The 120,604-nt window shown below is 38.4% G+C and overlaps 4 protein-coding genes across 11 annotated transcripts; 1 reads left to right on the forward strand and 3 right to left on the reverse strand.

Moving 5' to 3' along the window:
- Window positions 1–23,409: 23,409 nt before the first annotated feature.
- On the reverse strand, window positions 23,410–27,741 carry c2h15orf61 (chromosome 2 C15orf61 homolog). Of its 3 annotated transcripts, none has more exons than XM_047350564.1 (3): window positions 27,654–27,741; window positions 24,425–24,772; window positions 23,410–23,651 (listed from the first exon to the last, which is right to left on the reverse strand). In XM_047350564.1, the coding sequence occupies exons 2-3, from the start codon at window positions 24,765–24,767 to the stop codon at window positions 23,524–23,526; spliced, it is 471 nt and encodes a 156-aa protein (XP_047206520.1). In that variant the 5' UTR covers window positions 24,768–24,772; window positions 27,654–27,741; the 3' UTR covers window positions 23,410–23,523. The 3 variants fall into 3 exon arrangements, with proteins under 3 accessions (XP_047206520.1, XP_047206524.1, XP_047206514.1); XM_047350568.1 differs by having other exon boundaries at window positions 27,637–27,678; XM_047350558.1 differs by lacking the exon at window positions 27,654–27,741 and adding an exon at window positions 25,934–26,085.
- A 1,273-nt stretch (window positions 27,742–29,014) lies between these two features.
- On the reverse strand, window positions 29,015–68,366 carry iqch (IQ motif containing H). Of its 6 annotated transcripts, XR_007035843.1 has the most exons (22): window positions 67,950–68,366; window positions 67,718–67,840; window positions 67,511–67,608; window positions 67,327–67,402; window positions 59,795–59,897; window positions 59,511–59,597; window positions 59,092–59,273; window positions 57,565–58,110; window positions 56,236–56,302; window positions 55,267–55,350; window positions 55,022–55,191; window positions 48,910–49,182; window positions 48,634–48,822; window positions 41,344–41,464; window positions 40,762–41,045; window positions 37,879–38,031; window positions 34,392–34,514; window positions 33,577–33,638; window positions 32,608–32,716; window positions 32,300–32,384; window positions 29,936–29,999; window positions 29,018–29,817 (listed from the first exon to the last, which is right to left on the reverse strand). XR_007035843.1 is itself a non-coding variant. In XM_047350514.1 (21 exons), exons 1-20 carry the CDS (start codon window positions 67,998–68,000, stop codon window positions 32,304–32,306), a joined length of 2,934 nt encoding a protein of 977 aa, XP_047206470.1. In that variant the 5' UTR covers window positions 68,001–68,366; the 3' UTR covers window positions 29,015–29,999; window positions 32,300–32,303. The 6 variants fall into 6 exon arrangements, 5 of the variants coding, with proteins under 5 accessions (XP_047206470.1, XP_047206492.1, XP_047206458.1 ...); XM_047350514.1 differs by having other exon boundaries at window positions 29,015–29,999; window positions 48,634–48,774; XM_047350502.1 differs by having other exon boundaries at window positions 29,018–29,999.
- Window positions 68,367–68,499: 133 nt separating this feature from the next.
- aagab (alpha and gamma adaptin binding protein) lies at window positions 68,500–74,983 on the forward strand. Its single transcript, XM_047350546.1, has 10 exons — window positions 68,500–68,686; window positions 69,717–69,907; window positions 69,987–70,083; window positions 70,181–70,270; window positions 70,358–70,441; window positions 70,547–70,626; window positions 70,718–70,814; window positions 70,908–71,012; window positions 71,149–71,198; window positions 74,349–74,983. The coding sequence occupies exons 1-10, from the start codon at window positions 68,593–68,595 to the stop codon at window positions 74,424–74,426; spliced, it is 966 nt and encodes a 321-aa protein (XP_047206502.1). The 5' UTR covers window positions 68,500–68,592; the 3' UTR covers window positions 74,427–74,983.
- A 1,303-nt stretch (window positions 74,984–76,286) lies between these two features.
- Window positions 76,287–86,461, reverse strand: smad3b (SMAD family member 3b). Its single transcript, XM_047350576.1, has 9 exons — window positions 85,905–86,461; window positions 83,221–83,414; window positions 83,000–83,134; window positions 82,825–82,899; window positions 82,684–82,734; window positions 80,850–81,062; window positions 80,606–80,743; window positions 79,181–79,325; window positions 76,287–78,826 (listed from the first exon to the last, which is right to left on the reverse strand). Exons 1-9 carry the CDS (start codon window positions 86,105–86,107, stop codon window positions 78,703–78,705), a joined length of 1,278 nt encoding a protein of 425 aa, XP_047206532.1. The 5' UTR covers window positions 86,108–86,461; the 3' UTR covers window positions 76,287–78,702.
- Window positions 86,462–120,604: the final 34,143 nt, after the last annotated feature.

Here is a 120,604-nt window from a genome sequence, read left to right on the forward strand (position 1 = left end):
AGTTACCCTGAACACGACTTCACAGGTCTCTGACTGACTGCTTTGATTAATGGCTGAAGGCTGCTGGTGGGCAGTTGTGATCATAACTGACGTTAATCTCAACCTGCTGATTAATCAATCTGGTGGAATGTACAGCAATAGACCTATCTAGAGAATAGCAGCTCGCCTATTGTCTCACAAAAGGAAACGTTCACCACGCATCGCCTCAGTACGTCATGACTCCAGGGTCGTCTTTTCACTTTTCACTTTAATAGCTCCCTCTTCCTTTAAACTCCGATCAATACCTTTTAAGCAAAATTTGCATTTCATAATTAAAGCAAGTAAGAGTTATCAATTTGGAGTCATTATGCACCATGCCTTATGGTGTCTGACATTTAGTTGTGATTACACCAGTGCCTGTATACTGTCATGGAAGTCATTAGACTGCTGTCATCACAACATGTTTTCCTGGCCTCATTAACACTGCTTCCATTGTTGTACTGTGACTGTGATATACAGCACATATATGCAAAGAATAAATTATACAGGAAAAAAAAAAGTATATATTAAGAGGAGTTTCTCTTAAAGAAAGGTTTCAAAGTGTGTTGCAAAAGTATTCACACTTTAAAGTACTTTAGATTTATGTAACAGACCAACACGTAAGTGCATAATTGAGAAGAGAAAGAAATTTTTTTTTTTTTCATTTTTTTACTAAATTAAAATCTGAAAAGGATTTATTTCGCATGCATTCAACGCTCTTAAATCAATATATTTTTTAATTACCTTTGTTGCAAGTCTTCTGGATTATGTCTCTTCCAGTTTTGCACATCTAAAAACAATTTTTTTTGCCCATTCTTTTTTGCAAAATAGCATAAAGTCTGATAAGCTTTCCTGAAACTGCTGAAGAAAATCTTTCCCACAGCATGATACTGCCACCAACCTGTGCCATTCTGAACACACCATTCCTACAGTGGCACTGTGTAGCTTCACCTTTTCACTGCATGCTTCAGTTTTGGTCTTTGACAGGAGCACTTTCTTCCTCATGCTCCCCGTTTCCCCTACATGGCTTGTGGCAAATTGCAAAATTGGATGTCTAATGGCGTTTTTTCAACAAGTGCTTCTTCTTACTACTCTTCACCAAAGATCAGATTTTAAGAGTGCACAAATGACAATTGTCCCTGTCAAACGATTATCTCACCGTTGTTCATCCAGAGTTATTATAGGAAAAAGGCGGGGCACACCCTGGACAGGAAGCCAGTCCATCAAAGGTCATCCATTCCCCAAAAAATATCTAAGAAGGTCGAATTAACTATCGATGAACTTTACTTAATCATACTAACATCTATCAATAAAGTATAGCTTAAGCTAATGGACAAAGTTGGACTGCTCAGGTTCAGACCTCTCCATCCTTGTGTTGGCTGAAGGAAACAGCTTTACTCTGAAGGACTTCTTCTTCAGCAGCAGCAAAGAATATCACAAACTTTATGTAAAGTCTGTAGCATACTCAACAGCAAGACCCCTGCTTCCTGTTGAGAGTAGGGGGACTATTTTACTTGCTTTGAGAGGAGCTGCACTGAATTATATCCCAGCCCATAACTGGCCTGGTTTCCTGCATTTTGATTGGTTGGGGGCAGCAGAAGGAGCAGGATCAGATCACACAGGCAAGCCAAAGCTCCCCTGTGCATCAGTGAACCATGGCCAGTTCACCTCTCTTCCTTCCTTTGACTGCTTTGGCTAGATACTGGCCACTGCAGACTGGTAACACACAACAAGAGCTGCAGTTGTTGCTCCTAACACATCAAGATTGATAAGCGATTCGGTTGCTGCTTAACCTATCCCACCTTATGACAGATGTCATGACGAAGAGATAATCATTGGTTTTCACTTCACCCATCAGAGGTCACAATGTTTTTCCTGACTGGCGTTTATTTATGTATTCATCTTGGATAATTGAATGCATAGTATGAATGTGCAGTACAAACTAGCTCACAAAGTTAAGTAACAAATTGAATTAAAGAGAACCACAAAACATTTCATATTCTTTTAACAGTACTTGTAATCCCCCAGGCTTGCTTTATTGCCGGTTTAATTAAAAGAAATGTGTATTTGTTTGTGTTCAAAAGAATTTTTTTTCCTTGCAACAGTCTGACTATACCTGACAGCTACATGGAAAATACCCAATGGAGCACCTACAAAAGCAATCTAATATCGTATTCTCCATGACCTGCTCCACAAAAATAACCAATGTGTAGCGGTCAGCCTGGTTTGCTCTTACGAGAGACACTGCATGTACATGAGGTAAAGCACAAAACAAATTATAAAGCAGCTAAATGGCCTGAAGGCTCAGGCAATTTTACACCAGCTGCAAATAGAGGAACATCAGCAACATCAATTTGTGTCGGGAGCTGCTTGAAGCTAAATGACACTGTTGGTGTTCATAATCAATTCTGTGGGATTAGTTAAAAGAGGAGGACAAAACACTAACAAATCAGAGGGCTTCTTCTAAAACAGCCCCATAAAGGCGTAGAAGGATATAGATTTTCCGCAGTGCTCACTTGTGTGATGAGTTGTTGTGCTTGCATTATTGACTTTCTCAGGATGCTGGATCCGTGATATAGTTAGGGTGCCTTTCCTCAACTCTAATTATGGTGTCATAAACAGGAGAGACCATTAATGAAAACCACTCATGGCTTTAAAACTGCAGATAGGATTTGGAGGCCTGGCAGAGGCGTTAGGGTAGCCGTTGGTATCAATCACAGCCTAGTACTCCTGTGTGTCGTAACGAGAATGAGAGGTGGTCAATAAGTCAGCCGAAGAGTCAACAGACTGTAATAGAGACACAGCGGAGGATGGGAAACAGAGGTGTTTGACCCAAGACTGCCTGTCATTTTCACAAAGTGGTGATTGTGCATCATCCAGAAGAAAAGGGCACGCGGACATGTGGTTGTCTTCACTTATCAATATCAAAGAATATCACTTTATGTGATCTGTGTCCAACAATATCACTATTTAATAAAAAAAGGAAAGCTTTAAAGAAATCTGTTTTTGATTTCCTTTTTACAAACAGCATGTGGGTAAGGTAATTTGCACAGAAATTGTGAGAGGGTGGCACAGTGGTCTTGCAGCAAGCATTTATTGTGACAAGAGGGTTTTTGTTTTAAATTCTGGTTGTCCAGGTCTGGTGCAGGTCAGGCTTCGGTAGGCAAATTACACCCTTTATTCCCTGATACTCCAGCATTTTCTCTGCAGGCAAACAACATGCAAAAGTACGAACAAAGTAAGTACGAACAAAAGTACGAACACAGGAAGGGCAGTGAACTACTCAAAGCCCACAGCCTGAGTCAGTAACACCGATGTGTGTTACTGCAGCAATATAGTGGTCGAAGTTACAATAATTATTATATAGAGTGGTACATTAGAAATATTTTTTCATTATAAGAACATTTGTTTTCTTGTGATATTTGCGTGCGAAAAAAGAATTGGCTGAAAAATAATCCGTGGCTGCTAAGCAAGACTGAAGTGCAGTTTTTTGGAACAATATGATTATTCATCATTTTTAAACACTACCACTATAGAACAGTTTGATTTCTTGGTCTGATTTGTTCTTTAAATAAAACTGATGCAAAGCAAAAGAACTTGGAAATCCAAAATGGTTGCATTCACAGCTGTTAGGGAAGACTGCTATGACATTTTCTGATAACAAAGGGAGATGAATATATTAGGAATCATGTACTTGGCAAGTGGACCTCATAAACATGCATAGCTGTCTGTCCTGTGTGTCTCTGTGATGGACTGTGGACCTGTCCAGGAGGTAACTTTTACAGGTCCACCTCTTGCCCAGTGACCCCCTGCAGGCCTGCAAGAATACAAAGGGAAAGAAAATGGATTCTAAATAACTGCAGATGAATTTGTCCTGCTAGAAAAATGCCTTGAGATGATATCTGCTGCATCTGGCACTTGCTTTTCGGCAAAGTTTAGGAAGACGGAATTTAAATGAAATACTTAAATGCATCATTACTGCCGGACTGGAAGTGTGGCCACAGAAAACCCTGTAGAAGCACAGTCAAGGATTAACTAATCTGAAGCTAGAGATATTGGACAATAAAACAGAACGGATGACAAAAATCAGCATATGAGCTCAAAAAGAAAGTACCCCTCACCCTCATGTGAATATCTCACTATGATAAGAAAATATTTTGTATGTTGTGATAACAAGAAAACCACATAAAAGGACGTAGAATGGCGTTCTAGGCTTTTATACAGGTCTAATAATATATGGTGAAAAGTTACAAAACAAATAAAAAACTTCACTAGAGTAACATCCCATCAGAGCCTTTCCTGTTTTGATTCACGTTGTGCTGCTCTTCGACTGATGGTGTGGCATGTAGCACGTCAACATGCATTTACAATATGATGGCCTCAGTAAAGCCATTTTGATTTTTTCCACAGTGAGAGGCAATAAAATGTAATTACAACATGTTTTACCATTAACTTCAAGACAGAGTCACAATATAGCCAAAGCAATTTCATGCTGCCTGTAAAAAACAAGAGCCAACACGAAGGAGAGACAAAGTCATGGTTGAATGGCAGAGAGTGTGTGTGCCACTGATGGGCCTCAGTGGACTAAAGCACAGAGCAGATCACACTCACACACACGCACACACACACACACACACACACACACACATTCTGTATACCTAAACCATACAAATCCATCTCAGACACATGTTAGATAAATATTCATATGCAATAAACTGTATCAATAAATTCTCAGAGGAGTGGAAGCTATTCCACAGCAGGTCAATAACTGATTTAACCAGCAGATAATCATTTTTCTCTCAATGCTGGAGTTTGATATGATGTCGATACGTGCTGTCAGAGTTCATTCTGGCTGTAGCGGTTTAAAAGAGCATCACTGAAAGGATATGTCACCTTTCTATTCAGCTCCATTGATCGGGAGGTTGTGTGTTAGTGGTGGCAGAGGAGCGGGCCCTCGTGTCTTCTGTTTTATGTTGCGTTTTGTATCAATCTGAAGGGATATGAGGTCTGTGGAAGTTCTGCAGCTCCGTTTGACCCAGCCTCCCAGCAGACACAGGGGACTCAGGCCTTTTAATTGTTTCATCGAGACACAAGTAGCCGTGATTTGCAGGAGTGGTAGTGGTGGGGGGGGGGATCTGAAATGGCAACAGTACTCTGATACGATGAACATATACAATCAGTCAGGATAAAGATCTCACCCTTGGCGGCGTGAAAGGGGGAAGTGAGCGGCGCTCAGGAAAATCAATACGGAACTGCTCATTTTGGAGGGACATGTGTGTCACAGTCAATAGGAGTTAATAGGCTGGGTTGTTCAGTGAAGACAGGCGGCTTGGGAGAGCAGCCGTGCTTTGACAGCTTAATACATACTGAATGGCAAGCTAGCTGCATGTAACAGTCACTGTGGACGTGTGGAGTGTGGAATGAAACCTGATGGGCGCAGGCAAAAGTTAATTATAGAACAGAGCTGAAGGTCTTAGACACAGAAGTGCAGAATTACCCGTCCAGTAATCAGAACAGACGGAGGCTGCTGGCCTTCAGTATACAGACTGCACACGCTCACCAGTTATTATCAGGATAGTCTGTAAGGTTTACACAGTGGGAAGTTTAGCTGGAAGCTTTTAATCTGACTTACAGGCTTCTATTTTATGGTTTCAGACGTTTTTCTTTTAGTTATCTAATTCCAAAGGTGTCCACAAAAATTTGGTGCCACCTTGCAATAAGACTACCTTTTAAAGGATTAATAAATGGTTAATAATTCTGTGATAAATTCATGTGTAAGCACTTTATAAATCATTTATAGTCAGTTTTGCTTTTTGCCAGATAATGAGATAACTTTTACCTTTTCTCTTTGGGTGCTGATCATTTCATCCTTTTGACTTTTTCAAATTTTTAATTTAAAATTTCATAGTTTTGGTTGTTTTGTAACTGGCTTCTTCAGGTTTAAAATTGAGTGATTTAAAATAACTTTCTATAATGTACTCAGAGCTTACATTAAGGAAATGTGGTTTTATGATTCCAATAAATGATATCCAATAGCAGGAGGCCACTAGAAGTTATATTACTTTTACCAATCTTACCTAAAACTGGTGTTCTAATCTGTCATATTTCAAAACGGAACTACCAAGTAAAGTAAACTGAAATGCAATGGTTTAGATACATGAATACAAAATAGCATTTTTACACATACAGGTTTACCGTGGCTAGATTACTCCATCTTTTTCGTCTCAATATCAAATATTGGTAAGGAACCCTCAATGAGTGACTGTAATAACTCAAGTGACAAACAGGAAAACTTAGTATTAATTTAGGATTAACTTAGAATTAATACTTAGCAAAAAGCTAAGCATTAACTCTAATAGGGAAAGTAACAAGTATAACCCTTGGTCACTGATTCTATTAACAGATAATAATAAATGTTTACATTTCTAAATTAAGTCACAACCCAGTTATAAAGCTTAATCCTTTATAAGTGTGATCTTATTGTAAAGTTGTATCTGAATAATATATATCAACTTTTTCTTCTTCATTATTATTGTCATTACCACTATTTTTATGTTTAGCTGTTAGCCAAGGTTCAATTCTATTAGAAAAAGTCTATTAAATAACACCTAATCACAGTATATTTGGGTTTGGCACAATATGCTATTTGAACACTCAAGATGGGTCTAAACAAACTTCACTGTCCATCTTCTCATTTCCAGTTTGGATGATGGGTCAGGAACCTTGTGGCAAAAGGAACCAAAACACTTCTTTTCAGTTTCGGTGTTTTGAATTAAATCTAGATGCCGAAGAATGGGTATAATGACTTTATTAATTGGGGTCTTCAGGTCACACTGTTCTGTTCCATAAAGAAAGATTGTCCTTTTAATTAGTGTTCATCAAGATCCAATTTCGATTATCATAATCTCTTAATTTTATCCAGCTAATTAATAATTAATTACAATTTCAGTGTACAGTACAGTTTATGTTACCTCTTAAATTTACTTGACAGTTGACTAGAAAGGTCCAGTTCACTGAATTATTTAAAGTGACAAAATCATTTTAAACCATTTTAATAGTAAACAATCCTCAGAGAGAAATTCTTGTAGATTTTGTCATTCAATTTTCTAAATAAATTCGGTTTTAGTGTTTGGTGGCAGTTATAAGGAGTACTGAGAAAGAGTAAGGGGGAAAAAAAAGGGCTATGGCTTCAAATGACATTTCAATAAGTGGAACAGAGCGTTGGCAATCCATTCCCAACTTTTCTGAAACAATTATTGAGATGGTACCTCCAGGCGATGTGTGTTCCCAGTCCCTGGAGTGCTGCCGGCTGAAACAGTAATTGACTAAATTGTAGAACACATCGAGGCCATTTAGAAATTTGCCAAAAATGAATCGTTTAAAACGAAATGAGGGTGACTCTCAAATTAGCAGAGAGTATGATTGAGATGTGGCTCTGGGAATTAAGAAGCGTGATTTAGAGCTCGGCAGAAAGGAGCATCTGTAGGTAGTCCAGTGTTAGTCAATTCCTGCCTGACTCGTTTTGAAGTGTCAGTGTGGTTTAGCAGATTCTATTTTATATTTAACAAATAGATGTGCAAATCTGTGCCTAAGCACACCATAAAGCCCAAAAGAAAGAATGAAAACCACAAAGCTTTAACACTGAGCCATACAGCTGTAAAGGAGCGTAACATTTATCCATGCAGTACGCTGAAGAGAGAGTGCTCAGACTAGAGGCCATAATCCACTTTCTAAGCTCCAAATAAAAAAAATTTCTGAGAGCAGTGTGATAAATCATAAAATGCAGATCTCACTGGTTTAAACATATTGTGCTGCAAGGTGTTTGAGAATGTGATCTTAGCTACATTTTACAAGGTGCACTAATTTCTGGAAAACAGCAGCAAATTGCTCTGACAGTTTAAGGCCTGACAGTCGTGATTGATTGTTGCACAGAGACTGTGTTGATTGTTGCCTGTTGTGCTGTTCCTGTGGCTCCCAGCAGCCACTGCTTTCCATCTCACCTGGGCTAAACTTCCTCCAACCAGTGATGAGTAATTACTAAGTTCATTAGCTGCAGCAGTAGCCTGGAGATTTGTTAAAACAAAATTTCTCAGCAACTCCTGCTGCTGCTTTTGAACATCCTAACATATTGCATTTGTCATTTAAATAAGCCACTGTTGTCTACAGTGTTAATTACCTCTAAGGTAAAACAGGCTATATTAATAAAATCAAAAAACAGCATTAAATAATAAAACATTTTAATGCAAAGAGTTAAGTTTCTAAAGGTTCTTGACTCCCAGACACATTTCCCAAAGGGGACAATACAATAACTGCATCATCTCGTTGCATCATGTTACATTGTGTCATATTTTATTACAGCATTTTTGCCATGACGCATCATATTGTATCGTATTGTATTATAATGCTTGCGGGCAACAACTGCCAACAAGAGTTTGAGGCAACTGGTAGTGTTTTACATCGCTGTGAGGGAATTTTGACCCATTCTCTGTGAAACTGTTCTAAATGCACCATATTGAAGGATTTTCAAGCTTTAATTGCCTTTTAAGGTCATACCACAGCATCTTACTTTACATTCAGACATTGACTAGGTCAGTCTAAAACAACCTTTTTGTTTTTTACTTTCAGACACTTTGTAGTGTGCTTTGGATCATTGTCTTGTTACATAACCCAGGTGTGCTTGAGCTTAAGGTTACAGACTGATGGTCAGATATTCTTCTTCAGGTTCTTCTGCTACAGAGCAGAATTCATGGTTACTTCTATTTTGGGATGGGGTCCTGGTACTGAGGCAGCAAAGCAACCCGAGACAATCACACTACCACCATCATATTTCTTTGTTGACATTATGTTCTTTATCTAAAATACTGTACTAGTTTTACATAGGACTTAAACTAACCATTTAAAAAGTTCCTCTTCTGTCTCATCAGTCCACAAAATATTTTCCCAAAGGTCTTGGGGATCATCATTTTGAGGATTGTAAATTGGACCGTTGTGTTCTTTTGGGATTGATTTTCATCTTGGATCTCTTACATGGAAGCTATTGTTGCCCAGTCACTTTCTTATTGCTCCTGCACCAACCCCAAAGGGCAATTAATTTTTCATATTGGGACAGGTTGGATTGGATAGCTTTTTTCACTCAATAAATGAAACGATCATTTAAAAAAATGCATTTTGTATTTACTGTTGTTATCTTTGACATTCAGATTTGTTTAGTGATTTAAAATATGTAAGTGACAAAATAGTTTAAAATCTGATAAAATCTATAAATTTGCTGATTCATTTTTCCAGCAATGCACATTATGAAAAAGTAACAGCAAGTCTTACTTAGTAATTCATTATGATCAATCCTGTCTTCATCTCCACTAGCCTTGCTGTAGCAGCGCCATTGGCAGCAGTGTTCTAACGGGTCCTAATTGCTAAGGTGCGTAAAATAAAGCCCTCCTAAAAAGATGCTACAGTTCTTCATCTGTTTCACTACTGGTTACTGCTGAACAAGTATATTTTAATGCGTGTACAGTACAGACCAAAAGTTTGGACACACCTTCTCATTCAAAGAGTTTTCTTTATTTTCATTACTATGAATATTGTTGCTTCACACTGAAGGCATCAAAACTATGAATTAACACATGTGGAATTACATACTGAACAAAAAAGTGTGAAACAACTGAAAATATGTCTTATATTCTAGGTTCTTCAAAGTAGCCACCTTTTGCTTTGATTACTGTTCCGCACACTCTTGGCATTCAGTTGATGAGCTTCAAGAGGTAGTCACCTGAAATGGTTTTCACTTCACAGGTGTGCCCTGTCAGGTTTAATAAGTGGGATTTCAAGCCTTTAAATGGGGTTGGGCCCATCAGTTGTGTTGTGCAGGAGGTGGATACAGTACACAGCTGATAGTTCTACTGAATAGACTGTTAGAATTTGTATTATGGCAAGAAAAAAGCAGCTAAGTAAAGAAAAACGAGTGGCCATCATTACTTTAAGAAATGAAGGTCAGTCAGTCTGAACAATTGGGAAAACTTTGAAAGTGTCCCCAAGTGCAGTCAAAAAACCATCAAGCGCTACAAAGAAACTGGCTCACATGAGGACCTCCCCAGGAAAGGAAGACCAAGAGTCACCTCTGCTGCGGACAATAAGTTCATCCGAGTCACCAGCCTCAGAAATCGCAGGTTAACAGCAGCTCCGATTAGAGAACAGGTCAATGCCCCACAGAGTTCTAGCAGCAGACACATCTCTAGAACAACTGTTAAGAGGAGACTGTGTGAATCAGGCCTTCATGGTAAAATAGCTGCTAGGAAACCATTGCTGAGGACAGGCAACAAGCAGAAGAGACTTGTTTGGGCTAAAGAACACAAGGAATGGACATTAGACCAGTGGAAATCTGTGCTTTGGTCTGATGAGTCCAAGTTTGAGATCTTTGGTTCCAACCACCGTGTCTTTGTGCGGCACAGAAGAGGTGAACAGATGGACTCTACATGCCTGGTTCCAACCGTGAAGCATAGAGGAGGAGGTGTGATGGTGTGGGGGTGCTTTGCTGGTGACACTGTTGGGGATTTATTCAAAATTGAAGGCATACTGAACCAGCATGGCTACCACAGCATCTTGCAGCGGCATGCTATTCCATCCGGTTTGCGTTTAGTTGGACCATCATTTATTTTTCAACAGGACAATGACCCCAAACACACCTCCAGGCTGTGTAAGGGCTATTTGACCAAGAAGGAGAGTGATGGGGTGCTGCGCCAGATGACCTGGCCTCCACAGTCACCGGACCTGAACCCAATCAAGATGGTTTGGGGTGAGCTGGACCGCAGAGTGAAGGCAAAAGGGCCAACAAGTGCTAAGCATCTCTGGGAACTCCTTCAAGACTGTTGGAAACCATTTTAGGAGACTACTTCTTGAAGCTCATCAACAGAATGCCAAGAGTGTGCGGAGCAGTAATCAACGCAAAAGGTGGCTACTTTGAAAAACCTAGAATATCAGACATATTTTCAGTTGTTTCACACTTTTTTGTTCAGTATATAATTCCACATGTGTTAATTCATAGTTTTGATGCCTTCAGTGTGAAGCTACAATATTCATAGTCATGAAAATAAAGACAACTCTTTGAATGAGAAGGTGTGTCCAAACTTTTGGTCTGTACTGTATTTGTATCCTCTGGATTTTACAGGTTTCGATACAAATAAGGTCATGATTTTTGTAACGTTTTATGAGTTTTCACATGTAACCAATGGCTCCTCAGTCCTGCTGCAGCAGCTCTTTATAACTTTGACTAAAGCAACATGCTGCATGCAGCAATGTTTTTATGCATGTGGACAAGTCTAGTGACAGACGTTTCTTAGAATAAACACAGAATGTCCATATACAAAAGACCGTAAAAACCCTCCAAACACCGGACGGCCAACTTTTATGACAATTTCGGATCAGTTGGCCCTAGTATTTCTTTAGCCTAGAAAAATATGTTGAGAAATTGACTTTTTTAGACCATATTGTGGTCTGAATTTAGCTTAAACAAAGATGTTCAAAGTCTGATATGGTTGCATTATTTTACTCTTAACTTCTTGCCCCAGCAAAAAAACAAAACAAAAAAAAAAACAGAAAGGATGAACTGAACTACTATAAATCAGTGACATATAGATTTTTCTGCAGTGTTTTGTCTTTTTTTATTTTATTCAGAATACTGATGTAAATGATCGTAAACCAACCAACAGTCCCCCCTAAAACTTTCCATGCACAAATCTGATAAAGGATCATTCCCTTCCTCCAGATCTGGAAAGACAGCTAACAGGAAGAACCCTGCACCTAGATGAATCATCTTGGCTGGCTTCAACCAAAGAGAAAACATCAGCGCTGATGCTTAATGAATGGCTTAAAGATGAATGTGCTGTCCAATCGGTGAACTTTATTGACAACTTCAAAATACTCTGGGAACGTAGGTATCTTTTCAAGGCAGATAGATTTTGTCTGGAATACAACTTTTCACTTCCAACATTTTTTTCTGTGAATCAGACAACAGAAGCCTCTGCAACATACAGGAGATAACAAGAAAGTCCACAACAACTGATAAGACGGCATTTTGAAGGACAACTGCAACCTTCTGAGATTTGCATGAACCCTAGAGGACAGAGGACCCTGAAAAATACTTCTACATCAAATCAAGTTGATTCTCCCCAGACTTCACCAAGACAACTATTACACCCCCCTTAGCCCCAACAGAGAACCTCCTTCTCCCCAGACCCCACCCACCTTTCAAACTCTCTGTCCAATCAGCGCAGACTCCCCTCTCCTGGATTTTACTGACAACATGAAAAACGTAGTCAAGAACAGAATGCCATTCACACCAAGCCTAAATTGTACATTTTCTCCACATAATTGGTATCCGCAGCTCAAGGCAAGCCTGCTTGTATTCAGGGTGTTCCAGAAACAAATTGATAAGTACGACTACCAGCAGTATGACTACCAGCAGGGATTATTTCCAGGAAACGTTTGGGCCCCTTAAGGGAGAATACTGTAAAATCTCTGAAAAACAAATCTAATAAGACAAGAAACAGTAGACAGAAATGAAAATTAAAATCTATTTCTTGTCGAGCGCAACTTTCCACTGAAATACCTGCCACTAAGTCACCTAAACTGATTTTATCAAACATTTTTGTCAGGAAAATTATTTTCAATAAATGACTTCATTTGAGCATATTCTTGATGTTATGTTTTTACAGAAACATGGTTAGATAAAAATACTTCTGTACGTTTATAAGTCACTGAATGACTTAGCACCTAAATACATTAAATGATGATGATTTGAAGGACTGATGAACTGTGTTGATGCTGAGGCTCTAGAAGTTAAATTAAAGTTTAATTTAAAATAATTAATTTACTACAAATAAGAATTACAGGATACATAGAATGTTGATAGTAACGATCAGTTGTGGTAAAACTATATTAGTTGTGTGGCTGCCCTTGAGAAAAACATCAAAAAACAAGCTCAAGTTAACTTAATCTAAAAAAATAAATGAATATGTGACTGAAGTTTATATGAGCTAATTTTATTCATGGCTAAAACTTTTTTTCACCTAGACATTTCCTTTGTGGTGTGAAGTTAAAGAGCCACAAACAATCTTAGTACAATGTACAAGTAATTTTTCTTTAATAGGAGAATTGTTACTTATTGATCGGCACTTTGTAAAGCCTTCCAGCGATGTTCCAATCACCACAGCTGTCAAAAGCATGAAATACACTCTGATCCTTTGCGATTTGATGGGACACTAGTTCCCATTACTGGCACATTTCCAATGTTAATTACCTTCAACATCACATCTCTCTCTCTCTAAAGAGTCTTGCACAGGCCAGTGGTGTCCCACCAGAGGACAGTGGGGGGTAAGAGTGATAGGGTGAGTGTGGAGATAGTGTGCTTTGCCTTTTTAGAGCTTGTGGTGAACATGTGCATCGCTGAGTCTGGCCATTAGGCAGCATGATGTGCTTTTCTTTTCCAGACCATTTCATGTGGTCAAAATAGCATAAAAACACCATTTTGGTTCAATAGCAAAGACTTCAACTGAATAATCACGAGGGTGAAACTGTAACTATTACAGAGGCACCTCTGGGATAACCATATATAACTGGGGTGTCAAAAACAGTGTAAGGTTTCTGGAGGGCAAAGTGTTTGAAGTGTATGCTGTTGGCTTATGCTACAACATCTGCTTTTAATTACTCAATTAGCACCATCATTTAGTCTCCTTGACATTCATCCAAATGGCAAATCATAGCCGGAAGTTGTTCTGTTTAAACAGAGCGTTAAGAGGAGTCATGAAAAATGCATACTCGATAATGTATATGGATACTTAACTAATTGAACCAATTAAATGGAGGAAACTGGTTTGAGTAAGAACAGCGTGAACAGAGCCCTCAGGGAAGAAGCTTTGACACTTCTGATGTACAGCCTCCCCTCTCCCTACACAGACACGGGCCTGAGGTCATATTTCAGCAGACAAAAGGTTCTTGACTCCAGTCATACAGCAACAATGAGCCAAGAAATTAAAAGCCATGCAGATTGAAGGTTACCAAAGACATTAGTGTAGTTTAAAAATGTGGGTTTCTTTCAAGGAACTGGATTATTTTCTTTATTAAACATGTTTTAGAAGCTATTAGACTGTGTTTTTGTGATTTATTAAGGCATGCACCAATCGCTAACATTGTTGTTAGATCCCTCGGTTTTATGTCTAAAGCCTGCATGTTTTACTTTTCAACAATTACCCTCTGCAATTTGAATGCACAGTACTGTGAACATGTGTCTGCTTGCAAATATCTTCTGTTTTTGATTGTTTGTAACACTTAAATGTTTCAAATGATTAAAATAATTGTATTATCAAACAAAGACACCCTATTTAAATACAATATATAGTTTTCAAATGATCATTGAAGTTACTAAGGACAGAAAAGCTATCCAAACCAACCTGGCCCAGTGTGAAAAAGTAACCACCCCACCTAAATCATGAACTAAGGTGTAATTAACAAACGTTTTGGATTGTTGATTAAAGTTTCATGAGCCACATCCAGGCGTTATTACCGTCTGGCCCATAGAATCAAGAAATCATTTAAATAGGACCTGTCTGACAATTAGAATTAGGCAAAAATATCTAAAAATAAAAACAACAGATTGTGCCAAAAGCAAAAGGGTTAAAAATCGACAAAATAAGAAATCATGGAACAGAACCTCCCAGGAGTGGGTGGCCAAACAAAATTACTCCAGGAGCATATCTAGTAGGTCACAAAAAATCCAGAACAACATATAAAATCCTGCAGGCCTCACTTGACTTGGTTAAGTTCAGTGTTTATGATAATGCAATAAGAAAGAGGCTTGCATCTATGGGACAGTCCCAAGGCAAAAACCACCACTGAGCCAAAGGAACACAAAGAGCCATCTAATAACAAGAGTTTTTGGAAATTGTTCTCCAGATTGATGAAACAAACGTGGAACTTTCTTAAATCAGAATCAGAATCAGAATCAGAAAAGCTTTATTGCCAAGTACGTTTTTGGACATACAAGGAATTTGTTTTGGGTGTCCTATGAAATCTGGCACAAAACTAACACCGTTTCAGAAAAAGAACGGCACACCAACAGTTCAACATGGCGGTGGTAGTGTGATGGTTTGGGGCTGCTTTAGGTATTAAATCCAATTGAGATGTTATTGTATTACCTTAATCAGGCTGTTAATAGTTGAAACAGCAACCAACAGGCCAAAACATGTTAACATGATTAGGGGATGATTACCATTGCATATGAGATCAGGTTGGTTTGGTCAGCTTTTTTTTCCATTTAGAAATGAAATCATCAGTTATAAATCTGCTTTTAGAGTTGACCAAGGTTATCTTTGAAATCAACATTTTTTGAAGATCTGACACATTTGAGGGTGAGGAAAAAATAGAGCAAAAGCTGAGAAAAATCTGTATTTTAGCATCAACACAAACATACCAACACATCAACCCTGAGGTTAAATGAATACGAGTTCAGTTTAAGCTTACCTCTACCCAAAGTTAAACCAATACAATCCCCCACCACAACAAAAAAATAAGAATGATTGTACCCCTGCGGTGGTGATTTCCTGCATGCTATGGATGCATAAATAAACATAGGTATAAATACACAGAGGACATTGACTGGGACTAGCTGGCCAAGTGGGGCAGCTGTTATTAAAAGGGCTATTTATCACTGTCACCCCTCTCTGGTTCCCATCCTTCTCTGCCCTCCAGCGATGTCACTGGGCTTCCTGGGAACAATGTGGCTCATCCGACCAAACCTCCTCCCCTGTATCACAAGCAAAAATGTGCTCTGTAAACATGTGCAACTTTAACCACTTCTATATGTATAGTGCACAAGAACACAATTTGCTTTCTGATCTGATGGCTTGTCTGGAAAGAATTTAAAAAACTCACAAAAACAAGTAACTTGCTTCATTCGATTTCTGCCAAACATCTACAGCATAGCTGTGCTGCATACACTGTTCATTTTCTGCTCTGTTACTTTATCGATCTCAGCCACAATTATCCACTTTTCTGAAGCACTGCATTAAGTGAATTCCCCCTTTGTTGGACAATAAGTACAGAAGGTTGGCTAAGTCAAGCTATTCCTCAGCCTAAGGGGACATACTATTTCTCCAGCGCCCTCATCCTCATTAGCAAGACCTGATAATAAAACACACACAATCCTCAATTAGCCCATCCAGGGTGAAGGAGGGAGGCAAAAAAGGTTTCCAAATTTCAAAGAATATAATTATTGTACATCCAGAGTGAAAGCCAAATATCTCAAACAGCACTAAAACCTTAAGTTAAGCGAAACCCCATATTCAACCTGCCCAGGTAAGAATAAACATACACAGAACCTTGTCATGTTTACGGTTACATTTGGCTTTATTGTTAGCCAGGTGCCTAACAATAAAGCCCTGAAACACTATGAAAAAACTCATAATAAACACACAAAACAACTTGCATTTGAAAAGAAATAAAACAACATAATCAGCCATTCTGGGTTTGATTCCTGACCTTGAGCCCTTCTCTCTGCCCATTTATTATTTGGTTACTGTCAACAAAAGCCACCAATGCCCCCAAAAAAATAAAATAAAATAAAAACTAACAAAAACTTGCATTTTAAGGTCTTCTCAAAAAACAAAAACTTTTTTTGCAAGTGTAAGATAATCTAAGATAAGATCATTTAAGATAAGATGAGATAGAACAAGACATCATCCCTGTATTAATAAAACAAAACTGCAAATGCCAAACACAGCAGTGTTAAATAAACCAGGAAATCATGTTCAAATTAGGATATTGTAGTACATAAATCATTATAAATTTAGCATTTTTATGATTCCGCTTTGTTATACAACTTCAAAAATAATAAAAATGACATAAAACATAAATCCCTTTTTCTTAAAACAGGACCAAACATTTTCTCCAACTCATTTTATAGTGTGCCTTTTTTACCTTAATACCATGCATCAGCTTACTTTCTTAACACAGAACTCTACTCGCACTAGTGGTCTACAGATCCCGTAAACCTCTCACATGCAGCAATCCACTCACGATTAATGAAGTGCTTACTTAACCAATTTAAACCCCTAATTCCTATTAATTCAACATAATAGCCACCATCTCAAACAGAATTAGCAGCACTCTAGCAGGAAGCCTGCAAATCTCTGCGGGCCAGAAAGAGTCGACCCAGCAGATTCCATATTCTTTGATAAATATGTAACAGTATGTATATCACTGTGAAAATGCATAACCCTCATGTAAGACCCCTATCAAGTCTGCTTTACACCTGTATTACATTTCTCCTTCAATCAGCAGCTTTTCTGAGACGCCGGCCTCCCACGAGGAGCAGAAACCATTAAAAGGCAGCGCAGCTCATTTGCAGAAAGATTGGAGATCACGCCGCATCAAAAAAAGCATGTGAGACATTTCTCAGAGCAAAATTGATTTATTCCATTTCTACGTTTGCATGCAGCATCAGTATCAGTGTATTTAATGTAAATTCCCAATCTGGAGCTGATTTGGTGTGTGGGCTGCTGCTTACCGTGCAAGTGAGAAACACGGCGATCGAATGGCACAAAAGGTGGGCTGTTAAATGCAAAACGAGGGTATGTGCATCATTTCTTTACACATGAATGTCAACGGTGTTTAAAGTAATGTAAAAACGCTGCATAGAATGTACATAAAAAGAGAATAAAATGATTAACAGAGAAGTAACCTAAAATAATCAATGAAAAAAGACAGAATAAAATTTGGAACCTTTGAAAATTTGAAAAGTACATACAGTGCTAATTTTGAATGTAAGTATAGTGTTTAAGATGGCTAGCAAATCAGTACCAAAACACTGTTAAAGGAAAAGAGGAAAAAAAGTGGTTAATAAACTTTTTCTCCAGTCCAATCGTTTTGCTTCAAAAGCTAAACTCTTCCAGGTTTTAGGTATCATAGTGGAGACCCCCATGCAGACAGTGCAGGGAAAACTTTGCTTATTTCACCAAGACAATGTCACACCAATCAACCTTTACAGGGAAGGCTTTCCTTTTATACATCGAGAGTGCTGTCTAATGCTTTCTTTACGAGGAAGGTTTGGCTTTTTTTAATGAGCCATCCCACCACGCAAACTTTAGAGAGAATTATTTGCTTATTGCAACAAGACTATATAACAACTATATAACAATGGCAAATACAGTCGCTAAACTGGTCTGCTCAGATACATTTTGAATTAAACAAAAATCAAAAAGTGCACATTGGTTAAAATGTTGGACTGTTTTCATCTAAATGAGATAAAATGTTTAGAAATTCATAGCGTTTTGTATTTATTTGCATTTTGGCCAACTTTATTAGAAATGAGTTGTTTATAATAACAGTCTGCATTCAAATAAACAATAAAAAATATAGGCAGTGTCGCAGATTACAGTATATAAAGAAAACCGCACACGGCTTCCTTTTTCTTATCTGCTATGCCACTTGTGTATGAGCCACAAAGACATTATGCCATTCCTTGGTTGAGATAAAATACATAATCAAATAAATAAATATTTCAGAATATTTCAATTTTCGCTCAAAAGAAAAAAACAGATCAAGCACAGCCTGTGGCTAGGGGAGCCTGACTGCATGCTGGTGGGGGGTAAAAGACAGCCTTCGGGGGTGTGGAGGGCGTCTGTTTTTTAATGAGCTGAAACTTTAAATACTGCATAATATATAATAAAAATGGATAGTACATTTCACTCTCCTGGAAAAAAAAAGTGGGAAAAACTATTAAAATCCATTTCTCCCTTAATGTCAACAGAGTAAACATTAAGTATGAATGAAGTGAATGTGATGCAGCAACATCACCGAGAAAGAAAAGCAGAAAAAATAATCAACTTGAACTGAAAAAAGGAGGATGGATATGGAGATAAGTGCAGATGCTTAGGGCCATTGACTTAACACAGTATATGCAAAGACAGTGAAAAATTAAACTACAACTGGAACTTTAATAGCATAATTAGTTTAAAAGTTATTGCTTCATTTCTTAATTTGTTTATAGGGTGAAGCTGGACGTGCTTTTGAACCAAAAAACCCTCAACCGAAAAATATTTCAACTACCTATAGGCAAAAGGTTTGGCAACTCTGGCACATGTTTTAATATTTCTCCCTCTGCCTATATACACACATAATATATAGCAGGCTTTAGAAAAAAGAGAAATATAGTGCCCTTTGTCATCCCTAGGGTGAAGAAATACACCATAATAGATTGTTAACTGTTACCTGCTTGGCACAAGAAAAAGGAAAGCAACATTTATAATGTCAATGACAGGAGGCCGGGGAATATTAACAAATTATTATTTAAAATAAAGTATTCCTACAGTACTACCAATGCAAAGCCTGATCAAATTGGCATGTATGCATCCAGAGGCCTCTCTTGATGAAAAACAAAATTGTCTTTTGTTTCAGGTCTCACAGCATGAATAAAAAACTAAATAAAGAACCCCCCCCCCAAAAAAAAAGCCATTTCACAGCAAATATTGTGACACTGCTGCCTTAGACATCAACATGGACATGTAATTCCAGCGGCGTCCTTAAAGTGATCTGAGTGATGGCTCAGGTATCCCTGCTGCTCGCAGAGTAAGCGTGGAGACGACGCTGGTGGCCGATTCCACGGGCTCATATAATGATAACCTCTCCAGCATTAGCTGCAGGGGTTGTTCGCACAATAATTGTTTTCTGCCAAGCCATATATCGGTATGACAGGGAAAACGCTGGTGTGCTAAATAATTCATTTCCAGTGCGGCTCCATCAACTATTTCAAAGAGATTAAAGTTAATTTTTTTTTTAGACTGAAGAAACTGAAGAGCGCTGCAGCTAATTAGAAAATAATTACAACTCTCTGAAAGTTGATTAGCAATTTTGCTGCTCAACATTAACAATTTACATTAACACTCCCCAGTCTGAGATCTCGTTTTGCTTTATTTACCTAAACTCTAAATACAAGTACAAGTATTTAAAGATTTCACCTTGACAAAACTTATTACCAGCAACAGCACGCAATTAAACGTGCCAAACTGGCATTAATTGTTTGCTCATTACCACTTTAGATGCATGTTGGGTAATTTAGACACTTCAATACAGGACCACACTAATAAAAAGCATCAATCTCGCCTTAAATGAAAGCCACGTTTTGTTAAGTTACAGAAGTCCATTTGCAGTTCAGATAACCAATACCCACCATGGTGGTGACTAAGGTTTAATATGTAATGCTAAGCCTCTGTCTGAACTGAAAGGGAGGCCTCCCCCACAGTTTAGAGTGACTCAAAGGTGAGGCCCTGAAAACAAATACAATGCACTCACATGCTCTGCAGTTTGGATTTCACGTCATCCCGTAATAGCTGCACACAAAAGCCGCAAGACGGCTGCAAACCCAGAACAGTCGTGCTGGGCTGCAAGGTGGTATTAATGCAGCTCTTTGGGTCAAAGGGTCAATGAGTAATTAAGACATGGTTGCCTGAGCATTCCCCATGCACACTTTCAGTCCTGATGAAAGGCTGCCAATGAAAGGAGGAGGATTTAAGTGCAGCCTGATACCAGGGATCAGATTTCTGTAAGTGTGTCTAAATGTTCCTTGTTCAGAGCAATTAGTTTGATTAAAGTGATAGTCTGGTGTCATCGCGCTGGATTTTGTGCCTGCATATTGCATGGGATTCAAACAAAACCAAGGTTACATTATCACCTTAAAAACATGGAAGATTGTGCTTTTTTTCTAAGTGTGTTTGAGCTTCCATGAAAATGAATGCGCACATTTAGTCCCCTTGTTAAACATCATGTTTGCTAATGTAACTATTTGTTATGGAGGTGGTACAAGTTGGGTGAAATGTTTATGCATGATGAGCAACTTACATAAAACAAGTCACTCTTGAACAGCATGTACGGCTTCACATGTCGCAGCCGCTGTGTGCCCACAGAGGTCAAAAGGTGCATTGATTTCCATGTACGACAAGAAATTATTCGCTCATTTTCATTGCGTAAAAAATGAAGAGGCCAAGGCCTGAAAATTGAGGTCGCTGATAAACGCTGGGAACAGGAGACGCTGAGGGGGGAAATCAATACGGCAGTTTGTCACCTAAGAGGGTGCAGGAGTCTGAAGCGGAGATAAGCCTGCGCTGTCAGCAAAGCACATTACCAGAAATCAAAGGCCAGATAAGGCCTGAAGGTAGGGAGGTACACGTCTCCCATCGAAGGACACATTTTGGTAATTAAAACCTATTTTATCAGAGCTGTCCTGTGATTTTTTCTCTCTACAGCTATTGACTATCTGTTGTGTGTAGTATGACCACTAATTCCACTTTGAATAAATATTCTTGGTTGATAGAGATTGTTACCTCAAACAAAATGAAGCAAAACACACCTCACAGTCACACACGCAATGCAAATTAAAACTATGATTGGGCAACTAACAGGACCCTTTTCTGTCCTATGTACATGTTTTAAAGAGTCTATACTAGAAACCAACAGATCTTTTTATGCAACAACACAGAAAACCATGGATTTCAAACCATGTCTGTTACTGTGTATATTTTAATGTTACTGATCTAATTAACATGCACTGACAATACATAAATACTGGAGATCATTGTGGAAAGACGGATTCTTCATAAAATGAAGAACATTATGGAGAACCCTGAGCATCCTCTTCATGAGACTGTCCTACAACAACAGAGTGTCTTCAGTCAGAGTCTTCTTCAGATCTGCTGTAAGACGGAGCGCTACAGGAGATCCTTCCTGCCCACAGCCATCAGCGTCTACAACGACTCTTTGAAGAAACCTTCATAATATGAGCTATAACAACATTTAATTTCCCTTTAGGATTAATAAAGTATTTTTAATTGAATTGAATTAAAATAACTTTTAATCCGTTTTATAGGGAACTTTGCTTTCCATTAGACACAGGTGTATTTTAAGCGCCTTGCTAAAGTGTTTATACCCATTAAGCTTTTCACATTTTGCCAGCACAAGACCAGTGCAAACTAGTGCTGAATTATGAAGTGGAAGCAAATTGTTTTTAATCTTTTTTGCAAATAAAAATCTGAAAAGTGTGGTGTGGATGTATATTCAGTTCTACTTTGTAGAACAATCTTTTGCTGCAGTTAGGACTGAATTTACCAACTTTGCACATCTATCGACTGAATTTGCCTATTCTTAGGAAAATACCTTAAGCTCAGTCAGATATGATTAAGAATGTTTACAAACATCAACTTTAAAGTCTTGCCTCAGATTCCCAAGTGGATATATGTCTGTACTTTGACTTGTCCATTGTACCACATGAATATGCTTTAATCTAAACCATTCAATTGCTGCTCTGGCTGTATGTTCAGAGTTCTCCTGTCAAAAGGTGGATCTAAGCTTTAGTCTCAAGTCATTTACAGCCCCTAACAGTTTTTCTTCCATGACTACCCTATATTTAGGTATAATCATCCTCCCATTAGTTTTGACCCGCTTCCCTGTCCCTGCTTAAGATGAACATTGCCACAGTATGAGGCTGCCAACTCCCTGTTTCTCTGTGGGATGCATGTTAATTTTTCCTGCACACAGTTTAACATTTAGGCAATAAAGTTTACATTCGGTTTCATGTATAACCAGAGAACCTTCATCCACATAATTACTATCTCTTATTGCTTGTGGCAAACTTTAAACATTTCTTTCAATAGCAGCTTTCCTCTTGCAACTCTTCCATAAAGGTCAGCTTTGTGGTGTGCACAACTGATAGCTATTCAATCAAGAGATTTTTCTCCCCTGATCTCTGCAGCTCCTCCAGAGCTACCATGGGCCTCTTGACTCCTTTGCTGATTGATGCTCTCTATGTTTGACCTGTCTTCATTATGCTGTTTGTTCACTAATGTTCTCTAACAGACCTCTGAGGCCTTCACAGAACAGCTGGATTTATACTGAGATTCATTTTAGGCAGACTCTATTTACTAATTAGGTGAGTTTACAGGCAATTGTCTGCGACTGATTTTATTTAGGGGTATCAGAGAATTTCTAAGGGTGTAAATCATTTTCTTTCAAATTTACAATAAAGATGATTTTATGTTGGTCTGTGACATGAAGTCCATTGTTTGTGGTCAAAAAGGTAAAACGTTCAAGGTGCCTGACTACATCTGACTCAAAAACCCACACAAACCACTGAGAATTATTTCTATAACTTTGCATACTTTAACATAGTATACAAAAGGTTCTTTTATTTTGAAGAAAGTAACTTTTAATGAAACTTTACAGAGAAGATAATTTTATTTAAACACCAATACTGCTGCGCATATATGTGAAGTGTAATGGACTATATGACTCCTTTGGTTCAACTTTAAATATTTAATAATTTACCATAAAACACCCGGTGCAGTCAGACGAGACCACCAGTGGCAAACAGTAAGATGGCACCTCGAGGCTCAGCAGAACAGTATCAGGAGGAGAAAATCCAGCAGCTTGGTAGACATTAATGCCTTTGAAACAACTGTAATGAACTTAGTACTGTGCACCTTCTTCTTCTTTGTACGCAAAATAAACTGAGACAGGTCCAACACTCGTCTGTACGGTTTCTGCAGCTCCTATCACCATCCAGCAGCCAATGCCATAGGCCAAACAAGGGATACCTGCAACAATGGGACACATCAATTTTCAGTTTGTGAAGTTTTCATCCAAAATACAATTCTTTACATCAGATTTCCTGCAAACTTTCAACTCTCAAATTGCTACATCTTATTCCTGTTGTTTTAATAACTATCTGGACTTTAAGTACAGTACAGTTGCCATATTTGGTTTTATTACCTTATGTCCCATAAATCTTTAAAAAGAACAAAGTGAAGGTGGCTTCCAATCCAGCACTGTTGTTAAGTGATACATACCTGCTTTTTTTTGGCAACAGCACCAATTTAGATCATTTCTGATCCAAAATCTAGAATATACCATATATACAGATTGTTTAAAGCACAGTTTGGCATATGTTGGAATGGAATTTTGTTAGTAGAATTTCAAAAATAGAAGTCATTGTTTTGCTGGGTATCTGAAACAGGCCCATTTTTGGATCAACAGTACCAATTTAAAGCCCCGACCTGAGAAGGTCTAGGGTAAAAAAGCACTGAAACAGTTTTCTTTTGTTTTAATGTGAACCTATCTGTGGTTTCTCAGTAACTCAAAAATCAAAACAAATTTTGAGTTGTGGCAAATCAAAGAAAGATCTAAATATATAACTGATGTAAAAAAAGAACTTTATCCAATTTTCTGTTTCTTTTCTTAAACATATTAAAATAGGGAAAACATTTTTCCATTCTAGGCTAAAATAACAAGAGTAAAATATACTTTTTTTTAGACCTGGCCAGACTTATCAGAACCCTGCTTCATTTATAGCCATTATGAAAATACTGACCCAAATTAATAACTTTCAGCATAGTAAAAAACTTGTCTTCAAAGTCCAGGTTCTGTTGAGGCGCTTTGGTACAATGATATTTCACAAAGGGGAAGCAGCCTGTCCTCAGTATGTGGTAATTGGATCCCTGAACTTTCCAGTTAAAGTTGGACAGGCCAAACTGGTCGTTGTGGATGGAGCTGTAGCGCACACAAAATGAAGTCCAGGGTGGGAGTCTGCGCTGCTGCAGGTGGCAGGTCAACACCTCTGAAGCTGCTGGACATGGACCTGTTTTACCGAATCTGCTCGGAAACAGAGCGATCTGCAGAAAGATGCTGTGTATCCTCCGCAAAAACTCCTTCATGACGTCTGTAATAAGAACAAGCAGTCATCTTAGCTTTTACAACGCTAAGCTTAGCATCCAATTCGCAGAGTCTGATTCAACATTTGTCTATTTATGGACTCTGGACTACCTCTGGACTGCTACAGTTTGAAATCTAAAACACCTGGAATGGCCAAACTACAATTCAATTATTGTGAACTGATTATGGATCATCCAAACACATTTTGTGATTCAAGAAACCTTTAATTTGTGAAAATTAAAAACAGGTCAAGTCTAAGACACCTTACCTATGGGAAGAAACTTGTGCCATCAGAAACTGAATTTGAATTGCTCTGACTGAATTTGTATTTGTGTAATTTGAAATTAAATGCATTGGTGTGAAAATGAATTTCACTAAACTGAAACTGAATTTAATGGTTTGTAACTGAATTCATTTGCTTTTAAAATGTATTTCGTTGTATTAAAAATTCAGTTTGACTACTTTCACTTTCAGGTCTGTAATTCAATTTCAGTTCCAAAATTCAGTTTTTTTTTGTGTCACACATCCGGGTCCTTGAGGATAGCCACAGATTAATCAAACACAGTTTCATCGATTTACGTTTCACATCAGGTTAAACTTCCTTTAAGGCATGTTGAGCTGGAGCAGTGCAGCATTCTCTTGCCCTTACCTCAGCGTAACTTATGTTGCCTAGCAACCGTGTTAGCGTGAAGCCGAACAAATGAAGCCTGAAGGTTAATATCCGCTGTAAATGACTACATGGTTTTTATTTACCCTTTAACATATTGCTGATGGCTTATAATGCTGTGTTGTTTTAAAATGTTATGGTTTTTTTTTTTATCTTGTTCATTATTCAGCCATTTAAAATGTTGAAAATATTTTTAGTTTTCATAGATATAAAAATCTAACACTATACATAAAAGACATTGATGACAAATGCCAACTGTTTAATTTATTTGTAAAGCTTTCAACAACTTAAACACTAACATATTAACTTTAGGAACAAAGTTTGAATCAGTTTATTTGCAGAGCATAATAATAATTATTATAATAAATAAACCAAACAACATGAAATTAAGATTTCATCTGACTGAATTATATCTGTTTAACTTCTACCCATTGGGGAAACCCAGCGGGATTTTGAAAACAATGTGCCGGGAGTCAGCTGTTCTCTCGGGGTTTAGCTCACCTCAACCACCCGGTCAGCTGACAGCTGGTGAGGCGAGCGGCTGTTGGGGCAGCGGACGAACACATCGCTGCATTTCTGTAATTAAGCGATTTCTTGATAAACTGATCAGATATTTTAGGTTTACACAACTACATTCTCGTCTAAAAACATTGTAAAAGTTCAGTTGTTTAACAGAATGCGCAATATATCCAATTTTATTCACAGCTTTTTTCTGTCCACCGTCCTTTGCTACTTCCGTTTGAACAATGTACTTCGACCCGCAATGAATCATGGGACAGGGTGGGCCACGGAAGATACACCTCCTTCAAATCTGGGGATAAGAAAGACGCATTTGTTGGAACCTTGGAGATTGGACAGCATTCGTCGCCTCATCCAGGACGTTATCGGCCTAAAAATGCGTCCTTCAAAGGATGCAGTCCTGAATTTGGACACAGCAATAGTGAATGACATCCGTGAATCAGTAAATCTGTGTTTGATTAATCTGTGGCTTCAAGAACCCGGATGTGTGACACAAAAAACTGAATTTTGGAACTGAAACTGAATTTCAGACCTGAAAGTGAAAGTAATCAAACTGAATTTTCAATACAAAGCAAAGCAATTTTCAAAGCAAACAAGTTCAGTTTTAAACCATTATATTCAGTTTCAGTTTAGTGAAATTCATTTTCAAACCAATGCATTTAATTTCAAATTACACAAATACAGATTCAGTCGGAGCAATTCAAAATCAGTTTCTGATGTCACATGTTTCCTCCCATATCTTACAGACATGCAGCTTGAAAATGGCCAAAAAAAAAAAAAAAAAAAGACTGGTCAAACTTGCACAGTATTAGTTTTTAACCAATTGCAGACTCTATAAAACATAGTTTGGGATTTGTTTAATCTTTATTCAAGTTTACAAAAACTCAAAAAGGTGCATTTAATGCTTCGCTATCGTAATCTCCATTAAAAAAAATTCACAAATCATTAACTGTTTTATAAAATCATTTTGTTCAGCTTTTATCTAATTAGACGGTGTTTTTCTTTTAAGATGGCTTAGACGCATTCTAAGGTCTTGAAGAAACTAAAATAGCCTAAAAATAAAAAAAAATCACCCTTTTATGTTTTCACAAACTGTGATTTATAGATTTATGTAATGAGTGTAAAATAGTCCAAACTAAGTTGTTCCATTTAAATTATTTCGAACTAGGACGAAACAGTTGACAAAAGAGGCCAATATGGGGAAGACAACCGCGTTGTCCTCAACGCACAGAAGATAAAGGAGCTTTTAGTGGACTTTAGGAAGAGACCCCAGCACTATCAAACAGGGAACGGAGGTAGAGGGGGGCCGACTGCTGCAACTTCCTCTGGCTTCACCTCTCCAACAACCTGAGCAGGACTACAGTGACTACTACTACTGAAGAAAGCCCAGGGGTGCCTGCACTTCGTACGGCTGCTGAGGAAGGCAGGCTCAGAGGGCAACCTCTGACTGTGGCGTAAGGAGGGCTGGTCGAGAGCATCCTCACCAGTGGCATCACCGTTTAGTTTGGGAACGCTACCCAGACTGAGAAGAAGGCTCTGCAGCTGCAGAGCTGACGACTTGTATCGGGAGGGCATGCAGCACAACAGCCCATAATTCAAATGCCGAATCGGAAGCTAACCTGAGCATGATTTATCCAGAACACAATCTGCCAGATTAGTGACTGATGTAAAGTTGCTGAACTAACATTTAGAGACTGCTCACCATGACAGCGCCTGACTCCTGTAGCTTAGCTGTCCTCATCCTAAGCCGGTTCTTCGTTCAAATGTGTCCGGTCAGAAACACAGCGCGGCGAATATAGTTCTCGTCCGGAGCCTCACAAATGAGGGATGGACTACTACAGTTTAGCACATTATTTAGATTTACATTTAATTTCATTTAACCAATATGTTGTTTCCGATACGAAACAAGATAGACATAAACCAAAAGTTTATACAATAATGTACACCTACCATCAATTTTAAAATAAAAATATATATTTTATGTTTTATATACGTTTTCTATAACCATTTATACTACTTTCATTAATCAGTAGGGAAAACTTTATTGGTGCAAAATGAGATTTGTGTTTTATAACACTGAATTCTATTACTGTTGAATTCATGTGAGTAGTGTCTATTAGTAGCAACTATATTTTCTTTGTTTTACATATACCAGGCAGAGTGCTACATCCAGACTGTTGGGTCAGAGTATGTGCAGCTGTGTTCTGGCATGGTTCCACTGGTATTTTGATGATTTATCTGTGGTCATGACCTTCAGATCTTTTAGGGTGCAAGCCATCCTTACCATCGCCCAAATCTCTACTACCCTCTACAGATTTTCTATCAGATTCTGGCTGCCTACTCCAAAATCACAATATTTCCAGTTAGAACAAAATCGGAATATTTTTTTAAACCTAAATCTGATATAATAAATGATATGTTTTATGACCTATCACTTCGTAATCTAAATAACACAGAAGCCTTCTATATCACAATATGAAGTGCATATTTTGTAAGCCATTTAATTGCTATTTGCCATTGTTTCAACAAAATTTTGGATTTTTACGCTGTTCAAACTACCATCTTAGTTATTTTTCATGTTCTTACACACACATTTAGCTAAATGCAAAAACTCATGTGAATATTTTTTTCCTGGAACAGAACTGGCTTTCACCACTGTCAATATGGTGTTTAATAAGGTTGAGATTAGGACCAAGTTTAATATTCATCTTCTATATACATTCCCAAACCATTCTGGATATGTGTTTGGGACTAGCGTCCAGTTGGAACACCAAATTGTGTGTCCGGCAAACGTTTTATTGTCCAGCTGCTCACTTGTCCATGTGGACATCTGCATATTTCAGTTGAGCTGATAGTTATCGGCTTTGCAACAGAGGCTTATTTATTGGTCAGCAACTTCTCTATCCATGGCGGTAGATATGCATGAACAGTGCAATTTAGGTTAAAGCTCTGTTTTTAACTTTCAGCTCCAGCTTTTCACATAAAAAGGTACTTGAATAAAAATATAATTATATTACAAACTTTCTGACATATTTATTTGCATTTTATACATGCATAAAATCCAGAAACAATTAACCATTCAAAACGAGGAACAATAAGGAAGCCAGTAAAATAGCAGTCAGTTTGAATGTCTCGTTCATTTGCAGTAATAAAAAAGTTAAGAAATACACATCTTCATGGTTCACCACAGATTTGGAACTTATTTTTAATTGTCTACTTACAGAAAGTGCCCTTGGAGAATAACATTGAGACTGTACCAATCACTTTTTCGCTCACTAACCAAAGTAATTTGTTTTCTCTTAAACGGTGCAGAAAAAAAAGATTACTAAATATCATTATCTGTCTATCAAACTAGCATCGCTATTCATCATCACCTACTATGAAATCTATCTACTCTAGCAATACATTCACTGAATGTAATCTGAAGTTTCCAAAACCAATTGATGTTGTACAGCAGCCTTCAAAAAATCTCCAGGCCTCTGTTAAAGCAAATGGCTATTGATATTTAAAAAAAAAAAAAAAATGACACAATGATACATAGTTTCAAAACTTTACATGTATAATGAGACAGTTTACATAAAAAAAAAAAAAAAACAGAATTGACTGGAAAATGTAAAAATAATTAAAAAGCAACAATAACCTAGTTGTGCACACCATTAATCTGATACTTATTTGAATCACCCTTTGATTCAGTTTCAGCATTCAGTCTTCTTGAGTTCACCTCTGTCATGAGGTACAGTCGAATATGATAACCCTGAAACAAGGTTTCTGTCTCCTACTTGAATTCTTCTGATTTTCCACATTTGCATCCTTTAGCTGAAGTTGTAGTTTGTAGAAACGCTACAAAAGATCGAAGTGACCTAATTCTTCAAAGGTATCAGTCAGGAGAATGTCACAAGAAGTTCCACAATGTTATTTATATACCATGGCACAAGAAGACATTCTCTAATAAATAAAGATACTGTTAAACAACCTGGGCATTACCAAAATTGGTAGGACTGGTAGGAAAAGTGCTTGTATTTTCCATCCTCTAGGCTAAGGAATAGGCCTGCAAGACAAAAATACTTTTCTGTCAAAGAAAACATCCAGGACTAGAGAAAATCCCCCAAAACCCTGTTGAAGAATGTACACTGCTCAAAAAAATAAAGGGAACACTCAAATAACACATCCTAGATCTGAATGAATGAAATATTCTCATTGAATACTTTGTTCTGTACAAAGTTGAAAATGCTGACAACAAAATCACACAAAAATCATCAATGGAAATCAAATTTATTAACCAATGGAGGCCTGGATTTGGAGTCACACACAAAATTAAAGTGGAAAAACACACTACAGGCTGATCCAACTTTGATGTAATGTCCTTAAAACAAGTCAAAATGAGGCTCAGTATTGTGTGTGGCCTCCACGTGTCTGTATGACCTCCCTACAACGCCTGGGCATGCTCCTGATGAGACGGCAGATGGTCTCCTGAGGGATCTCCTCCCAGACCTGGACTAAAGCATCCAACTCCTGGACAGTCTGTGGTGCAACGTGACGTCGGTGGATGGAGCGAGACATGATGTCCCAGATGTGCTCAATCGGATTCAGGTCTGGGGAACGGGTGGGTCAGTCCATAGCTTCAATGTCTTCATCTTGCAGGAACTGCTGACACACTCCAGCCACATGAGGTCTAGCATCGTCCTGCATTAGGAGGAACCCAGGGCCAACCTCACCAGCATATGGTCTCGCAAGGGGTCTGAGGATCTCATCTTGGTACCTAATGGCAGTCGGGCTGCCATTCAAAGAAATGCCACCCCACACCATTACTGACCCACTGTCAAACCAGTCACACTGAAGGATGTTGCAGGCAGCAGATCGCTCTCCACGGTGTCTCCAAACTCTGTCACGTCTGTCACATGTGCTCAGTGTGAACCTGCTTTCTTCTGTGAAGAGTACAGGGCCTCAGTGGCGAATTTGCCAATCCTGTTGTTCTCTGGCAAATGCCAAGTGTCCTGCACGGTGTTGGGTTGTGAGCACAACCCCCATTTGTGGACGTCAGGCCCTCATACCATCCTCATGGAGTCGGTTTCTAACCGTTTGTGCAGACACATGCACATTTGTGGCCTGCTGGAGGTCATTTTGCAGGGCTCTGGCAGTGCTCCTCCTGTTCCTCCTTGCACAAAGGCGGAGGTAGTGGTCCTGATGCTGGGCTGTTGCCCTCCTACGGCCTCCTCCACGTCTCCTGGTGTACTGGCCTGTCTCCTGGTAGAGCCTCCAGGCTCTGGACTCTACGCTGACAGACACAGCAAACCTTCTTGCCACAGCTCACATTGATGTGCCATCCTGGATGAGCTGCACTACCTGAGCCACTTGTGTGGGTTGTAGAGTCCGTCTCATGCTACCATGAGTGTAAAAGCACCACCAACATTCAAAAGTGACCAAAACATCAGTCAGAAAGCATAGGTACTGAGACGTGGTCTGTGGTCCCCACCTGCAGAACCACTCCTTTATTGAGTGTCTTGTTAATCACCAAAGATTTCCCCCTGTTGTCTTTTCCATTTGCACAACAGCTGTGAAATTGATTGTCAATCAGTGTTGCTTCCTAAGTGGACAGTTTGATTTCACAGAAGTTTGATTTACTTGGAGTTATTTGGGCTGTTCAAGTGTTCCCTTTATTTTTTTGAGCAGTGTATTATGGTCTTCACAGCACACTGTAGTTTAGTTTTTATCATAGTATTTTGAATGAGTGTATTTCAGTTTTAGTCACATTTTAGTCATTTGTACAGTTTTTATTTTGTCTAGTTTTAGTCGACTAAATCTTACCACATTTCAGTCACATTGATTTATTGTAAATGTAGTAAAGTGTGAAGACACAGAGGACTGCGTTTTCAGATCATCTTTAAGGAGATTAATGTATTTATAGCTATGTAAAGTGTTTTTCCAAGGATGAAATGGAGTTAAAGTTATATTGTGTAACACGACAATATAGATGAACTTAAAACAATATTATTTGAATTTGTCTTTTCAATATAGTTTTGAAAACCAAAAATCCTTAATAAGATACTCAGATTTTCAGATTTAAATATATTGCATATTCAACATTGCCAGAATTAGTTTTTGTCTGCTAAAAAGTTTCCTTGATTTTCAGTTAAATTTATAAATGTAAACATGTTTAAATGATTTATCATGATGTCATTTTAACAGGGTTGTGTACAGTTTGGACTGTATATACGTAAATATATTGATTTCTTTGTAGAAACTCAGTATAAATTTCTTCTCCATAGATATTCAGACAGTTGACGCAAAACCCCAACATGTGACAGATTCATATTCAGATGTTTATTCATAAACCTGTGCTCTATTAACCTGTTTAAGCAGCAGGTTTGTCCTTCAGCTGGTTCTTGTTCTGAATAATCATCTGCAACACATCTTCAACGGTTCTGATCAGCTCCTACATAAAAACAAAGTCCACAAAAATTAAAAAAGTACCAAACATTTTGTAATTAATTCACTATCCTACAGCCAAAAATGTATGAGTAACAGTGTTCTAGATATCAAGTTGATGAATATTAATTATTTACACTTTATTAAACAGACACATTCCAGCTGACAGGCTTTAACAGATTATGAAGGTTTCATGATGAGGGGAAATCGTTAAGTCATTAACATGGTACCTTGAAATTGGTTTCTCCTTGCTTTTTAGAGGATGATATTTCCTGATGAATGACTGACAAATTCTGAGCAAAGGTCACCAGAGCTCCCTGGAGATCCTCTGAGATCGTTCTATTAACAACATTCCAAACAAACGAGTTTACTAATGATCCCCTTGTTGCCTGCTAAGAAACAATCACCTTGTTCATTTGATGGTTGTGGGTAAATGAAACTTTCAGCAGATAGCATCTTCGGTCTATAGGGGGATGAGCACAGCTTGATTTAACTGTTCCAGCACTGTGCAAGCTAACGGATTACTGTGATAAATATGTTGAATAACCCTCTGGCTAACAACCTGTGGAGTTTCTGATTTTTACAAAACCAGAGGTGGTATCTTAATCTTGTAAAGAATTGTTTTTTACATTCAGTCTCGGCAAACTAATCACCTTCCTAAAATTCTTCAGGGCTTTGCTGTTCTAATGAAGTGAAATTCCAGGTTTCTAACCTATGCTTGCTTCCATAAAGAGAACAGCTGTAAATTAAATAAGACACAACAACAACAACTAGTTTTGCCTTTTAGTTAATACTTTTCTTTAACATGATTTGAAATGTTGTTAACGTGATATTTGAATCTTTTTAAAAGGGGTCTTCCGTGAAGAGGTTTTGAAAGATAAATATATTTTAACACCTTTGTGTTTGCAACAGATGATCATTCTGGCCAGATATGACAGTTTAGGACAATTTTGTCTCTGATGCCCTTGGCTGAAAACCAAACTTCTGTTTCATTCAATCTGACGATGCCAACACAGTTACTGCAGGAAGGTATCATAACTCCACTTCAAAAATGTAGTTATCCCTTTAAGGGTAAAACTCATTACTGCCAATGAAGGGTTGGAGCACCTTTCCTGTATACTTTTCAAGCATTTGCAAAGACGTTTCTGTTTGAATTTCCAAGTTTTGCCACCACTCAGTTATTCAAAACTGATACTCACATCATTCCAATGCTGCATCGCTCACTAGTGTCATAGAGAGCAAAAACAGTGCCTTGCTTTTGCTGAAAAGAAATTTCACAAACATGCAGTTAAAAGTAGATCCTAGACACACACAATGGATGGTTAACACCAAAGTCCTGAGTTAGAGATAAACAATGTTTTTTTTTTTTTTTTACATTTTACTTAAGCACAATTTTCAGGTTTTACTAAGTAGAGTGGTATATGAGCATGTAAGGAACTATTATAAACATATAATTACAATATTTAATATTTCTTATATTTTGTTGCATACAAACATTGTAGCAATATGTCCACTAACAAAGGTTGTAGAGTTCTGTGTGTGTTAATCATTAAATAAGATACAAACCATCAGAAGTGGAAATTAACATTTTATTACTGCAGCATTACTATGTTTTATATGTTCAGCAGCCATATTGGATAATGGGGTAAGACTGGGTCAGTAACCTATAACTTTCCAGGTCAGAAATCCAACTTGAGGGTTGCTTTCTAGCTGATTTTGTTGTTTTTGCAAAAGGAAAGTCTGACTTCTGAGTGCAGTTTTAAACACATTTTTCTTTATTTCCCTACTGTGACAGTAGCAATAAACTGTGGACCAAACAACTTCTAACTTTATTTTTTTTTTTCATTTACTCACAGTGTGTTATGCATTTGTCTTTTAATATACAATTTTAAATCTAAAAACTGAAGATGTTTAAAGCTAGAAACAGCTAATGTAGCGGGAAGATGCTGTTATCAATAAGGTTCACCATAACTTGTAGTTTTTAAAAACAAAACACACAAAACTTTAATTTTACCTTCTTGTTAAATTCAATTCCATGAACTTTGCACACCTTAAGGAACACATTGTGGTACAACATCGAAAGGTTAGAATGAAACAAGTGGATCCCAATGACTGCATAGCGAGTGACCACCGGATGCTGTTGAAAGAAAAAGAACAACAAGAATGAAGCATACAGGGCTGCTTCATTTGTTATGTCATATAGATCTAAAAAACAAATTAGAAGATTGCATGTTTGTTTATTTGGAAAATACTGATTATGTAGAATATGGTCCGGAGGCACGGGACAGGTCACCAGACCAACACAGACAGGACAAACAACCACACACAGACTCATTCACGCCTACGTGCAATTTAGAGAAACCAATTAACCTAACATCATGTTTTTGGACTGTGGGAGGAAGCCAGAGTACCCAGAGAGAACCCACGCATGCACGGGGAGAACATGCAATCTCTATGCAGAAAGATCCCCGGCCGGGAGTCGAACCCAGGACCTTCTTGCTGCAAGGCACCAGTGCTACCCACTGCGCCACTAAGGACAGAAGTAGCAACGGTCATATCTTTAGACAAGCAAACTGCAGAGCGAGTTGCTTAAGAAACCAGTATGACTACTTGGACAAAAAAAGACTCTTCACCACCCTGCATCCAGAGTCTCCATGGTAACCAACAGCTGGATTAACCAATGTGTGGCAGTAGTCCTCGCCGCTTCCATTGCTGTATCAAGTATTAAGATATGCACCACATGGTCAGGATGTAGGATTTGTAGGAGACATACTGCTTTGCTCTCTGAGCAGAAGACTATTACCTGCCAGCTCTCCCGTTCAGCTGCATTTAGAAACGTTGCTATGGAGACAGTCAAAAACAAAAAGCTTGCAGTTTTTTACTTGCTGGTGTACATGCTGCATATGTACTTCCAACTTTAAATAATGCATTGTGTCTTTCAAGCCATCATTGTTGCCAGTGTAGTGACTTTGCTGATATTTTTGTGAGTTGCAGACCTCTAGTGAATAAATTTCAGAAAAGTAACAGGTGGCAAATCTAGTGACATATTCAGTTTTTCTGGGGGACATTTAGAGAACTTCTGGGCCTCTACCCTGTCTGACAGGACTCACAGATGGCTACGATCTAGTGCAGCAGTCTCACCAAGCTGCTGTGAGAGCCCGCATCACCCTCTGTGTCCAGGCTGCTAATGGCGAATACGCAAAGCCGCCACTTGCTGATCCCCGTAAAGTCGAGGAGTGATGTAAATTTTACATTTTCTTTGTCTAAAATAAATCACTGCAATTCTATTGCCTGTTTTTGGTCCATTTAGACTGTTAATGCACACTATCGGTCAAAAGTTTTAGATACTCTTTCTCACTTACTGGGTCTCCTTATTTTCATGACTATTTAAATTGCAGATTCTCACCAAAGGCATCAAAACTATGAATGAACACACATGGAATTATATAGTAAACAAAAAGTGTGAAATAACATTTTTATATTTTAGATTCTTCAAAATAGCCACCCTTTGCTTTGATGACTGCTTTGCTCTCTTGGTGTTCTCTCCATGAGCTTCATGAGGTGGTCGCCTGAAATGGTTTTCCAAAGAGTGTTGAAAGAACTTTCCAGACCATCATTAAGAGACGGCCAAAGGTTAATATTTCAGTCATCACAGCAAATGGTGGCTACTTTAAGGATTCTAAAATATAACATATAACATATTTAAAGCTCTTTTACAATTTTTGTTTTGCTACATAATTTCATATTTGTTCATTCACAGTCTTGCAGCCTTCAGTGAGAATCTACGCAAAATTTAAATAGTCATAAACAAAGAAAACCATTAAATGAGAAAGGGGTTCTAAATCTTTTGACTGGTAGTGTATATCATACACAAAAATGTGAAAAAACTTTTTTGTTAAAATGGGAATTCAAGAAGGTTCCCAAGTGGTGAACAGGATTAGAAACTAAACCAGACACAGAAAAATGAAACAAAAAATAGGTTATTAAATAAAAAAAATCTAAAATATTTTTTTTGTAGTTCTTATACTTAGGATGTGTTTTTTTTACTCACTTATTGTCCCTCCCATGATGTTGTTCCTCTCTTCTACAGCATCCAAGCAGATGGCAAAATTTGCAGATTTGGTGCTGACACACTTTGGCAACTTTAAGCACAGCCAAATGCTACTTTCCTTACTAGGAAGTTGTCAACAGCGCAGAGGACAAACATTAGCAGGAAAATGCGAGGAGTATTTGTTTTATGACGGCTAGCTCTAAGCCTTGATGGACTGACAGATCTGCTGCTCAGCCTGGGTTTGTAACCCATGGACCTGAAAGGTTTATTTTCCTGAAGCAAGGGAGTTGCTGCAGTCGTCTGATAGCTATTCTCAAAATTTCATATTGAACAACAGAGAAAAATACTAGCTTTATATTTTCATTTGATAACGACCAAATAAAAAATTGTATGTTTTAGTGTTCTACGGAATTATGTTAAAAAGGTTTTGATTTGTGTTTTATCAAAAAAGTTCAAAGCGTCGAATCTTTCCATTATGGTGCTGAGTTTCTGTTTAAGATCAGTGACCCTGATGGGTAAAAGGCAAGTGAGGGATCAACATTTGGGCCTTTCTTAATTAACTATAGGGAAAGACAGTTAGATCTAATGCATTAGCCTAGATGTTAGACTCTAAGGAAAGACCATTCAGTTTCAGAGAATGAGAATGCACAACTGCATGCTCAATAAACACAAAACATATTACTAAAACAGAAAGATTCTAATCATAAGTAATGCTGGAGAGGTTGATTACTTAAAAATGTCAAGGCTTAGGAGGATAAAATGTTGCCCATTCTCAGCTACCTTTGGGACACACAGAGAGCAGGTCTGGGCCTTAGAGAGCCCAGGAGATATAGCCCATAACTCGCTGTGAAGGCTGTGTGTTTGCACTTGTCAAAGCCAGGGTCCTTACACAACAATAAAAGTGTCCAACGGGGACTTAATTGTGTTTGTAATATGCAGGTCCCTAATGATGGCCACTATTGAAGCCATTAACAGCAGCAGTGGCTCAACTGCTGCAGTGAAGCACCAGGCCACCAGCTAAATGAATGTTTGATAAAATAATACAAGTCGCAGATTAACAAGCGTAAACTCAGGCATACTGCTAATAAAAGAACTCTATTGTTTAACTCCTGGCACCAGGTTGATGAAGTGTTCAAGCATGCATAATGAAAATGGTATGAATTATTAATGTGTTGATTATTTAGGCTCATCTATCAAAATGATAATGATTTCGGCACTTTAACACTCACTGACTTCAGTTTGTATTTACAGTTTTTAGCTGTATTTTCTAAAAGTAAAGATTCAAAACTGACCTCTTATTGTAGTTACTGTAGCAGTGAAAGTGCTTGTATGACTCGTGCTAATTAGGGATAAGGTGGTTTTTGTTCTATTTAGAGAAATAAAACTTAAAAAATATAAATTTTAGTTATCAAAATCAAAGTGTTGGTTTATATTATAAAAACGGTCATACCTCTGCGGCAGCCTGCTGTTCAAAGCATTTCCCTTTGACCGGCACTTCTAAACAGCCTGTGTGCCAGTTTAACGTTCCTCCAGTCGTCATTAGTAGCATCTGGGTCATGGCAAGCTGGTCACTGTACACAATGTCCAGGTTAAAAGCCCATACCTGTGAAAAAAACCATTATAAACTTTGTGTGAAAGAAGAGGGAAAGAGACAACATTCTCATAAATAACTTTGTTTTTAACATTGAGAGAGCGCTAAAAGAACAGCCTGGGCAGCTCTGTGGGTCTAATATGTTTAGGTTACTCAGTTATATGGTGACACGAGCACAACATAGAGCCTTTCCTTCATGTGTGGATTGAGTCTGCCCTGGGCGGTTTGCCTAGCTCAGGTCTGATGAGAACTAAAGTTCAGATATGTATAGTAAATGGCATCATTATAAGTATATTAAGGGGTCAGGTATGGGCGTAGCATTCTACTTAAACAGGGGTAACTTTGCAGATAATAACCTAATAGCTAGGCCCTTTATTCAAAAGTGGCAAATAAATCACCAGTGAAGGAGTTGTTAATAACTAAGTGGCACTCGGCTGCCTCCTTTAGCTGTTCCTATTTGTCAAAGTAAGCGCTCTTGCCACTGGATGCAAATTGCAGCTTGTTTGAAACTACAGTAAACTGAGCTTCTCTTCTCTGTACCAGAATGGAAACATACGTATCTGAAAGTTTCCACCTTATTCTAAATTATTGTAAAACAAAGAGAACAGTCGAAAATTATTTTAGAATCAGATTTTTCAAAATGTTTTCCTTTAAGTAAAATTAATCCTAGATACTTGTTGCAATTCAAATAATAATTAAATTTCAGTTGAATAAACAATAAACAAAAATCTGTAGAGACAAAAAAAGTAACAAAAACAAAAAGTAAAATAATTTTTTTATTAATGAAAGAATGAAAAATAATAATATAAATCTAAATGTGATTTTTAAAATATGATAAAGACAATGACAGAATCCATTTAATCACATTTCTAAAGCAAAGTTCTGCATTTATCGATATTTTTATAGTTATGTAAAAAATCTTTGCAAAGTAATAAAAAGTGTGATTTGCAGCTTGCAGAGGTCTTTACTGAAATCTCTAAATTTACTCCAATTTTACATAAAAACTACACTTGCAGGAAGATAAACTGCCTTCAGCTTCCCTTACTGTAGGAGGCACAGAAGCCACAACTTGCTTTGATGCATGCCTGCTTGAATCAGACTGTTATACGGGGCCCTGTGTGATGGACACACAACACCGAGCCATTCACTCAACTCCCTAAAACTCATATTCCTGCGTCCCATTGTCGCTCTCAACAAAGCCGCGGGAAATGTAAGCCTGGATTGTACGTGTTTTCTATTGCCTTGCATTTTCATTAAAAACCTCGATGCTGCAGCTGTGGCCCCGTGTTCCACAATGTGTGCTCAGACTGCAAGGGCAAACATATGTGACCCACTTCTTCCCATCAAATAAAGTAGGCAGCTTTTAGCAACAGGTTTGAATCTAAATTGATGTTTAAATCCAGACAGTTTTGCCCATGTGGCGCCCCTCAGTCTGAGCTTTGTCTGTGTATGTCTGGAGATGGTCAAGAATTTGCCATTAAAGTTCCTGGATCTATTGAAGCATGCGCCGTTTTATTATTATTTATGCGGTCTTCAAATCCTTTACAGTTGGGTCAACATTAGAGATAAAAATGATGTTTTCAGCCATCCTGGAGAAGGAAAGGGGTAGCTCATGTCACGTCTAAATTGAAGACCGACATTTTTTTCTTAGAAATTGAAAACAAAAGATCATTATGATTATGATGATGATAAACAATAAAAACAATATACAATTAAATATTTGTACAGTTCAATGAAATGACAAATGTGGTCAAATCTACAGGCTATGTAACATGATTTGTGTCTGAAATACAAAAAATCCTTTTAAAAATGTATAATACAATAAAAAACATTATCTGTCAGTTATATTCTAACCCAGAACATACTACCCTCTAGTGGTAACCATGCCCAAAGCTAATCATATCCACAGTGTTTTTTATTCATGGGAATGCACTACAAGAAGCTTCAATAGAAAATAGGGAGAAGCATTCAGACTCGGGTAACAGATTGCTCAACTGATCTTAACCAAGCAGATGACAAGTGGTCTGTTTCTATGAGATGGGTTTATAAAAGGCATGAGAACTTCATCCCCCTTTCTTTTTATGTTTTTCACATATTTAAAATTGCTTCAGTGCTTCTCCTCTCCATTCTGCTGGTTTAGAAATGTGCTGGGCACAATAAAAACAAAGCATTTTATTTTACTGGATCGGATCAATAATAGCCAATGTTCCCACATGTTGGGAGTAGAGGTTAAACCATCATAAAGAAGTCCATTTCAAATATCATGAATCAAGAAGCTTTCAACAAAACTTAATCCTGACAAATGAGAAGAGGCTTCAGCCATGTCTTGGTATAATAATGTGATTTATTTCAGCAGAACACTGCAGGTAACCATCTAGGGGTTAAACACTTGACAGGTTATCCCAGTGAATGTACTAAATCACCTCAGAATGACCTACTGTTGGAAAGCTTCTGAATTTCTCTGCATCGTAAGGTTAAAGGGCAAGCTTTAAACGGTGAAATCAGTGTATTGACACAATAAAACCTGACAGTTTACTAGAGGGCCTTGTGACACATTTGGTTCCTGTGCCCACAGTTTACCTCGTCTTGTTATCTGGATCCCAAGGGAGCAGTAGATGTTGGAGGCACCTATCTGGTTGTGTGGATAAAAATTGATCTTTTCCACCCAATATGGTTTGCAACAACCCAGATCATATGTATCATGACACCCTGAGTTATTCTCTTTGTCTGTGTGAGTCCCACCTTCTGCTCCATGGTGCTGTGGTCCACAAAGGTAGCCAGGCCCACAGATATATAACCCACAAAGTGCTGCTGGCAAGCCTGAGCCACACGCATGCAGATGGAGTGCAAGGTCTCTGGGTGTACAGAGGTCTGAGGAACAGTTGATCCCACAGCATCTGGAAAACAGGAGCCATGGAGCTGGTCTCCACAGGACAGCATGGTCACCTCACCACTGGGCTCCAGTAGTATATCTACCGTCAGATAGGTGACACTGGCTGAAGGGGGGTGTGCCTCCACTACTCCTCCTGAATAGAATAAATGCAAAAATGGCTACACTTACAAACACATAATACCAAACTTACATATAGGATGTGAGCACAATTAAAGGGATGGCTCTGAATTTTTATCACTGGTAATAACTTCATGAAATCTCACTTGAAATCAAATCCAAACAATCCATTTGATAACTACTGAATGTGACATGAAAATGATTCAGTTTTACACTCATAAAGGTAATAATGAAAACAGAAAAGCTCTTGGTGATGAATAGATTTCACAATTTGCAGGTGGATATCAGTTAGTGATTGACAATAGGTGTCTGACCTTGCCTGAGGAAGGTCTTCAGGAAGCTGGACCAATTGAGAAAACTGGAAGTTTTAGCCGGTTGGGCATAATGGGCCAACCATTCTGGGATGTCATCTAGATATCTGGGCAGGACAGACTCCTACAGAAGGAATGTTAAAGTACAAACATCGCATATCTAATTAAAACCACTTGGAAATGAACTTGTGTACAGTTTACATTAATTCAACTCAAAGTTTGAAAAAGTAAATGACTTAATTTAGCTCCCAGCTCATTTCAGGTTTTATGGGTGTTGGCTACATTACCGCTATATCCTGTTATCCGGATGACTCCGGTGACTGCTTGTTATCCTTAAGGTTTCAGAACCTGCTTCAATTTCTGTGCGAGTGTCTGATGGATACTGCGGGAGTGTCTATCTGTGAGTGACAACCCATTATCAGAAGGCCTCAGGAGTCTAATAGCTTTAACTCACAGCCACGAACCACCTGCCCTCAATAACAACTCTCTCCACTGGGCGGCTGATGAATACTTAAGCTAACCCCATCTATCTGGGGATCAATCAGGGCTTGACTGGGATCGATATCACTCTTGTTTCGGTAAATACGAAATGCCATTATGGTTTCACCACTTAATTATGCTGTTAATTTTCAGCTTTTGCTTTAGGTGTCCTTTACACAGTTTAGCAACTCAAGCACACTCTTTTCTCCATAAAAGCTGTGCAGTGAAACGGATCAGAATATGTTGTCTAAACCTTTCACTGTCATTGTGTGATGCTCATAATATAAAAACAGTTTAATCGACTATTTAGACAGCATAATTTAAATACACGCTTTTGTAAACAATAATGTACAGTGCCTTGAAAAAATACCCAAGCCCTATCAAATTTTCCACATTTTAGCATGTTTGAACAACACATTTTCATGTATTTTTATCAGGATTTTATAATAGACCAACAAAAAGTCCTGCATAATTGGAAATTGGAAGTAAAATTATACATGCTTTTTAAATTTTTCCAGCAATTACAGTTTAAAAAGTGTTGCTTCTATTTGTATTTAAACCACCTATGTAAAAATGTTGTAAAACCACCTTTCAATTCAGTTACTACTGCAAGTCTTTTTAGGTGTGTCTCCATCAGTTTTGCACATCTAGAAACTGATTTATGGTTGAGTGGTAGTTATGGTTGAGGTGCAAACACACACTCCATTTCTGCTACCTGTGTGACCCCTTCTCTTTTCCGATGGGTGTGATCAGTCTGACAGAGGGAGGTATCCCAATCCTTGTGGTTTTTAGTATAACAATGACCATCAGTGGAACCCTTTGTGGGGTTCCTTGAGACGACATTGTTGTAAATAAGCGCCGTTTAACTAAATAATCTGAACTGAAACTATCTGTGTAGTTATGCTGCTATAGGCTTAGGATGCTGGAGGACATAATGACCACTTTCACCTTCTTCGCTACATTCTCCCACTACTCTCCAATTTTGCATTATTTGCTGTTATTTCAGCTTTTAACCTTGTTCTCTCTATTCTCTTCCTAGAAGCTACACCTGGTCTGGCTCTGTGTCTACCTGTGACACCTTTCTGGAGAGGGGAATCGTCCGAGCTTCTGCTGGCAACAACTTAATGCTCACCCTCTACCTATGATCCACATATCCCTGTCTTTTAGTGTTTAACCCTTTCTCTCTCCTAGACATGGAAATTGACTGAGTTTTTACTGTAACTAATTATATGTGCTCTCTTTCAGACTCTAACCTTGAAAACTGGCTCAGAGTTGATCTGTTCTTTCTTTCTAGGTGGAACGACTAAAGGAGCTACATCCATTAACATTTACTTTTCCTTCCCATAGAAAGTACTCCTGGATCAGTGCTTCTTTGTTCCCTTTGTGTCTCTGCTCTGTTCTCTCAAACCCCCAGTCGGTCGTGGCAGATGGCCGCTCACACTGAGCCTGGTTCTGCTGGAGGTTTCTTCCTGTTAAAAGGGAGTTTTTCCTCTCCACTGTCGCTACATGCATGCTCAGTATGAGGGATTGCTGCAAAGTCAACACCAGTGACTGTCCACTGTCTCTACATGCTCATCCGGGAGGAGTGACTGCTACAAGTCTCTGACTCGATGCAATCTGCTGGGTTTCCTTAGATAGAAAAACGTTTTATCCAATTTGAATAAAAAGCTAACTCCGACTGCACTGTTCAATGGTTAGGATTAATAGGAATGTATGTACCTGACTGTTGTGAAGTGCCTTGAGACAACATGTGTTGTGAATTGGCGCTATATAAATAAAACTGAATTGAATTGATTTTTACCTCTTTTTCTTTACAAACTATCTCAAGCTAATTCAGATTGGACAGAAAGCATAGGTTTCAAGTTTTCAAGTTTTGCCACAAATCCTCAATTAGATATAGATTTGGACTTTGACTAGGCCATTCTAACACAGGGATATGCTTTGATCTAAACCAATCCATTGTAGCTCTGTATGTCCAGGATCGTTGTACTGCTGTAAGGTGAACCTCCAACCTAGTCTTTTGCATCCTTTAGCATGTTTTCCTCTGGAATTGCCCTGCATTCAACTCTAACCACCTTCCCTAATTTGCTGAAGAAAGGCATCCCCAACATCATGACACTGCCAACACCATGTTTCACCACTGGGATGGTGTGTTGAGGATGATGTGCAGTGTTAGTCTACTGCCACATATAGCATTATGCATGTAGGACAAAAAACAAAATTTTGGTCTTCTTTGGCCAAAGCATCTTCTTGCACATTTCCTGTGTTGCTACAAGGCTTGTGACAAACTTTAAATGGGAGTGCCTATGGCATTGTTTCAGCAATGGCTTTCCTTGATGAGACTCTTCTGTAAAGGTCAGATTTGAGGAGTGCATGACTAAAAGTTAATATGTCCACAGATTTTTCCACCTTTACTTGTGGATCTCTGCAGCTCCTCCAGAGTCACCATGGGCATCTGGTTGCTTCTCTAATTATTGCTCCTCTTGCCAATACAGTCAGACAATAACACTGACAATATAGTTTAGATGGACAGCCATGTCTTGGAAGGTTTGCAGCTGTGTCATTCTACTTGCATTTTTAAACAATGGATTAATAGATTGAAAACATACAGTTAAGCTAGAGGTTTAACGCCAACTCCGTTTTTCTACAGCTTTACCCCTTACCTGCCTAGCATGTTTTTTTGTCTTTTAAAGGCAGTTGGTTGCACTGGATTTTATTTGGTGATGTCAAAATAAACGGGGGTAAATATAAATGCACGCCATACGTTTAAGTTTTTTCTTGTTAACAACTCTGTATCATTTTCCCTCCACCTCACACATGTCCTCTACTTGGTCTTGGTCTGTAACATAAAGTACTTTTATATGAGAATTACATTTGCCCAAACAAAAAGATATTAGGTGAAAAGTGAGTGAAAGATAATTTCTGAATGTTGATAACATCTCTGTTCTCCCCTTGTGTTTTCCAGAGCATTGCCTTTTTTTTTTCTTTTTTTTTTTAAGAGTGTATGCTGTCTGGCTTCACTGGAGACAGGACCAGAGATTACGTTGTTGATATTCCAGTCGCGTAACAGTCATCATCATATTCAAGTACTGTAAGAGGCGAGGTCAAACGCTACACAGTGATTCCCACTATACAAACCATAAAGCACACAATGGTGCGGCAAAAAGTGTAAGGGAACGGTTGTCATTCTCAACGGAAGAGCAAGCTCACCGCGGGACATTGCCCGTGCAGTTCACAGAAACAGCAGGACAGGAAGAAAAAGAAAGCGGTACTTTGCAATAAATTATTTGGACTTAAAATACGTACAGTATCCTGTGATAGGATTCAGCCATTGCTTGGCGTCCTTATAAAGTCAAGCGATCTGATCGGAAATAAAACAGATGTTCTCCTCTTTGCTTGCTACTTCATATCTATGCTCCAACAATGACCCTATGGATATATGAGGATAGATTCTGATAAGCTAAACATTGTACTTGAATATCTATGTCATTAGCTCCATCAAAACATTAACCTAAACCCACAACAACTCAACACGAATTTTATGTTCAGGAGGTTTCTCTTCACTTACATCATTTCACTTTCACTTACATTTTGTTGAATCTTTATGAATAATAATTATTTATACAATGAAAGAAATCAAAGACAGATCTTTTTTCCCCCAAATCCAAATTAACTCTGCTCAGACAAATCATCAGATATCTAAACTTCTCCATGGTACCAGGCACTGCACAATATTTAGTCCAACTGTATAAAACGTCCCTCTACCTCTTCAGTGGTAGTGATTGTCAAATGACCCATTTCGTTGACAAACTTAACCTAAATAAGGTTTTTCTCAAGATCTGTTTGTACACAGCATGATGGAAAAAATACTCCATCTGTTGAAGCTATTAGGTGTAATTTTTACCCTCTTGTGCCTAATGATCCATATGCAAGCTGTGTGAGCGCTTAAGTGTGTGTGTATGGCCCCCTTCAGGCGTTGCATGGTTGAAGATCTACATGTCTTTAACCTCTCTCTGTGTAAATGCTAAAAGAGGCCTGGGGGGCTTTCTACGGGCTCAAACATTTTGCTGGAAGCTGCTGTGGGCCTCACAATATTTAGAGAAACACACGTTCTTTTCCTTAGACTTCCATGGAAGCTCCCATTGATGCGGATGTAATGGCTCCTCCTCCTTATTGTACCCTTTTAGGCTTTGTTTCCCTCAGCCAGAAGGGATCTAATTGTTAGTAATACTCTAAAGGAGAACATGGTCTGCTGTTTTGTTTTGTGCTTTTATAAAATGAGATTTAACTGAAAAAATATGGACACATACTGAGGCCAATTACTTATCTAATTCCCTATTTATTTATTTATTTATGTATGTATAATTAGAAAAACATATTAAAGAAATAAGGCATTATGATTAACTTACCAATATGCAATTCAATCATTTATTTGCTGTACTTTACTGTTAAATTATCTTTGCGTAGGACAGAAAATTACAGGTATGAATAATTAAAATGCTTCATACATGCAAGCACCTATTTTAAGAAATAATCCAATTACCACAACTTTTAAGAATGTATATATTGGAATTTTTTTAAATCAGTTGCTTAAAATGTTTGCAAATATTTAGTAAACTTTCTCTTTTTCCACTTGTCATCTGGTTTAGTGCAACAGCTAGCGTGTATGCTTATTTTTTGCAAAAGAAAATAAAAATATACTAATAAAATTAAGTCATTCTTCTGCTTCTGCTCTGTGGAAAAGACACAATCCTCTAGGTTTTTAAAATCTATATTTTTAAATATTTGTTCTCAATCTCATAAATAATGATTTTTACTAATCTGTTGTGTTCAGCATTCCCTGTACAACAGCTGAACACTCGGGTACATTCATGCATTTTGGAAGAAAACAACAAAATAATTATCTAAAAAAATCATGCAACGAGAGGCACGGGAAGTGGGCTTTGCTTTGATTAAAAGAGCAAGGTTTTAGAATAAAGGCCAGTTAAAGTGTTGTATCCATATGGCCCAGGAGCCCCGAGGCTGTCGGCCTACACTGGGGGCCTCGGCACTCTTCCCTCTCCATGGGACCCCAGCTGGTGAAAGAAACCCCATTTACTTTCCCCGTGCAGTCCCAGCCGCCATTATGGACCTTGGCTGTGGCTCAGCTCCTCTCTGCCATAATTAACAGCACCAAAGCAACAACAATTACATCCCTGCACCATGCCTACCCTGTGAATCAAAGAACAAGCTGATAGGAATGAAACAGAGTGAGCTGCTAGATACTCAAGATTACTGCTGTTCTTTCAAATGGAATAAAAAGTAAAATCGTTGTGCTCCAAGCCCACAATCATTAGCCTGTAATTAGTTTGCACAAAGCTCCCGGTTAAATGGCAAAATACGGTAATTAACACATGACAGAAAATCAAAGGCTACTTTGTAAGCATATGAGAAATAAGTGCCAGAGGCTCAGAAACTGTACAGATCGCATCTGAAGCAAATAAATGGTTTAGCACCGATTAAGTACATTTTATTTGTTTTAATTATGCCCCTGATTATATCCAATTTCATAGTTTGATCAAAATGAAATGCTGTATAAATATAAACTGCTCACACCTATTCAATGGAGGTAAAGTGAATCTAATAAAAAAAAAACTTCTGCTAAACATAAAGTTTAAAGATATGTATCTCAAGGTAGTTTTAATCCTGAGAAAACTAGGTATAAACTAGGACATTATAAATCTATAAGAAATCCTGTGCTAACAATTATTTTATATTGTGAATTAATGAATATTGCGAGATTTGTAACAGAAAGTAACTAGAGATGCTTTTGTTGCCCTCAATACACCAGCTGTCTGTATGTCCCAGAAATGCACTTCTGTTTGTACACAAAACAGCAACATAGGTGTCAAAATTAGTAGTGAACAGAATTGTGACTGATCCAATGATACAACCTAATTATAGATAAATAATGGCATCTCATTGGCTTCAAAGCAACCAAAACAGTTTTTTTATTAACATTACTAACTGTAATGTTAATGTTAATAGGATTGCTGCAAGGTAAATAATCTGCCGGGCTTCCATAGATACAGTTGCCTTAAAAAAATGCAAGGGGACTGGGATGAAAACATTTGGCTTCTAGAAACTACTTCAGAACGTTTTCCACATATCATATGAAATTTATCCTGCACAAGTCAACTGGGAAACAAAAAATTATCAGAGTGAAAAAATACAAAATATGTAATAACCTGACATAATTCTTTTACATCACAAAAACCAACCAATATCTTCCAAAGATAATCTATTTACATTTTGAACATAAGTAAAAAATAAAAAAAAAAGTACTTTAACACGAATGGGTACAGCTTTGTTGTACTCCACTATGATACAATTAACACTCCACTGTAGATCTGTAAACAAATATTGACTGCATTGGATTATAGGTATGATCAAACAGGAGTGCATCTATTTAAACTGAAGGTGTGTGATGAGATTTCTTAGGTTTGATTTGATTATATCATTCTGGACATGTGAGTGTCTTGAGATAATGTCTGTTGTGAATTGGAGTTATACAAAGAAACTGAGTTGAACTGAATTGTGATTCGTAGCCATTCTAACTATACATATTAGAATTTAACTTTGGGGTGAGCATGGTAATCTGAAAGCTTTCAACAACAGGAAACAATAAAAATAAAACATAATAAACAGTCAGTTTCAACGGATAATTTTTCTGTGAAAAAACATAAAGGTTATAAACATCAACCCACTTTTAAGAGTGGTCTGATATTTTATGATGAGGAGGGACAGACATAAGCAAGTATGTCACATTTTTACCTGAACCCATTTTGAGCTCCATAGATCAGGACCATAACGACGATAGCGCTGTAGGGCCCAGTTATAGCAGCTAAGGTGGCAAACATCACAGAAGGCCGTATCACAACCTCCACGCTGTAAATTGATCTTAAAAAGCCAGCGCTGCATGTGAATGTTTAGAGTCATAAGTTCAGCGAGTGTTTCATAAAGCTAAATCAAAAGAAAAAATATCATAATTATTATTTAGCTGTGATAGTGGGCACATGTAGGCTTGTAATTGTGCTTTAGGTGTCCTACCTGGTCTAGTGAGTACACATCTCCCTGCCCAGGGGGTACATCAACTCCTGCCACAGAAAATATCCTTCTTCCTCCAGACTTGGTGCTGTGGAGTTGTGAAACAGCTGGTTCTGGACCCAGGATTGGCACATCTAGCTCATCAGCCACTGCCAGGTCATCCAGATGGCCAACCCTACCCACTATATATGCCTGCTTCCCCTGGATTAGGTGTTTGATACGCTTCAGGGTGCGCGGACTATACTTCAGCAGAGTAGACAAACACATGTTGTGGGTCTACAGCAAAGGAAGAAAAGAGATAAAGGCTAGAGTTAAGTGTTGTCAGTGTGTCTAAGAGTTATTTCTGGGCCTGATTTATTATTGTGTACATTCAACGGATCTATTATTGAAATAGCCAGCAGGGCTGTGACCTCTCCTGTATTCTAGCAGGTTGGATTGATAAAACCAGCCTGCGGGAAGCCTCGCCTATCCTTCACTTCTTTAATGTGTGCTACCAACGAGCTCCTTGGGAATACAACTAATTACTTCACATCTGTATTTATTTGATCCACGTGGAATTATCCCTTCTGTCACTGGCAGAATGCGCTGCCAGCCATGGGTAGGAGTGATTCATCTCAGCAACACGTCTGGCACAGTCTAACAACAAAACAGTGGGAAAATCAATAAAAAGAAATGAGGACGGCTGCGTCATGTTGCGCGTTCAGTCTAAGGATTTTAAAACATTTTGGAAAGAACAGTTGAACACAGAAAGGCAGCACAAAAGGCAGCTGAAGCGTAATTATTTCCTGAAAACTATCTATGCACTATTACAAATGTTTTAAATAAGTACAACATAATCGCTGTGTTTACAAAAGATAAAACAGAAGTTTAATTTTAAATGCACTGAAAAACAAACAGCTGCTCGCTCAGGACTACTGCAGGCTAACAGCCACCGCTAGTACCCTCTAGAGGACACTTCATAAACTACAAATGGCTGTAGCACAATTACAGACCTTGAACGTTTTTAAATTTTGTTAGGTTACCACCAAAAACTTTAATGCATTTTATTGGGATTTTGTGTGACAGACCTAGCACAAAGCATGGCATAATTGGATAATTGTCAGACTAGAAGAAGAGCGCCTGCGAACATCAATTTTTAAGTCTCGCTACAAACTCTTAACAGGATTTATTTCTAAAACTTGATACGTGAAAGGGCTTCGATTAAAATCGTTCAATTGTTTAGAGTACTTGTCGTTCTGGAAGGTGAAGCTCTGCTTTTACAGCCTCTAACATGTTTTGTTCAAGTGTTTCCATGTATTCAGCCCCATCCATCTTCCCATTAACTCTGACCAGTTTCCCTGTCCCTGCTTAGGAAAAGCATCTCTAAAGCAAGATGCTGCAACTGCCATGTTTTACAATGTGTATGGTGTGTTTCTACCCCACATACAGGTCCTTCTCAAAATATTAGCATATTGTGATAAAGTTAATTATTTTCCATAATGTCATGATGAAAATTTAACATTCATATATTTTAGATTCATTGCACACTAACTGAAATATTTCAGGTCTTTTATTGTCTTAATACGGATGATTTTGGCATACAGCTCATGAAAACCCAAAATTCCTATCTCACAAAATTAGCATATCATTAAAAGGGTCTCTAAACGAGCTATGAACCTAATCATCTGAATCAACGAGTTAACTCTAAACACCTGCAAAAGATTCCTGAGGCCTTTAAAACTCCCAGCCTGGTTCATCACTCAAAACCCCAATCATGGGTAAGACTGCCGACCTGACTGCTGTCCAGAAGGCCACTATTGACACCCTCAAGCAAGAGGGTAAGACACAGAAAGACATTTCTGAACGAATAGGCTGTTCCCAGAGTGCTGTATCAAGGCACCTCAGTGGGAAGTCTGTGGGAAGGAAAAAGTGTGGCAGAAAACGCTGCACAACGAGAAGAGGTGACCGGACCCTGATCCTGAGGAAGATTGTGGAGAAGGGCCGATTCCAGACCTTGGAGGACCTGCGGAAGCAGTGGACTGAGTCTGGAGTAGAAACATCCAGAGCCACCGTGCACAGGCATGTGCAGGAAATGGGCTACAGGTGCCGCATTCCCCAGGTCAAGCCACTTTTGAACCAGAAACAGCGGCAGAAGCGCCTGACCTGGGCTACAGAGAAGCAGCACTGGCCTGTTGCTCAGTGGTCCAAAGTACGTTTTCGGATGAAAGCAAATTCTGCATGTCATTCGGAAATCAAGGTGCCAGAGTCTGGAGGAAGACTGGGGAGAAGGAAATGCCAAAATGCCAGAAGTCCAGTGTCAAGTACCCACAGTCAGTGATGGTCTGGGGTGCCATGTCAGCTGCTGGTGTTGGTCCACTGTGTTTTATCAAGGGCAGGGTCAATGCAGCTAGCTATCAGGAGATTTTGGAGCACTTCATGCTTCCATCTGCTGAAAAGCTTTATGGAGATGAAGATTTCATTTTTCAGCACGACCTGGCACCAGCTCACAGTGCCAAAACCACTGGTAAATGGTTTACTGACCATGGTATCACTGTGCTCAATTGGCCTGCCAACTCTCCTGACCTGAACCCCATAGATAATCTGTGGGATATTGTGAAGAGAACGTTGAGAGACTCAAGACCCAACACTCTGGATGAGCTAAAGGCCGCTATCGAAGCATCCTGGGCCTCCATAAGACCTCAGCAGTGCCACAGGCTGATTGCCTCCATGCCACGCCGCATTGAAGCAGTCATTTCTGCCAAAGGATTCCCGACCAAGTATTGAGTGCATAACTGTACATGATTATTTGAAGGTTGACGTTTTTTGTATTAAAAACACTTTTCTTTTATTGGTCGGATGAAATATGCTAATTTTGTGAGATAGGAATTTTGGGTTTTCATGAGCTGTATGCCAAAATCATCCATATTAAGACAATAAAAGACCTGAAATATTTCAGTTAGTGTGCAATGAATCTAAAATATATGAATGTTAAATTTTCATCATTACATTATGGAAAATAATTAACTTTATCACAATATGCTAATATTTTGAGAAGGACCTGTAGTGTTTTTGATGCAGGCCCTGGGCATTCTGTTTTGGTCTTATCTGACCGCAGCACCTACTTCCACATTTGTTGTGTTCTATAAAAGGCTTGTGGCAAACTGCAAAAAGGTGTTCTTTTAGCTTTCGTTCAACAAAAATGTTCTTCTTGCAACTCTTTTAAAAAGGCCAATTGTGGAGAGCATGACTAAAAATTGTCAGCAGAGTGATCCTGAGATGTGAATCTCCCCAACTCCTCCAGAGTTACCTTAGGCATCTTGGCTGCTTCTCTGATTAATGCTCTCTTTGCTTGGCCTGTCAGTTCAGATGAATGGCCATGTCTTGATAGATTTGCAGTGGTACCATACTCTTTCCAATTTCCGATGAAGGTTAGACCAGTGCTCGCTGAGATGTTCAAGGCTTGGGATAAATGTTTTCTTACCTAATTCTGATTTAAACATATCCACAACTTTATCCCTGATCTGACTGCTGTATTCCTTGTTCTTCACAATCCTCTTTGATCTCTAATGATCTTTAACAAACCTTTACACAACAGCTGGATTTATACTGAGATTAAAAACACACAGGTGGATTCTATTTACAAATAAGGAGATTTGTAAAGGCAGTTAGTTGTTCTGGATTTTTTTTGAGTGTATCAGAGCAAAAGGGTCTGAATATAAATGCATGCTACATGTTTTAGATTTATGTTTTGCAAAAACCTTTAACAACATGTATTCTTTTTTTTTTTTGACTTTCTATGCACTAGTTAGGCCCGAGCAGGAAGGGCCTATTGTAATCGCTCGAATTAATATTATTATTCCGGGGACTTTTGGCGGGGCAATATAGGGACTTTGCCATATCCCAAAACTCACCAAATTTTACCCAAAATTGTCCCCCGCGTGAAATTTTTGTTCTTTAATGTCGTCGTCAGTGGGCGTGGCAAAACCACTTAGCCACGCCCACAAACGTGAGATAGGCCAAACCGTAAGTTGTACAGATCTGAAATTTGGCACTCCTCAAACCAAGAAAAAAAGTCTCTTGGGGGTATGCCCTAAAATGCACAGGAAGTCGGCCATTTTGGCTCAAAGGCCGATTTTTGCCCATTTTTTACTTTTACTCACCTTGAACTTTAACGAACTCCTCCTAGGGATTTTGACCTATCGGGTTCATATTTGGTCAACATGCAGTTAAGGCATGGCGGATTAAAAGTTATCAACATCCTGAGTTTTCGGCCATGTTTAGGGGGCGTGGCCGTGGCACGAAGTTGGCGTTCGCGCCGAAAGTGAAAAATCGCAATAACTTTCCCAAAAAAAATTCCAAATCACACCAAAGTTGCCATGAAGGAGGACCTTCGGGTTCCCGACAATCCTATGGGGTCATATTGTGACATCAAAGCCACGCCCCCTCAGAACCGGAAGTCACTTTTTTCACTTGGAAAGGTGCCTCTCTGACCCTCTTGACCCAATCAACTTGAAAGTGTTTCAGAAGACAGATAACTAGTGGGTCTAACTTCGTTTGAGGCACAGTGACTTTTCATAAAAGGGCGTGGCCATGGCGGCACGGCGAAGTCAGACGTCACGCCATGGCCATACGTTTGCCTCTAATTTCCACATAGATCATCTGATCTGCAACAAATTCAATGTGATTGATCCTTCTCTAGTCTCCAACAGAGATCTGATGACATATTCGGTGGGCGTGGCCTAATTCGTCCACAGCGCCCCCTACAAAATTAGAAAAAAATCAGCCCCAAGCCATGCTTTGACCGAGGAATCTGAAATTTGGTACACCTATGTAACTTCTCAGGACCTACAAAAAACTCTATTGGAGCATTGGTCCAAACTCAACAGGAAGTCGGCCATTTTGGATTGAAGTTGCCATTTTGACACAGTTTTGACCATTTCTAACACGCATATCTGAGCGAACTCCTCCTACAGCTTTTGACTTACAGACTTCAAAATCACTCAGTATACTCTTAAGGCACCGGGGACTAAAAGTTATCAAAAACATTTTGATACAGGAAAGCGTGTGGGCGTGGCCACGCCTCAGAATATGACTTCTCGCCATAAAACACTAAATTGATATAGCTCCTACAAGGAAAGTCACAGACAAATGAAACCTTCTGGGATTGATCTGCCTCTAGTCCTCAACAATATTCACTTGTCAGATGCTGACATCATCGAAGCCTCGCCCCCTGACAACAGAAAGTGTCCCCTTTTCCTTTACAGAGTCAGTGTTTGATGTTCTTCACCTAATCAATGTGAAACTGTCCCAAGTAACAGATAACATGATGGTCTTAGACAGTTGCCAGTACTTACTGCTTTAGCTGGAGGGTGTGAATATGATGGCGTGGCGAATTCTGATGTCACGCCACGGCCATATGTTTGCCTCTAAATTACACATGCATGATCCCATTCACTCCAAAATGAATATGCTTGATCTTTGTCAGACCCCAAACAGCTCTATTGGATTACATTTCAATTTGGATCAACAGCGCCCCCTAGGACACTTCAAGGGCTATATCTCCCTCATACATCATCCGATCCACTTGAAATGTAGTATACATGATCCTGAGTTAATGATGGACATTTTGACACAGTCAATTGATGATGTTGTTTTAGCCCCGCCCACTAACAAACAAGCAACTGCAGCGTCCTTCTGGAAGATCCGATTTACTCCAAATTTTGATTGCTTTTTGCCAGACCGAAACTCTGCATGACCGAAGATCATATGAGATGTTGCTCAAAGTGCCACCTACTGGCGACGTGTTGAAGTGACGCGGTGTCATCGTATGTGGCATTTGATGCCAGGCTCCTGCGGTCGCTCAACAGCCCGAGTTGCGCTGAGGGGTGCGAGGGCCTTCAAAGCTGCTTGCAGGTTTCTAGTTTTTGATTGTAATTCACATTGAATCACCCCAAAAACACTAAAGATTAGAGTGTTAATGGTGACAAAATGAAAACATTCCAGAGTTCTGAAACATCTTCTAAGGCAATTCAGACTAATACCCTACAGTAACATTTGTTAGACCTTTGCAAATGAAACGTCATATTAGTTAAATGTTCATATGTACAAAGAGACAGGTAAATAAGATCAACCTTACAGGGAAATGATCCACAGCCTCAGGTGTTAGAATAATAAACCGCCTGTTGCAGGATGAGGCTTGGCTGGTCCTGGAATCAGCCCCATTGCACTTCTGGAGACTGGTGTAACACTGCAAGATGTCTTCCCCCAGATGCATGGGACATATGTAGATCACCTCCACATTTTCATCTGCAATGAGGAAAAGGGATTTTACTTATTAAATATTTACCGAAAGGCTAGTGAGCTCTGAATAAATATCCCTACCTCTAACATCACACAGCCTGCTAATTTGGATGTTCTGGAGGATGTCATATCTTCTCGTGTTCAGTCTCTGTCTCTTGGAGTACCCTGTCAGAATAAGGTCAGACCATCATCAAATTCTCTTCGACACAAAAAGAACTTCCAGATCTGTACAGCCAGCTTTGGTTGGGATGTGCATGTCACTAGACTTGGGAATAAGGGAGTTAAAGACTAATCAGCCTGTACAGCAAACCAATGATTAATTCAGTGTAATAACTAGCAGGTGCAGAGCCCGTTGTGTGCTGGGAGTGCTTCTGCACCATGTCCAGCCACCACTAAACTACATCCAATGATACCACCAGGATCTAAGCCAGTGTGAGAGAGAATCCTCAACTGAATCAAGGTAATTAAATGATTGGATTCATGCTAATTAACAACAATGGGGTTCAACTTTCTAATTATCCTTGCTCGCACAGCACTCTCTGTAGCCACCCCAAGTGCAAATAAAGCATTCCATCTGCTCGTAATTAGGCCTAATAATTTTAGACAATCACTCAATGATTGACAATGCACATGCCTGATTATAGCCTAAACGTGTGCTGTGGAGAAATTAGATCATGAACTGATCATGGCTTGTACTCTTTGTTTATTACAAATACACAGCCGCCCTTTTAATTTTTTGTAATATGCATGTGGTGTTTTTGTGCACAGCAATAAAATAAGGCCTTTGCGCCTCTTGCACATGTTCAGCATAATGGTTTTTCATTTGCTTAATCTGCAAATTAAATGGCGATTGAGACTAAATTGTTCGGTTCCTTGGCACAAGGACTGTCATCATCTAGGGAGTGCTTTCCTGCAGAGAGTCATTTGATCGAGACAGAGAGTCTGAACCGGGGCCACAGGCTGAGGACAGCAGAGCGGCGAGACTGGGATGACTGTCTCTGAATCAAATGCGTGCATGTTGGAGTGTGTGCAGCAGGAAACGAAAGCCACCTAAGGAAGGGATGTGGATAATGGTCCTCTTGGATGACCGGATGTGTTTCCAGTTTGCTGCCAGATGCTGGGGATGGAGAAAAGAAGTGATCATTGAGGAGTCCGGCTGAGCACGCACAAACACACACACACACACACACACACACAAAAACACACAAATCATCTCATCACCGAATAGATAAAACACACCAAACCAATCTCTCTTGGCTCACAGAAGCAAACGAAGCATAAAATACCATCATAATTAAATTAAGCGTTTCTTTTCGGAAACATCCTCTCACAATTAATTCAATCAGCAAGGTACATGATGCTACTGCCAGGGGAAGATTAGCAAGCTTAATTAACAGGGTATGAATGTTTAAAGAGTGAGAACATGCATTAAGTGCATGTATACACACACAACAATGTTCAAACTAAATGAACTTGTAGACACTAATTAATATTGTGTCAGAGCTCTAAAAGATGTTCTGGCCAGATGACAGCACAGACGTGACATCTACACGGAACAGGAGCAGAATTACAGAACACGTCCAGGGCAGCTGTGCTGTCAGACAAGAAACAAAATACATGTTTTATTTATTGTGGGTAAGATTAAACGATTAAAATAAGAAGAACTATAATGAACAATGGCAGATAAATATAAGGCCATCTGAAAAGAAACTGGAATGCTAACAAAGTGAAAAATGTAAAGAAAGTTGTTTTTTTTGTTTGTTTTGTTTTAATTACTCCAACCATTTTATTGAACTAAAGATTTTTTTGGCTGGTGACTTTTAAAATACAATTTAATTGAATTTTAAGTCAGTTTTGGTAGGTAAAATACTATAACAAAATATCAAACCAATAATTTATTGTCTTTAGTTGAAAAACAACAATTATGAGACTAAAAGTTGAAAACGTTTAAATTTCAAGATCTGGTACAAGTGCACCAAATTTTAAAACGCAAATAGTGTAAAAGTACTCTGGGTCCAGGAATACTACTACTTCTACTACTAATGATAATAATAATAAATTAATTGTCAAATAATTGACAAGGACTGTAAACGTAATTAAATATATATTATATTTAGACCATTAATGTATATGTTAAGCCATTCATATGTGTTATTTATCCACAAACTAGCCTCTTCTTTTCTGATTTTTGCTGTTTTTTCATTTCCAAAATATTTCCAGAATTACCGTAGCTCTTCTGTCAAAGTAATTTGAAGTTTTCCCAGTTTTATTTTCCAGTTTCTGATGTTGAGTTAAAAATGAAAAAAGTCATATCACAGTTAACATAAAAAGTAAAAAAATAAAAGCATGTAAAAAAAGCAACCTTTGATGGTACATCACCTGCGCTCTGCTGCGATAATTCTCCAGCTGACTGAAACGCCTAGCCTGAAGGGCTCTCTTCACATGGCACCTTTGAGCGTGCATCGCCCATGACAATGAGATAACTTGCACCGCCCACCTGCGTCGGCAGTGGCACATGTAGGCAGTCCTGGCCAAGTAGCGCCTCCAGCAGGACTGTATACATATGGCAGCAGTCTCAGTGCCTCTCTCTCCTCTGTAGCGTTGACCTGGACGTGAGACCAGACCTAATACCTCCTCCTGATTTTCAAGCACTGAGAAGAGAACGGCCGCTGACGGAGTCTTTCTCCAACCACAATCGGACTTAAGGCACAACTCCACAAGCCGTTCTCCATTAACCTTAGCTAAAGGCACTGCAAAATCCCTGAGCAGTTTATTCAGAGCCTCCAGAGCGTCAACAACGCTGCTCCAGCACACACTAAAGCTGTGCTTGAAGTGACTGAAATCTCTCTCCATCGGGTCGATCTGTCCCTTCATGATTGTAAAAGGGTACTTGGTGGTGCTTACAGAAACTTCTACAGACCGCTTCTGCAGAGCAAAGAGATACAAAGTAAACTTTCCTGGAAATGTATTTGCAATCCTTTACTTTTTCTCAAATGTTGTCACGTTGCAATCACAAACTTCAGTGCATTTTATTAGGATTTTATGTGATAGGCCAACTCAAGTTAGAGCATAGTCCTGAAACAGCAGGAAAAAAATACAAGGTTTTAATTTCTTTTTACGAATAAAAATCTGAAAAGTCAGTTGTCTATCTGTATTCAATGATCTTTACTCTGATACCCCTAAAGAAAACTATCATTAACCCTGCACATCACCCTTAACACATCATCCGCACCATGAAACATGGTGGCACCAACATCATGCTGTGGACTAATAAATCAAAATACAGTGGAATACTGGAACAAAGACTACAAACAAGTTGAGACATGGGCAAAGGTTCATCTTGTAACCAAAGCTACAACAGCTTCGCTTAGATCAAAGCCTATTAATCTGAGAATGACCTATTCAAAGTCCAGACCTAAATCCAACTGATAATCTAAGCCAAAACATAAAATCTATTGTTCACAGATGCTCACCATCTGACTTAGCTTGACCTATTTTAAAAAGATAAAAAGTCTGTTTCTAGATGAGCGAAACTGGTGGAGACATACCCCAAAGACTTGCACTTGTAATTGCAGTGAAGGGTGGTTCTATAATGTATTGACTAAGGGGTCTTTATTTGTAAAAACAGTGTTAAAACTATCTATTATTTTTCCTTTCACTTCACAGGTATGCATTACTTTGTGAGTGTATCATAAAATCCAAATAAAATACATTAAAGTTTGTGGTTGTACTGTAACAAAATGTGAAAAAGTTAAACGTGCATGAATATTTTTACAGGCACTTTAGATGCATTACAAGAAAGGTAAATACATGATGTTTTTATCTTCACATCATTCGCTTTTTCATCATATCATTCCTTGCAATGATTTGAGCTAAAATGTTTTTAAACATTGAAAGAATTCCTACCTGGGAGCCTTTGGTGATAAAACTGGTTGTGGCTTGCATATCCCATTGGTCCATGCTCTCAGAAGCTTTGGAGTGAGTTGATGAACTGGTCCAGACAGGATGGCCTTCTCTAGGCTTTCTGACACAGCTGGATTCTGAATCCATTTGCCATTTTGACTCCTTATCAGATATGGAATCTGATTCTGTCAAGTCCAAATACAAGAAAAAGACAAGGACACCTTTTTTTAGTAAGGTGAGCAGCTGATTTTTAGTATCCAGTCATTGTTGTCAAAGTAAGCAGTGGGTAAGGCATTTAAACCAATAAGCGATGAAAAATGGGGCAGGAGGACAGAAAAATACAACTGAAAACGACTGTTTGGCTGTCTAGATTACAAATGTTTGGACAGACAAATCTGCTGACATATCTTAGATGTACTAACCTCTTTTAGAAGTGTATAAATTCTTCCTGGGATTAAGAGACATAATCTTGTGCTGAACCGACATACAAAGCAAGCTTGCTTGAACCGCTAAGGACAAGAAACAAAAGAATTATCAAAACATTGTTCATCAAATTAGGCAGAAATGTAGTTTTACACTAAATATAGGAGATAGTTTGGAGGTATTGTTTACGAAGAGAAAGAAATAACTAAAAAGATCAAGCTAACAGAAACATTTTGCCTGGAGTAAAACAGAGTTCAGTTGGTGGTGAGATATGTCAATCAACCTGGCTCCAGGTCATCGTCAGGAAGATTCAGAAAGCGTTTTCCTTTTGCTTCAGTGTCCTGAAGAATCTCTACAGGCCCAGAAATATTTCTTGGATGTTTCACCTATGCAGAATGTTTCTATAATTAGTGTTGTACATTTTTCAGTGGTTTTCCAATAACATAATCTATTAAAAATTGAGACTTTTATTTTGAAGAGAATGCAAAAGCTTTATTTTAAATAATGCAATCTATGAAACACAGAGGCTTTTAATTTGAAGACTATTTGTAAAATGTGTTTTGAAAACCCAAATTATACCTTGTTGATCACTGGTTTAAGCCTATTAGCAACATTAACATTAGCATTTTATCCATTAAGCATCTGCTATGCTAAAGTTAGGTAATATTTTCCATAGTAGATAGCTGCAGACACTCAACACCAGTTTAAGAGCCAACAGCACTCTAAAACTGCATTTCCACTACAGGATTACAGGTTATATAAAGGTTACAGAGGGTTAGGGTAGGTGTCAGGGCATGAAAGCAAAGTGTTTATTAACCAGAAAATGACAGACTGCTGGGACCGGCAGCACCATTCACAGATATGACATGTTTCTCAATATTCTAACATTTGCTAATATGCAAATATTAGCTAATGTACTACTACTAATAGCATGCCAGCTAACACTATTTAACACTATATGCTTTGCTAAAAGCAGCTTATATGCTTTCATTCACAAAAATACAAACATTAGCTAATACACTAACATTAGCATGTTTTATATGGCAATAAAAGCAGTGGTACGGCCTGATATAAGAAAATCAGGTAGTTCTCCAGCCATAACTAGAAGACTTTATAACTTCTAAAAACTCAAAATGTATATTCCTCTAGACTATTTTCCCAATGTTCTTATGTTATGTTTTTGTTCTTCTCAGACCACTGAGCACTGTGACAGACCATGGGAAGTAGCCAGGTGCTGGAAGATTCTCCCCTCACAGGCACACATCTGTTTCAGACGGGGCTGGGGAAAAAGGTGCCACCTTTCGTAAAATTGCAAAAATTCAAAAAGCCCATCCCCTGGCACAGATATGGAGCAGAAAAGAACTGGGCTCAGTTGCAGGAGGCGGCAGCAGGCAGAGAGCCAGTGGTTAGCAGTTGGGGAGGCTACGGCTGTCTTATTGGCATGCAGGAACAGGTAGTCGATTCTGTCTGGAGACAGCTGTAAACCAGCAGCCCATAGCACAGCAATCAGGTGCCCGTTTCTTTAGGAGAATGCTGATGTGCTACAATCTGCTGTTTTCTGCTTTCTGTAGCCAGCACCTCCATCTCTTTTGGACCAGTGTGACAGTTTTGGCCTCTATTTCTCATGTCAGACACAGATTAACGAAATCATATTGGCAAAGAAAGTGTGTAAAAAATCTAAAACTAATGTCGACCTTTGAAAAAATTCATTTGTTTGCTGTGATAAGGGCTGGATGTCATCACTAAGTCAAGTGACCTTTATGTCATAGTTTGTCTGAACAAGAGACTTGAGGAATCTAAATGCCGACAGCTACCATTACTCTTCACTCCAGTAAAAAGTGTCTGAGGATTAGATGAGTAAGAACTGACAAAAGAAACAAGTAATTATGCAAAATGTGTCAGAAACATGAGGAGTTTCAGTTTTATTAAAATATTGAATAGAATCGAAATTAGCTTAATTTAAAAGCATTGTGATCCAATGTGTGATCAAAGAAAATAGTGGTCCCACTGTTAAAATATTAGGTAAGACGGTAATAATACAATGTTAACATGAATTCTACCCGCCAAACTAATGTGTTTCTAAATCTGTCCATTCTTTGTCTATACCTCCGTAACAGGGTCTCAGAGGGACTGGTGCCTATCACCAGCAGTCATTGCGCAAAGGCAAGGTAGACCCTGGACTGGTCATGTTTATAATTAAAAAACTTAAAATATTAGAGATCCAGATTTTTCTGGATAATACCAATATCTAGATTTCTTTTAAACATAACCTTCTGATTCTGATTTTATATGATTTTGGCTTTTTTCTAAAGACTACAACACATAGAACATGAAAAAAGGGTATTACAGGTTCATCTATAGAGATTGTAGATTTAAATAAGCGCCATTAATGTATCAAAGCAAATGTCTCTAACTTTTGTTTTTTTGCTAAGAGAAAAAGCACCAAAGTGCATGGTTTTCTTTGATGAACTTATAGGTAAAACATTATAAGAATTCTTAGTTTTGATGCATTATTTTAAACAAAAAACAAATCAGCCAGATTGCAAAAACAAAGCCAGATTGCCAAGATAAGCAGATCATGGAAAGACTGGCCAATTTTGTTCTCTGGCCGATTGATTGATGCATTTTTCCTCTATTAAGAAAATGAAAGGTTCCCAGGCAGATATGATAGTTATAAAATGCTTATAAAACAATTCCATATGGTTCTGATAGTACACAGTGAGTCATCTTTAGTGTACCTACAGGAACCAGTGTTCATCTGGATCTTTTCCTGTTGTCCACTCAGATCTCACCCATCTGGACTTCAGACCCAAACATAAGACTACTTTTCTTTTTCTTCATTAAAAATGGTTCCTTCAAACTAAAAAGGTTAGGGCTAATGACTATGAAAATTGATCCTCTATTTCTTTTATTTTTTTTTTCAAAAAAGACTCAACTGTTATAATTCATGGTATCTCAGCCTCCCTCATCACCCGTAACACAAGGAACCACCCGAGGGATTCATCCTGAGCCCTGCTGCACACGGATCTAATGTTCTTCCGCAAGATCTTGACCGGTCACTTTGTGATATTTGCAGGTGTGTAATATAAGAACTGTGATTCTGGGTGCAAACAGAAGAGGGTAAAGCTGCAGTGATTAATATTTGTGTCAACGTAAAAAGACTTATTGGAAGCATGTCAGATTATAAAGGGCAGTCAAAACTCTGCCCCCCGCTGCCCAGACAAAAGCAGATGTGTAAAAACTCTCCGGCTTTATATACACATATAGGCCACTTACCCAAACAAAACTGGCCCAGCTGTTCTATAGCCTCACTGAATCAGTTCTGACAGCATTCTTTACATGTGTGGTGAAAGAGGTCCATAATTTCTATTACAGTACAGAGTACAGGACCAGCTTTGACACTGACAGGAAGCAGGGGTAGCTGTAGTAGGAGGTAAAAGTCCTTCATCCACTGAGGACATATGCATGAATAGATACAGCAGCAGGGATCCTGCATTATACAGAACCCCACCCACCCTGCATATGGACCGTCACCCCCGTACCCGCGGGCAGAAGGTGGTAAAAGCATCAACACCAGAACACTGTTGTAAATTGGAGTTGGACGGCTCTTTCCATCCAGGAGAGGGACATCAACAAACTCTTCAGGAGACAGAACCCCCGGAAAGCTGCTGGTCCGGATTCTGTCTCACCAGCCAGCCTGAAGCACTGCGCTGATCAGCTGTCTCCAGTCTTCACAGACATTTTTAACACCTCACTGGAGACATGTCATGTTGCAGCCTGCTTCAAGTCCTCCACCATCGTCCCTGTTCCCAAGAAGCCAAGGACCACAGGGCTTAATGACTTCAGACCCGTCGCCCTGACCTCTGTGGTGATGAAGTCCTTTGAGCGCCTTGTGCTCTCACACCTAAAAGACATCACCAACCCCCTCCTGGACCCCCTGCAGTTTGCCTACAGAGCCAACAGGTCTGTAGATGATGCAGTCAACCTAGCCCTTCACTTCATCCTCCGGCACCTGGACTCCACAGGAACCTACGCCAGGATCCTGTTTGTGGATTTCAGCTCTGCCTTCAACACCATCGTCCCAGTTCTGCTACAGGAGAAGCTCTCCCAGCTGAGTGTGCCCGACTCCACCTGCAGGTGGATCACTGACTTTCTGTCTGACAGGAAGCAGCGCGTGAGGCTGGGGAAGCACGTCTCTGACTCCCTGACCATCAGCACTGGTTCCCCCCAAGGCTGTGTTCTCTCTCCTCTGCTCTTCTCCCTGTAACACCAACAGCTGCACCTCCAGTCACCAGTCTGTCAAGCTTCTGAAGTTTGCGGACGACAGCACCCTGATCGGACTCATCTCTGATGGTGACGAGTCCGCGTACAGATGGGAGGTGGACCATCTGTTGGACTGGTGCAGCCAGAACAACCTTGAGCTCAACGCTCTAAAGACAGTGGAGATGGTTGTGGACTTCAGGCAGAACCCAGCCCCACCTGCCCCCATCACCCTCTGTGACTCCACAATTGACACTGTGGAATCTTTCCGCTTCCTGGGAACCATCATCTCCCAGGATCTCAAGTGGGAGCCAAACATCAGCTCCCTCATCAAGAAAGCCCAGTAGAGGATGTTCTTTCTGCGGCAGCTGAAGAAATTCAACCTGCCAAAGACTATGATGGTGCACTTCTACACAGCCATCATTGAGTCCATCCTCACCTCCTGCATCACCATCTGGTACTTCGCTGCTACAGCCAAGGATAAGGGCAGGCTGCAGCGTGTCATTCAGTCTGCTGAGAAGGTGATTGGCTGCAGTCTACTGTCGCTCCAGGAACTGTACACCTCCAGGATCCTGAAGCAGGCAGGTAAGATTATGGCTGATCCCTCCCACCCCGGTCACAGACTCTTTGAGACTCTCCCCTCTGGCAGGAGGCTGCGGTCCATCCGGACCAAAACCTCACGCCACAAGAACAGTTTTTTCCCATCTGCCACCAGCCTTGTTAACAAAGCCCGGAAACCACCCTGACACTCTCCCTTTCCCCCACACCCCCCCCTTTTTTGCTGACAGGACACTTGTAACTTGTAACTCTATGCGTTACATTAACGCTCAGCTTGGACTCCTGCTTTACTTGCACTGCCATACTTGCACATTGATCACCTGCACTGTTGTATTGCTCTTGCATCTTATACTGCTCTATATTTACTCTCACTCACTTAAAACTGTGCACATATATTTATATTATATTGTAGATATGTTTATACTGTTTAATTTGCATTGTATTGCACCGACTATGCCAAAACAAATTCCTTGTATGTCCAAAAACGTACTTGGCAATAAAGCTTTTCTGATTATCTGATCTGATTATTCAAGAATTTACTTTAGTCACTAAGCCTATGCCTCCTTTTATTGCTGCCTATCTGTTTTTAACAGCATGTATGACATTTATATGTAGTATTTTATATTATTGATGCATTTACAAAAATGTTTTGAGTTTTTGATTTTCAGTATGTGTGTTTATTTGGACTTTTTCTCTGCCAGCTTTTCTGTTTTTTTAATTTTGCCTTCTTTAGTTCACTTCCCACTGAGGTTGATTGTTTATGTTTTCCATGTGGTGCTTTAGTTAATTCCTTTAGGTTTAGTTTCTCCTTGTGGTGCATTTTTGTTTGGTTACTTTTTAAGATTCATCCTTTGGTTTTATTGTCTTTGTTTCTCTGTTTAGTTCTGATCATGTCCTGCCTCCACTCTTTGCCATTGCCACCATAATCAGCTTCATTTGGTCCACCTGCTCAATGTCAATCAGTCTCACTGTTTTCACCTGTGCCATGCTCTTTATATACTCCGCTGTTCTGTTTACTCCTCACTGGTTCATACTGTTTTGCCATGTGAAGCCTGGCTATGTCCTTGACTGTTTTTGCTCTTGCCCATGCTCCATGCCTTGTTTTCCTTATGTCTACCAGTAAGTTTTTGTCTTTTACTTAATAAATTTTCTTTACTCATCGTGCTGCTCCTGCCTGCCTGTCCGCAATTTGGGTCCAACTCCAAGAACACTTTATGAAGGCATATACTTCTTTTTAATTTTTAGTTTGTTATTTTATGTTTTATTTATTTATATAAGCAGACAGTTTAATGTAAGCTGATAGAACTGAATAATTAATTTTGTTCTTATTTCTTATTTTATAGCACCAGTTATAATATAAGTCCTTTTAAGGTATAGTTACCTACAATTTATTTGTTTTTAAGTGTTACATTATTTATGAATGCAAGTATCATCCCACATTAATGTTCTGCTTCTCCTTAAACACTAACAGTCTTGTAAAAATTTTGCTACAATAAAACCTTAACAAAAATGTTTGAATGCATAAATTGCTTATTTCCATCCATCCGTCTACGTTCTCTACCTGCCTTTTCCTTGTATGGTCATGGGCATTAAGTGCCCATGTCTAACACCAAGACAAACGGGGCATAAAGCTATTGTCACGGTCTGAGGTTGTTTCGGACCAAAACACAGACAAGAACTGGGCAGCAGCATGTTCAGAGAAGGCTAGTTTTAATAAGGCTTGAAATCAGCACTTACATTTCCGCTGGGAGGAAAAAACTCCATAGCACAAAAACAGGAGACCACAAGGAGCTTGAGGAGAGACAGGACATTACAAGAAAACAGACCAACTAATATACAGAGAGTAATGAGAGTGGAAGAATAGACAGGTAATCAATGGAACAGGAGACAGGTGTGGCATGGCTAGCAGGGAGGCTGAAGGACAGGTGCAACTAATTACAAAACTAAACCATGCAGGGAATGGATAACAAACTCAGAGAAACAGATCTAAGAAAACTATAACAACCTGGAAAATAAGAACTAACAAAGTAACCTGAAGACATAGAGGAAGACCTAACTGAAAAGTAAACAAAACCCAACAAATACTGACTGAACTAACTGGGAGGGAAGCAGAGAAAGTGATGACCTAGAATCAATGCAAACCAAAATGTAAACAATAAATGGAACTAAGTATAACGGCAAACAATAACTAAAAGCTAACCTATCAGAAGGAACTGAAACAATAAAAACTAACACGGGGAACTAAACTAAGGATAAGGCTGGGAAGAACTACAAATATAAAAGGGAAACGAACACTGAGTAAATAATAACAGAAGGGGAACTAATGACAAGAGGAGGAACAGGGAAAAGAAACTAATAAACTAGAAGAGTGCAGCAAGAACAAATAACCTAACAATAAACAAGCACAGAAACACTAAGCAAGACAGTAAACTAGAAAACTCAAAGAAGCATTAAGAACTGAAATAGTAATAATAATCCGAGGAGAAAACCATTCTAAGTAATAAATAAATGAGAAAGAAACCACCAAGGGAACTATGGGCGAGGAGAGAAAGAACTACTAAAACTAGGAGGCAGGAGAGAGAACAAAACTATTAGGGAACATAAGTAATAAATAAACATAACTACTAAACCCAAAGGAATAGAAACATCTAGCTGAAAAGTAAACAAACACAAAACCACAACAAAGTCCAAAATGGCAGATCCTGACAGCTATGCCCTCACATGTACTAGGAGAATTTTTAATGACCAACTGGCCTTAAAATTATGTTATTTAGACTGTGGGAGGAAGCCAGAGTACCTGAAGAGAACCCATTTATGCCTGGGGAGAATACAGAACTCTACTCCAGAAAGGGTTGGCCTGGATTTGAACCCAGGACCTTCTTGCTGCAGGCAACAATGCTATCTATTTATCCTCTGTTTGTTTACATGTGATACACTGGAATAGTTTATTAGCTTTTAGAAAGTGTGAGTGAAAAAAATAGTTGAAGTTGTATGTACCTTTCCAATAGGTAGTGCTCCGTGAAACGTCTTTCTTTGTGAATGCACATCAGGGAGACTCTCAAGAGAAGGTTTCCTGTACAAAGTAATTCCTTAAGAATGTAGACTCTTTCATAAAAAGCTGCCATAATTTGGTTACTGACTAAAATATTCCCGCCAAAACAAACAGCTTTAATTCACTTACCATTTATGAGTCTTTACAGTCTGTTTTGGTAAGTCCTCAATGGTTGGAAGAACAAGCTGCTGTGTGTTTACGGCTTTCAAATAATCTTCTGCGTGTTTCTGCATGTTGCAAGTAAACATTGTGGTCAGTGAATGTTTGTAATCAGTTCATTTGATCTCTTTTAAATTCAAATGTTGTCCATTTTTATTTGGCATGAAGCTTTCTCACCCGGATGCTACTTTGGGTCCTACCAATAGCATTGTCCAGAGCTTGAATATCCAGAGTTGCACACTTATCGTTGGCATTGATTTTTTCAATATTACATTTAAGCAGTCTTAAATCCTGTTGAACCTACAATATAAAGTTTTGTAATGAACATTGATCTGAAATTGTTGTTTGGCCGACACTATACTATATTTTGAGATCCAAGTTAAACCAAAACATAAATTTGAGAAATTACCTGAAGTAAAACGTCTCCCAATTTGTCTTCGTGTTCAGGTATGCCAGCCATTATTTAATGGTGGTCTAATAACTTTAAAATACGGAACATTGGCATAATAATAACCGAAAACAATGTGCTAGTTAGCAATCAAAACTCTTGAAACATGAGCCGTAACCATGACAACAAGATATTTGAGTGAGTTAAATTTTGTCCCGCAACAGGGCTCTCAGGTGTCTGTTCTTACAAATAAATTTGCTAACATTCTGTAGGTCTTGCTAACATAACGTTCCTAATAATGTTAATATCTCAATTTATTCTAACAATCTCCAAAGAAAATAGTCAAAAGGTGAACGCCTTAATAACGGTTTGGCCTACAAGACAATCACAAGGTTAAAATAAAATAATAATAATAATAACAATTTAAAAGTTTTCCACGGAGGGCTTTTTGTATCGTATTATTATTATTGTTGTTGTTATAATTAAATACTAATGCAAAGAACTGCACAGTTAATCAATTTAAAGGCTTTTTGACGCTTCTCAATTATAACTTATTGACAGTACACCGGAAGTGACCTGCGGCGGAACTCGGAGTTCAAATGTTATCGAAGTTAGCTACACCGTAAGCTAGCAGCTAGAAAAGCGATCTCTAAATATTAGGGAAATGTCATCGACAGAAGAAAACACTGAGATGGTTTTACCATGTGTGCTTGTTACTAGCTGTGATAGCGAGTTTAAAGAAGAAGAGCTGATAAAACGTAAGTTTTCGGGGCACAGCATGCCTGATGTAGCAGGAAAGCTAACGTTAAACAAGGCTAACTGACCTGAGTTTTGATCATAATTGCATAGCGTCTTGACGTTGTCATGTCAGTGAAACTGCTTTTCCGACTTTAGCGTGGAGCTTAGAGTGAGAGAGGGGTACGGATAGATTCGGGACCTAAACAGAGGGATTAACAAAACTGAAGTCAGTTTTACTGGGCACCTGATTTGTCGCATTAATATTTAGGGTGGCTGAAATATTCTTAAAATGAACAAATGTACAGATTAGGAAACTGTTCAGAAGATGGTATCCTGTCTATCACAGTGTGTTTATTTGTCCTATTTTGTGTGGTTTACATGTTAAGTAGTTTCCATTTACATTTGCATCTCAATAAGTGAAAATAAATTTATTTCATTCTAAGAATCTCACGTAAACAATGTAAACAATTTTGTTTTCTTGTCTCTTGACACTTAAGTGTTTCATAACATCAAACAAACTTCAATATTAGACAAAGAGAACCTGAGTACATAGGCTGCAATTTTCAAATGATGAATTTGGGGAAAAAAATCTATCCAAATCAACGTGACCCTATGTGAAAAAAAAGATTACCCGACCTTCAAAAATTCAAAAAGACATGAGAAACTAAGTCAATTTCTAAGGCTTTTATGGGCTCCAGAAAACCACAGTGAGAGATCCACAAATGGAGAAAAAGGAACAGTTTCTTCCTAGGAATGTCTATCCTTCCAAAATTATTTCAAGAGCGCATCAACGACTCATCCATGAGTTCACAAAAGAACCCAGAACAATGACAAAGCACTGCAGACATCACCTGCATCCCACCTTGTTGATCTCCAGGACGTGTCTGTATTTAGTCAGATTGTTTTTTGTTTTTTTTTGCATGATTTTAAAATTTAAGGGTTTTACTTAATTGAGTTTTGTTCAAATAAAAATACAGCTTGATTTAATGTTGTCTTTGTGTTATATTTGAAAATCTGTTTTGTATTGTTTTTGTTTTTTCCCCCTCTCAGAAATACTCAATTCACAGACTTTGCCTCAGCCATCAAAGCGAGAGGAAACGGTTGTTTGGTATCCTTGGACCATCAATAACAAATATTATATGGCGGACGTGCAGCTGTGTGTGGTACCCAGCACATATCAAATGTCTTCAGAGATTGCCCAGTCCATGCAGGCGTTTGTTGCTTACTTTGACAGTAAAGTGGTATGTTGCCTTTATGAACTTTTCAACTGCAAACCTGTTACAGTTTGCTGTTTCTATGATGTATGTTTGATGTTTGCAGAAGGATGGGTTGGAAAAGCTAAATCCCTGGATTCCTGTGGTGGAAGATCTCAGCCCAGAGGTGCTAATTCTCGTGTGCGACAGAGTCTGTGAAAACGGTTAGTTAAAGGAGTCTGTTAGTGTGCAGGACATCTAATTATGCTAATACACTTGATAGTGATTCTGGAAGCACATGAAATTTAATTTATGCTTTAGGTGTCACTAGGCATGAAGCACAACAGTGGTGTTTGTCTCATGCGTTTGAGCTTGTGGAGATCAATCCACAGGAGCTACCAGATGAGGATGGTGAGTTCCATATTCAAGAGAAAACTGCATTCACATGAACAAGTCTTAATCCAATTTACTGTTCTTTATCCTTGTTGCACATTTCAGATGACTTTCCAGAGTCCACAGGAGTAAAGAGAATTATTCAGGCTCTTAATGCCAACGTGTGGTCCAGTGTGGAGATGAAGGATGGTAAATTAATATCATATCCATCCCCGTGTTTGATGGGACATATTCTGTAGATGTCATCATTTGTGTATGTAGGGTAATATGACAGTTTGCATCTTTGTCTAACAGGGCACAATCAGGGTTTTGGTCTAATGAGCAGTTTGGTTGCTTACAGACATAACAACCCACGCCACAGCCAAGATCAACCGGTTAGATTTTTTTATTTAAATTGGTGTTTTTTGTCAATAATTTCAAAAGGGACCTGTTTTGTAAAGATGCTTCCACCTTTTGTTGGGACAGTCCTGCAGCTTGCCAGCAGAGGGCACATTCACTAATGATGAGGTCAACCTCACAGACAATACTGCAAACCTAGACACACAGGAGGGCTCAGTGGTAGGCAAGTAACATTCTTTTAAACATTTACCAGACCAGTTTATGAAGTTATGTTTCATGTTATTACATAAACTGGATATGATGTTTATCCTTGCAGATGCAATGACCGATTTAGACATACAGGAACTCGCCAATCTTACTGCTGGGGATGCAGATGCAGACAACTTTGAGCGCCTCTTTACTAAATTAAAGGAGATGAAAGGTAATTAGGGAATTTAAAATATGTTTAAAGGTCATTTTATTATGTTGCTGCTTGGTGTGAAAGTTTAATATTTTTATGCTTTTAAAATATCTCTCGTTTTTAACCTAAAGTGAATTTGTTCGATTTCACCATGCAGATAAAGCTTCATCATTACCACATGAGCAGAGAAAGGTTCATGCTGAAAAGGTCAGTAACTATATTGGTTATTTGCTCAAACAGTTGAAGTTACAGTGCTTTGGAAATGTATTCATACCCTAGATTTTCTTGTTTTTTAACCTTTTGTCATAATACAAACATAATCCTCAGCTTATCAACACAAAGCAGGACATACTTGTGAACATGATGCATAATTTTCAAGACAATTCTTTGTTTTACAACAAAAAATCTGAAAAGCATGGCTCCTTGCTTTCTTAACCTCTAAATATGCTTATACATGTCACACTTTTCAGATTTTTATCCTTTTACTTTAACTTCAATTATGTCCAACTTTGTGTTGGACGGTTACAGATAGGGATGAGTACCGAATTCGGTACTTTTATAGGTACCGACCAAATTCCGTCAGTACCCCTGAGTACCTGTTCACGTAAATTCAAACAGTACCATGTTTCCATACCTAAATGCGTTATTGTGGCACTGATGGAGTGGAAGAGTGGGCGATTTTCTATGCCGAACATGAACACAGCATTGCATGCACAAGAGCGTAATAACGTCAGTAGCCGCTGGTACCGTCAACTAAGCATGGTTGATAGTCAGTGCTTGAAAGTACGGCTCCACTTCGCGAAGCGGGATGCAGATTAAGCTCGCTGCAACATTTGTGTTGCGCAAAGTGCAAGGCCAGCGGCGGGAATAGTTTTTTGAGGAAGCACTTGGTTAAGCACAAGATTTCTCATTAGCCTCAGATATACGGCTACAACTCCTGCATTTGGCACCGTTAGCACGCCTCCATCTGTAAGCGACTCATCGTCTGCAGACAGCAACGTGAGAAGCAACTGAGATGCTACAATACAAACAGCTGGATCTTGTTTTGATGTATTCATTAAAGTTTACATATATTGAGAAATAAATATGTTAAACAGAAACATTTTGAGATTTTATCATTAAACAAATGAACATTTATTAACACATAAACACACACGAGTACCTTAAACTGGTACCGTTGAATACCGATACTGATTTCCAGGGACCGGGCATCAGTACCATATTGGTTCAGATGTGAAAGGTACCCATCCCTAATCACAGAGGCGAGCAACTTTTTAAGACATTCTGCCACAAAGTCTACACTACAAGAAACATAAGTTCTAAGAATAACTAGGGTATAAAAACGTTTTTTTGAAATCAAAAAGAACAACATAATTTTTCTTTTTAGTTGAGCTGCACAATCTGTCGCATCACAATATCAATATCTGCACTAACACAGTAGCAAAGGACCATTTGGGTGCAACAAATGGTTGGATTTTCTATTTCAGTTGCCACTAGTGATGGCAAGATGAAGCTTCGTGAAGCACTGAAGTATCCAACCAATTGGTCCACTCAAGAGCTAAAGCTTCATGATGCTTTATTGGCTCTACTGTGCCATCAAGAGGACAATAAATGTAAAACAGGCAGTGATTATAATAACAAAGCTTTAAATTGAATAAATAAATGAATGCTAGTGATGCCAGTACATGATTTCTAAATATATTCTGAATATGATCATAATCTGTCTTTATGATACAATGTCTGGATCAAAAGGGAAAGTAGAAACAAATAGGGTAGAGGTTTGTGACTTGAATGTGCTTGTTACTTTGTAACTGCTTATGTGACTACAGACATTTTATTTTTATTTAAAATAACTTTTGTTTCTGTTTTATTTTTTGGTTTCTCTTTTTTTGAGATGATTTCACCTGCTTTAGAAAATAGCCTTTCACAGGGCACAGAACAAACGGGGATTGCCAGAAAAGCAACGGCAAGTTCAAACTGGCTGGGACTCGGCAGCATTTTGCTGGCTCTTATATTTTGAATCACACATAAAGCGGCATCACCACATCCTTTATCAACACAAGGCTTGATGGAAAACTCTTCCTGGATTACTCGACACGTGCTTCAAACCCTCGACACAGGACACAAAACTAGTTTCCACAAATTCACACTACCTGTTATATTTGACCAGTTGGCTGGTCTATTAACTGCCTTTAATGCACACACACACACACACACACGTATATTTTGTGTCTGAGATGCTGAAGCTCACATGAAATGCTGTGCAAATTGCAATCATCTAGTCATTATAAATATTATTGCAATTAAGTAGGATAAACTCTTTTTAGATAAAATGGGGTCAATTGATTTGTTCTTGTATTATTGAAAAATGATTAAATAAATAAAAATATAAGTAAATAATTCATCTTCTCTGCAGCCAAATTGTGGTAAACAATATTTAATTCAACTCATAAATATGTTATTAATCCCAAAGGGAATTTGAATGCTCATATCATTTCTTCAAAGAGCCGTTGTAGATGCTGATTGCTGTGGGCAGGAAGGATCTCTTGTAGCGGTCTGCATTACTGCAGATCTGAAGAGGCCTCTGACTGAAGACACTCTGTTGTTGTACAACAGTCTCATGAAGATGATGCTCAGGGTTCTCCATAATGTTCTTCATTTTATGAAAAATCCTTCTTTGCACAATGATCTCCAGAGGAGTCCCCAGAACAGAGCCAGCCTTCTTTATCAACTTGTTGAACGTTTTTTCACTCCCTGGCTCTGATGCTGCTTCCCCAGCAGATGATGGCAGAAGAGATCACACTTTCCACAACAGACTTATAGAAGATATGCAGCATCTTGCTGCAAACACCAAAGGACCTAAGCTTCCTCAAGAAGTACAGTCTGTTCTGTCCCTTCTTGTAGATGGCTTCATAGTTGCTTCTCCACTCCAGTGTGTTGTCCAGGTGAACACAGAGGTATTTATACTCCACCACCCCCACTTCACCCACGATGGAAATCATGTCTCATGTATTCTTGTTTCTCATCATCTCCTTTGTTTTATTCACCTTCAAGATTAGATGAGTTTCTACACCATGCCACAAAGCGGTCCTCCAGCTCCCTGCTTCTTGTCCATCTCTGATACATACCTCGCATAGTTAGTGTTATTTTGTGCTGGAAAACAAAAGAACATAAAAAAAAGTTTATAATTAGTTTTCAATATAACAAAAAATCATTTTTGGCCAAAGTTTTTGAGATGCTGAAGAGGCCCTGGGGCCATCCTACTCGGGAAATTATCGCTTGGCTCAGTATATGAGGCTTAGTATAGAAAGGAAAATATTTGTCTGAAAACTGATTTGTTATTCTTTTGTTTTCCAGGTGGCAAAAGCCTTTTGGATGGCCATTGGTGGTGAAGAAGATGAAATAGATGGGTTATCTTCAGGTGAAGACAGCTAAAATCAGTTATCAGTGACTTAGTTTTCGTCCCTCTGATCCCATCATTTTTTCTGGGGTCCACATGGTTTTCAGGGCCTGTGGATGTCCTGGTCATACTTGGAAAGTGGATTTGCTTACAGATGGCTCTGTAAGAATAGTTGTGTGAGATTCTGAGAATGAAATGATGTATGCTGAAATACTGTTTAGAAGCCATGAGTGGCCCCAGTCTTTACTGCTCTTCTCCTGGGTTCTTTAATGTGCTTCAGCCCTGCGTGATCCTCAATGCACGGTTGTTATGGAAGTCGAAAAAAATAACACGGGACATTTGATTCATATATACTTTTTTGTAGGTACTGTCAACGTGTATGTTACATATGTGCCTTATTCATGAAAAAAGTCAATGCACATTCTGAGAAATCAACATGATTTTTTTTTTTTTGTTTCATAGTGACTTTAATGTATTTATTGTGAACACTATCTCACAAAAAGTGTGCATACCGCTCAGTTTGGGTTAACCAAATGAAATTATGCAGAAATTGAATAACTTGTCAGCAAATAAAATGAGTACATGAAATAAAGTGCAGTATTGGTGGTATTTTTACTATTCAGCCTATACAGTTATACATTGCCTTACAAAAGTAATTACATCCCCTACACATGTCCACAAGCAAATCAATTTACTGGGCTTTCATGTACTATATATCAAAATAAAGTAGACCAAAATTGTGTAGTGGAGTGAAAAGAAACTAAAATTTTTATGAATAAAAATTCTATATTGTGTGTTTGCACTCAGTCCACTCTGATCCCCCTAAATATACTACAGCCTACTGCCTTAATAAGTCACCTGATTCGAGTCCATCTGTGTGGAATTTAATCTCAGCTTTTCCATGAACAAACAAACAGAATAATGAACACTAAGGCCTGACTTTCAAAACCTGAGAGACCCCACATGTGACGATAAAATACCGCAGGCAATACAGTTTCGGTCCTACAGTGTGTTGTGTCCAGCCACAAGGCAAGCACAACACATGGAACAGATTTCAGAAAAGTTCAAATTTTAGACGGGAAATCTCGCAAACCTTCTCGAGATCAAACGTGACTTCAGAGTAATTCCCCAAGCATTAGGAACATAGCAGACAAGTCAGAGATAAAGTCAACGTAAGGTTTAAAAAAGCTGCAAAAACAATATCCTTAGCTTTGATCATTCGGAGCACCGTACAATCCGTCATCTAAACATGGGAAGAGTACGGCATAGCCGTCCACCGAAACTGACAGGCCGAGCAAGGAGAGCATTAATCAGACGCATCCAAGAAGCGTTGTAGAGACACACAGCTAAGGTGGGAGAGCACAACTACCAGTCATGCAGTCCACAAATTGGTCTTTATGCAAGAGTGGCAAGAAGAAAGTCAATGTTGAAAGAAAACCTTAAAAGATGCATCATAAAAGGTCTTTTTACAGTAGGTTGCACAGTAAACATAAGGGTAAAGGTACTCTGGTTAGATTAGACCAAACCTAGGCCTACATTCAAAATGCTGTGTTGTGAAACACAGCGCATCATGCTATGCAGGTGCCTTATATCCAGCAGGGACATGGAGGCTGGCTGAGTTGCCATGAAGATGAATGGAGCTAAACCTCATTAAAGAAAACCTGTTAAAGGCTCCAAAAGACAAACAGAGCCCGACCTATATAAGCTAGTAGGGACATTACTGAGACTTGCAGAAAACACCTCTTAGAGTGACATGAAGCAAAATTAGAAACTACACTCTTTAAAGGTTAAACAGTTGAGGGTTGGCTTTCTACCTCTGTCACCTTATTAATGGCAAACTGTTAACAGTAGTTAGGCATGGATTCATATTTAGATATTTTAAGAAACACTGAGAAGACTCTTCTGCTGCATTTTAATAAAATTTCACATTTCTAAAAATTTGTTTCAGTTACTTGACAAAAAGAAAAAGACTACATGTAAGAAAGACTTGGCCTAGAAAAGCAACTACAAAAATAAAGAGAAAAACAGAAGTCTACCAACTACGTAATGCACTATAGAACACAGCATTTAGGTTCCTACCATGTCGGTGTTTAGATAGATTACATGTAACATAGTTTTAAGTACTGTAAGCACAGGATGAACATTATTGCATCAGAGATTGTCATCAATGACAGAGGCAATACACATGCCTTATAGTATTACATTGCACATGTAATATACAGTGTTTTTTGGCAAGCAATCACTACAACGTTAAAGTGATTAACACAGTAAACTGGAAGTACATCATTTACTCACAAGAACAGTGCTTCACAATCGGTTAACTGCTGGTAAAAGAAATAAAAGTAGCATTTCTTGTTTTCACCTCAAAGTCACATGGTGTCTAAATTCAATTAACCTCCTCTGAAGACAGTCTGCCGTACGCCTCCATTAAGAAATAAACTATGTTTGATTCAGAAATCTGTCCCAGATGTGTACAACCAGCTGACGTAGGTTAGAAGCAGTTTATGCAACTCAGGCTTGGGGTTATTAAAGTCTTAGGAGTCAGCCCTACAGCAGAGGTCAGTCAGATCCACTATTTCAAGCATTTTCCTACATGACATTACAAGCTCTAACCATTTATGTACAATCATCTTTAGGAAATCATAAAAATATATTCCCATGCCAGACAATATGCAAAAATAACTTCTACTATGTCTCTTTCACAGAAGAAAATAGTTCATACAAGTTTGTTTTTTACAGAAACAATAGTGCTTTGTATTTTCTTCGTGTAGACCAAATACCAATCAAATCATAAATTAGATAATTTATATAAATAAATCTCTATAGGGAGAGTAGTGTCTACTTAAAATACCAATTACATGAAAGCACAACTGAATACTTTTCATGTTATTTCATGTATTCATAAAATCCCCTCCCCATTCAGTGTGCGAGACTGAGTCACTGAAACACTGAAGATGGACACATAATTAATCTGGATTAACTCACTGAATTGAAAAAAATGGCTGTCCACGCTAAACCTAAACTTCAAATGTCTGTATGGAATAAAACCTGTATTACTAAGTAATGACATGGCTGAATGAGTGATAAACCGAATTTGTTTCATCCTCCCAAATATAAAACAAATGCCAAATTACTGACTATCATAAATCTAAAAAATGCAATTCTTATAACAGTCAACTGGTTACAATAAACGATGCAAAATAAAGGGTTTTAAATGCATTCTTTTTGCTCAAGGGGAAAGGCCATTCATTTACACGTGCATCTAAAATGATAATATCACCCAAATCTCCATTTAAATTATTCAATTCATAAAATGAAGCTCAGGGAGGTGTGTGCAAACCATTTTTTCTCATTTTGATAATTATGCTTACAGCTGAAAAAACAAAAAACAAAATTCAGTTTCTAAGAAACTTTGAACAAAATATAAAAGATTTTATCTTTTTTATAGAAATGTTACGATCTACTACACAATCCTGGGAAATGTTGTTGGCTGTAGACAGTAGGAGGGTTAGCCACAAAAAACTATGGCTAATGAAGCTGGCAGTTCACAAACCACTTTATATCAGCATATTGATCTAAAGTTGAGTGGAAGAAAGAAGTGTGCTTGCAAAAGGTGTACATGTAACAGGGCTGATTGTGAATAAAAGTCTATTGATGAATTTTAGGAAGATTCAGAGTCAGTGCTTCAAAAGTCTCCACACAGACAACTGCCCCTCCTGATCCAGAGAGATCAGAAGCGTCTTTCCTGGACATAGGAGAAAAAAAAGGACTGGACAGGTGCTCAGTGATCCAAAGTCCTATTTTCAGATAAAAGTAAATTTCAGATCCAAAATGTTGGAGGAGCATTGGAGAAGCTCAGAACGCAAGCTGCTTGATGTCTAGTGTGACGTTTCCACAGTCAGTGATTATTTGAGAACCCATGGTTCATCTACTGGTGTTGATCCACGGTGTTTTATCAAGTCCAAAGTCATTGCAGCCGTCTACCAAGGCAATCAGCTCTCTGCCACGCTGCGTTAATGCAGTAATTCATGCAAAATCAGCCCTGACTTAGTACTGAGCGCATATAATAAATTGCACATAAACATACTTTTCAGTAGGCCAACATTTCTGTCTTAAAAATCCTTTTTTAATGATTTAATGTGATATTCTACTATTCCAGGAAAGTGAATCTTGGGTTTTCATTAGCTGACATTCTAATTTATTGAGATGCCTCTGTAGTTAAAAGAATGATGCTTCTTTCTTCATCACAGACAAACATTGACATTTCCTATGTGGTTTGCACCTTAGTTGCATATGTTGAGACTAGTTTTCCTAAGAGACACTGGAGCAGTGGATGCTGGGAGAGCCCATCTGTGTGAGGACTTTGTCCAGCCACTGCAAGGGACCGTTCAGATGTAGCTCTATCCAGCAGGGGGTGCTGGTCACCGTCTGACGTCTACAGAATAAATGCACAGGGACAACTATTAATGCGTTATCACAAATGACCAATGGGTGCAGTATAAATCTCCAACTATTTATTAATTTAAATGTATTGCATGTAAATATAAACCTTACTATGTGCTCTGAAAATAAGAAAAAAATGTTTTGGGGAAAAGAGGAAGTCAATTTAATCTCTGCCATAAACATCATGCTGGATTAGTATTTAGTTTTAATATTTTTGACTATATAATTACCCAACATCTTACTATGCATCTTTTCAAAAATAAAATAAATATTAGTAATTGGGAACTAAAATGTGAAAGTTAAACAGGCTGATCTTAGAGAGTTGGAGCCGATTGAAAATATTTACCTGTACTCAGCTCCCCAGCCCTTGACAAAACTCATGCGAATAGTGCACATCCTGGTAAGCTGGTAAACAGCCTCGAAGCCCTGATTGACTGACTGAGCGAGGAGGGCAGCAAACTCTTGGTTGTTGAAAATCTTCAGGTTGCATCCTGGCAAATTATTTTTAGACTTTGTCATGTAAAGATCAAGTAAAATTTTGTTTTGGTAGAACATTGCAAGTCAGGTGTAGCTTCAGTGACCCCCACACACTTATTGGCACCCTGATGAAGTTTGGAAGAAAAAAAAACCCTCCTCTTTTATTAAAGTAGCATAATCTCACACAAACATCCAACTTTTAATTTGAGTACATTTATTATGTGGGGGGTGAATTACACATTAACAACTGTATTTTTTGAATGTGGTAATCTGAAATCAAGTGTACCACTCCAGCTGCCTTGTGTATACTTTGCAAAATTCTATTTTGCCAACTGGACAGTACTCAGCCTTTCTGTCTTTCTACAATCTCTGTAGATCGTCCACAGTCCTGGGTCCTCTCTGATGCTCGTTTGTTTTCAGCCCACCCCACAAGTTTTGGTTAGGTCTGGGGACTGAGAAGAACATGTAAGATGGCCGATTGTGTGTCTGGTGAGCCGTTTCATGTTGATTTAGCCATATGTTTCAGGTTATTAACATACCGAAAGTCACAATGATGCTACAATTTTTTTTGGCGGAGGTAACCCAATTTCTATTTAAACTGTCCCAGTTTTTCAAACAGCTCTTGATGTCGTTCTCATCAACAAAGTTCACATGATCTTTGGATAAGAGACAGGCCCACAGCATCACAGATGCTTGACCATACTTAAAAGTATTTTTGTATTTCCATTGTTCCAAACCAGACTAATTCTTGCTCTCATGTCACCAATTGCCTTGTTCCAGGTAAGGTTCTACTAGTTTAGCAAACTCCTTATGTTTACCTTTGTTTTGGTAAAACAGAAAAGGCATTTTTTTACCTCCCTTATCATGGCCCTCACCATGCATGGTAGCAAGATAAACTAAAGGCTCTCCTCTAGCCTTGTTTGTCACAATTACAGTTGTTTTAAAGTAATGATGACTGTAGGGCCCCCGTATCGTATCCTATTTAAACCCCAGGAATTTAGGTAGTCATGGATTACTTATTAAAAGTTCACTTTTATCAATTTAGGGCAGGGTTATAAAGTATAAAATAAGTGTGGAAGTACCAATTTTGAAAGACTTTACCGGATGAAGACATTTCCTCAAATTAAAGGATGGATTTTTCTACAGATTGCAGTCTGAGACTATGCTACTTCAGTAAAAGATTACATTTTAAAAGCTTTTTATAAATCTTTATCAGTAGGGCTATTAAGTGTGGAGGACACTGGATTGTACCTCGGTTTAGTTTCAATATTACATGCCGCAGTTTCACGCTGACCTGGAGGTATTTTGCACACAGTGGCAGGATGCCAACCATAGCGCTGGTTGCAGTTTGGACTTTGAACAAAGATGGCACTGTCACTAAGACACTCTGCAAACACCTCTCCCCCAATGTAGTACAACCTCACACCCCGTCCTGAAAGAGAAACAGAAACAATTGTAGCCAAGCAAACAACCTGAAGTTTCCTTCAAGCATTAATATAAAGGCAAAGATTGTGGGAAAAAGAAGAAAAAGGCAGTACCAATGTGTCGGCGAGTGAGCTCTACTGCCGAGTTCCGGTTTACGTTGGACAGCAAGCCCAGACAGAAACGCTCAGAATTTGAGGGGTCTGTGAATCCATCTACTGTTAGGGAAGGCTGGGATGCATGGAAAGTCTCTCCAACCCGCTGGTTCAGCTCATAGTAGGAGATGGAGCACCAGAAGGCAGATTCACAGTACGTCACAGGCTGCAGGTCTGGATTAGTGGAAAAGTAGGCAGACATTAGCAGATGAAAGTTCAAGTTACTCAATAAGAAAAATGATCTTATACTATGGACCAGTATGAACAACAGCATCACTAAGAAATAAAATTATTCTGCTCACCATGTTGGTGAGGTGCAATGTCCACAATCAGAAAAAAGAAAAAGAAAATTATAATGAGCAAAAGAAAACCTCTCTTTTCCCACCAGGGAGCATCCTTACAATAAAACACTATGTGGTCATGTCCTATTTGCAGCACCTATTTAAAAGTACCTTGCAAAAGTATTCACACCCCTTTATCCTTTTTTTTTTATTTTCCTACATTACAACATTAACATTTTAGACTGTTTAAGAAACGTCCTGCTCAAAAATCTACCCAGAGAAACTGACTACCTCAGGGAGTTAGGCATTATTGGAATAATTAGATTAAAAGGTACAGATTAAAGGTATTGAAATTTTGATGAAGGGAAAAGGACCAAGAGGTCAAGTATAAACTCAAGTCAACTGACTCAAATGACTGATTTAGTTTAAATTATAAAATATACATCACTACTGAACTCTACATAAAATCAAAGAGATTTAAAGCAAAACTTAAATATAGTAGCCACTATAAATCTACAATGAGAATAAATCTCACTGGACAATGAATTATGAATTTTCCTTGCAGGATTTTACAAAATACCATTTGTTTTTTAAAGGCCACGGAAGAACATCAATGAACAAAATGAGCTTTTGACAGATTTTGACACATTCTGAAGCATCAATGTTTCATTCCAGTTTGCTGTGGTCCTCTCTACAAATTACTTATATGCGTTTCATTTTTGCCATTTTTTTTCGGAAATCCAAGCCACTGTGTGCAAATACGGCACGACTTTTGAAGGAGGAATTTGACATAAAACATGCAAATAAAGAGAAACAAGAGAAAGCAAGAAAGATTTAAATGCATACACCCAAAGGAGCTCTGATCAGTTGTCTTACTTCTATGTCACCAGAGGCATAAGCAAGCTTGTTTTTTTGGAAGGCACATTTTATCATAAATAATAACGACCACCATCCTAACACTAAATTGCAAACTTAACAGACCATGCCATGTCGTTTAATGAATGACAAACTTATACTGGCTAGTAGCTTTAAATAACTGTGACATAAATTACTGACTTATTAGCCAGTTTTTATTTATGGAGCACTTTTCAGTAACAAGGGCAACACAAAGTGCTTTATATAACATAAAAACTGAATTTAATGGAATAAACTAAGCAAAAATGAGCTAAACAAAGTAATTATGGAAAAGTAAGAAAATGTATACAAATGTAACATCAGAGATGGGTTGATGCTGATGAGGAGACAGTAGAGTAAGACATAAAAATATTAAGAGGCATAAGCTCTAAAATCCTGGTAAGTGTTAAAATTAAGATCACAAATAATAAAAAGAGGAATAAACAAATAAAAATAATTCAATAGTTTAGTAATTACGACAAAAAACTAAATAAATTAGAATCATAAACAGTTATCTGTAATTTGATTCTACATTTGATTTCCGATGACATTACCCCGAACCAGATCGATACGCCGGCTGCTGCTCAAAGACAAAAACAGACCCTTTAGAATTTTCTTACCAGAATTATTGTTGGTAGGTGAAACAGGATTGGGTGAAAGGCTGGGGGAGCCTAAAAGCAGAGTTCAGTGTTGGATCATGATGAGGTTTATTTAGAAAATTGGGACTATATACTGGTAATGAATATAGTTTTGGGGCTCACTTGTGTCCATGTTGTGGGTGACATGGTGATCATTTGTCTCACCATCCTCACTCAGATACCCTGGAGGGGGAGTTTCTGCAACATAGAGCACATTTAACATCCCAAACCTGTCAAACGTCAGACCTTTGTTGATACAAACTTCACAGTTTAAAATTAGAAGCCCAATATCTCTCACCAGGAATATAGTTGCTCTGAGGCTCAATGCCAGAAGGGAAATTGGTATTTTCAGGTATTGATGGGCTGTAGTCGTCCAGTGGTGGAAACTCGGTGGGAATATCTGTGTGGCGTGGCACTAACACAGGCGGCAAAACTGGAAAAGTGAAAAACGATCACTTCAATTCCATTCACAGTTTGTTAAATAAATTCAGCAGACTGTACAGCATAGCAAACATTCACCTGGAGTCTCTACCCTCTGGTAGTGGTAGGGGTTGACGCACACTTCATCTTTCTTTGTGTGAAAGGCAAATTCACAGTGGTCGACAGCCCTCAGCTCATGGTGAGACTGCAGGTCTGGCCAACGCCACAAGCGGCAGTAGATCACATGAGGAAGTCCTTTTCTGTGGGAGACCTGCAGGCGTCCATCTAAAGACCTGGAACGTACTACCAGAATGTCATGTTACGTGTTCTGGCAGTTCTGATTAGAAAAGGCTGCTGTTGGGTGCTGAGCATGTTGGCAATTTACTAACCCCCTTGTGGCACGAATGTTAGCATTACTATAAGGCGCCAGTGAAAATAAGATTATTCTGTTGTAGGGTTTCCAGTTTTATTTCTGCATTGTTTCACTAAAGTTGAGGTATTCTTGACACTTTATTTACAGTTTTGAGAATCAAATAAAACTGATCACTGCAGACAAACAAGGATTTTACCTTTGATTCTACTTTTCTCTAAATGTACAATAAAAATCATAAAGAGATATTTGTTGCACCTTACAAAAAGGAAAAATAGAATGCATGGAAAGACAAAAGAAATGAGATTACTTGAAATTATTAAAAACTTGATATTATTTCCTTTTCAACGCCTCCCAGCGACCACTACCAAAAAGGGTCATGCTCACTTTTTTACCGCCGTCTCCTGCAGAGGTGGTTTCCCTGCTAAGCTGCAGGACACATTCCAGTGTCTCTACTCATTCTTCCCTGTTCTGTGACCTGTCTCTGGCTTGTCAGAACACACAAACAGATTAAGCCAGACATCCCTCCTGCTTAGTGGAAAACAACTGCCAGCCTACAATTCATAAGGAGTACAGTGAATCTGTCCAAAGAACTGAGGGACTTGAAATGTCTAATTTCTAAAAGGTAAATCCACTCTTGGCACAAACGCACATGTGGCAAACATTGTCATTAAAGTCATATTGTGAATAATTAAGAATAATGTAGGTTACTACATGTTCATACACTGATCAGACATAACATTATGACCACCGATGGGTGAAGTAATTAACACTGATTATCGTTTTATCATTACACCTGTTAGAGGGTGGGATATATTAGGAAACAAGTTAAATCTTTGTCCTTAAATTTGATGTACTAGAAGCAGGAAAATGGGCAAATGTGAGGATTTTAGTAAGTTGGGTCTGGTTGTGATGGGTTAGATGACTGGGTAAGAGCATCTTTTATACTGCAGCTCTTGCCGGGTGTTCCCGGTCTCCAGCGGTCAATATCTATCAAAAGAGCATCCAAGGAAGGAACAATTGTAAACTGGCAATAAGAGTCATGGCTCACTAATGCACGTGGGGAGCACGGGAGGCCCATAAGGTCCAATCCGACAGATGAACGTAAAGTAAGTCCATTCTGGTTCTGATAGGAGGGTGTCAGAATACTTAGCGCATTGCAGTGCATTGTCTGTCAAAGCGTCCATGTTGACTCCTGTCCACCACCGAAAGCCCCAGCAATTACCACGTGAGCATCAGAATTGGACCACGGAACAATGGAAAAAAGGTGACTTGCTCTCCTGAAACACATTAATTTCACATCACATGGATGGCCAGGTGGGTCACCTAACTGGGAAGCCTACAGCACCAGAATGCACTTGTGGAAAAATGAAAGCTGGCAGAGACCATGTGCAATCCATGTAGATGTTACAATAACCTGTACCACCAACCTAAGCATTGGTGCTGATGGCCAACACACTATTACGCAAGTAGACATAATGTTATTCCGGATCAGTGCATAAATAATAACAAGGGGCTTCTAGTTTTGTTTGCAATTATCCCTATAAATTTACTGAAAACAATGGGTGGGAACAAAATGTTACTTCAGTACTGAGAGTTACCAAACATAAAGTGGAAAAGTAATACTATTATTTATAGAGCTAACTAAAAAATCTTGTAACATCACCAAATTATTATTTATTAAGGCTCATTTCATTAATTCAATCCACTTAAGAAACAGCTAAATGTCTAACAAGCTATTGTCCAAGTCAGATCAGTTTGCCTTATGGTGAATCCCAAACTCAAACCTTTTAATACAACTTTCCCGGAGTGCAAACACTGAAGTCTAAACATCCTCTGTGAGTCAAGAGTTCTGCTCTGCCAGATAACTACCCCTGTGTTTTATCACATGTGGACATGTTTATTTAACACTGGAGAAACATGAGGTACTACTGTTACTGTAGAGCACACCTGAACATGAACAAACTAATTTGTAGTAAATTGTGGGATGAAGGCATCATATCTTATAATTTTCAGTATAACACAGACTAGCAATGTCCTCCAATCCAAAAGAAATACATATTATAATACAACAATGAATTACAATAATAAAGTAGAGATTTGATGTCACGATGAACTGTTATTAAATGTTTGCTGAGTTATGTCAGCTATTTGCCTGTAAATAAGAAAGACTAATATTTTGTTAGTTAAAGCTAACACCAATGTAATTTTAAACACTTTTAACACTTTTCAGCTGATTTGATAGCGAAACATTTGCGCTATCAGGTAAAACCGTCTTTAATAACACTTACCTGCTAATGCTAGCTCAGGCTAACTACCAGGCTAGCTCCTTAGCTACGGGCTAGCATTAGCTGTCATGAGCATCAGCTACTAGTTCGAGCTACTTGTAAGTGTTTTCGCCCAGTGATTTTACCTGGGTATGGTTAAACATTTCGTGTTGATATTCTGGGTTGTGATGGCCTTCTCCAACTCCTCCAGCTGCCCCGTCCTCTTCAGCTTCTTTACAAGACTTTTGACAGCCTTTTCGCACCATTTCTCCTCCTGCCCGTTTTGTTCTCCTTTCTTCCAGCACAGAAGCCTCTTAACGATCGGAGGAGTGAACGGTAATATAGACATATTAGATGTCAACCAATTCAACTATGTAGGGCTCTGGTGTAATTTGACAACCTCCAGGGTTACGGAAAGAACAGTTCGATGTTCGTAGAATCAAGATTAAGTCAGGTGTAGCTGCTGGACTAAACTACCACAGGCAGGTTGCTGTCTGGAACTCTACAGCAGCGACTTGCGTTGCAGATCCAATCCGTTCAGATAAGTCTGTCTGTCGGAGTAAAGCAGCAGCAGCCCCCCGTCCAGCCCGGCTGTTTGCCTTCCTCCTCCTCCTCCGCCTTTCCACCAGTCAGCTGGTCTGCCTTCCACCTGCATCCCCACATATTGCGATACAATGCAATGAAACATTATCTGGTCCAAGAGCAAACATGCAAGTTCATGGTGCTATGCAAAATGTAGCCCTGAAAGCAACCCATTAAGCTGTATTATACAGTGCCTTACAATATTATTCATAACCATTTCCACTTTTTCACATTTTGTCACACTACAACCACAAACTTCAAAGATAAACCGACACAAAGTTGTGCATAATTGTAATACGTAAATAAATACATGGTTTTCACATTTATAGAACAAATAAAAGGTTAAAACGTATGACATGCACATGTTCTCAGCCCCAACAATCTGATAGCCCTAAATAAAACCCAGTGCAGCAACTGGGTTAAGAAAACACCTTAACAGAGTATAGAAAGTCCCGTTGTTGTAATTTCATATCTGCATCAATATGGCTGTTCTGTGAAAGCCCTCAAAGACCAAGGCACACACCAGACAGGTCACTAATAATGTTTTGGTGAAGTTTAAAGGAGGGTTTGGTTATTAAAAAATATCTAAAGTTTTAAACATCTCATGAAGATGCAAACCTACCAGCAAACGTAAACTCACATGCCAAACAAGAAAAGCATGAATCAGAGATTATAAGTAATAGACCTACAGTAACTCCAGAGGAGCTGATATATAGCTTTGGAGGAATAACCCTGAACCCATTACCCTTGAAACATGGTACAAGGAAGCACGTTGGTGTAGATGGGAAGCTAAACAAAAACTTGTGTGTGCCTTGATGACTTTGCTAGAGGATGCAAAATCCCTGAGACTATGGAAAAGGTTCAACTTATAGCAGGGCTACAACACTAAACATTAATGGAATAGCTACACCTGACCTAACCTAATGGAATGGCCCAGTCAAAGCCCAGACCGTAATCCAATTGAGGGAAAATGTGGAAAGATTTAAAAGTTATTGTTCATTGATGCTCTCCATCCAATTTAATTGAGCCTGTGCTATTATGAAAAGAATAAGTAACAATGTCACTCTCTGGATGGCCAATGTTGGTAGAGACATGCCCTAAATGACTGGCAGCAGTATTTGCTGGCCTCAGTTGTAAACTTTTTTGGGGGGGTCTATACATGAAACCCCAGTAAAATACACTCAAGTATTAGGCTGAAAAGTAACAAAATGTGAAAAAACTTCAGAGGTGTAAATTCCTTTGCAATGGTGAGATCAGTTTGCCTTTTAAAAATATATTTTGATCTCAACTAAATATTCTCTTATGTTCCCCAATTAATTTATAATAATTATTTTTAACACATTTTAACCATTTAAGTAAAACACGTTTGAATAATTCAACACCAAGCTCAAGGAAATGGAAAAAGAGATCTGTCAACACTGAAAAGTGATCCAATCCCTGCTTCCACTGTGTCCACGAATAGAAAAACTCTTCATAGTAATCCCTTTGATCCTCTCATAAAACGTATTTAGTTTCCCTTCAAATGCATCTTTCCAGAACTGGATGAGGAGGATGACTAAGTTCAGGGGTATTTGAGATTTTTATGGTATTAATGATAGGTGAGCTCCCGGCTGCAGTCTTCAGTAAAAAACAGCAGTGTGCCATTGCCATTTAAAAGCTGCTTCAGAGGACCCCTCATCCTTTTCTCTATTTATAACTGCTGTCAATGACTGCTATCTATTTTAAGCACATATTAGGCATGGCAGATTACTTCCTTCTTAAATAAATATTAGAGCCGTCTTGGCAATGTCGAAAGGAAAATAATGTTCAAGGATACCTCCACAACTTGTGGACAATTAAACAGTCAGTAAGTAGCTTTTTGGATCTGGATACACACCATAATAAATGCAGTCATCACCCGTAAATACGGATAGGGTTGCAAAATAAATGATTGCAATAATCCACATTTTTATCAAATTAATGTAATTATAAGTTTTTTAAGACCTTTAGAAAATACTTGTATTCAATATATTGTGTCCAAACAACAGGCCAGTAGTTTGCCATGAACTAAAAGCCAAATTATGGATATCTAAAAATAAGAGTGCCAATCCATACCTTTTTCTGTTCACATAAAAACTTTTTAAAACATGATTCAGTGATGCTGGAGAACAGCAACCACTAAGTCAGTCTGGGGCACCTTTCACTGACAGAGGATAGGAGTCGGACAGCTGGTATGGAGAGCTTTTGTGTGTGAAAGGAATGGAGGGCTGTGTTGGATGTGTCAGACAAGGGAGCAGATGGGCCACAGCAGGGCGGGAGAAGGTCTTAGAGACAGAGGGTGAAATGATTTTGGACAAAAGGCACGGCGGCTGGCCGAATGAGTAATAACTGCAGAAGATCTGATTGATAACATTGGCAGAGGAAAGGACCCCTCATTGAGTAGTGTGGGAATCGTGGTCAGTGCTTTGGAGGAGCCAAATCAGGTGGGATGCTGTCACATCAATATTTCACTACAGATTCACTAAGAGTTTGGTTAAATTGTATTCTGTGCAGCTATATAGAGACATTAGAATTTGGAACAAAATAACCCAAAGGTCTAAGCCTGCACAATTCAGGTGCAATTACAGTTTTGCTTCAAAATAGATCTGCTAGATGAATGATACCTTACTGCATAATGTTTAAGTAAGGACATATTTACTGTTCACAGACCTATAATTACAGAACCACTTATTGCAGCATGTTATTAGCATGGCTTTTTACCACAGCCCCATGTGGGGTGGGGTCCATCTCCCACTACAATTTCTGCCTTGTTTCTTAATCTCTCTTCACGCTGCAAGCTGTTATCTGTTGCTTGCAGCATCAGTCTCAGTGGTTGCTCCAAATCTGGGGCACTATGATGACCTGTCTCCATTCTGACCCAACCCCCCCTTGCCTCTGGCCCTGATTAATGTGTCCTCACAGTTTTCTTCCTTTGGATTTAGACCTATGGGAAAATGAAACTTTTAACCTTTTAACTTGTAGCCTTAGACAAAAAATGTTCTACAGACCAGAAATTAACAATGAGGAAAACAGTAAGGATACTTTTAACTTGTATCCTTACTGTTTTCCTCATTGTTAATTTCTGGTCTGTAGAACATTTTTTGTCTAATTTAAACATATTGATAATCCTTAATTGTTTTCACATTTTTTCACATTACAACCAAAAAACGTATTCAATCTTTTTTATCAGAATTTAATGTGAAAGAGCAACACAAAGTAAAGCATAATTGTGGAGTTAAAGACAACGGATACATGAGTTTAAAATTAATAAATAAAAATCTGAATGTTGAGGTGTGCATTTGTATTCAGTCCCAATCAATCAATACTTTGCAGAGGCACCCTTTGCTACAAGTTTAGCTGGATGCCTTTTGTCACACAGCTTTGCTCTATTGCTATAGACAGAAATTTCTGTCCATCCTTCTTTGCAAAATGGCTCAAGTTCAGTCAGATTGGATGAAGAGCACCTATGAATATAAATTTTCAGGTCTTGCCAAAGATTCTCAATTGGAAACGTTTTTGACCTTGACTGAGTCATACTAGCATGAATATACTTAGATCTAAACCACTTCATGGAGCTCTGGCTGTGTCTTTAGGATCGGTGTCTTACTGGAAGGTGAACCTCTGCCCCAGTCTCCAGTCTTTTACAGCCCTTATCTGGTTTTCTTCTAGAACTGTCTTGTGTTTAGCTCCAACCATTTTCTCATCAACTCTGACCAGTTTCCCTGTCCGTGCTAAAGAAAAGCACCATCCCAGCATGATGCTACCACCATCATGATTCACCGTAAGGATGATTTGGTCAGGGTGATGTATTACCCAGCAATGGCTATTTTTACAACTTTTCCATTAAGGCCAAATTTGTAGCGTTCCCAATTCATAGCCATCCTGTTTGCAGATTCTCCCATCTGAGCTGTGGATCTCTGCAGGTTCTCCAGAGTTACCTTGTTCCTCTTGGCTGCTTCTCTGATTAATTCTCTCCTTGCCCAGCCTGTTAGTTTAGGTGGAAAACCATGTCCTGGTAGGGTTCCACTTCTATTTCCATTTTCAGAAGATGGGCCGAACAGTACTCTGTGAGATGTTCAAATATTGGCACATTGTTTTCTAACCTAACCCTGCTATAAACGTTATCCCTGACCTGTCTGCTGTGTTCCTTGGTCTTCATAATGCTGTTTGTTCACAAATTTTCTCTAACAAACCTCCGAAGCTTTCACAGAACAGCTGGATTTAAACTACACAGCTGGACTCCATTTAAGAATTAGTTAACGTCTGAAATAAGTGTGTCCAATTCAATTCCTTGGGCATATAAGATTAAAGAAGACTGAATACAAATGTACATAACAATTTTTAAAATTAGAAAACATTGCATTTTTTCTGTTGGACTATCACAAAATCCTATTAAAATACTTTGAAGCTTGTGTTGTGGTGGTAATATGTGAAAATGTGACAATATTTCAGAGTATACCGGAGGTTTCCTTTTTAATTGAAATCTTATTGTCAGCCTTACAAGATTAACATTATTTTGCTGTTCATTCTAAATACAAACTAGTAAACTAATGCTCATTTATTCACCATAAAATATATTTACATCATGTTTCTGTCGAAAAAGCTAAAGATATACTACCACCCAGTGGCTTTATTATCTTACTACAACATTTACAAATCGCTCTCTCCCTCACAGAGTAGAGCTAACAAAACTCAGAGGTCCAGAGGAAACATATAGTTTTGTGCATGTATTCAGAATTTCGCTAATGTTGAATAGATAACAGTTTTCTATTTTTAAAGGTCTTCTTCTCATGTATATCATAAAACGACCTTAATTTATAAGCTAAAAATAAAGAAGATTGTACTTTTATTTTTTGTCACCATGTTACACAGTGCTCAAACACTCAAATCAAATAGGATCAACATTAATTTAATCGCAGCACTTTCATTTTATCCTTTTAATTTTAATGTCCTTCAGCTTCTCTGGATGCTTTATGTTGTTTTTATTATTTAGCATACACCCATCCCACTATGATTATAATTTATTCTTGAATCAGTGCCATTAACCCACTGATTTGTCTGCTATTCCCTAAACACAATTTACATGTTTATTGTGAACAATGGCCCATAACAGCATTAGGCTGATTCAGTGGCTTTGTAAAATATCTCCTCATCTTACATATGGAAAGCATGCAGCACTTGGCCAAGGATCATTAACTTCACCTTAAGGCTAAATGGCTTTCTGTTTGGCCTGCACCTTAAGCTGTTAGAATGTATTTACAAAAGACCCATCCTTTGATTTCAGGGTTTGGTCTAAACACTGGCAGTAGTAGGTATGTAGTAGTATTACAGTCATTTGTTTTCTGGACATTTTGTTAAGCTGGGAAAGAGATTTCCCTTAAAAATATAAACTGTCTTCACTGGACAGTATGTCTTGGCAGCACAGAGCTACACATGCAGTAATTTGATCATTTATGTTTAGAATTTCCAGCACACAACATGTGAAACAAGTCCATTTTCCAAGATTTTGTAAAAACATTATGTCAGTCACATCACCACCAAAACTAATGATTGTGAAATTAGTTTCAAAGCAATTAGGGGCCCCCCTACTAAGATCCACTGTAGTCATATGCATTAAATTGCTTGTGCTAATACATGCTATGAATCGTGGGTAATGCAGTGAATAATTCTGACTGAATGCAATAATAATATCTTCTAATAGACATGGGAGTGTTGTGAAGCTCGAGCCCTTTGGCAATTTGCTTGTAAATGGCCATGTATGGATAATTAAGCATTACTCTTGAACATTAAAACTTGCTTATTTCAGAGAGCAATAGGCAGTAAGGAGCTCGTATTGGACTCACCCCATTTTATGGTGTTTCCCCAGTAAAGTCCCCTTATTATTGTTTGTATGCAAGCAGTTTTGTACTTTCCTTCTGTCTAATTGTATCTAAGACGCCATTTATTAGTGAAAATATATTCATTAAATTTAAAACCTTTCAGTTAAATTTTCTAGTTTTACAAAATACCGTTTATATGTAATTACTACCTCCCTTGTTAAGGTTAAGTAGGTGACAGAGGAGGTATATTTCAGATACAAAGCCCTTGCACAATGAACGCGGTAAAAGCGGCACTGCACTCAAATACCCATTTGTGGAAAGCCTGCTGTGAAGCAGGTTAGAGTCTCGTCTAAAGGGGCTATAGAAGCACCTCAGCCTTGTTTTGAGTGAACAGACTGGAACATCTTTAGGACAATATCTACCTATCATCAACATGTCAATGTGAATGAGTATACTGAAAGTAAGAAATGTTGCATTTAAATCTGGAGACCTGATGTCACTGAAAATAGCCAACCTGAATCCTGCAATAAGACAAGCAAAGTGGGAATATGGACAGAAAATTCAGGATTTCCTCCAGGATCATGCCAACATCAGAACACCCCTCAGATTTCCTGTCAACTGTCTTTTGAAGTTGTGGAGGGCCACAGAAACCTGAAGAACATCAAAATAGAGAAAGCAGCCGCCGCGGATGAGATACCAGAGAGGTGAATCTGACAAATGCGCTGACTAGCTGGCCTTGGTTCTGACTGATATTTTTAACACCTCTCTGAAGCAGGCCATTATTCCATCATTTCAAGACAGCCAGCATCATACTAGTGCCCAAGAAGTCCACAGTAACCTCTCTGAATGACTGCACTTACTGTGATAATGATTAACTGTTTTAAGAGGCTCATAAAACAGCACTTGATCTCTAACTTCCCCTTGGTTTTGATCCATGCCAGTTTGCTTACCACTTAAACTGCTCCAAAGAAGATGTCATTACGTCTTCAGCACCTGGTGGGAAAGAACGTCTTTGTATGAATGCTCTTTATTGATTTTGGCTCACCCTTCAATATGATAATTCGTCAGCAGTTGGTAAGCAAACTAAGCACCACACTGTGCAACTGGATTCTGGACTTTCTTTCTGAAAGGCCCCAATTTGTACATGTGGGGAACAACACGCTCTTGGTCATCGCTCTGAGCACCGGCCCCGCTTAGAGGTGCGTCCTGAGTCCTCTGAAGGAGGTCCAAGCCAGAAGGTTGTCATATCTGGAGGAACTTGAGAGAATTGCCTAAAGAAAACTGGGCTGCGATTCCTCGGGACGTGTCAGAGACTTACTGAAAACTATAGCAAATGACGGCAGGCTGTAATCCAGCAAAAACAATATACAGATAACTAAAAGCATCATGGGGGCTAGCTACTAAACTAGATGTTGAAACCAGGTAGGTTCTGTAGAATCATTTCATGTCAAAGTAAAATAGTGTAATTGTCCAAAAGCCAAAACCCTAGAAAGCTGTTTTAAAAATATTTGCTCTGTTTTATATCTTTGTTCTTTGCACTTAGGAAATACTTTTAAAACAATTTTCATAGGGGTAATAATCATTTTATTCTAATTTGTACTATTCTGAAATGAGAAGTACATTTCCTCTGACAGTGTTCATAAATATGTGTGAAGCAACAGAAGCATAAAGCTTACTTCCTCTTGGGCCTTTGTCCAGTAGTAAAGGCATTTATTTAATCATTTTATATTTTTCTCATTAAAAAGGAAGGTCTCTAAATATTTCTGTGCTGTTGATGTGGTCACAGGGAGAATTACATTTTTGAGTGTAACACAAGATTATGTGCATGTTTATGTGCACCAATAATTCATAACATTATGGCCACTTACAGGTGAAGTAGTGAACAATAATTATGTCTTCACCATGACACCTGTTAGTGGATGAGATATATTAAGCAAAAAGTGAACAATGTGTCGTCAAAGCAGATGTGTTAGAAGCAGGAAAAACTGGCATTTAAAGGTATTTGATCTAGTTTGACCAGGGCAGAGTTAGAGCATCTCCAAAATGATAACCTTGGTGGGTTGTTCCTGGTCTATAGTGGTCAATATCTATCAAAAGAGTTTCAAAGAAGGAGCAGTGGCATTAGTGGTGAGAAAACATTGACATATGCTTGCAGTGAAGGCGGGCCCATATGGTGCACCATTACCACAACAAGTAATAAGCTAAACCTAAAGGAATGAACTAAAGCACCATCTGGAAAATATAAACAATCATGTTCAGAGGCGAGATTCAAAACAAAACTCAAACTGTAAATCATGACATGTCTTTAGAGAAAAAGCAATCTGATATATTAAAGTGCTAAACTGCTGCTTTTAACATTACATGCCACAAGTGTTCAGGTGTCAATTTATAGCGAGACAGAAAATAAATCTCCCATTACTGGCTTTTGGATTGCAGATGTGTTTTAAATCAAACTGCTGATAAAAGAATAGCAGAGAAAACATGAGAAAGTCAAAAGAAAAAGACAAACACACTAACACTTAAAAGGTTATTACTATTTTATCAAATTAAAAAAGTATACTTTCATAAGAGATTTTAAAGTTTAACATTGTGGAGGTTGAATTTGAGCAAAAACCAAAGTGGGTGTCAAAAGAGGAGTGGTGTAGCAGAGGCAGGAGGGAAAAACAAACAGCGGGATCACTTTGATTCATTAAGAACAAAACATAGCTGTGATGCCTGTGTTCTTTCAAATCCATATGTAAACCATTTCCTCCCTCCCCCTCTCCGCCTCTTAAAACCTCCGCTTCATTAGTGTTGCCTTTATGACACGGCTTTACCTAAATTACATGGATTTTTCCATTCTCCTTCTGGCCTCTTCATTTGTTTGCACTCAGCTTTGTAGTTAAAAGTGAGACAAAGATGATTTCTCTGGAAGATGCTTCATAATAGGTAAAAAAAAAAAAAAAGCCTGTTTGCTTTTTTGTGGTTGATATTGCTTTTAACTGACAAGAACTGGTGGACTTTGCCACACATGACATTAGATACTGTGTGTTGGTTAAGAAAGGATGCCACAAATCTCTACAATTATCCCCTTAAGTGCACAATGCCAACTAAAAGAAATGCCAAAATAAAAAAATATATATTATACAGATTACATTATGCCTACACTTATCCATGTGACAGTAACTCAAAGATTCAAGGTTGATCTTAGACCTGACATAAATTGTCCAACAAAATAGTTTTTTCCTAATTTCCACTGGAACAATTTTGTAACTCCTGTACTCTAATGCACACAAAAATCTCTGTGTCCTTGTTGACAACATAACTCCTTTCATGTATAAATTTGCCCCATAATAAATTTCTAATACCAGCTCCAATAACAAAAACAATAAGAAGGATGGATATTTTAGTTTGATGTTTTCTGGACATTCATAGTCATTCATCCATTGGATTACTTTAATACGGAAGCCCTGAATGGCAAGTGAGACAAAAATGTAGATTAAAGTATTTCAACATTTTCTTTTTCTCCCAAAGGCTTTCAGGGCTTCCGTACTTTCATAATTTCCAGAGGAGAATTTTTACTTTATACATTAAGAATAAAAACACAAGGTGAGATTTTACAAGTTATTTATACTATGTAATTGATTGTGTGTATAAAGACAACATACTTAATCAAGCTTTACAGCTAGTTACTTTTATACATATGTATCAAGATTAGTTTAAGTAACCATCCCAGAACTAACCTGATATTTTCTGGAACTTATCAGGCCACTAAAGCTTTTTTGGAACTTACAAGATCCTTTCCCAGAACGTACTAATTACTTTCCAGAACTTGACAGAAAATAATTAGAAGTTACCAGGTACTTTTAGGATACTTTTTTTAGAAGTTATTGATTACTTTTTTGGAAATTAATGGGTAACTTCCCAGAATTTACCACATACTTTTTCAAACCTTCTTTCTGGAGACTTTCTTCTAATTTATTGGCCACTTTCATGGAACTTAATCGGTATTTCGAAGGAATTTAGAAGTTACTTTCCAGACCGTACTCTTCTTGAACTTTATTACAGTCTATTGTTTACTTTTCCAGAACTTTCCAGGTGTTTAGACCTAAACCCAAACATGGATTTACAATCCCAGAAACAGAATAAAATAAATTATTTAACAGCAAAAATCTGCCTCGTCCATTCAGGAGTTTCATCCGGTTTTCTGAAGGTGTTAATCTGTCTCGCCAATTATTCATTCAGTTGTTGATATTTTACTGGGGTTTATATGAATGTCCAGTATCTTGTTGCATCTGTTACAGGTATTAAACTCACTCAAGTTTCTTTTTTTTTTTTTTTTTCTTACATTTATGTGTGAATTCCTACAAAGAATTATATTTGTAATTTCTCACATCGTTTTTAATCTTTTAGCCCCTATCACACTCCTGAACAAGGTAATAGGGAGACTATGTTTTCTCCCACACTCATATGATGGGAAACTCAAAGACCATGTTGCTCCCGTGTTTTTGTTTATGTCCCGTTTGTTGAGTGTACAAATAAATGTAAGTATTTAAGTTTGTGCAGACTGGAACGATACAGTTTGATTCCACAAGGTGGCAGTGTAACATGCGCTTGAATGCTTTTCAAAACTGTTTTAACTCATTTACAAACATACATAGATCACTCACATGCACACCTACATCAGACAAATGCAGGGATGTGATCAGACTTCCCAAAATGTCACAGTTTTGGTACATTTAAAAATGAATATACCTACTGGTGTTTTTAAGCGTTATCATTCACTGTTAATAATACCTCCAAGTCATGTCCTTAATTGTATTATTTGCAGCTAAACAAATACAAGATGAGTCAGACCAAGATTCAAGGTAGAATTTTCACTAGCTAAAAGACAAACGGTGTTTCAGTCATCCAGTTTTCCACTTGGCTGCTGTGTTTATTAGACATAGCCGCCTGCTTAAGAGCAAGATCTTTCTGTTTTTTTCACGTCCATTCAGTGGAAAAGAATATCTTGTAAAAAGCCAGTACGTTTCTCTCTTTGAACTCGCTGAGAGTTTTTCTCTCCCACTGGCTCCAGCTATTTGGGAGAAATGAGGGCGAGCAGCTTGCTAAGGACTTCCCATCGGCTGCCTTCAAACCTCCACACATGTTTCTGATAGACCTCCACAAGCCCCAGTAATCCAAGGGCAGTTGATTTAGAGATAAAAAAACAGGGGTGGGTGAAAAGGAGAAGAAGGAGCTGCAGAGGGGAAAGATGGACTGAGAGCAGAGTTGGAGCAGGCCAAAGCGGAGTAAGAGAAACATTTGATTTGTGTCGGCCATCTAGCTTCAATAGAACTGGCACCAATTTCTCAACCTAAAAGAATTGATAAATTGGCAGCTAAATCCCGCTGCTCATGATTTTGTTTTTTGAACATCTAAAATTAAAAGGTACATACCCCCATTTTAAGGTGTTTAGCTTTGTAACTAACAATAGTTAGATTCCTCTCCATGACCAAAATCGAGAAACATCTGAAAAGCTAGTACAAGGCTGCTGAAAACACTGCCAAAGAGAGAAATGTTATGTTGGAACACCAGATTTGTGCATCAATGAAAAGCACAATGTGCCCCCAAAACAAAATCAATAAAAGTCTCCAGCTCAAGTTTGACTTCATTAAGTGAAGATTTTCACGGTGAGAAAATGTTATTTGAGAGCAACAGCTTGGACACCTGACAACTGGCACCCAGTGGAGGGATATAAAAGCGCTCTGTGGTGATCCCAGTCTGCCTTCAAATCACCACACTGCCAAATGATAGCTTGGCACAAAAACTGTAATTTGAAACACAGTAATAATTCAGACTTAATTTGGATAATTTAGATAGATGTTATTCTTGGTCTGGATCTGACCAAAATTTATATTCTGATGTGCAAAGACGATGCGTTAGCACATTCCACCAATCAACCATGCAACCAACATTATTATGTTGTCGATTAATGGCGTGGTTGTGTAAGTCTCACATAATCAGTTTTTGTTTTACTCATAAGGTTTGAACTGCACTATGATAATGTAGCTGTCATAGTGTTATTCAGAGGACACTGTTGCCATGCCACTGAAACTCCATCAGGTAAAGCCAATTATCAAGGCTAAACATTCAGGAGGATTGTTTGGACAGAGCAGTTTCCAGACATGAGCAGATACTTTGTACTGACCAATGACACATAAAAGGTACCAACCGCTGTAAAAGAAAGCATTTTTTCACCAGATAAACTTTATGCTGATAAACATAATCTGCGGATGGATCAGTGGTCTGGCTGTTTACTCCCTGCTAAAGGGATCTGTTCCAGCTGGGGCATGGGCTGTGCTGTTTTCTCTTCTACTTTATATTTCAATGGAGCCTGATAATAGACTATCATTATGGCAAAGGTACTCCTGCCATTCATTTTATTTGCTGACAATAAGTGGCCACTCGTCCACTCTGTATATATTAAAGTTTAAAAGGTCTTTTCTATCAAGAAACAATCGTTGTCTTAGTGCAACACTACCCTAGCAGACACTGCAGATGCAAAAGATATGTCATAATCCATGGACAGTTCTTCCTGTTGTAAGAAAGATGATGCTACAAAGCCATTTTTGACATCAAAAAGTTAATTTAAAATTAAGTATTATCTTTAAAAAACAATTAAAAGGACAATTCTAATATATAGAGTTTTAAATTAGTTAAAAATATATATAACTTATATGTCAGATGTACCTTTAACATATTTTCTATTGATTTTCTACATGTGCAGTCAATGTGGAGTTGGTGGCCCCTGGTGTCTGTTGTGAATGATGAGACTGTTAGATGCTTTTTTAGAGAGGGCACTGTAATTTATACTGCGCCAGAATAATTAATGTAAGGCTAAATAATATCTTTGCATTGTACGGGGGTTGGTAATAGTGGAGGGGGCAGGGTTCTGCCCTGAGATGTTTGCTGGGTGTAAAGACAGAGATGGACTGTGAAATCTAGACTGGTGCATCCTCCAGCTCTGCAGACAGAACCTCTGCTCACCTCCAGTTGATTCACAAAGGAGTGTGTGACTGCCACAAAACACAGTTGCTTTTCTTAAGAGGTGAACAATAAAAAGTAGCACAGCCTTGTTTAACATGCATGATGTCCAAACTATGCTTTCTGTAGCAACAGAGCATCAAGCATATGAAAAATCTCAGTCTGGAAAGAAACAATGTTTGTTTCTTGGATATTTATCAAATGTTATGTTCATGCTGCTGCAATAAAATATTAATTTATTTAAAAGCTTTTTAAAAAATCTTCTAATTTGGGACTGCATTTGGTTCCTTCAAATAACAACACCTATTTAATTTATTTGAACCTATTGAATTAGAACCCCCTTTTCTTGGTTCAATGGTTTTTCAATAATTTATTTAGAGAGAAACTGTTCACTGATATTACCCCAGTCACTCTGTTTACCCCTGTCATTCAGTTTAGTCCCATGAAATACTCAATACCTCAGCAAAGCAAACTAACATCAAGGCTATAAGTATAAATTTCCTTAACATTTTTACTAGATGTGTCTTTTCCACTTTACATTCACTAGGATATGGCAGTTGGAAGACATAAACTCTTAAAACAGGAAGTAGTTACATAAACATCCTGACAGGGTTTGGTAAAAACAGAAAAATGTGCATGTAGTTTTACATTACTGTAAAATTAACCATTGTGTCCTTTTTATTGTTTATTAATCAATTATGAAAAAAACATGTTAGTCAGACTGAATAAAAGCTTTCAGTAAATATGAACTCAACATTTTGCAGATAAGTAGAATTGTTTGTCTTTGTGACTGAGTATTATACAATAGTGGAGTGGAAGGGAGAGGACAGTTTAGAGATGCTTTTCAATTAGTTTTTACATATACAAATCTGAAAATTGTGGCTTGCATATGGGTTCAGACCTGCCAGATTCAAGTCTTTTGAACTGTCTCTTCAGTCTTTGTACATTTAGACATTGAGATTGTTGCCTATTCATGTTGTAAAATAGCTCACGTTTAGTCAGATTTAGTCAGAACAGCAATTTTCAAGTCTTTCCAACAATTCTCAATTAGATTTCAGCCTATGCTGTCAAAATGCTTTGATATGAACCATTCCAAAATAGCTCTGGTTAGGGTTGTTGTTCTGCTGAAAGGTGAACCTCAGTCCAACTCTCAAGTCTTTTGAAGCCCATTTTTTTTTTCTTCTTTGACCAGCTTCACTGTAGAAAAGCATACCCACAGCATGATGCTGCCACCTCCTTTTTTCAGTGGGCACAGTGTTTTCATGGTGTTAGTTGTTTTTCCAAACATAATTTTGGATAAAGGCTAAAAAAAATGTCTGTTTTCTGCAATGCATGACTTATAGTTGTCCTTTCAACCAATTCTCCCACATGAGTACTGGATCTCTGTAGCTCCTCCACAATTTCTGCAGCTTGGCTGCTTTTCTGACTAATATTGTCCCTGCCCAGCATATCGGTTTAGGAGTATGGCCATACTCTTTCTGTTTTTGAAATTGAACTGTGTTCGGTGAAATGCTTAAAGCTTAGGATATTATTTTATAACCTAATCCTGCTTTAAACTTATCCACAACTTTATCCTTGAACTGTCGGCTGTATTACTTGGTCTTCATTGTTGTCACTAATGTTCTCATCTGAGGCCTTCTCAGAGCATTCGTACTGATACTGAGATTAAATTACATACCTTTGGACTCTATTTGCTAATAAGGTGCCTTCTGAAGGCAACTGGTTGTACTGGATTTTATTTGGGAGCAAAACAATAGAAGGGGTAAATACATTTGCATGTAACCCTTTTTAGATTTTATTTGCAAAAAGATTTTAAATATTTCCCTGCATTTTACAGTTATGAACTACAAGATTTTCTTCAAGGGTTACAAACTTTTGTGTGGCACTGTAAGTCTCTAACAATTTATCATGTTAACCTGTAATGCTCTAATTAAAGTGGCATATGGAAAATTTGCCAAGCTGTTCAAGTGCTCTTCCTCCCAGGCATTCAAGAAGGAGGCCACACACAACAGGACTGAGTGACACTGCAAACACAGACGCAGACAATACAAACAAGGGTTTGACACTGTAGTCCAAGGTAGAGGGGGGAAAGTAAGTTAAACTGAGTGTGTTCAGAGGATGGAGTAGTGTGTGTGCGCATGGCTCTGTTCAGGGCCTGGAGGCTTGTTTAGCTGACCTCAGTGAAAGCAAACCTTATGACAGAAGGTCTGGCATTGTCTGTGTGCCCGGGCTGCACTGGAGCCAGACGGTCTGCCGGCCGCCAGCTTTGCTTGCTTATAACGGCTGAGAACATCCGATCCCCTTGGGGAGGAGGGGGGGCGATCTACTGCACCACTCACAGCTTTCCTCTCTGTCTTTATCTCTACTCTTTAGGCAAAGAGCAAACATCAGCCAGGTCAAAGGCTTGCATTTGTATTTTGTATGGCGAGATTGAGAGGGGACGAAAACAACCAGAGGGTAAAGTTTGGATACCAAGACTCAAGATATAGACGGAAAATGTCCATAAAAGCTGGTCTTTGAAATACTTTCCAAAATAAGCAATCACAGAGGACCACCAAGTAAAAGTATTTCATTGATAAGTGTGTGCTATTTTCTCCCATCCCATCTATCACACACAAACACAGAAGGCTGAAGCTCCGTGCACTGACAGTAACAAATTGCCTCTAATCATTTCCAGACTTCCAGCTTCAACCATGACAGAACACTTCCACTCCTCCTGAGCTGAGTGTCCACAGCGTCCACACAGCAAACCTTTTACAAACTCCCCACATTGCTTTTTCTTGCAAGCCTGTGAACGAAATAAGCAGCATTTTCCGCAAGTACTCGAATTCTTGGGTTTTCATTTACCTTGTATTGCAAAATGTGAGACACACAGAACTGAAGGTTGAGAAATATCACTTCTGCTGCTTGAACTTTGTGTTTTCAAGTCTGTGTGGGAACAAGCACTGATATTGATGACTACATGGAAAAAGGGAAAAACAAGGCAGGAGGACACAGCCTTCCCACAGCACAAATTCATGGCGTATAATGTGGAAAAAAGAAAACTGAACACACTGCAAGGGAAGCTGGTTGAAACTGAGAGGCCTGGTTTCAGTTTATAGGTGACAAACAGGTTTTAGACTGGTGTCGTTTATCAAAATAAAGACAGATTGAAGAAAGCTTTGAAGGAAGTGAGGAGTGATAAAGAAAGAATTTCTGAAAAGGTTGCTAGATTGTTTTGTATTAATATAACAACTAAATACCTGTGCAGTCTGGGAAAAAAAATGCAGTTTAATTTAATTCTTATCTTACATAAATTGATAGTGGACTTTGGTTTTTATACAAAAACTTAACTTGGATATTTTAGTTTGGAAAGGTATGGAACTTAAATTGAAGATTGTGGTGGAACCTTATTTATTATCATTTTAGACATTGGATAAAAAACAAGTACCAAAAGTGCATTTTAAGAATTACAATATGTTTAAATACATTCAAATAAAAACAGACGTTCACTATGATCCAAGTCATCTGGTGAGAAGAAAACTCACCAAGTTGGAATGTTTGAAAATAAAATTTTAATTACTGACCTTTTACAGGCAGATTGCAAACTCCACACAAAGAGGTCTTCATGGTCGATAAAAACTGTAACAGTACTAACATCACACCCCATCCTGCTGAAGATAAATTGATAAAAACAATAATTATTTTAATGTGACTCTAAACAAGGTGCTTTTTATGTTAACATATTGACATGAATACACATCATGTCACAAGACAGATCAAAAGATAGATTTAGAAGAGATTAGAGTAATCTCAACATAGAAAATTGTTTATTTATACCTAAATAATAATTTTTACCTAAATAATATCATCACTGTCTGATGACATTTGGCAGTCTCGTAAATAAACTTGAAACCATGGCATGAAAATAGCAAGGTCCACTTTTTACAACTGCAACATATTAAATCTTTGCTTTCAGTTTGCATAATAGATATGTGGAAATATTGGCTAAGAATACATGGGCCAAACACATGCCAGGCAATTAGACTTGTATGACAGGGGTGTAAACTGCCAGCAGGATTGGACAGCTCAATAAAATGTTCTTCCTGCAAGTGGCCTGCAGAACAAAACATAGTTCTTTAATACCTGCTCCTCTAAACTGCAACAATAAAGAAAGTATGGAACACAAAGTGATGAAATGATGATATCACTGTACTCTAAAAACATCAAATTGAATCATCTAACTGAAAAAAGACACAATTTAACAAGAAAGTGCAAGTATGGTAAAACAAACCTCTTCATACTGGAAATCAACTGATTGATTTATTTTAATTTGCCCAAATAAATAATAAAACTGACTTTAAATTTGACTGTCTTTTTGTTGTTTAAATGTTTGAATAATTGTATATCTTTATAGGTATATTTTTTACCTTCTTTTAAAGTTTTTATTAGTTTCCCAAAACTCAGCAGAAATGATCCATCTGCTGTCCAGGTCCCTCAGTGTGTGTCCAGTAGCTGGTTCCTCACTGCACAGAACAAGGCCCAAACATTGCAGCACATCTGGGGCCTGAGCTGGCCACCAGCCATGAGCCCTGCCTTCTCTTCCCCCTGTGTGCACATTATGGCTCACTGTAAACATAAATTTTCATATCAGCAACATGAAAAGCGGTCCGTGTGTTAATTCCTCGTCAACTACCGCAAAAAAAGGTTTACATCTATCATGTTTGTCACATTTTCCTGCTTATGCTGATTTGTTTGAAGTTGTTTTGCAGGGCCGACATTCCCCGGATCAATGGATTTGGCTTTTTAAATGCATAAATACTGCAGAGACCGTTAAACCTTGAGATCTCCCTAAGGTTGGACTTTTTTGTTGCTTTTACAGCCGTGGGAAAAAAAAAAAAAAAAAACACCATGAGAACTCAAATCAGCTTGAAGATCTTTGTAGACTGCCATGTCAAAGTCGTGACCATAACCAGAAGAATGAAAGTGCTGTAGTAAAGCACAAGTGCTAAGGGGATTTTTGTTTCATTAAAGTGGCAGCACATTCTTTGGAAGATGATATCATGTTAATTCCAAACATTCATAAGGTTAAAAGACATCTTTATCACCCTTAATTTACAATGTAAGCCTAACTGCATGCATAATACTACAAAATGTATTGTTGCACAGTTATGAAAATATTCATATTAATATTTGTTTTATTCTGGTATGCAATTGCTAAAGACATTTTTTCCGAACATTGAGCATCCCACGCTTCAGCATGACCAGGTTAAGGTTAACAACAACACTATTTAGTGTGAGTTAAACAAATAAAAACAATTTCCAAGATAAAGCCCACAGTCTACTTGGTGAATAGCTACAATGTTTCTTTTTTTTTAGTAATCTATTTATATTTTTCTAAAATGTTATGTAATTTCAGTTTCTTGGCTAATTGTACTGGAGGTTTTAGTGCTTTTTGTAATCAGACATAGTTATAATGAGAAGATAAACCAGAAATAATATGGGCAGGCCAAAAAAGTCTAATTGAAACACCTTAAGGATTTTAGAGAATAACTCTTAAGAGAAGTTTAATTGTTTTCTGTTTGATACAAATCTTGAGTATAGTTCTTAATATATGAAATAATCATGACAAATAAAAATCTGATTAGGTCATAAAATGAACTAAAGAGAAACAGAGGAAGCATGGGTTGATCCAACTGAAATGCTAGACTTTATTTTTTCCCTTACAGCAGAGAGAGTTGAAACTGAAGTTGGATAAGGCATATGAATATGCCAAGCTTTTTTTTAAAGGAACCTGCAATTTAGGCTGCAAGACAGCAAAAGAAATTAAGACTTAAAGCAGAAAATATAAAGGCTGAACAGAGTTCAGCAAAGTTGTTTTGTTTCATTCTTTTGAGGTTCCAACTTTTGTCTGTCATAGAATGGGTTTTATTCTGAAATGTTGAAGACTTTTTGGAAATCTCCAAGTTAAGGGTCTATATTCTCTAAAAATACTACCACAATGGCTGTTTTACTAATGCTAATCAAGCTAATTGCTAATATAACCTGCAAAAGACTTTGTTTTAAAATTGTAACATGTTTCATTGCAGCTGCTCCTTTGCACACATGGGGTGACTTTATCTATGCTCCTAATTTACAGTAAATAATAACTGACCATTTATGGCAGCAAGGCTAGAAAAATGTTTGCAGTGCCATTCTTATATCTTCTTATATTGCAGTTCTTAAAGATCAAGTTGTAAACTCAGCACAGCTTCTCTTCTTTCTAAATCTCTTCTCTTTGCTTACACTAAAGATCAGTGTAAATCTTGGTTGGCAGCATTCTGATCAATCTATGAAGTGATCACTCTTTGTTCTCAGGTGAAACACATTTTTATTACATATGTTTCTTTTGTCTCTAAAAACAGCCTCGTGTTTTTAGCTATATTTTAAATTGTGACTGTATGCAGCACATTATGTGGTACAAACTGACTATATTTATTATACCTGACACATTCTTTTTTACAACTTATTATTATTCTTACATGTCACTTAGGTTTCTACTGTACAAGGTTATTATCGTTAACAAAAACTATCGAAATAACGAAAACTAGAAGTAAAAAAACATTTTCATTTACTGAAATAAAAATAAAATCGAGACTTTGCAAAAAAACGAAAACTAACTGAAACTGTAATGAGTGTTCGCAAAACTAATTCAAATTAACTGAATTTATAGAGATAATGTGCTACGTTTTCATTTTGTATGTCTCATGCATAAGTATGAAGTCTAGTCTCGGGTTGTTGTTGTTAGTTTTCTTGCTGTGCCGCATTACGCCAGCAGATGTTAGTCAAGTCATTTGTGCAGTCTGTCCACACCTAGCATCATGCCAGCAAAACTTGGGATAAAGCACCAGAGTCCAAATTGGGATTACTTTGATATGACTGCGTTTTAGATAAAACCAAGTGTCTTGTACTGTAGGGTGACCAGACGTCCCCGATTTAGACGACCTGTCCCCAGCTAAAGCTGGCCCCGGAAATGTCCACGATTTTAGCGTTTTGTGAATGAGAAATGTTGTGTGTAGACTTACTACGGTAGCGAGGGCAGAAAGCCCGAGTGAGAATGTTGCATGCAACAACTGCTGTTACACTGGCTGGTCGTGGTGCTGTTAATGTTACAGACAGAATAGAAGAAGAAGAGCTGAGTGCGTCGCCTTGGACTGGGCTGGTCCTGGCCGTGATGAAGGTTTGTTTTGCAGTAGGAAAAGTTACTAGTGTTGTCAACATAAAAAAAAATGGTAAGAAAAATTAAAAATGTCTCGGATGTGTTTTGTTTTACTAAAGGTGAGGACACAAATGCAAATAAACTAAGTTTTTGTGAACGAACAGAATAGCAAATAGGAAGACAAGAGAACAACTCCCTGATTTGGGAAATTGGAGCTACAGTGTCAACAAGAAATCGTCTAAAGTAAGATGTTTTAGAATTGATAGGTGACCTTTAGTGTATATTTCCTAAGTTAGTTATTAGTTGTTTTGCTAATTTATTATAGTGATTTGTGAATTCAGGCTGAGGGGTGTTTTCCACTCAATTTGGACATATGAAAGTTACTGAAAGGAGTCAGTAACATGGAAAGTGAATGAGGCAAGAACTGCATGAACTGAGAATGATGAGAAGGGAGAGAGAATCACCTTGTTAAATGTGCATTTCTTCTGTTGTATGAGCCTGTAGCTCCAAGTAAAAATTGTTGTGTTTTGCTTTTTGCTAAGCAATTTTGGTATTTCATCAACTGAGGAAAATAGTTAAATAATTAAAGAAAAGTTAATATTTAAATAATTATCCTAGTTTCCTAGTATCTAAAAATATACAACTTCTAAAGGGTATCTGAAACAAAAATCCTATTTAATTTGTTAAATTGTAATTTTTCCAGTATTTTATATGCTCTAATGTTTTTGGAGAGGATGGCGTTTATATTATGTCTCTTTTAGAATAGTGAACATCTGATAGAAGAGGATAGAGGAGGAAAATAGAAAAACTGATAGAAAGAAGAGTAAAGCCAAGAGCAGGGAAAGAGCAGATGAGTGTTACAGGAGAGTAAAGAAGACAGACATTACTATTGCCATTTATTTGTTTTATTACTCTTAGGAAATGCTAACAACAGTGTGGATAGACTTTCCTGCTATTACACTTGATTTTTATAGTTTAATTATGAATAAATATTTTAAAATAAATTAAACTGTAACTGTACCATTGTTTTCATCATATCTTGATAACATTTATTTCTTTTAATCCTAGAGCTGGAAATGTCCCTGGATTTGATTTCAGAAAAAAGACTAAAACTATAACTGAAATTAATAAAAACTAAACTGAAACTAAGCATTTTCAAAAAAATAAAAACTAAACTAAACTAGCAAACAAAAGCTAAAAACTAATTAAAACTAAAATAGAATTGAAAATGTGAAGTCAAAATAAATAAAAATAAAAACTAATGAAAATTGCAAAACGATTAAAACCTTGCTACTGCAAACATCAAATGAGTTGTTCATTTCATCATCTCACTTCCAGTCTTGTTTCAGCCTTCCCTGCAATTTTTGAGTCATTATTTCACTTTTCTAAGAACAATGATCTGAATAAACTCTGTGTCCTTTCAGAGAGTTTGTGGTGACTCAGCAAAGAGACCAATCAGGGCACAAAAACACATGTGCCCCCACTTCAGGGCAGCTGACACAGATCTGTAGGAGCTGTTCTGATATCCTATGTGATAATTTTTACCAGTAAATACAGATGAAATCATGCACACTGTTATCAGTATGCGGGCATACTGCTTTTGTCAGATCACAGCATGAGAAAAAGATCAGGATTTCACCAGCACAGAGCAGCAGTCTGGAAAACGTATTGACTTGTATAAATATGTCTTCTTGTTGCTCCAGGCTTCCAGTGTCTGAGCAGAAAAATAACAATTACTGGCTGTTTGGGTGTATTAAAACACAAAACCTAGGATAGAGAGAGAGAATAACTGGTATGTGCTTGTTTGTTGGTGTAACATTAGTTTTAATGTTTTCTCTGCCTGTGACTCATTGGCAAAACAATTGAAGCTGGTAATATTTATATGTTGGTAGGATACTGTTACAGTGCCAAATGTTAATTGGAAACCTTAAAAAGTAGGGGTGTGTCTCATGTTGCTGGTTTTGCCAAAAGGTAATGTTGGAATGTTTTGTATGTCACCCTGAAGTAGGGTAATTAGCCAGCAAGTTGTTTCTTTCCTGGGCTCTTTCACCCATTTCTCTAATCTGAAAATTTGAAAGAATAGAAAAACGTTTTGCAGAAACACAAAAAAAGTCTAAATAGGTAAAAAGTAGATACTGTTGTTAGAAAACGACCATTTTTATAAATTAACATGCTGATTAAAATAAAGTGACTATTATTTAATTTTTTCTTGCTTTAATTGTATTTTTACTGTGAAGCACTTTGTCACTGCAGTCTGAGAAATGTGCTATATGAATAAAATGTATTTACTTACTTATACCCTGACAAATTCCTCCTTGTAGTGGGATACAAATATATTATCATAAAGGGATAATATAGACAGAAATTACATCAGTCCTGTGAATATGAATGTTTGTATTAGAATGTCCCATGGTTCACACACACAGACACAGTTTAACATGCTGTGTAAAATGTACAGTATTTTGTCTGCAGGCAAAGTGTAAACATCTTAGAGTTTTAATGGTTCTGTTTTCTGACAAAGGTCACACGAACCCATATCCCACCGACAGACACAGTGTCCCTATTATATGTAATCATATTAAATATAAGGGGAATCTAAAAAATGAAAAGTGTTTTCATATCTACAGTATGTCTGCTCCTTAATAAGGTGCAATTAAGTTCTTCAGTTTCATACGCGCTGCTAGACACCTAAATAATCCCTTTTGTGTGCTACAGAAGAGCCGGTTCAGCCCCAGCCCTTTTCACCTCTCTTTATCTTCCTTTCTAACTGAATAAGGGTTGAAAAGTTCTTGTCGTTCCTGGCCGATTGGAGGGAGCCCCAACAAAAGAGCCCTTGTCTGAGTCTTACCCATGTCAGACTGCGTACTTTGATATTAAAAACGCTGTGTGTGGGGGGGGTGGGATGGTGGGAGGCGTTGGAGAAAGTTAGAGTGGGGAGGGAAAGATGAAAAGGATGAAAACAAACTCCCACTGTCTCCATAATCCCCTGTCTGTAGGTGTAACCTCATAATGGACCCACAAATATTTGTCCAGTAAAAACAAAATAAAACAGCTCTTTGACTCCTCGTGTTGTACAGTAAGAGTGATCAGCCTCCAGCGGCATGTTCTCCTGTAATCACCTCCTGGCTTTTGTGTTCCTGCACAGTGATCACACCAACACTTACACAGAGCCTCTCTGTAGAACTGAACGCGGCTCTTGGACTGGACCTAAGCCATTGCTGGAGGGAAGAAATCCCCTGATACCGTACCTCACCAACTGAGGCCCTGCCAGCCAAATACTAGCAAATGCCTGTTTGTGCCCAAAAACATGCACATGCCAGCAAAAATAAGCCAACACTGGAGACCAAATTTACCTTGCCCTCAGTTTAAACCTTCAGTAGAGGGTGAAGTCCTTGACTCATTCATCATTAATTAAAATATGTGACACATAAATGTGATCAAACTATAAAAAAACAAGAGTTTTATTGCATCCTTTTCTCGCACATTCTTCAAACAGGTTCCTTTTCCTTTGATTCGAAGCCCGTTCAGAAATGACAGGCAGCAATGCAGATGAATGTGCACTCTTTAAAGGCAGAAGTGACGAGCTGCAGCATGCAGGCCATTCAGAAAGAATGCATAAGCAAGTGTAATGAGGATTTTCTTTTTTCTCTCTGCTGCACGGCGCCTGCTATTATCACAATTCTCAGCGGCCTTCAGGGCAGTTATTACAGCATTTATATTAATTCCCATAGATTGCGTCATTTTGTTCATGCACGCAAAAGAAGAAAACGAATGAAAACATCAGCAATTACAGGACCTCTTGTGGAGAGAGAAGATGGCTTGGTGAATTGATTTGACTGTTGTTTCATGCTAAGCATCCTCCTCCTCACAACAATCCCTGCTTGTTGGATACATAAAGTCCCTCTGTACTGAGGCTGACCCAGCTCTTGTTGCTGGGCGCTCATTCCTATTAGCAGTTGCTCACCACGTTAATGGCTGTAAGAACATCATTATGCACAGAGGCTCTGACAAGCTGCCGCCACTCGAACCTGCAGCCTCAGGCGAAGGGATGGGCAGTCACATAAATCTGCGGAGGAATCTCTGAGAACCATAACATCATGCAACAAGCTGCCAAGAGCAGCACAGATAACAACATAATTGCACCTGGCTAGAGAGCTGACGCCAAAGAGGGAAGAATTATAAAACTACCGCTGGATGCAAACTACAAAACAGATTAGAAAATATGGAAGACTTGTTAGATTAGGCACAAATTTCACATTCTAAACATTTGCCAAGAGGCACATTTAATGATAGAATACATAAACCTTTAAGGTCCCTTAAATGCTCTGTATTCCTTGGAACCAAAAAATTTACATGTTGTCACTGAAATTTTACATATCAATATACAATTTCATTCTTTTTTTCTGGTTTCTGTCCAGTCTTCTTTGTCACACTTCTAGATGTTTGAAATGTTTTCATTATGGCTCTGACTTTTGCTAAGGAACATTTTGCTATACCCATTTACGACAATAACATCTGCCTTGCATGTACTGCATGTTCTCTCGTCTTATCAGTCCCATTCTGAAGACTGTCAAGGTTTGTTAATTTACTCTCCCAGGACTTTCTGATCTGTACAATTACTAATTACTTTGTCACGTAACAATTTTCCCCTGGTGAACAAATGTACTGCAGTTTGATTGTTCTAAACATTTCAGTGACAGATTATCCTACTGCAGTAAAATAGATCTATTTTAAGGGTTTTAATGCATCTCTACAAGAGTTGTCAATTAATGTGGAGGTTGCTGTGCATAAGGAACTTTGTTAGAAATTTTACTGAATTGATTTGACTGATTTTGCTGAAATTTGCCCGTCTGACCTGAAATCAGGACTTTTTTTCTCCAACACATTGAGAAAATGTCCTGCAATCTTTTTAAACTGTCTGTGAATTCCTTTGTGCAAAACATAACTTAGCCTACATATGCCCAGCAGTTATTCAATTCCCCTTACAAGTATTCTGTAGACAGTTTTGGGTGGAGTTGGTGAGGGTTGGTTGATTATCCCATCCACCCCTTGCCACTCCCTTCTTCCCTTCGTTCCAGCCTTTTCTCACTTTGTTCCTCCATGGCAACCGCGGAGCGTCAATCCTGGAAAAAAGAGAATTTGCTGGACAGAAGCTGTCTCTCATGCACCGATGAAACCAGATCCTTCTGGAGTTAAAACAGGATGGAAATGCTAAAACTCTTGAATGGCTAAACTCTTTTTTTTCTGTGAACAACTGGTCCCAAATGTGAACTTAGACAAAAGAACCAGATCAGTCTTAACTTTGCAGAACAGTGTAATGAAGCAGACTGCTATTTCACTGGTTTCAACAGATGAAGCAGTGTATTCCTGGGTACAAACGCTGCAGGCATCCAGACTTCAGTTCCATTGCCGCATCTTTCCTCACTTAATTTATGATTCACGCTGTTTTTGAGCATTAGTATGATAACTCAACTCTTTCTTTGTCAAGTGATATAATTTTCCACTGCAAACCTGAACTGGTCAAACAGATAGCAATGTTTTTTTTTTTTTTTTTTTTGTGTGGTTTGTGTGTTTTGATTTGGTACATTATTAACATTTAGAAGTAAGTTTTCCGTCACATTCAAATAACATTTTATTTCTACACAGGACCTTTCTTGCTAGGCACCAATCAGATATCAGGTGAATTAGGACTAAAGGCCTTTACATACTCCACAAGAACAGAATATTTGTTCTTCCATGCAGAGCTGCTGGCAGAAAATGGTTTGAGATCTCTTGCGGCTTGTTTTTGAGTTCATCATAGCAGAACCTTTTTCTTATGTGGCATCTGACAGCAATTATCTCTTCTTGTGGAGTGTGTATCTGACACCTTAAATGTTAACGAACCACCAACATCTCTGTACATAGTTGACTGAGACCCACCTGCTATAATCTCAGAATAAAGGCTGATTTGGAAAGCATCATTTTATTTTGAGGCAGAAGAATGGAGCAGGAGATCAACAGACAGATCGGAATCACTAATGTAGCATTCCTAGCTAACATGTGAAGGGAGGTGCTTCAGTCAAATAAGACCAACCTTAAGCTTTTCACTTTATGAAAAACTGTGTGGTGGTAAACTAGCATCACATATCACTTTAAACACAACAACCGCCAGTTAAACATGGCTGGGCCAGCATTATGCTGTTTTTCATCAGCAGCAATGAGGAAACTGCTCAGAGTTGATGGAACGCTGGATGGAAGAAAGGTTCACCGTCCAGCAGTATGATCACACTAAACATGCAACCAAAGCAACATTGTTGATTTTGTGGTGAGATTAGGATTAAATTATTTTATATTTAATTAAATTACCTTTTGGTCTGTCAAGTATTGTCCTGGGAAAGCCAGTCCAATTTGGCAGTTGTATTAGAATTATCAGAAGGTAAGTACAACATTATTTTAATAAAATAATATTTTAAAGAATGATTTGCCAAATACAAAAACAACCTTTTTGGATAATTGAATCTTAAGATTAGTTAATTAGCCAACATTATTTTAGTAAACACTATTTGAGGAAATATTATTTGTTGGATTGGAAACTAATATCCTTTTTGGATAAGCCACCAATCATAACAAATACAAAAATAAATAAAAATACAAAATACTCGTCGTCTTCCGCATTACCTGGGTACTGGTCGCAAGGGCAGCAGACTTAGTAGAGATGCCCAGATTTCCCTCTCCCCAGACACCTCCTCTAGCTCCTCCGGGGGGAGCCGAAGGTATTTCCAGGCCAGCTGAGAGACATAGTCTCTCCAACGTGTCCTAGGCTGTCCTCTGGGCCTCATCCCGGTGGGACATGCCTGGAACATCTCCCGGGGAGGCATCCCATTAGTCAATTCACATTAGTTGAGCAGATAGACTGCTAGCACTCAAATTGTTTAGCTGTTAGTATCACAAACAAAGGGAAGCACCCTTATATAAACAATGTTTAGATTGTTTCATCTTAAACTGCTTTTCTCTGCCCAGACACCACCTCTTACATGAACCATTCTGAAGAACAGAAGTAAAGAAAGGTCCAAAGGGCGATGGGTTACGTGGCAAAGGTCTGGCCACATGGTGGGCAGCGAACAAAAAGCTGTGGCGACTACTCTCAGTAGCAGCTGAGGTAGCTTTTGCTGGATCTGCATGGATCAGGCATGCAGAGCTTCAGTTCCTATGCCGTCTCCCCCCAGGTAGGGAGGAAGTAAGCCGCTTCACTACACATGAATAGAGACAGTCTCTTTCGGGGCACCTCTGGCTCAGATTCTTTTTCCTACAGAAGCTCAGAGGAAAAGGTTCAAGACAAATTGTCTTAATTATTGGTTTTTGGCGTGAATGCTGGGAAACTGAAGCAGCAGATCATTACTATACTTTTGTCCTCGATCGACGGATACGCTAAAATCGTATTGTAGGCAACTGGATCCCTGGGATTCTTCGAAGTTAGAGTCTTTCTCGCCAGCAAGTTTCAGATTCTCTTCTTCCCCATTGCGAACAGTGCGGGAATAAAAATGTGCTGGGAAAATGGTTTCATTAGTGGCTGCATGACGTTACGGGGATTCCAGCTGTGACTCCTCCTTCCTGGGCTGTGGTAAAGGTAGGTTAATGCTGTATTATGCTGTATAATGCAGAGTTTCCTACCAGCCTTTGTTTGTGTACAGTTCAGGCTATGTTTCTATTCATGGCTGAGGCACAACAGTTTACAACAAAGCATATTCATGTGTTAGAATGATCCAGACCCAGATTGATCAGTATTTGTTTTAAAATAAAATGCAGAAAAGGCCCTACTTGCAGTTAAAATCTACAGTTTCTGGATTCCTCCATGTTTCAAAACCACATTTGCACAAATAAGGTTGTAAAGAATGTTATTTTTCTTTCTTTTTCTCCTACACTCATTGTGGACAGCACAATAAAAGTTATCTTTCTTGGCAGAAGAATTCACTTCAGTGCTTCATATGCTTTGATGGGTCTCTGTATGCATTATGGTTATTGCATGTTATGTTTAGTTTTGACATATTAGTATGAAAGCACACATACAACCTAAAGCAGTCTCACACAAACACACACAGACCCACATAATATGTTTTTCTATCTTTACAGGGAATTTGCATTGACCTCCATTCATTTTCCATTAATTTCTGTGGCCTAAACCTGATTCTAAACCTGATCCTAACCCTAACCAATACCGGTATATACCTAACCCAAAACCTAACCTAAACTCAATTCACAACTTAGTCCTGAACCTAACCTGTAACCCAAAAACAGCAAAGGAGCAGTGGGTCCTCACAACGTAGTATATGTTGGGAAATGGGCCTTACATCGTACCAAATGCTAGCACACACACACAAACACACACACACACACACACATTCCTGGCCCCTTGCTGGGACTTATACACTCGGGAGGCATGTCAGTGTGGAGACAGGCAGCGGTGTGTGGCCCAGGAATGTGAAACTTGACCTGTGGGCTGGAATTCGAGCCCCCTCACTCATCCTTACTCTTCGTAGAGATATATGCTCTCAGAGTTGGCCTCACGCTGTCCAACAGGCTTCAGCGGCTACAGCGAGCCGAGGTCTGGCACAAGCTTAATGAAAATCACACAAGACAGAGTGTGGCTGGGTTTCAAAACATTTGCTATGTCTACACATTAGGTTTTTGTTTGAATTGCACATAGAAAACATCGTGTTGTGATGTGCACGGGATTAAGAGGTGCTTTGAAAAGAGCCAACCCAGCTTTTTCATTGAAGCTGGAGAGATTTGGCTCCCCTGCAAGCAAAGAAAAAAAACAAAAAAACAGGATCATTAACATGAACATCTCAGCTCCCAAAGGGAGGAAGAAGAAAACCCATGCAAAGGGAAGTTAGACTGGGCCTAGAGCTGTTTTTCTGCCAGCTCCCGCCACCCAATCAGCCCCAGAACGCACAACCACCATCCCTGCAAGCCAAACCTCAAGCTGGAAGCTTGGAAGGTAAAGCAGTGTGACTGCATTTCCTGAGTCCACCCCATTTAAGCTCACAATATGGAACATATTAGGAGGCTCTACAGAAAAAAAAGGGGCACAATGTTCCTAGATTTTCACTTTGTTTCAGCCATTTAGGAGGCAAAACAAAAAATTAATTTGGTTTTCTAAATGGACAAACTAGGTTTGATGAAGGAGGCTGTGGAAACCTTTGGGAGATAAATGAGCATGATATGCTTCAGTCTACAAGATTACTTATATTGTAGACTGTAGACTGAAGCAGCAGATAGAGAATGTATTTTGTATTACCTATGCAAAAAACAAACCTACAGGCATACCAGAAACATGCAGGCATTAAAATATGTTTTGGAGTACTGCTGAAATACACTAGATTAATGACTTATTGCCCTGCTGTTGAATTAAGTCTAATAAACCCTACATTATGGATATTTACAAGTAAAATTGCACAGAAAACAGGAAAAACAGTTTTGAAAAAAAGAAAGCAAACAGTTACTTTTGTAGGTGTAAAAATTCAAGTTGAGAATTTTGAAGTAGAAATGTAGTAAGGTCAGTACTTTTAAAGTGATGTTATACGTAGTTGATATCTCCCCTGCAGTAGATTATTTTCTTGGCATCATCGTTTAGCATAAATCTAGATTAGTTGATAATAAAGGCTAAAGCTAGTCCAAGTGGGGCCAGAAGCAAAGAGGACTTCTAGACATCATAGAGGTTTTTCTATCCACTGGCTACACCCACATATCTTTATGAGTTTGTAGGAGGGCTGGTGCCTATCTCCAGCTGTCATTGGGCCAGAGGTTGACATACACCCTAGACAGTTCGCCAGTCCATCACAGGGCAACAACAAAAAAACAATCATGGATGCACAGACTTATATCCAAGAGTGACCAACTAACCGAACCTGTTTTTGAACTATGGTAGGAAGGACGTTCGAGTACCAGGAGAGAACCCAAGCACTCATAGGGAGAACATGTAAACCATCCAGTATAGCTTTCCTCTTGCTGTAAGGCAACAGTGCTAACCACTGTGTCACAAGGCAGCCCATAACAGTTCATGCAGATGTTATTTTTTGAACAGTTAGTATCATCAAATTTGGAAGGTTCTTTACAGAGAATCTAAAGATCATTTACAAAAGATATTGAGTAAGAAGTGGTGTGCCACCAATGATCCTCCTACATAAAACATGCCCTGAAAACAAAAGCTATAAAAAGCTTCCAGTCTTGCTAACTAGTGTAGCAAGGCTATATAAAAATCAATGAAACAGCTTTACTTAAAATTCTGTATTTTTCCTTTTATACCACTTTAGTACTAGGCCCAAGCTATAAGATATTAAGATATTAAGATATTTTGTAAACTGATTTTTTCTGTTTAAAACAATTCTGTGTTTGCCAGTCTTTGGCATTCCAAGTTCTATATATTCTGTGCCAGCAGGAGGGGATAATGTCAACATTACCTTGATCAAAATTAAAAAGAAGTAGATCCTAAGAATGGCTGAAGCTATAGCTAGGCTCCAGATTATTATTATGAAATGTTGCTAGCTTTCTCTAACCCCATTCAGTATTTTCTCTCAGGCATTCTATCTCAGAACATGTAGTCCACACGTATACTCCACAATCTGGATAAAAATATCCAGGCCAAAAAGAGTTGACAATGCTTTAAAGGTCAATATAAGTTCATCAATCTCAAAGATCTTTTTTTTTATTTAGATTGGAACTTTTTTAAGACAGCAGAAGTTTGCTTTGGCCTCTGTCCCTCTATGTCTACTTGTTAGCTTTAGTGTCCAAGTCTAAGTTTGATTTATACAAATGAAGACACCAGATCTACCGCAGATAAAATTTAAATGCTACTACCCTTTTAACTGAAACGTACTTCAAAGTACTGAACTTACCTTTAAGATGCCAGAAGCAGAGGGTTGAAAATTGTCAGCTAACAACAACCTATATGTGTTTAGGTTACACACAAAGGTCAATAAGTTAAAAATGCTAAATCAGGTTTTAAAATGTTTAATGAATCTGCCACCATGAAAACTCTGGCGCTCTTTTACTTTGACAACAATTGAGCCTAAGGGTGTATATTGGTGTGTGTGTGTGTGTGTGTGCTCACACTGTGGCATTCTTTTAACCTCTGTGGAAACTCACTAAAATAAATCCATTTCTAACGTCAGAGAGGCCTCTGTACACCCTGTAATTACAGAAGGGAGGGTGGGATCTGTAGTGGATCATCAGGATGGGGCGGCTTTAGGCTTCTGAAAAGCCACCCAAATGCTTACTCAGTGGCCTAGTACAGGTTTAGTTAAAGCCCTGCAGCAAACAGGCAGAATCAAGGTTTCTCATGCAGCAGGCATAGACAAAATACAACTCTAGCAGCCAGACTCGGCATAACATTAGGAGCAAAGTACTAAAAATTATGTTTGATAGTTGGAGAAAAGACAATAAAGACCGTGGAGCATGTGCTATACCAAAGCACTGACACACCAGTCACACCAGGTATCTTCCTCTGGCTTAAATACAGCACATCAGAAGTGGAAAAGTACCTAAAAGAATAAGCCTCTGTATCCCCAACTTGCACTGCACATTAGCCCATAATCCCCTTCTGATAGTGTGGATCCCCTCCGTGCTTGCATGTGCTAGCATGCCCAGTAAGTGGCGAGCGTGGCAGCTGCAAGGAGCCATAATTAACACCCTGAGCCGAGGTGAGAGGACTTCCGCGGGCCGCCGTCATTCATGAGAGACATGAAGCAGGAAGCGTTCTGGGCAACTCTGTGTAATCTCTCTTTTGTTTCAAAAGGTGCTATTACCTCTGTGCCTTTACTGAGTCCAGATGTCCAGATCTGCATGGCTAAGTGGATCTACTAATTCTGTTTAGTTCTGTTTTTGCAAATTAATTCAGCAATTTGACTGTATTGTCCTTTACTGCAAATTGTGTACCTTGAAAAAGAGAAGTTTATAGACTTGGACGCTTATAGACTAGAATCTACAGCCAGAAGAATGCAATGAGACTTGGACTGATTGGGTAGGGGCCTGTGTCACTAGTCATAGCATATGTTAATAATTAATATCTTCAACTGTTAAATCTTTTTACACTGGGCTTATTGTGTGGGCTATATACTATAGTAAGCTAACATTAGGTAGTGTTGGCTTAACCTCACATCTTGTACCACTCCATGGCGTCCTTCTTTCTCATGCACTTATTCGGAGAGTTTCATCTTGCCGCCAATAGCTTTTTCTGGGTCTTCTTTCACACTGACTCTGACAAAACCTATAGAGAAAGCTGCAAGGTCCTCCAGTCCTGTGGTGAGCAACAATCAAGGCTGTTGTGTTTGTGTAACATATAAATCACATCATGTTACTTTTCAGACTCTGGGGCCTTGCTATTTACGCTCCCGCCCTCATTAGATGGTACTCAATTATAATGGAAAACGAACCAAACCGTGTAGAGTAGAACTGACCCAAGACGAACAGCACTGAGTAGGTACTAATGGGAAAGGGGTATACGGCTGGTTCTAGCCACCTTTTCAAAAAAACTAATTTCAGTCACTTTTATCTGGATTTTTGTTCTTTCAGTCATGATCTATATTTAATGACAGGAACCTTTTTCATAAAACCGTCCAAGCATCTATGCAACAAGCTGGCAGAAAAATAGGTTCTCCCTTGCAGCAGTAGTGCACAAAAAACACGTATATGGCAAAAAGGTGTTTAAATCCTGCCTTGAAATGTGTTATGAAAGAGGCTGTTTAATTGAGAGTTTTTTGCGTTCAGCTTTTTCGTTATCTCATCGGACTTGAGTACCAGGAAACGAGGCCCCCATCTGTCTATAATCTCCCACTTTATACTACAATCCACTCATGAACACAGCAACACAATACTTAAACTCTAAGGTAGATACTGACCCCCGACCTGGAAGGATCCATCCACATTTTCCAGATGAGAACTATCACTTCAGGCTAAGAGGAGCTAAATCTTATTTGGGCTCATACCTGCCCAAGTGCAAATTGAAAGTTACTTAATGATGCCAACATAACACCCTTTGACTAGGATCTATTTTCCTGTGCTGCCAGAAAAACTCCATTTGCAAAGTAACAACGTAAAATTCACGTTCTCAATTTCCTCATTTGTATTTGTTGTTATGCATCAGCATGGGATGTATGGGATTGCTTTTGGGGTGCCAATGTTAGAGCAGGGATGGGACGGATAATCTAATAAAAGCTAGCACAGATAATGTAGGATGCTTTTTCCCCACCCAAGTGTTAGGAATAACCTTTATTAATATGACTCATAGCTGTTTTCCGATTTATACCATAGTAATATAAAATACAAGTTCTAATGTTTCCCTTTTGTTAGAATAGGATAAGAATGCTCATCGACACACATTACAAGGATAAATGGCCCAAGGGTTGTCATGAATGACCTGAGGCTGGGGCACTGGGTTTGATAGTGGAGCAGCTGGTATAACTGGTTTGATTAGAAAGCCACATCACACTTAGATTAAGGATGGACACCCGCTACTACACAACCTAACAGATAGACACCACCATGGTGACACATAGTCTACTGATCATCACTGAGGGAGTGCACATCCATTGCATTAGAGTGCCAGATATAAAAACTGTATGTGACCTTCTATCGGGGCTCTTCGTCATCCTCTAACAGACGGCGACGATCCGAGACGGGAGCCTCAGCGCTGATCTCTGTAATCATTCCTCTGCCTTAATTTAGATTAAAATAGCTAAAAGTTAGAAACTGGTTGAGAGTCGTTCCTTTAAGAGTCAGTGTTAGATAAAGTGTGTGATTACTTCTGGGGACCAAGGACCGGAGGAGCTCCGAGGCGTCTGACCGCCAACAGGGTGCGGTAGCTCAGACACAAGTAACTATCTGGGTAGTTAAAAAGGTTTCCAGAAGTTAAGTTTCAGGGAAAAAAAATGGTATGGAAACAATAGTCAAAACGATCATATGTATCTTGTGAACACTGAAACAAAATGGGGCCTTGTTTTCTGAAGGGCCTCAGAGAAGCTTATTCTTTTCCAGAAAACAGTAATCAATACCATTCCTGAGCTCATGAAATGCACAGAGTTGCTTACATGGCTTTTCCCTTTCTCTCCATTTTGCCCAGAGTTACAGTCTTCCTGCCACAACTATCTCAGCTCAGGAAGAGAGCAGAGAAGGCGCCTTACAAGAGACCAGCCAGGCTGGAAGCTGTGTTGTCAATTGGCCTCTCCCCAGCCCTGTCTAATTGGACCACCTCTTATGGTGGCTTGTGAGA

This window comes from Girardinichthys multiradiatus, chromosome 2, assembly GCF_021462225.1.
Source record: "Girardinichthys multiradiatus isolate DD_20200921_A chromosome 2, DD_fGirMul_XY1, whole genome shotgun sequence".
Taxonomy (NCBI): Eukaryota; Metazoa; Chordata; class Actinopteri; order Cyprinodontiformes; family Goodeidae; genus Girardinichthys; species Girardinichthys multiradiatus.

Bases quoted from the DNA above. Each gene is read 5' to 3' on its own strand.
- c2h15orf61 (XM_047350564.1), bottom strand. From the start codon at position 24,767: ATGAAGGAGTTTTTGCGGAGGATACACAGCATCTTTCTGCAGATCGCT. The intron at 23,652-24,424 runs GTCAGTATTTTC...CCATTGTTGCAG, and splicing joins GCTGAAAGTTATTAATTTGG to GTATCCCTTGTTTGGCCTAT.
- iqch (XM_047350502.1), bottom strand. From the start codon at position 68,000: ATGGCTGGCATACCTGAACACGAAGACAAATTGGGAGACGTTTTACTT. The intron at 67,841-67,949 runs GTAATTTCTCAA...TTTATATTGTAG, and splicing joins TGGGAGACGTTTTACTTCAG to GTTCAACAGGATTTAAGACT. The intron at 67,403-67,510 runs GTAAGTGAATTA...TACTTTGTACAG, and splicing joins ACTGTAAAGACTCATAAATG to GAAACCTTCTCTTGAGAGTC.
- aagab (XM_047350546.1), top strand. From the start codon at position 68,593: ATGTCATCGACAGAAGAAAACACTGAGATGGTTTTACCATGTGTGCTT. The intron at 69,908-69,986 runs GTATGTTGCCTT...TGATGTTTGCAG, and splicing joins CTTACTTTGACAGTAAAGTG to AAGGATGGGTTGGAAAAGCT. The intron at 70,627-70,717 runs GTTAGATTTTTT...TTGTTGGGACAG, and splicing joins GCCACAGCCAAGATCAACCG to TCCTGCAGCTTGCCAGCAGA.
- smad3b (XM_047350576.1), bottom strand. From the start codon at position 86,107: ATGTCTATATTACCGTTCACTCCTCCGATCGTTAAGAGGCTTCTGTGC. The intron at 83,415-85,904 runs GTAAAATCACTG...AGTACGTTCCAG, and splicing joins AAATGTTTAACCATACCCAG to GTCTTTAGATGGACGCCTGC. The intron at 82,735-82,824 runs GTGAGCCCCAAA...CTCTGCTTTTAG, and splicing joins CACCCACAACATGGACACAA to GCTCCCCCAGCCTTTCACCC.